At 38.1% G+C, this 102,851-nt stretch overlaps 13 protein-coding genes across 24 annotated transcripts; 7 read left to right on the plus strand and 6 right to left on the minus strand.

Annotated features, from left to right (window-relative positions):
* Positions 1–5,389: 5,389 nt before the first annotated feature.
* Positions 5,390–10,226, minus strand: LOC126583248 (integrin-linked protein kinase 1-like). Of its 2 annotated transcripts, none has more exons than XM_050247577.1 (12): positions 9,746–10,226; positions 9,535–9,609; positions 9,329–9,424; positions 9,030–9,115; positions 8,775–8,883; positions 8,273–8,352; positions 7,555–7,617; positions 7,192–7,316; positions 6,955–7,040; positions 6,430–6,551; positions 5,942–6,053; positions 5,390–5,752 (listed from the first exon to the last, which is right to left on the minus strand). In XM_050247577.1, the coding sequence occupies exons 1-12, from the start codon at positions 10,064–10,066 to the stop codon at positions 5,654–5,656; spliced, it is 1,374 nt and encodes a 457-aa protein (XP_050103534.1). In that variant the 5' UTR covers positions 10,067–10,226; the 3' UTR covers positions 5,390–5,653. The 2 variants fall into 2 exon arrangements, with proteins under 2 accessions (XP_050103534.1, XP_050103533.1); XM_050247576.1 differs by having other exon boundaries at positions 8,775–8,895; positions 9,746–10,225.
* A 1,562-nt stretch (positions 10,227–11,788) lies between these two features.
* Positions 11,789–16,136, plus strand: LOC126633803 (B-box zinc finger protein 22-like). Its single transcript, XM_050304357.1, has 3 exons — positions 11,789–11,971; positions 15,443–15,672; positions 16,025–16,136. The coding sequence occupies exons 1-3, from the start codon at positions 11,789–11,791 to the stop codon at positions 16,134–16,136; spliced, it is 525 nt and encodes a 174-aa protein (XP_050160314.1).
* A 2,700-nt stretch (positions 16,137–18,836) lies between these two features.
* On the plus strand, positions 18,837–27,168 carry LOC126582731 (serine/threonine-protein phosphatase 5-like). Of its 2 annotated transcripts, XM_050246905.1 has the most exons (14): positions 18,837–19,039; positions 20,157–20,247; positions 20,661–20,830; positions 20,909–20,980; positions 21,743–21,893; positions 23,382–23,576; positions 24,510–24,618; positions 24,713–24,830; positions 25,130–25,277; positions 25,559–25,807; positions 25,965–26,090; positions 26,186–26,286; positions 26,417–26,491; positions 26,607–27,168. In XM_050246905.1, the coding sequence occupies exons 2-14, from the start codon at positions 20,169–20,171 to the stop codon at positions 26,664–26,666; spliced, it is 1,653 nt and encodes a 550-aa protein (XP_050102862.1). In that variant the 5' UTR covers positions 18,837–19,039; positions 20,157–20,168; the 3' UTR covers positions 26,667–27,168. The 2 variants fall into 2 exon arrangements, with proteins under 2 accessions (XP_050102862.1, XP_050102863.1); XM_050246906.1 differs by lacking the exon at positions 23,382–23,576 and having other exon boundaries at positions 18,843–19,039.
* An 845-nt stretch (positions 27,169–28,013) lies between these two features.
* On the plus strand, positions 28,014–32,519 carry LOC126583150 (protein MAIN-LIKE 2-like). Of its 2 annotated transcripts, none has more exons than XM_050247448.1 (7): positions 28,014–28,117; positions 29,484–29,600; positions 29,715–30,359; positions 30,484–30,651; positions 30,752–31,141; positions 31,250–32,102; positions 32,230–32,519. In XM_050247448.1, exons 2-6 carry the CDS (start codon positions 29,493–29,495, stop codon positions 32,069–32,071), a joined length of 2,133 nt encoding a protein of 710 aa, XP_050103405.1. In that variant the 5' UTR covers positions 28,014–28,117; positions 29,484–29,492; the 3' UTR covers positions 32,072–32,102; positions 32,230–32,519. The 2 variants fall into 2 exon arrangements, with proteins under 2 accessions (XP_050103405.1, XP_050103404.1); XM_050247447.1 differs by lacking the exon at positions 28,014–28,117 and adding an exon at positions 28,156–29,075.
* Positions 32,520–33,970: 1,451 nt separating this feature from the next.
* Positions 33,971–35,483, plus strand: LOC126634106 (receptor like protein 29-like). The gene has a single exon (XM_050304595.1). It carries the CDS (start codon positions 34,054–34,056, stop codon positions 35,461–35,463), a length of 1,410 nt encoding a protein of 469 aa, XP_050160552.1. The 5' UTR covers positions 33,971–34,053; the 3' UTR covers positions 35,464–35,483.
* A 6,234-nt stretch (positions 35,484–41,717) lies between these two features.
* On the plus strand, positions 41,718–44,925 carry LOC126634126 (ubiquinone biosynthesis O-methyltransferase, mitochondrial-like). 3 transcript variants are annotated; one of them, XM_050304614.1, is made up of 9 exons: positions 41,718–42,038; positions 42,173–42,262; positions 42,465–42,543; positions 42,864–42,941; positions 43,063–43,111; positions 43,736–43,785; positions 43,864–44,013; positions 44,560–44,647; positions 44,740–44,925. In XM_050304614.1, the coding sequence occupies exons 1-9, from the start codon at positions 41,800–41,802 to the stop codon at positions 44,781–44,783; spliced, it is 867 nt and encodes a 288-aa protein (XP_050160571.1). In that variant the 5' UTR covers positions 41,718–41,799; the 3' UTR covers positions 44,784–44,925. The 3 variants fall into 3 exon arrangements, with proteins under 3 accessions (XP_050160571.1, XP_050160569.1, XP_050160570.1); XM_050304612.1 differs by having other exon boundaries at positions 41,719–42,038; positions 44,560–44,640; XM_050304613.1 differs by lacking the exon at positions 43,063–43,111 and adding an exon at positions 43,159–43,207 and having other exon boundaries at positions 41,719–42,038; positions 44,560–44,640.
* A 908-nt stretch (positions 44,926–45,833) lies between these two features.
* Positions 45,834–50,055, plus strand: LOC126583226 (citrate synthase, glyoxysomal). The gene is made up of 13 exons (XM_050247552.1): positions 45,834–46,231; positions 46,466–46,646; positions 46,931–47,016; positions 47,309–47,413; positions 47,534–47,596; positions 48,015–48,124; positions 48,352–48,471; positions 48,542–48,617; positions 48,799–48,872; positions 48,969–49,089; positions 49,217–49,314; positions 49,404–49,527; positions 49,650–50,055. The coding sequence occupies exons 1-13, from the start codon at positions 45,977–45,979 to the stop codon at positions 49,779–49,781; spliced, it is 1,545 nt and encodes a 514-aa protein (XP_050103509.1). The 5' UTR covers positions 45,834–45,976; the 3' UTR covers positions 49,782–50,055.
* A 1,161-nt stretch (positions 50,056–51,216) lies between these two features.
* On the plus strand, positions 51,217–53,578 carry LOC126583230 (V-type proton ATPase subunit D-like). Its single transcript, XM_050247559.1, has 2 exons — positions 51,217–51,384; positions 52,584–53,578. Exon 2 carries the CDS (start codon positions 52,596–52,598, stop codon positions 53,373–53,375), a length of 780 nt encoding a protein of 259 aa, XP_050103516.1. The 5' UTR covers positions 51,217–51,384; positions 52,584–52,595; the 3' UTR covers positions 53,376–53,578.
* A 797-nt stretch (positions 53,579–54,375) lies between these two features.
* LOC126583231 (uncharacterized) lies at positions 54,376–62,791 on the minus strand. Of its 3 annotated transcripts, none has more exons than XM_050247562.1 (8): positions 62,540–62,791; positions 55,960–56,181; positions 55,735–55,872; positions 55,485–55,563; positions 55,327–55,392; positions 55,159–55,231; positions 54,849–54,905; positions 54,376–54,750 (listed from the first exon to the last, which is right to left on the minus strand). In XM_050247562.1, the coding sequence occupies exons 2-8, from the start codon at positions 56,146–56,148 to the stop codon at positions 54,657–54,659; spliced, it is 696 nt and encodes a 231-aa protein (XP_050103519.1). In that variant the 5' UTR covers positions 56,149–56,181; positions 62,540–62,791; the 3' UTR covers positions 54,376–54,656. The 3 variants fall into 3 exon arrangements, with proteins under 3 accessions (XP_050103519.1, XP_050103520.1, XP_050103518.1); XM_050247563.1 differs by having other exon boundaries at positions 62,369–62,791; XM_050247561.1 differs by lacking the exon at positions 62,540–62,791 and having other exon boundaries at positions 55,960–56,413.
* Positions 62,792–63,696: 905 nt separating this feature from the next.
* LOC126583225 (glutamyl-tRNA(Gln) amidotransferase subunit A, chloroplastic/mitochondrial-like) lies at positions 63,697–68,309 on the minus strand. 2 transcript variants are annotated; one of them, XM_050247550.1, is made up of 10 exons: positions 67,649–68,307; positions 66,414–66,725; positions 66,059–66,238; positions 65,850–65,944; positions 65,562–65,637; positions 65,315–65,392; positions 65,037–65,130; positions 64,905–64,954; positions 64,208–64,321; positions 63,697–63,984 (listed from the first exon to the last, which is right to left on the minus strand). In XM_050247550.1, the coding sequence occupies exons 1-10, from the start codon at positions 68,210–68,212 to the stop codon at positions 63,892–63,894; spliced, it is 1,656 nt and encodes a 551-aa protein (XP_050103507.1). In that variant the 5' UTR covers positions 68,213–68,307; the 3' UTR covers positions 63,697–63,891. The 2 variants fall into 2 exon arrangements, with proteins under 2 accessions (XP_050103507.1, XP_050103508.1); XM_050247551.1 differs by lacking the exon at positions 63,697–63,984 and adding an exon at positions 64,021–64,077 and having other exon boundaries at positions 64,193–64,321; positions 67,649–68,309.
* A 674-nt stretch (positions 68,310–68,983) lies between these two features.
* On the minus strand, positions 68,984–75,347 carry LOC126583229 (actin-related protein 2/3 complex subunit 1B-like). 2 transcript variants are annotated; one of them, XM_050247557.1, is made up of 15 exons: positions 75,017–75,343; positions 74,270–74,355; positions 72,657–72,733; positions 72,394–72,488; positions 72,203–72,272; positions 71,975–72,044; positions 71,342–71,415; positions 71,209–71,251; positions 70,526–70,607; positions 70,254–70,342; positions 70,053–70,138; positions 69,917–69,980; positions 69,639–69,745; positions 69,428–69,486; positions 68,984–69,321 (listed from the first exon to the last, which is right to left on the minus strand). In XM_050247557.1, the coding sequence occupies exons 1-15, from the start codon at positions 75,084–75,086 to the stop codon at positions 69,257–69,259; spliced, it is 1,137 nt and encodes a 378-aa protein (XP_050103514.1). In that variant the 5' UTR covers positions 75,087–75,343; the 3' UTR covers positions 68,984–69,256. The 2 variants fall into 2 exon arrangements, with proteins under 2 accessions (XP_050103514.1, XP_050103515.1); XM_050247558.1 differs by lacking the exons at positions 68,984–69,321; positions 69,428–69,486; positions 69,639–69,745 and adding an exon at positions 69,750–69,827 and having other exon boundaries at positions 75,017–75,347.
* A 4,788-nt stretch (positions 75,348–80,135) lies between these two features.
* LOC126583224 (probable LRR receptor-like serine/threonine-protein kinase At1g07650) lies at positions 80,136–87,377 on the minus strand. Of its 3 annotated transcripts, XM_050247546.1 has the most exons (24): positions 87,098–87,377; positions 86,551–86,731; positions 85,833–85,904; positions 85,689–85,757; positions 85,532–85,603; positions 85,220–85,291; positions 85,047–85,118; positions 84,779–84,850; positions 84,623–84,694; positions 84,469–84,540; positions 84,312–84,383; positions 84,134–84,205; positions 83,966–84,031; positions 83,816–83,881; positions 83,684–83,722; positions 83,491–83,546; positions 82,982–83,367; positions 82,700–82,895; positions 82,207–82,356; positions 81,940–82,058; positions 81,644–81,854; positions 81,301–81,541; positions 80,994–81,144; positions 80,136–80,812 (listed from the first exon to the last, which is right to left on the minus strand). In XM_050247546.1, exons 1-24 carry the CDS (start codon positions 87,219–87,221, stop codon positions 80,423–80,425), a joined length of 3,093 nt encoding a protein of 1,030 aa, XP_050103503.1. In that variant the 5' UTR covers positions 87,222–87,377; the 3' UTR covers positions 80,136–80,422. The 3 variants fall into 3 exon arrangements, with proteins under 3 accessions (XP_050103503.1, XP_050103506.1, XP_050103505.1); XM_050247549.1 differs by lacking the exon at positions 86,551–86,731 and having other exon boundaries at positions 87,098–87,372; XM_050247548.1 differs by lacking the exons at positions 86,551–86,731; positions 87,098–87,377 and adding an exon at positions 86,242–86,533.
* A 5,521-nt stretch (positions 87,378–92,898) lies between these two features.
* On the minus strand, positions 92,899–97,609 carry LOC126583223 (DNA-directed RNA polymerase III subunit 1-like). The gene is made up of 2 exons (XM_050247545.1): positions 97,513–97,609; positions 92,899–97,283 (listed from the first exon to the last, which is right to left on the minus strand). The coding sequence occupies exon 2, from the start codon at positions 97,246–97,248 to the stop codon at positions 93,055–93,057; it is 4,194 nt and encodes a 1,397-aa protein (XP_050103502.1). The 5' UTR covers positions 97,249–97,283; positions 97,513–97,609; the 3' UTR covers positions 92,899–93,054.
* Positions 97,610–102,851: the final 5,242 nt, after the last annotated feature.

Consider the following 102,851-nt stretch of genomic DNA (forward strand, 5'->3'; position numbering starts at 1 on the left):
TGATGATAATTTTACCAGCTCAAACGACCTCTAACTTCCTTTGTCTCAAATCATTGTTTTTATGGTCCAGAACCGAGTGGCGCGTGAAGTTGAGTGGCATGGCTAGGCGCACAAAATGCAAAGCCATATATAGGAACTTAAAAATGAGGGGGGTCGACTTGAAGTTGATGAGTATTTAGAGTTGCTCTAGACTCTAGGACTTTAAATTTGGAGAACAATTGGTAATTTCAAGGAAATATTTAAACAAGTGAACAAGGTCCTCAAGTTGGAAGGCTCACCGCTTGGCTAAAAATTTGAGGCCATGCACAGACAACGAGCCCCTTTGTCTCCTGTCTAATTCCCATCTCGATTAATTTTCTAACATTATCTAATCCAAAGACTCCAAATTCCAAACTCCAACCGACATGAATTTGCCGGCCACAAAGTTCATTTCAATTTGTTCTGTCCGAGCATGCTTCATCAATCCTGCCTGTTCTAACTATATATGTACATGTATGTGTGTTTGTATAAACACAAGACCTAGCTAGCTAAACAATCAGATTATCAATAGTTTAGATTGACAACCGAAAGTCATTATTAGTATACATACGACATGTAGGTTACCCTAAAATACTTATTACAGTATGTAATCATAGTTAGGTTAATGCGAACTCTGAAAGACTAAATCCAACGTCCAAGATGCGCGGTATGTATCGACCCATCTGTTTGGGTTTCCAGACATGGGACATGAATTAAGTTAAAAGCAAGGAGTAGGATTTTCTCCCCTTCCCTCCCATCTATTTGAACGGTCATGGTTAAGTCACGTCAACATCTTATATTAATTTTTTTATAAAAAGAGAAAGATAAAATAGAAAATGTGAGAGAAAGAGATGGAAGGGAACGAAAAGATGATGAAAGAGAATCATAATCCGTAGACGATGACAGATATATATCTTGTGCAGTGCCAGGTGATCAGTCATCAGTGCATGCAATGCAACTAAGCGAGTGTACTAATTTTCACCTTTTTCGTTTCTGTAATTTTTGTTTGGTCATTTTCGGTCTCACCTTAATGGACGTTTCTTTACCTTTTTTTCTTCATACGTCACAGTCTCTATCTCTCTCCCTAGATCTCTCTTTCTCTAACACACAAATATATATGTATATATATATATATATAGACACACACACACATTTATATATTACCCATATATATATACACACACACACAAACACAGACGGAGAGTCTGCTGCTGCAACAGGATCAGCAGCTCATAATTTACTACATATAATAACTCGTTAGTAATTGCTAAACGGATTCTCCATCTCAGATATATTTTTATATGTTTTGATATATCATATATATTGTACTTACAGAAACAAACAACAAAAACCGGGTGTTACCTGTATGCATGCTTAATGCTTGCTTTGGCTATCTAGGGTTTATAATTTGGAGGAACCAGTTCCCTAATATCCAGTTATCCACCATATATAGATTTAAAACCTTTTGTGTTTCTATCTAATTAATCACAATTAGAATGCTATAAAAGCTGAGATTTAAATCTTCCTAACGCTCCCAATTGATTAATTTCTAAAGTTCATTAGAACCACACAATTAAATTATCAACATGTCTTCTTGGTAAGCTGTTTGGGTGCAAGAATAAATGTTCTAAAGCATTTGGGCTATAAACCCCTTGCCTCTCAGTTTAATTAGATTTCACTATATTTTTTTGTCAAATTAGATTTCAATATATAAGAGGTCCCTCGATGGCTTCATGCTTGACTGCGTAACCAATTGTAATTTCTCCATTTATATAACTTTTAGATCCAATATTTTCAATTCAAGAGCTTTATTTTTTTTTGTGCAATTTATATTTATTTAATCCTCATGTTTTTGTTTCTCAATTCGCATTCACTTTATTCAGTTCAAAAGCCAAAAAAACATGAAAGTGCTCTAAAAAGTGCACCATGAGAAAATGAGAGTTCGGAAATCACTCTTTTTTCTTTTCCATATACATATTTGGTATCTAATTTCTCATATCCATTAAATAATTAATCATAATAGCAAGAAAACTTAAAACCAATGACATGAGGAAATTTCAAATCTAACTCCGGGTAGCTCATGAAGCCCAAATCAACATAGCCTGCCCACGAAGCTCAAAAGGCCTAAAAAGAAGAGAACTAGCCCAAGCCCGGTCACCCTCAACCAGAAGCGTTCAACTTCATCAGTTTTCCAATTCAAATAAGACTCTCAGTCTCGGAGATAAATGTTGGAGAATCGAGACAGTGACTTTTGGGTTTGGCCGGAAAGTCCTTATATTTCTCCCAATCCGTTTTCAGAGCACTGTGTGAAAGTAAAGTTCCAATCTTTCATTGTTTTTCAGATCAACTGTTGCGTCTGTTAGTGTTGCTAAATGCGTGTATTTTAGGAAAAATAAGCGTTTTTAGACAAAATCCCGAGGAGAAACGATTTTGAGTGGAAAAAATGCTGTGTGTGAAGTTTATTGCCATGCATTTTCTACGCAGAGAAATTTTAGCACCAAAACTAGTGGAAAAAGCATTAATTGGGTTCAGGATACATACAACCTCAGATGCAAACCCGAAACTCCTAGAGTTAAGTGGACCGACCACCAGAAACAAGTCATATCTGCCATTTCTGAGGGGAAATCTGTGTCCATTACCGGTTCCGCGGGGACCGGAGAAACGATGTTGGTTAAGCACATTATCATTGAAAAGATGTCATACACCTTCAAAGGTTTTTGTCACAGCACCTACTGGTGCTGCGGCTTGTGCTATCCGTGGGCAGACCCTTCACTCTTTCGCTGGTATTGGATGTGGCAATGCTGATAGGATAGCTTTGCTGAGTAGGGTTCTCGTGAACAAGGAGGCTTGTAAGAGGTGGTTGAAGGCCGAGGCGTTGGTCATAGATGAGGTTAGCATGGTTGACGTGGAGGTTTTATAGTCTTGAATACATTGCAAAAAAAAAAAAAAAAACGACAAGTTGATGAAATGTGGGGTGGAATGCAGCCTGTTGTGGGTGGGGATTTCTTTCAGTTACCACCTGTATAAACTGAGTGGAATTCGGAGGGTAAAGAATTTGCATTTGAAGCAGACTATTGGGATTCCAGTTTTAATTTTACAAGTTAATCTTACAAAGGTTTTTCGGCAGTCAGACCCTTGACTGATCAAGATACTTCAGGGGAGATTTATCCTGAAGACTTCAAGTTTTTAGAAGATTCTTGCGCAGATTCCGAGCCAGATCCTTCTGCAGTACAATTCCAGCCAAGGGTTCAAGACGTAAATAGAGTGAATGCAAGTACATCGCTTGAAGTTAGCTCACATTCTGCCTATATAAAGAAGGCGTTGAGTAGTAGAAGCTTTGGAGCATTTTGGCTCAGCATGAGTTGTTCTCTTGCTACTTTCGGGAGTGGTTTTGTGTTGATTGTTGATTATATTAATTTGGTTCATCATGGCACTTTCGAGAATTTAACTAAGGTGAAGATTGTTGAATATATGACCAAATTCTAAAGACCTTTATATGTAAGCGCAACAGCCCATTTAAAGTGGACCTTTTATTTAACCCACGTGGAAGCCATGTGATGTGGCTGGTAGGGTTTTTAATTGGCAGCAGCTGCTGCCCATTTTGTCTGAATTGCAGCAGAAAACAGATAGCAGCACAGAGAATTAAAAGAGCCACTGCCGCAGCCCCATTTCAGAGAAGGAGGAGTTGTTGCTCCCTTCATTGGTTAGCTACCATTCCATCAAAGTTGTATTTGTTGTATTAGCTTTGAGTTTTGTATAGAGAAGAAATTATTCACAATATTTCCTTCTCTATTTGTTTCTTTGGTGAGTGAAAGTTATTGGGTGTATTGGGGTTTTGGGTTGTGAGATTGCCAACACTTTGTAAACTCCCATTTGGTTGATAGTGGATTATTGGTTGAAACGTACTCTAGTTACACTGATTGTTGAGGAACCTCGTTAAAATCTTGGTGTCTTTTATATTTTGTTCTTGCATTCCATTTGATATATTTCATGTGGGTTAGATTGAGTTGGTTCCAATTGGTTTGGTGCGATCCTAGCACAACACTAAAAATTTTGAACACAGCGTGGCCAGGTGAATTGTGCAACTGGTACTGCTATGGCATTTCTTAAGACCAAAGATGTGGGAGTGATGAGCATATGCGATGCTGGGCTGCTGCCAGTAGTTAAATTTGATTTGGGGATGATAAAGGTGATTAAAACAAAAACATAGGATGTGACAGAGGGAGATCCAGTAGTTGCTCAAGGAGAGCAGCAACTTTCACAGTGGCTTGGGCTTCAAGCATTCACAAGTGCCAGGGCATGACTCTGGACCATCTTCACACCGGTCTCTCAAAATCTTTCGGATATGGAATAGTTTATGTAGCTTTTTCCCCGTGTGAAAAGCTTGGAAGGCTTGTACATATCGGGTTTCCATCCCAGCAAGATTAAGGTGCACCCTAAGGTTTGCTAGTGAACACGACAAAGAGGTTGAGGATAATGTCAGCCAGAAAGAATATCGTAGCAATGATAATGGTGGCCGGGAAACAAAGATGAGGAGGTTGAGAACGAGGGCAGCGGTTCCACCATACACTTGGAACACTGTAGGAAGAAAATACCAGGAAAACAACTGAGATAGTTTGCAGTGCAAGAGCAAAAGTCACTATTTAATCTTGGAGAGGTACCCTAAACTGCATCCGATTAAGGAATCCTCAAAGTTTTCCAAATATTATCTTACCTTCTTCACTTGCTTTCGTTCAATGCGACTATGAGAGTTCTTGTGCTCGTGTGAGTGCCTTCAATGTGATGCTAGATGCTTACGCGTTTGTTCGTATTTTGCACAGCTGTGGCAAGGAGCTTCTGTCTCAAGTAGTTAAGAGTTTTTATCTCGAACGCCAAGCAACATTGTGTTCCGATTCCCCTTCCCCAGTTGCGTTTATTTAGTGCTATGTCAACCCTTCGGGTAGACGCTGTATTCTAAAGGGCTAAGTTTCCCTAGCTTTCGGCCTAGAGAAACTTTCACGGTGCGTCTCATGGCAATCAAACGATGCCAATGTGGAGAACAAATCACATGTGGATTTGTACGATTGCCATGTACAATTTAGGTCCTTTTCGAATCGACAGATGTATTTATCTGAACAATATTGTTCAGTTTGGTTAGCTTGCAAATGTTATAGCTGCAAGTCTCCTCCCAAATGTCTCTGGATTTCTAGACCAACTGCTTTGGGCATTGCAGTTGTTTAAATCACAAGAGAAAAACCATAAGCAAGCACATGCACATGCACATGCACATGCGAGAATATAACCCGTCTTCCAACAACGTGTCCGAAGACTTCAAGTTCCGTCTCATCAGAAGAGTAAACACCGAATAAACCATAAAAACTGGGGGGGGAAATTCCAAAGAGCAAACAAAACATGGGATTTCAATATGATTGTTAATAAGAAGAAAAAAGATAGAGGGTTCGGAGAAACTCTACAAATGCGTTATGCAAGAATCGGTAGGTGCAAGTGTAACAGCGTCTCTCGGCCCACCTAAAAGAGAGAAGCTGAAATCCTATAAGAGGTATAACTATCTCACAACCATACTCTGCTAGAAAAAAGCTCGATTGTTCGGGCCAAAATAGAGCTTAATTCCTGCATGAAATACAACAGTAGTTGCTCATCTCATTGTAGAGCAGGAAGATGAACGGCTGCTTGGACTTGTCCGATCCTTCTTCAACATGGCCTCGAGATTCTGGAGACATGTAAGTGGTGTGACCTGTGCGAAATACACGATATTATGGAAGTGTATTTACTATCACAGCAAATTGACTTGCACGTGACTCAATAGTCAATTTATACACAAGAATAAATTTTCTGCACTGTGTGCCAACAAGAAATAATTCCAGAAGATGTAGGAAAGGCAATCGGAAAAAACGAGCTTATTAAAGCAGAGAGAGAATTGCACCTTCCAGTGTCTTTTCCGAGCAAACTGGTTATTAATGTCATGCAACCTCTTAATTATTTGCTTGAATGATGGTCTCTCGGTTGGGTCCTTACTCCAGCATTCCTCAATTAACCTGTACACAAAGTATACAAACTTAAATTAAGCTTTCTTAACAGGGAATTACCCCATAGAAGAGCATAGAAGAGAATTTCGAGCATCGCAACAAGGCATTCTCGAGAAAATTTGGAGATTCACAATATAATCTTTTTGTTGGAAAAGAGAAGGAAAACTACAAAACTTTTCCTATCAGGATTGCTCTTTGGTTTCAAGATTAAGGAGCCAAAAATGCCCGGGAGACCTGTCAAAAAACTTCCCTCCAATACGACATTAACTCTTTGGGCCCATAATACATCATTATTAGGAACAAAAGATTGGCTATATAAGTACATGTAAAAGAAAATTACACTTCATATATACAGCAGCAGATCAAAGGTTTGCAAACAACTTACTCCTTCAATCCGTGTGCATAACGCTTTGGTGGCGCTCTAAATGGTGGGCGCTCATTTGCAACATATGATTTAGGAACTTCCTTTTCTGGCTTTGTAGAAAATGGTACGCAACCTTCAATCATCTGGAAAATACATGTAAACATTTTTTTCAACCATTAAAACTTTTTCTCAGTTCATCAAGAATAAACCACCTCTCACCTGGAAAACATTTATACAAATCTATTCAACTGAGTGCTGGATTCACACAGGACATTCGGAACCATGAAAAATTCCAGAAAGTGTATACGGCACATGAAAGAAGTCCGTTCCAATATACAACAATACAAAGTTCAAAAGCTGGACATTGGCATGAATGTACAAACATATATATACACGTACGAATAAAGGACAAAAGCATATTAAAAGAAGATAATGTATGGAGAAATGCCCTTAACATCGTGTCTATATGTAGTTACTGCAATACTGTTTTCCATATTTTTTTTTTGGGGGGGGGGGGGGGGGGGGAGAGAGAGAGAGAGAGAGTACCTCTTGCAAAATCAAAGCAAATGAAAAAACATCCACCTTGGTATCGTACTCTTCATTTCTGTATACCTCAGGAGCCACATATCTCCCTGTTCATTAGAATTATATCAGCAACAGGAAGTCATGTTTCAGTGAGTGTTTTACACACATATATATCAGATGGCTCTGTAGGTTTACAAACAAGATAGCATTCATCAAAGAAATGAAGGATGAGAACTTTCAAAAAAGCAGGCAACATACAAGTGTCTTGAGACTTTTGACTCGTCACAGGTCTGTCTTCTTTAACTGTATTTGCAACTTTCAGTAGCTTGCTCACCCCAAAGTCTGCAACTTTCAGATGCCCAGAATCATCCCGCAATATGTTTCTGTTATCTCACTCACGAACAATTAAGAAACGATCAAAAGTTTCAATCATATAGTTATTGATAGTGCATGATTCACGCACATTTAAGTAGAATGCTTACATGCTAAGCTAAGATGATAAATCTACAATCGCTTCTCTATGAGTCAGATTAGATAGAGATCGTGTCGGTATACATCTATTTCTCTACTAGTAAAAGTAACAGCAATAATACATATAAGAGAGAGAGTGCGAGAGCATACGAGGGCTCCAGGTCTCGATGAATTATTGCTTCAGGTTTATGCTCATGGAGGTAATTCATCCCCCTGAAATGTAATTCAGTACAGTGCTCATTAAGATAAGAGAACACATGCAATGAATAATCGGCTACAACAGGTAGCAATCATCCACCTCCCACCACTATGATTTCCAGAACACAAAACTTCATTTAAAAACTGTTTACGTTGATCAACACAAAGATAAGCATGACACCAGTAAATAAATGGTAACACCAAAACTAACCAACTAGGTTTTCATGCCCATTCAATGATTTAACCATTATTGAATTCCCTCCCCAGAAATTCTTTAGTCCTACAGGGATCTAGAATTCGCAATTTTAATGGGATGTGTCCATAGGGACTGTAATCCTCAGAGGTAATGCCAACCATGCAGCTGACCTTATGATTTTTCAACTGCTGGCAACTTCGAAAAGTTTGTCCCGCACTTGTGTCAAATAAAGGAAATCCAGGAACTTGGGATGATATGCTTCAAGTCAGATAACCTATTTCAGAATAATAAAGAAATTACATTTGCGAGATATCATTCAAAAAGTACACCTCAAGTTCCTTGCAAGAAAGGTAATCAAACTCCAAATCAATGATACAGTGTGGAAATTTCAGATCCCATGTCAAGATAAGGCATTTGTGATGTTCACCACAAAAAATTTGCAAACAAATTCAGAGTACAAGCAACTTGACTGACCTAGCAATGTCAAGCGAAAACTTTAATGCTGATGTTGGTCTTAATGCACCTTTCCTTTTAAGATATGCGCGAAAATCTCCCTGAAACAGTAAAAATAAAAGCTCAGATGAAAAAGAAATCCAACAAATATGTTGAATCTTTAAAAATAGTGTATAACACTAAACAAATACATAATACATTTGTCTCATCATGTGTGCCTACAGGCTGCATCGTGTCAATGGCCCATTTATTCGATTTCTCTTTATTGTAACCTCAATGCAATCCAACAATTTAGGCATTTAAAACTCCAAGTCAGCCACCAAAAATCACACTTTTTGGCTGAAGGGCTTGTATACTAGTCTATCGTTTGGCTTTCACTTGGTACTAAAGTATCTCTTATCCAAATTATAACAAGTCAACATCAAATACTCAGATGCAAAATAATGAACTGTGGAAGACGTAGGAATGGACGATGATATTAAAAGGAAGACATCAATCAAAATTTTCACATGTTTCAGTTAACCTTGTTTAGATATTCTGTGACAATCACCATTGGACAGCTTTGTGTTACAGCACCCAAAAATTGGACAACATTTGGATGTCGTATCTTCTGAAGTAAAGCAAGCTCATCCCTGAATGCATTTCTGATATTTCATTTAGCCAATTAAAACTCCAGCCAAAAAGAAAGACTCGAGACCTTTTAATTCATTATCTAAATTACAACAAAAGTAAAGTAGAGAAAATTTCACACAAAAGTTTATCATAAAGACAAACTTACACTTTATCTTCATCAGCGAATACCTTCTCCTCAAGCATTTTAACTGCAACTTGAATTCCACGCCACGATGCAATACGATAGGTTCCCTGACATACATTTCATATGCAATCAAAGATCAATATCACCACTACACTGCCACACTTAACTTCTTAAGCAAAACCAATCCGTAATCAACTGAATCTTTTCTCGTAAGCTAATTCATTGTGTGATAGTGAACTTGAATTTAATTAGACCTCGAAAAAAAAAAAAAAAAAAAAACCCAATGCCGACGTGATAGACCTTTCCCATATGAGACTTACCTTTGTTATCTCAACACTATTGGAGAAATCAAGTTCATTGGGATTAACCTCATACTCGGGGACTTCCCGTGCGCTTTGCACATGCATGGGAGCCATCTAATATTTGCAAGAACCACAAATTATTCAATTTTTAGAAACGAAAGAAACAAAAGAAGCAAACTTTGCACTCACAAACACAATTAGATGACATACAACCAACTAATTACCCGAGGCTTGGCGCCGTAATCCTCCAAAAGTTTGATCACGTCATCGTTTTTGTAATACATTGCATCCGCAAAGGGCTGTTCAACGAATAAATCACCCACAGAGTCACTACACTATTAGCAACCTATACATACAACATATATTTACATACATATATATACATACCACACGCGAATGTAGTAAAGTGACAAAATTTGGAGTGAACTTGCTTACCGTGCTGCCCCAGCGGTCACGCGGGTCGACATCGGCGCCTTTCTGGAGCAAGAGCTGAACGACGTCGGTTTGGCCCTGGCAAGCGGCAACGTGGAGGGCGGTGCGACCGTCAATGTCAGTGAAGTTGACATCGATGCCGGAGTCGAGGAGCTCCCGAATGGCGTCCAAGTCGCCCTCGTTGGCCATGTACAAGAGCCTCACGCGAGGGTCAACCGGCTCCGGCGTCACCGAGTCGTCCCGGTCCGGCGCCAGCGACGACTGCTTCATCAGAGTGAACCGGGCCCCTCCTGCTGATTGCTGGTGCTGTAGCATGGGTTCCATGTTTGGAGAAGGAGAACTGGGAATTGGGCTGTGAAGGAAGAGGAGAGAGAGAGAGAAGAGAGAGAGAGAGAGAGAGTTGGTGGGGATTATCAATAAAGTGGGGAGGACTAAGCAGGATTGGAAAGGGATAGCTGGCTGCCTAAAAGAAGAATGAGAAGAAACAAAGTAGATATTCTCACACTCGTTACTAACAAGTAGATGCTGGCGCTGCCGACACAGAGAAACTTATCTCGTGTGTACGGTCGGGCGCGCATGCGTGGCACGGGCTGCTCAACAAAAGAGCACGTGTCGATATTCCACATCGCCATAGTGGATGTTAGTGAAACCAAGGTTTAAAATATCGATGATATCGGAAATATCGATAATCCAAAAACATGGAAATATCAAGATATTATTGATATCGATAAAAATTGAATAAAAACCATGAAAATTGTAAGAAAAACTTGGAAATTTTTATTGAAACTTTGCATGATGTTTATTTAGTCAATTATCTATTAGTTTATCGCAAAAAAATAGAAGGAAATGCATTGCATGATGGATTTAACTAATTTAAGTTGATTATATAGCGAGCTGGCAAACATTGTGAGTGTAGAAAATATGTAGTAATTAATGAAAGAAGTTTAAACACACCATAATCATTTATATATAATGAATTAGTACAATATTTTACACTTTATACATTGCATGGTAAGATACATGAGTAACTTAGTACCACATAGAGTTCCTATCAAGGTCTAAAATATCGATGATATAAGAAATATTGGTAGTCCAAAAATACAAAAATTTCGACGGAAATATCAGGATAATATTGATATTTGAGACCTTGAGTGAAACTATGGTATAAAATATCGATGATATCGGAATATCGGTAGTCCAAAACATGGAAATTTCGATGGAAATATCGGGATATTATCGATATCAATAAAAATTGAATAAAAACCACGGAAATTGTAAGAAAAACTTGGAAATTTTTATTGAAACTTTGGAGAATGTTTATTTAGTCAATTATCTATTAGTTTATAAAAAAAAATTAGAAGGAAATGCATTACATGATGGATTTAACTGATTTAAGTTGATTATACAACGAGCTGGCAAACACTGTGAGTGTAGAAAATAAATAGTAATTAATGAAAAAAAGATTAAACACACCATAATCATTTATATATAATGATTTACTACAATATTTTACACTTTATGCATTGCATAGTAAGATACATGAGTGATTTAGTACCACATAAAGTTCCTATGAGGTTCAAAATTTTCACTATCTTCATCATCTCTATGTGTAGAGTAAGTTTATTGTGAAGAGTATTCATTAAATGATAAATCCCCTAAATAGCTTTGCATGTAATTGTTAACATGTCACTCATATAAATATTTTAGCATATTATCACTAAAACATAAGTGATATATGGTGGTTACAGTGTTGGAGGAGTAAAATGGAAGGGGTTCAAATTCGATATTGTCGATATTTGTATGATATGTACATGGATATGTTCCGAAATATCAAAACCAAAATATCTTTGATATTTCGTCGATATTATCAATATTTCAGACTGAGTGAAACAACCAATAGTCGGTTTGCCTTCTTAAACCCACATCGCCATCTTTTCTTCATGTATTTCTGCTCCCAAAACTCTCAGCCTTTTCCCTCAAAAGCTCCACCGTAGAGAAAGCCACTTTACGCTTTTCCCAAAAGGCTTCAGTTTTTTGTAGAGAGAGATGAAGATACAGTGCAATGCGTGCGAGGTGGCGGAGGCCAAGGTGCTGTGTTGCGCGGACGAGGCGGCGTTATGCTGGGCGTGCGACCAGAATATCTACGCCGCCAACAAACTGGCCAGCAAGCACCAAAGAGTCCCTCTCTCTTCCTCTTCCTCTCCCATGCCCAAGTGCGATATCTGCCAGGTCTGAACAAACTCCTAGTTTTAACTTTCAACTTTTTCTTGCTCTTTATATTCATTCAAAGATTGTGACTTTTTGATGATATTTTGAGGTTACGATGCTACGTCTTAGGCAGTAGCAATAAGTTGCTACTTCTAACTCAGTATTACATATTTTATATAATATTTAAACGTTGCAAAGATTCATTAGATCTACAAAAAATTTAGGGTAAAGTACAAAACTCTACCTCAACTATTGATGTCACGACACTTTCATACCTCATCTTTTAAAATTGACAATGTCATACCTCATCTTATAAATTTGTGCCAATGTTATACCTTCTGTTAGCTTGGCGTGAATTTCTCAGTTAAATGCTGACGTGGCTTGATCCGGGGCCCATTTTCTATTAAAAAATCATTTAATATTTTTTAAATATTAAAATAATAAAGAAAAGTAAAAGAAAAAAAAAACCAACAATCAATTCGTCCCCTTCCCCCCTTCTCTCTTTTCTCCCCATCTTCTTCTGCTTCCCCCTTCCTGCAACTTCAACCCAGAAAAAAGAAGAGAAAAAAAATATATATATATCCAAATTGTCTTCCCCGCACCCACTCTCCACACCCAACCTCCGCACCTTCCCACCTACCCTCTGCACCCAACCTCGCACCCATTACCTGCAACCTAAAAAAAAAAAAAAACCCAAATCTCATTAAGAACTTGGGCGCAGAGAAAATGGGGGGAATGGATATGGAGGGAAAATGGTGGGTACGCCAGGGGGGGATGGACGAACTAGGTATCCTTTTTTTGTTCCTTCTCTCTCTTTTTCTTGTTCTTTTGCAGGTTGGGTGGGGGGGTAGACCTTTTTTTTCCCTTCTCTCTCTTCTTCTTCTGCAGGTTGGGTGGGGGGGGGGAAGTTTTTTTTTTTTTTTTTTTTGGGTTGCAGCAGATAGGGGGAAGAAAAGGAAAGAAGATGAAGATGGGGGAGAAGAGAGAGGGTGTCGGGGGGGGAGGGGAAAGGACAAAGTTTAGTTTTTTTTTCTTTTTTATGGGTTGCAGCAGGTAGGAAGAAGAGGAAGGGAGATGAAGATGGGGGAGAAGAGAGGGGGCCGGGGGGGGGGAGTTTTGTTTGTTTGTTTGTTTTTTTTTTTTTTTTGTCTGGGTTGCAGCAGATAGGGGGAAGAAGAGGAAATAAGATGAAGATGAGGGAGAAGAGAGAGGGTGCCTGGGGGTAAGAGACAAATTTTGTTTTGTTTTGTTTTTTTCTTTTCTTTCTTTTTTTCTGGGTTGCAGTAGGTAGGAAGAAGATGAAGGGAGATGAAGATGGGCGAGAAGAGAGAGGGCACATGGGGGAAGTTTTGTTTGGTTTTTTTTTTTAGTTTTTAATAATTTTTTAATAGAAAGTGGGTCTCGAATCAAGCCACGTCAGCAATTAACTGAGAAATTAATAGAAAAAATGACGGAGGTATGACATTGGCACAAATTCATAAGATGAGGTATGACATTGTCAATTTTAAAAGATGAGGTATGAAAGTGTCGTGACACCAATAGTTGAGGTAGTTTTTTGTACTTTACCCAAAAATTTAACTATTGATTTTTCAGACCATTTCATGTACTATGGACGAAAAGTTAGATATTTTTGTGAAATTTCATTCCCAGGAGGATCATCGCACGATCTTCTTTGTGAGGATTGTGAGAATCATTGTAAATTTTATTATTTAAAATTAAATATAAACAATACCTAACAAAAACTGACCGGACAATATACAATAAACAGATATGACTTAAGGATATCCAGAATTCTCACAAAGAGGATCCTCTCTCATTTCATTCCTTTCATTATTTTGTGTTTAAAATTCCAAAGTAAATGTTGGATTTGTTAGTTGTGCTTACATTTTTTTTTTGGAAGTTAGTTGTGCTTATATTGGTTAACCTGAATTAGCCTGGTTGGTCCGGGTCAGACCGACCGTGTCGAATCGCTCACACTAAATTATAAGATTTAGAATAAAATAATCTTTAAGAAAAACATAATATTCGCAAACATGGCCCAATTGGGCTTAAGAGCAGTGTGTTTGCCATGGTCACATTCGAATTTATTTCTTATAATTCATGGTAGCTTAATTAGATGGTCAAAGTGGTGTGTCCGTCCCCTCAACCAAGTTTAAAGGTTGCCGATCTGCCTCTTCACCCAAGTTTAAATTACTCTCGTGATAAATTAAAGTAGTTTATAATAGATTATCGATGTGTTGAAGAAAATAAGTTCATACTAGCTTTGTTTATTCTTCTATGTGAAAGTTGTTTGTTCTAATTGATTGAGATAAAGATTGTTATGCCGTTTTGATCAATTAAAACAAATTTCTTCCATGATACGTATCACATAATAGTTCGAAAATTTAATCATTTAGATTCTACAATGATTAGATCTTACATAAAACTCGTACTACTAAGTGAGATGTAACATTAAAGTCGGATCGCATTAAAACTCTTTTTCTGGTTGTAGTTTCAAATTTAATGTTTGATGTGATGTAGGATGTGACTTGGGTTACACTTTATCCGCCCATTGGATCAGGATCCTCTCCTGAGCAGATGGAGAGGATCCTCCTGACCAGGCTCATCGAGCCGTTCAATTTTTATCCAACGGCTACAAACAGGGGCCCCTCTAAAAGTTATAATAATTATAGCCGTTGGATAAAAATTGAACGGCTCGATGGGCCTAATCAGGAGGATCCTCTCCATCTGCTCAAGAGAGGATCCTGATCCCCACCTATTTGCTTTACTATCATTCATTTTTCCTATAGTATTACAAAGTCTGTTAGGAATTGAGTGCACTGTAGAGTATTTATACTTGGAAGTACAGATGTTGGAGACTTGGGGTGGAACTGTAGGGATATCCATCCGTATATCATCACATTACATCATGTTAACTAATTTCGGTCATTGACACTTGCACTTATACAGTTTGGTAGTTGTATTTATACTTGGAAGTACATATGTTGGAGACTTGAGGTAGAACTGTCGGGACATCCATCCGTATATCATCAGGTTATATCATGTTAATTTATTTCAGTCATTGACACTTGCACTTCTACAGTTTGGTAGTTTACACAACTCGTAACACTAATAATATTTTTCCACTCGTTATATTGTTTTACGTGTTCATTAACCCGTGGGTTGGCAGGAACATGACACAAAGGTAAATAGGTAAACCCGAGCATGATCCATTGCCACCCCTGCACAATGCCCTTGTAGAGGCAGACCAGAATGATATGCATGCTGGGGTTTTATTACTTTCTAGTGATCTGCAAACATTTCTTGACATATATGATTTGTTTGTGAGTTCCATGATCTTTGTTTAAAGAGCTCACAAGTCACACAATCTCTAAAAAATGAAGTACCTTTTTGGTGATTTCTGCAGAGGGACCGCTGTTTTAGTGGTTCACGTCTGTGAAGTTGTAATTGTTGAGATGTATGAAGTAATCTACATTTCCTTTTCTGCTGCAGGAGACTGTCAGATACTTCTTCTGTTTGCAGGATCGAGCTTTACTCTGTCGGGAATGCGATGTTGCCATACACACAGTAAACTCATATGTTTCTAGTCATCAAAGGTTTGTGCTTACTGGTGTGAAAGTTGGGCTTGAAGCAACTAAACCATGTATCTCCGCTTCTACCAAGGAAATGCTGACTTCTGTGGAAACAGTTTCTGAATCAGCAAATAAACAAAAGTGCAGTAGGTCCGTTTGTTGGGGAGATTAAACATGCCTGGTAAAGTTGACAGTGTTGGAACTGGTGTATCAGGAAAAACATTGATGCGGTCTTGGTTTTACTGACCCTAATCAAAATTTTGGGGTCTTTGACCGCATGTCGCCCAAGGTGTGTGCATATATATGTATATCTTATTTTTGTACGAGTCTATCATGTTGATACCATGACCGCATCGATGTTTTTATTTTAACGAACAAAAAATAGTTTTAGTTAGCAATGACATCACAGGTTCACTTTTGCAGTTCAATGTCCAAACGCTCACGTAGACATAAAGTTTCTAGTGTTTGGAAACGACCTAATATAGTTTTTGGCTTCTTACAGGTTTACGACAGATACTGCCTCTGATTGTTTTTTTGGTTTGAAGCTGATGGAGGATGATTCAGGATTGAAGATGCTACCAAATGTCACAAGGCAGATTGTTGGAAATTGCTAGCTGCCTGGCTGTATTCAGTCTACTTTACTTTTGTGATCAAGTTATGTGAGGTAGGGAATTAGGTAGGTGTATTAGGCAAATCATGGTAATTGGTAAGTTAGTATGTAACATCAGTTGGTAATTAATTACTCTTAACCTTTTTTTTGGTCATTAATTACTCCTAACCTATATACATATTTGCATATCTTTGAATGTGGGGTATGTAATTTAGTTACCATTGATTGGAAGTCCATTTTCAATTGCAACATAATATCTGAATGTGGGACATAAGATCCAAGTGGAGGAGAGAATTTTCTGTATGTCTCAAATACTAAGTGGAACATCACCTATCACACAATTGGGAGGACTTAACAAAAAAATTCCTCTAATTGTATAATGACATGTTATGTTTCGTCACATGTTTCCGATACACTAAATTTTTTTTCCAAATAGAGTAGTTGTTAAACATTGTCGTCTGGAACCCTACTCCCCAATTGACGACGACCTCTTCGATCGCCTCCTAGACTCCTTCCTCCTCTTCGTCTTTAACAAGATCGGTGACTTGAAGACCCTTGGCCGCCGCTGCGTCGTTCTCTGTGGCGGTGAACAACTCCCAACTATGTGGCAGTTATCGGATCCCATTCGTTTGACGGCAGGACCCACTCAAACCATTTTCGTTTGTCGTGAAACAACTTGTGGTGGTCAGAACACTTCTAGACACCCATAGCCTCGCCGGAGATGCATGTGCCTAATCCCGAGCCGATTTCGTCCCAAAAACCTTGGAAAAACATGAGATAGAACTTAAAAATTCACATCTAAGCTTCAATCTAGAACAGAAAGAGGTAAACCCGAAGATTACCTAACCGGAGAAGATTAAGAAGCTTGTCGAAGAGTTCCTGCATTTGCCGAGTTGCAGAGACGAGAAAGAGAGGGAGAAAGACGAGGTTTGATGATGATGATGATGATGGTAATGATGTTTGCACGATGGTGCTGCCGTGTGTGTGTCTTGGCGATAGAGAGGGAAGAGATAGAGGGTTGAGAGAGAGAGAGAGAGAGAGAGAGAGAGAGAGAGAGAGAGAGAAAGAGACAAAGTGCAGAGAAAGAAGAAGAAGAAAGAATAAGGAAAGAGGGTCACGGGGTAGGGGACAGAAAGAGATAAGAGTGAAGAGTGATATGGTGTTGCCACGTGGCAGTTTGGGAATATTTAGGAATCTAGATAAAGGGTCTAGATTTAGTCAAAATGGGGGGGGCAAAATGAAATCTCAATAAAACTTTAGGGGACTTACGAAATTATACATATAATTGGGGGTTGGGGTGTTATACGCCGCACCCACTCCTTGCAACCTGGAAAAAAATAAATAAAACCCTAATAGTTGAGGTAGTTTTGTGTAATTTACCCTAATATTTATTATTTAGGATAAATTTCTATATTTAAAAAAACACTTAGGTAGTTTTGTGTAATTTACCCTAATATAATAAATAAATAAATAAAACCTTAATAGTTGAGGTAGTTTTGTGTAATTTACCCTAATATTTATTATTTAGGATAAATTTCTATATTTAAAAAAACACTTAGGTAGTTTTGTGTAATTTACCTTAATATTTATTATCTAGGATAAATTTCTATATTTAAAAAAAACCAAGGGATTTGAACCCCTCCCATTTTACTCCTTCAACACCTTGACCACCATATCACTTATGTTTTTGTGAAAATATGCTAAAATATTTATATATATGGTTTTGTTTTGAATTCTTTTTGCAAGAAACAAATCTACACATAGAGATGAAGAAGATAGCGAAAATTTTGAACCTCGTAGGAACTCTATGTGGTACCAAGTCACTCATGTATCTTACCATGCAATGTATAAAGTGTAAAATATTGTACTAATTCATTATATATAAATGATTATGGTGTGTTTAAACTTTTTTCATTAATTACTACATATTTTCTACACCTACAATGTTTGCCAGCTTGTTATATAATCAACTTAAATTAGTTAAATCCATCATGCAATGCATTTCCATCCAATTTTTTGTGATAAACTAATAGATAATTGACTAAATAAACATCTTGCAAAGTTTCAATAAAAATTTCCAAGTTTTTCTTACAATTTTCGTGGTTTTTATTCAATTTTTATCGATATCAATAATATTCCGATATTTCCATCGAAATTTTCATGTTTTTGGACTACCGATATTTCCGATATCATCGATATTTTATACATTGCTCATAAGTAACTCATAGAAGTAGAAGTGTTGAATTATTAAAATGGTGTGCTTTTTATTGTTTTTAAATTAAAGAAGCATGATTAGCTCTAACCATAAATAATTCATAGAAGTTGGTAAATTTAATCTTATATTTAGAATCACATAAACAAAAACCTAACGAGACAAATAAAAAAAATAACTAATGAAAAATGATTTGAAAACTTTGAGTTTTAACGATAAGGACAAAATAAATGGTAAAATGAATAGTATTATGATTGACTTTTTAGTGTAAAAATATGATTTTTCATTAAAATAAACAATAAAGGAAGTTTTTCATTAAAGTTCCTTAAAAAAACCACCAAATTGTGGATGAAATTGTAAAAATTTCAAGTTAGGAAGAAACTAAAGAATATCTCATAAAAAATAGGCTTTCCTAAAATGAACAAAAGAAAAAAAAAATAGAGATAAGTTAGTAGGAGCCTCTCTCTCTCTCTCTCTCTCCTCTTGCCCCAAATATATATAGTTTTGCCCTGAAGTCTAAAGCCTTTGTACAATGAACTAGACCAAGTCCCCTTCACTCCTAACAACAGCTTCTGATATATCTATCTATCTGATTCCAAAGTCCTATAAAATTAGGGTTTCTCTCTCCCTCCAGCTCTCTCTCTGGGTATCTCTCTCTCTCTGCCGAGATCCGATACTGTCTGCTGATGCAATAGGTATATACTTTCTTCTTTTGGGTTAGTTCCCTGTTTGGTTTCTGAGGAAATGGATTATTCTTTTGTAATTTATTTTATTCCTCAACTATTTCTTTCAACTGATTCACTGTATGTCTCTCTGTTCGGTTGCTGTTCATGAAGACTGGCAAAAAGATATTAAATTTTTAATTTTTGCGGATGATATGCTTGGTTTCTGTTTAATTAGAATTCACATTGGCTGAGCAAAGTTGTTTTTCAAGGGTCGTTTTGACTGCTTTCCGGGTCCCAATTTTTGTCGAATATTTCAGAGTATGAAAAGCTAAGAATTTTAAACTGAAAGTGTCAGTTTTGGACAACATAGGATTTGATTCAGTTTACGTTGTTGGTGATTCAGAATTGTTTTGCTTCACCTGGGTTATGGGAATCACTAATTTATGTTTAACAAAACATGATATAATAGGACATTTTTGAGTTCTAAGGTTAATGGGTCTGTGTCTCTTGTGACACCCTTTTAAGGCGTCGATAGCGTTAGCATATGCCGAAGTTTTTGAACTTCCTATGTTGTGTGCCACAGTTGTGAAGCTGATAATCGCTCTAAAGGAGCTAACTTTTGTCCGTAACTAGTAACTGCTGTAACAGAGGAATCTGTTGTTGCCGTGTCCGACGCTGAAAGACAATTGCTTGAATGTCGCTTTTGGTATTCCGATGGGGAATGAGATTTTGAGGCAATTGCATATGAGACATTTCACATTATTTGGCTGTGAACATTTTATTGGGGAAGAATATAGCTTCCAATTGGTAGAAAATATTCATATCATTCGATTGTATGGCAAACGTAGAGTTGAGTAGTCATCGGAGGTACATGTATAATTAATTCTGATCCAGTGCTAAGTTGTATTAGAAAATTGATAATGGGCCTTTAGGATGACTAGTATATTAGTTTTTATATTGATTGGTCATTGATTTTTTTCTTGAATTGCAATTTATAACTTTTTTGTCTGTCCGAAAAAGATATGAACTATTATTGCCTGATATGTCATCTCAACATTACTTGTAGAGCTGATATGGATTGTAACATGAGGATGAGAAATTAATCATGGAATATGTAATTTGCTAATATTCGATTTTCTTTTTGTAGACGACAAAGTTTATGCCAATCATGGAAACTGAGAATGGTAATGTTAAGCAAGCTGAAGATGCTAAACTACTTGCCAATGAAGCATATAAAGGTAATAATCTGTGCTTCTACAATCCGTCATACCTTTTTTTTTCTTTTAATTTAATTTCACAGGTATGGCAATGAAATAAATTATCCTTTTAATTTCTTTGATTTTATGTACATGTATTTATAAATCAAAATTTAAATAATCAAAATAGATTTGATACGAGTGAGATTTACTTTCGGTGTTGCCGAATAGTTAATCCTAACAAGTGATTGACATTATACATATATCTCACTCTAGTGCTCTGAATTGAATGAATTCATGTGAGACATTGACTTTATCTATTTGTTTCCTCACAATTGGCAAAAATGCCTCACATAGAGATTAACTTTGAACAGTATTCTATTGATTTGTTTGTACTTGTAGTGCATTTATTTTGGGGTATGATCTGTGTGCTCATATTTTCTCTATGATATCAGCTCATAAATTTGCTCAAGCTATTGATCTGTATACACAAGCGATTGAACTAAACAGTCAGAATGCTGTATACTGGGCCAATCGTTCAATTGCCCACCTTAAACTGGAGGAATATGGTAGCGCCATACAAGATGCTTCCAAGGCTATTGAAGTTGATCCCAAATATTCAAAGGCATGTTTTATCTTATCCCCTAGGTTTTGTGCATTTAGACATGTGTGATTGTGTTCTGATGGTTTTCTGTTGTTGCAGGGATACTACAGACGAGGTGCAGCTTATCTTGCTATGGGGAAATTTAAAGAAGCTTTAAAGGATTTTCAGCAGGTGTTTTCTTCAGCACTTTTCTAAAATTGCGACAAAATAATTTTCAATACCTACTATCATAAAAAATAATTTTCAATACCAACTATCATATTAAACTGCAAGAAGTTGAAGCCGTTATTTCCAGCAACCCTTATGATACCAGTACATTTAAAATATCTATATTTGTAGGAGGGTTTTAAACAATATACTCATCATGTGAAAATGGTTATCTGCCTAGTTGGTTGTTTTTTAGTATATACATCTAATAGTGTTTTCGTTAAAGATAAATCTTAAGTTTCTGGAGAGTCAAAGCTGCACATTCAGAAGGTCGTAATTCTTCTTCATTTAATTACTATAAAGTTGCATTTTAAATGTCTCCAAGAGTTTTAGAACAATCTTTGTCCTTATTCATTGTGGCTCACATATCTTATATGCACATTTACTGGAGCAATGCTAAGCTGCAGCTGGTTATGGTTTGTGCAATTGGAACCTTTACTGAAACATGGTACGTCCCCCACATCTGAGCATGGAGCGTTGGGGTAGACAATCAATTTTCATAAGCTCTATAATCAGAATTTTGAATGTGATAAGACAAGCTTAGGTCTAGTTTGAGAAAAGAAAAATCAAATTGTGCAAAGACTTTTGTATAATGTCATTGTCTTTCCTTTCATAAATTGATACACTAGAGATGAAGGATGCTTTTGAAAATGTGTACCAAATTTCTTTTGGTAGCAGTTGTCTTCGATGCTGCATTGTTTGAATTTTTCCCTTGATCTAAAATAGGTCAAAAGAATCTGTCCAAATGATCCTGATGCTACCAAGAAATTGAAGGAATGTGAGAAAGCAGTGATGAAGCTTAAATTTGCTGAAGCAATATCTGCACCGGAGGCTGAAAGGCGTCCTGTAGCTGATTCTATTAATTATCATTCTATAGGTATTAGTGTTGTTGGTTTTATGCTGTTTCATTTCTTGTTATGTTTGTCCGGGTTTTTCCACTTTCTTCTGCTTATCTTATATAGATTTTATTTTTCCTTTTTCGTTTCAATTTTTTGCAGAATTTCATCATCATATGTTTCAAGCAATGGATTTTGTTAATTGTTTAAAAAATTGTTAAGAGTTGCTTGTCCATGCTTCTGAATGTTGATAAGCGTTCAAGGCATTATATGAAACTTATTCTTTGAAATGCACTCAAGTGCATGCTATTGCAAAAAAGTGAATGCGATAGCAGCCCTATGTATCCCCTGTTTTGTTCTATTCTTTTTAGTGAAATTTGTTTCTTATTAAAGAAAAATATAGCAGCTTGATTTGACTACTTAAAGATCTTCTCTTTTAGGTTTGAAGTTTTGTTAACTGCAAGATTTGCTCTCGCCAATATTGGTGTCTGTTTTATTTTCTTGGAAATGTATGATGGCGCCTGATTTTTATTTCATGATTCTGTTACTATTTACCTGATTCATTTTCATTTCATTGTGATATCCTGAACTTTTTTACTGATCCCTCTTTGTATCAGTTCTACCTGAGCCATTATATAGTGCATTATTACCATAGTTCTGAATTTTTTTGTCTGAACTCCCAAGGGATATTTAAGAATTTCAAGTCTCTAATTTTCACCAACACTTGTAATTAATGAAAGGTGGTTTTAGATTTCTCATTTATTGATTCTGGATTAAGCAGGTTTAGAGCTTTTATAGCAGCTTCCATGTTTGATAAGTTTGAGTGTATTTCTAAGATTCGGTAGTGTTGGTTGCATTAGTGGGCGCTATTAGGGTAGATACAGGAGCTGCGGAAGTGAGCATGTTGGCCATGCTGTGGACCAAAACTACAGTCATGGCTGTAGGGACGGAACTGGTGGTATTTGGGTAGTATTTGTACTGGTGATTTTGTTAGTGCTACGGTTCAAAGGGTCCAATATTACCTAGAAATCCCTCTTTTTGTACTTTTCATTTTTTTATTGAACAATTGATCATTTCCACATTCAAATTTCATTAATTGGGGCGTTTAGTCGGGATATTTTGGATGAATGATTTTTTGTTGAGTTGAGTCTGATATGGAAGGATCCCTCATGTCGGTTTCTCTTGTCTCTGATGTTGGTTACACCGCATGGTTTATTTGGGACGACATAGTTATCCCAAATTGTTTTTTACAGATGGATGAACTGTACACACAAAGTTAATGCCCTATAATTTACGCATTAGTTGCATCTGTTTCTGTTGGCATCTGGGGTAGGATCTTTTTTCTTGTCTTGTTTGCTCGTTAGTGAGGAATCAGTTCCTGAAACATGTATTCCTCAGTTTAGTTAGTACCAATAAGCTTGATCAGCATTAAGTAACTGATTATCATTTCATTTCAAAATTCTATTAATGTGCACTATACTAAATGGTGTCTGTTAACAGCATTAATTATAGTATTCTTATCATTATAGGAATGGCCCCCAGTACGTCACCAGACTACTACATAGCAGCACTTGGACTAGGAGTTGTGGCAGCATTGGTTATGTTCAGAGCAGAAGTGACTACAGTTCTGACTGCAGTTGTGGCCACAATAGTGGTGGTGATCATGGTGGCCCTGGGGGCCCATTGGTGGCGTGGCTTCCATGGAAGTCGAGTAAATAACCTAGGTTTGAGTTCACAGTCAATGAAGCATAAGAAAACAGTCGAAGTCACTCTCATAACTTCTAATAGTTGGAAAGTTCTGTTAGGTTCTAGGAGATGTACTGCAAACTAATATATTCATTCACTGCTAATGCATTCTTGATCCTACCATTTAGATAGTATACTTTCTCGAGAATGGATTTTCAGCCAAACGCATGGTCTTAATGGAGTTAAAAAGAGTTGAACATGGATGATATGTACTCTACCTAACCCAAGTGGGTAGATCTGGGCCTTGTATTATTTTTGCCTAGGTCAACTTTCTTAGAGTCAGGGTTGAACTTTGTTTGCTTGTTCTAAAGTCTATGTTGCTCTGGATCTGAAGTTGGTCACAGAAAATTGGAACAGAAAAACCGGGTTTGCAATACTACGAAAATAATCAAACCAGGAAGCTTAAAGTATTCATCTTAGTGTGAATAAGAATTCTCATGAGCGGATATATGTTTCTTCTGTTTGTGTTTATTTGTTTGTCTGCATTATCTAGCTTCATTTGGTTAGCAACCTTGATTTTCTGAACTCAGTTCAAATGTGGCATATTTTTTGGTACAGCTGCACGTGTCGTAAAAGTTTATCACTTACTGCAATGCAATGGAGTTGCTAATTTCTTTTGTAGATATTGATGACTGATTGAGCATCCATCCTTTTGACATGTACACGTGTGTAGAAAATAGTATGTTCCGTATTTTTAATATTTGATGGCTTGGTGAAGGTCACGCATATACCCAAGTAAAAGTAGTGCCCTTGAATTTTATAGATTATATAAGTGGAGGCACTCTCTTATGGCCAAAACCTCACTCTTAACTAATGATATAATGAGGTCTTATTTACGTCTATATAGGGTAAAGCTTATTTACGTCCTTTAGCACTCGAGCTAATGAAAGTGATATCTGTTTCAACTTCAGATGTGGAACCACAATATGCCGGTGCAAGGATAGAAGGGGATGTTGTTACTTTGGATTTTGTGAAGAAAATGATGGAGGATTTCAAGAATCAGAAGAATTTACATCAACGGTATGTGTGGGAATTACAATACTCACTGTCATGGACTTTGGCAGCAAAATATTTTTAGACACTCTTTTCACTTCACCTGGTATCGATATTGCAGATATGCGTTCCAAATTGTCTTACAGACGAAAGAAATGTTGCAAGCCATGCCTTCTCTGGTTGATATAAATATTCCTAAGGGCAATCATTTTACTGTTTGTGGTGACGTACATGGGCAGGTAATACATTTCTTCCATATCCAAAAGATACTGGATCAAGTGCTTGATTTGACTTTGAACAACATCAACATCTTAGAAGGTTAATTCATAGAGAAATAAAGGGATTTGACCGGTAAATGTCAAATACTAGGTGAAACAATAGATATTTCAATTTCATATTGTCTTATGGTTTTTCTGAAGTCAACCTAGTCCGACTAATGTATTAGCTTCTAGTTTTGGTAGTTCTGGCGGTTGTCTACATGATATGTATCTATTTAAGTTCTAGGCACTCTCTCATTTGTTTGTTTGTGTGCCTGCAGTTCTATGATCTTCTAAATATTTTTGAGCTTAACGGGCTTCCTTCAGATGAGAATCCATATCTATTCAATGGAGATTTTGTGGACAGGGGATCTTTTTCTTTGGAGGTGATCCTAACATTGTTTGCTTTTAAGTGCATGTCTCCATCAGGTGAATCCTTTCGTTTTCTTGATCTGTTTATAATTTTTTGTTAGTCTAGGTAGATTTTTTTAGGCCTTCCATATCTTTTGCGAAGTCATGTTGAAGTCACTTTTCAATTACTTCGTTGTGGGATATTACCCTGTTGCTCCTTTCAATGTCAATATCAACTCCGATATTCATTTACCACTCATTTCTTTTGCTCGGTAATCTGGTCATGTTCTACTCTTTTCAATTAAAGAGAAATCATGTTCTGAATTGATAACACTCATTTCTGTTTGTATAATTTTCAGCAATATATCTCGCAAGAGGAAATCATGAGAGCAAGAGCATGAATAGGATTTATGGTTTTGAGGGCGAGGTCCAGTCCAAATTAAGCGACAAGTTTGTGGAGCTGTTTGCTGAAGTTTTTTGTTGTCTACCGCTGGCTCATGTAATAAATGGGAAGGTTTTTGTAGTCCATGGGGGTCTTTTCAGCGTTGATGGAGTGAAACTCAGCGACATTAGAGCAATTAATCGGTTTTGTGAACCTCCTGAGGAAGGTAATTTATTACATTCCCTCCCTTTATTCTGCTTTTCAATTACATCTGTTATTGCCCTTAACCAGGTGAATTTAAAGTTTGAAAATACGCCATCACAAACCTTCTGTAAATTAATTAGTAGGCAGATTTTATATTTGTTTTTTCTGGGTTTCATCAGGGTTAATGTGTGAATTGCTGTGGAGTGATCCACAGCCTGCACCTGGAAGAGGACCAAGCAAGCGAGGTGTAGGTCTTTCTTTTGGTGGCGATGTGACAAAAAGATTTTTGCAGGAAAACAATTTAGGTAAATTACTAGCGTTGGCAAGTTATTTTACTGAAGTTAATAGTGCTAATTACCAAAGGATGTACTGGAGGATTTACATAGCTGTTAATATACAGATTTAGTTGTGCGATCTCATGAAGTAAAGGACGAGGGTTATGAGATTGAGCATGATGGGAAACTTATCACTGTCTTTTCTGCTCCAAATTACTGTGATCAGGTAACTGAATGATGGCTACACGGCTACTCTTCGATCATTACTAAATCTTCTAAAATTGTTGTGTATGAACTTTATCGAAGCTTGTTTTTTGCACATATGATAATTTTGGTTTATGGTTCCGGTGTTGCAGATGGGTAACAAGGGTGCCTTTATCCGTTTTGAAGCACCAGATTTGAAGCCTAACATTGTTACTTTCTCAGCAGTGGTCAGTGGTTCCTGTCAATTTAACTGCTCCATATTTGTTTTAACATTCGCGCGCACACTGTACACTAATCACGTGTCTCGTTGCACTAAAAAAAATTCCTTGTATAATATCGCAGCCACATCCTGACGTCAAGCCAATGGCATATGCGAACAACTTCCTCCGAATGTTTCAGTAATTTATATGTCCGAGTGGAAGTGCCAACACAGTTGAATACGACTTTGCTTCAGAAGCCTACCGGAGAAGGGGTTGGTGCACGTTGACAAATGCAGTATCTTGTCGCGCGATTACTTCCCGTAAAGATGGTTCTTTTCATTTTACGTATCTTTCTTGTTCTTGTTCTTCTCACGACTAGGACGAGAATATTTCAGGCATTTTCTTTGAAGTCGTTTGTGTTCTTATGCTTGCTCCTGGAAGCCAGGTTTAGAGACGAAATTCATAACCTTATGGAGTATGACTGCCAGCTAAAGCTCATGGCGTTTTCTTCGTGTTTATTTTTATGAATTTTGATGATTTTCTATATTTTTTTCGCTGGTATTTTGGAGTAAATATGTCATCAAATTTGTTCTTTTTGTTATCTGAATTTGTTGCAACCATATAACTTGTAAATATTTGAATTTATACCTGATTTTGATCTGGAAAATATCTTAAGTGCCTGCAATAAAGTTGTCTTTCCATTAGCCTAGACTGGAGAAAGCAATAGAATCATCCTGCATGAGGGGAAGTACTTGCGTTTCCCGATTCATTGTCTTCTATCTCTTTCGTCACGTGACCATTTTGCATTCAGATATAAATGAAAATGTACTATACTAGTAATTACTTGTCATTCTTGTCATGAAAACGGAATTATCAGATTAATTTTATTGTTCCTTTGACCTTCCAATGTGTACGGTTACATCAACTCAAAATCAATCGGCAATGTTTTCTTTATTATTGAAACTATTATGCACGTATCAGGTAACGAGAGAGCATGTTTAGCGTTGAACTTAAAATGTGTGTAACTTATTCGGGTGCCATGCTAGAATGTTGATATCGAACGCAAAACCAATTGATAAGAGGTTGAGACAATATTTTGAGTGATTAGTTATATCATAACGTAATTGTAACACATTACGAGATATGCAAATTGAAAAGGTTATGGCGCCCGTTACGTGTAATTCTTGAACAACATAAATTAAGCAAGAGTACAAAAATCAAGGGTTTCTCAATGGTATGCTATTAATGTATTGCAGAATTATCGTCAACTTAAACTATAGTATCACTATATAAGACGATTTTAGCTTAATTTGTTAAGAGCACTCAGCCTTCCACTTAAACTACCGAGTTCGATTTCTCTACTCAATATTGTTGTATCAAAAAGTAACCGAAAAATAAAGAGCTTTAAAATATATTGGGCCCAATACCAGGCCCAAAAAAATTCATTTTTCGAGTTACCCAATATTAAGGTTGGGCTCGGGTTAGGGCAGTGAAACCCGCCCAAAATGAAGCCCTAGTAAGAAAAGAAAGAGAAAAATCAGTAGTTTGTGTTTTGTCATAGCTTCCATCGTCGTTTCGACTTTCGAGGACTTGAATTGCTTGCGTTCGTCGACCCAGCTCTCCGGCGTCGTTTTGGCTCGATTTGCATTTCAGGTTTGTTTATTTCCTCCTCACCATTTGCCGCCCCCCCCCCCCCATAAAATCTCTTCCTTCTTTCTTCTAATCCGTCTAACCTTTCCCTTCTCAGCTCCCTGTTTGGTTTCCGAGAAAATTTAATTTTCCAACTTTCTCATGGAATTTTCCATCTCAAATTTCACCACCACCGTTTTCGGCTCACTTCAATTTCTGAGAAAATGAAAGTAAAACCAGCTGATAACATAACTGACACAGAATCTCGTTTGTTTTTTTCCTTGTATTTTCTCGGAAGCCAAACAGGGGGTTTTGATTTTGGTTGTGATTATGATTGAGGATTAGCTCTGTGTTTGGATTAAATAATAAGCTATGGTTTGCAGAGATTATAGCGTTATGGATGTGAACTTTTGAATGTGGAGTGGATTTCTGTGGCAATTAAGCCCTGAATTGGATTAATTATTTTAATTGGGGGTTTTAATTAGGGTTTTGGGTGCTGTATCTTAGTTGCTATAACTTTCGGATGGGAATTGAATTGTGAAGATAAATGAAGAAGGTAAGTGGAGCTTCAAGTCTTAGTGTTAGTGTATTGGCTGAGAGAAATTGATCTTGCCCGGTTGCACCATTGCTCGGTTCTTCGAAAAGTACAAGAGGAATTGAAATGCATTGTGGTGCGTGATGATGTTCATCTGAGCAAATTTAGGGTACATGATGATGATTTGCCATTACGTCTCGCATTTTTGGTTTTTGGATGGGGAGAGTAAAAGGAAAGGAGGATTCTTGAAAGTGTTTATTCAAACGAAAAGCGTTTGAATGATGTCCTTGCTCTTTCATATAACATGTAGATGAGTGAATGTTTATGGGTAAAAGTTATTCATTTGTCATGAATTAAGAATGACAGTTCATGGGAAGAATTGTGATTGAAAAAGAGGACATATTCCAAAGAGCGTGCTTAGACCTTCTCGAATGAAAACAAACTGCGGTATGAGAGTTTCATTATGTTTTGATCTTTAAATTCTAGTACTCGACATATTGGAAATTGCAGGGATGACCGTAAATACAAGTCTCTTAATTTGACCCGAGTAGGTTTAGAATGCACAAAAAGGTTTCAATTCTAATGTAAATGAAGCTTTTTGTTTGCTGGTTCTTTCTGACTGCAACAGTTTTTGTATTTATTCTAACTTGTGGTCCAATTTACCTCATTCCAATATGCTTGCAAAGCTTCCTGGAGCTGAAACTCATCGTTTTGTGTAAATTTGATACAAGTTAGAGGCAAACATAGAGTATAGTCGATTCCTTCTGTAATTTTGTCGTTACTGAGTTTAACTATCTATGATTATGAATTAAGATGCTGCTATGGAGCTAATACACTGGGTGATATTTTCTGTAGTTGGGAGTAATGGAAATGATACTGGTGGACCCTTATGGGACGAATCCTGGACCAATTGATGGTTCAGTGCTTTATGATCAGGACAAGCATGTGTCTTCAGCAGTTTGGGATGGACAGGTGCAGTGCACAATTTAATGAACCATATAAGGCTTTTTACCATTTCCTTCCGTTTTTTTTAATGAGCTATTTTTTCTGATCTGGATGATAACACATATTTTTAACTACCTACAGGAACGTGGTGCACTCAGATGTCATGAACACACTTCAAAGCTTGATCAATGGACACTCACGGAGAAACAGGTTGAGTTGGTAGAGAAAGCTGGATTTGGTTATTTAAGATGGATTCCGGCAATCAGTCTAGATAACCCACTCATTTCTGCACTAGTTGAAAGGTGGAGGAGAGAAACAAACACCTTTCACCTTAATGTTGGAGAAATGACGGTAACTCTTAAGGATGTCGCACTATTGCTCGGACTAGCAATTGATGGAGACCCTGTAATTGGTATAACATATACCACCTGCAACTCAGTATGTGACAGGTATCTCGGAAAAGTACCAGAATCTAGTTATACTAGTGGTGGAATGGTGAAGCTAAGCTGGTTGAAAGAGTTCTTTTCCCATTGTCCCAAAGATGCACCACTCGAAGTGATTGAATGTCATACCCGTGCATACCTCTTATATCTTGTTGGAAGTACAATATTTTCTACAACTACTGGGAATAAAGTCCCTGTCATGTACCTTCCACTGTTCGAGAATTTTGACAATTGTGGGAGATATGCCTGGGGGGCAGCAGCATTGGCATTCTTGTACAGGGCACTGGGAAATGCCTCTCTGAGATCTCAAAGTACAATTAGTGGTTGTTTAACGCTACTACAGGTTATCTACATGTCTTTTTATTTCTTTTGTATTTTCTATTTTTTTTAGCAGTTCCTTTGGCTCTTATTTGCAGTTGCTTCTTGTTGATATCTTTTTTTTTATATTTCATTTCATATTTTTGCAGTGCTGGAGTTACTTTCACCTAAATATTGGACGACCAAAGCTCAATACTGGTTCAATGCATGATCGTTTTCCTTTTGTGCTTAGCTGGAAGGGAAAGCAAAGTGGGCCAACAACAAACCGTGATGTAGTGTTTTACCGTAAAGCTCTGGATTCCTTGAAACCATGTGATGTAAGTTTTTCCTTCTTCTTTCCATCGATAACTGAGTCAGCTGATATGCTAGTTTTAATGTATGATTTTAAAACAAATTTGACATGGCGTTGGCTTATAGGTGGAGTGGCTTCCATATAGAACTATGGACAGTACAGTGATTCCAGAAGATATCAAGAGCAATCTGAATATAGGGAGGTCAAAAACAATGCTGATATGCTTTGACAAGGCAGAAAGGCATCTCCCAAACCGTTGCCTAAGGCAATATGGCATGTCTCAGTCAATCCCAGAGGATGTACAGCGATGGGAGAGAAAAAGTCGCGGAGTTGATGGTGGGGTTGACTTGTCAGGGAAAATGGAGTCAGAGCTTAATGAATGGCTGGAGCGTCGATATCATATTGTTGAAGGTGATGATGGTGCAGATGAAAGTGATTATATGCTGTGGTACCTGAAAATTACACGTAAATTTATAGGGAGGCCCATATCTCTCTCATCTGAGTTTCAAATAACGGTAATATTGTATTGAATAAGTAAAATTATAATTTATTGGTTATTGTCAAGTGTGAGGATAAGGAGATGGTGCATTATCTTTAAATGATAACGTTATTAACTTTTGCAGAATGCTGGGTTGAGGGATATTGCACGCATAGCAGATACATTTGTAACAGACGGGTTGGACCAAAAACAAGCTGATTCAATTGAAGAAATCAGAAGTATTGCGCATCAATGTTTGAGGGACCAGATTTGTGGTCCAGACATACCGTCACCCACCCCACAAAATGAATTTGGGAAAAGGATGAGAGGAAAGGAGAGGGTAAGAAGAAAAGGTATGGGAAAACGTTTGCGGAAGGATGATCCAGCACAATATATTACTGCTAGTGAGGACGATCAATCCCAGTTTTGTGGTACCAATGTCAGGGTTGAGCAGATACGTTTTCAGGATGTACACAGTGAAGATCATTCACAGCTATATCATGTTGACAGTGAGGTCACTGCTTTGCATATGATCAACGGAGATGGTGAGGATGAGAATATGCAGCTATGCAGTGCCGACATGGGGTTTGATCATTCAGAGCTAAGCCATGCTGCTGTGGAAGGTAATTCTGAGCTAATCCGTGCGGTTGTGAAGTTCGATGACACACAGCTTTTTGAAGCAACCGAAAAGATCGACTCACAGCTTCATGATGCCATAAATGAAGTCAAGGACTCACAACTGTCTGATTCAACTAAGGTAGTTGATACACAGATGTGCAATGCAACTAAGGTCATTGACTCACAGCTCCGTGGTGCACATGACGAGGTTGATGACTCAGAGCTTCCTCATGTTACGAGTGAGAGTGATCCACAAGCATCGAAAGTTGAAGCAGAGGTTGTTCCAGAGCCTTCTCTTGAAACTCCTCAGGACATTGCCCAGCAGAGTAAATGTAGTGTCGTAGTATAACATAAAGCCGCCATCATGCAATTTTTCTGAGGTAATCCATTCACACGAGCAAAGACGTGTACTCTGATCTGATAATTCTTCGATCTTATTTGTACTATTTTCCGCTTGCATTTGTTCTATACCAGATGAACCTATAATTCCATTTTATTGTTTGACAGGCAGCGCGAGCGTAACTATACGAATTACAAATATGCAGCTAGATTGGCAGTCTTGGGGAAGTAAGCTGGCAACAAGATGCTTCGGTTCGTGTTAATTATTCTACTGTTTTGTGCTGTAACAATTTTATGTCTGATCTATTTTTATAACGTCATCTTCGTCTTTAGGTTATCGATTATTCACTTTCGTTTCCAAATGTAAAGATTACTGGAAGTTGTGTCTGTTCAGGTACTGGAAATAATGTATAATTTCATGTATATTATGATCCCTCTGAAAATGTTGAAGTTTCGTTTTTTTGGCGTTGGGTTTTATTGTTTTTTATACAAGCGAATAGCGATAGTCGGGGAGGAAAATCGAACCCGAGATCTTGAGTGATGAATGCTTTTAACTGACGGAGCTACAAGTCTTTTGCCTATCTTGGGATGCCTTTATTTCTTGAAGAAAATATAGGGGACAAATGGGCCCTTAAATCTGAATCACAGAGGACCATTATTTAGGGTAGTTCATATTTTGATTAAAACCCTTTTGTATTTTTTTGGTCGAAAGTCTTGTGTAGTGTCAGGCAACTAGCAAAACTCTTAACACTCCAATTTAGCCCTCGTGTGGAGTCTAGGATTCGGTTCAAATGGATAACTCGGTGTATTCAAGGTATGTTGAAGAAAGAAATGAAAAATTCTGCCCAACTTAAATTAATGAAACTTATCCGTTCTAGTTGTGTTAAAATGGTAGGATTATAAGGGATATGTTTTATTCATCAAACGGTTTTGTTCAAATCTCTTTTCTAATCCCTTCCGAAAAAGCAACCCCAAACGAAACTTTAAAGTTAAGTAAAATTTACTCTACCATATGGCGGTCTATATGAAAACTAAACACTTCCAAAGTTTGGGTTCAGGGTTTAGTTTCAGAAACTTTTTTTTTTTTTTTAAACACCGCTAATCGTTAAGATTTGAACTTCTTCTAACAAAGTCGAAACTCGAAGGTGTGAGATGAAATTGTTATGTGCTTAGCTTTAGGCATTCATTAGCACAAGTTCAATGTTTTGTGCTGCTATGCGACACTGCCCTGGTTTGCACTTTCACGTCATGGTTTTCTGTGAAAACCATTGTTTAAGTTGAAGGCTTTTGTTTATTAAACTCAACCGTTTACACCTGAATTTCATGTTGGGAGAGGACAAGAGTAGCAATTAATTTCCTTATGTGGGGATACAATTCCAATGCAAACTATTTTTGTCGTTGAAAACAAAAAACTGAAAACTACTTTCTTACATTTTAAAATTTTGACCTTAAATTTTTATTTCTTAAAAATTGAAATTTAAAAAAAATATTAAAAATTGAAAACGAAATAATTATCAAATTTGCTTTGTTTCTTAACAATAGGAAGACAAAATAGTGTGTGGGAAAAGTGAAACATGCCCCTTACAGGGTCCCTCGATATTTTGACCATACCTTTGCTTTCAAATTATCAAATTCAGATTTAGATCCTCTCATGAGCAAAGGAGACAGAGTTTCCTGACCCCAAATATACAGACCGTTAGATTTTGATTCAACGGCTATAATTATTAAAAAGATTCTCTGTTTGTAGCCGTTGAATCAAAATCCAACAGTCCGTGTGTTTGGATAAAGATGCTCGTCTCCAAATCCATCAATTCTTACTCATATTACTCAGATGTTATGATTCGCCCTTCCTCCATTGATTTTCACCACTCCTCCTATCACTTCAATCACTAGTCCTCCAACTCACCCTCTCTCCCTCCCCCCCCCCCTTCTCTCTCTCTCTCTCTCGCACTCACATGAAGTGAAAACCCCATCTAAAAACCAGACAACAAAATGCTGCAACTCACCAAACCTCCTCCATACCTTGACACAATGTGCCTTCCCTTCTCACTCTCTCTCCCTCCACTTCTTCTCTTCCTTCTCCTCTCTCTCCCTCCTTCAACCACCGCCGCCACCAATACCATGCTTCCATCTGAATCAGAAACCCTCTTCAAGATCATGGAATCCATGTCCTCTGATCAACCCTGGAGAATTTCTCACCCTACCCCTTGCCAAGCTTCCTCCTCCTGGCCCGGAATCGAGTGCAAAATGGGAAAAGACAATCGCCCCCATGTCTCCCGGCTAGATTTTGGCTCCCCACCAAACCCCTCCTGCAAAAAAACAGCCGCATTCCCTTCCCTAATCTTCTCCCTCCCATTTCTCCAATCTGCTTTCTTCTTCAACTGCTTCACTCACACAAAAACCACCCTCTCTGTTTCTCAAAACAGAGCATCCTCCCCTGCCTCCCTCCAGCAGCTCAGCCTCCGGTCCAACCCGGCACTCACCGGCCCAATCCCACCTCAAATTTCCTCCCTCAAGTCCCTTGAGATCCTCACATTGTCACAAAACCGCCTCTCTGGTCCGATCCCACCGGAGATTATCACCCTCCGGAGACTAATCCACCTTGATTTGAGCTACAACATGCTCACAGGCACCATCCCTCTTCAGCTGGGCAGTCTTAGAAACCTCCAAGGTCTTGATTTGAGCTACAATTCTCTCACAGGCTCCATCCCAGACACAATTGGTCAACTGGGTTTGCTGCAAAAAGTTGACTTCAGCTCCAATCAACTCACAGGCTCCATCCCCAGTGGCGTCGAAAAGCTCGGTTTATTGGTTTTCATGGCCCTAAGCAACAACAGGTTAAGTGGGCAATTTCCGAACGGATTGGAAAAGCTGCAGAACTTGCAGTATTTCATTTTAGACGGCAATCCAATGCACATTCCTCTGCCATTGGAGTTTGGTAAATTGGTGAAACTCCAAGAACTCAGGCTGGCTGATTCCGGCTACTCGGGCACTATCCCGGAATCCTTCTCCCAGCTCAAGAATCTAAGCACTCTGTCGCTGCAGAACAACCGATTAACCGGCAAAATCCCGGTCGGGTTTGGGAGCCTCTCGCACATTTACCACATGAATCTGAGCAGGAACATGTTGGGGGGTGTTGTGCCTTTCAATGCAAGTTTCCTCAAGAGGTTGGGGAGGAACTTGGATCTCAGTGGAAACCCAGGTCTCTGTCTGAGTTCCTCAGAAGCTCACGGTTCGAAAGTTGGAGTTAATGTCTGTGGAAGCAGTGATCAGATTGCTTCACCAGCTTCGCCATCGAAGAATTCTCAAGCTCCTCTTCCATCTGGGATCTCCAAAAACCCATTTTTTCTGTTTGCTGTTTTGTGTGTTTGGAGATTGCATCATCAGATGCTTTTAGTGTGATAAAGTATATTTGTGTTTAATTTAGTCTGATTTATTGGTGATTAGTATAAAATATTTTTAAAAGAAAACTAATAAAAATTGTTTAACAACTTTGAATTTTAAAGATAAGGACATAATAAAGAGTAAAATGAATAGTACCAAAATTGATTTTTTAGTGTAAAAATGCGGTTTTTCGTTAAAATGAACCGTATCCGGAGCTTTTCTTTAAAGTTTCCTATTTTTAATGGATATAAGATTTTATGGGGTTTGCAAGATTTGATGTGCGTATGGGGGATTTTTTTGACAATTTTAACAAAACATTCCCACTATTGTTCATTTTTAACAAAAAATTACATTTTTATTTTTTCCTAGTACTATTTACTACATCTTTATTTATCCTTTTTCATTAAAATTTAAGTTTTTTTGGACTTTTTGTTAGTTTTTTTTTTTTTTTTTTTTTTTGACAAATAGTAAGATAATATATCAAATATGTAAATTACGGACAAAATAATTCGAACTTGGATAGAGAAAGAGCACATTGCTTTAACACCAACTTGGCCAAACGCATGTAAGCAACCTTCTTTTAATTTGTTTGAGAATTTTTCTTCTTACAAATTCAAATCATGTGGTTGATCTAGAAGAATTTCTGGTGTAACGGGTATATTCTCATATTGGTATTTCTCTAATTATTACTTTATCCCGTGACACTAGCGAAATACAAAAATATACCTCACAAAAAGTTACAAAACCGATTATCCATTATGAGAGATTTTTAAGTGTGATCGGTACATATAGTGGTACACCACTTATCATTATATAAATTATAGGATATATGTGTTAAAAAGTTAATAACTTACAATATAAAATTTCTCACCAGTTATATAAACGTAGTATATCATCCGTATTCCGATCCTAATGAAAAATTTCCCATTAATTAGAATATCTGTGGTCTACAACCCTAGTCATAAAGCCAATCATGTCGTCAAATGTCCAGACGGTAGCTGAAAGCTTTATTCCCTTACTGGTTCCTTCTTTGATATTAGATGGATCAATCAATTATTTTCTGCAGCAGATGAACATAAGAAAAATCTCGACACATTTGAGATTAAAACCTTAATTATAATATTTAAGTGATTCAGAGGACACTGCCATTGGGAATTTGGAATAGCATTTTTCGTGTAATAAGCATGTTTATTTCTGTTCTTTGACAAAATTTTCAAACCCAACGCCTTCGGCTATGTTTACCACGAAGCAAACTTCTTGACAGATGCCGCTTTCGACGGAGGCATTAACTTGTTATGGTCATGTGGTGCATAATTGTAATATTTAGATTAACTCTATCTTTGATGAGGCTGCTCTTGCATGACAATATAAAGGATGTGTAAACATAAGCGCTAAACAATTGGTAACTTAATACAATGTTAATTAATCGTCTACACTTGCTCCAGGATATTTTGCATAATCTGAACCGGCCATTTTATATGTATATGTTATCACTTAAAGATTATCCTCACAAAATTTCATTGAAATCAAATGACATTTACTTATCTAACTGAGTCATATCAAGTAGGCAAACACAATATTGTTGATAAACAAGGGAAATGATCACAATAACAATTGTTGGGCTAGACAATTTCCGGTTGCAGTGAATTTTTGCAAAAATGATTTATGAGTAAGCGGTTCTATGATTCAGATCATGAAATACTTTGTAGAGCGGGCCCAAATAAGTGATTAATGTTGTTTAAATTATTACTAACTGATTAACACTTAAACACTTGATACATACACACACAACATATTGTTCTTCAATAATTCCATGGAAATATGCAGCTCCTGATTTTGACACTTTTGGGGATATTACCATTAGCAAGCAAGAGAGAGTATCATCTGACACTATATATGTTGGTTCGATTAAAGGTTTAATTTCTGGGGACCCGAACCAGAACCAGATAGATTTCTCTTTGAAGAGTAGACATCAATTTAAACCAGAACTCGTAAATTTCTACCACCCATACCAAATGTACAACAACAATTCATGCTCAGTAAGAAAATAACAGAACCTGGTTAAATTTGTAAACTTCATCAAATAACGAAAGTGAAAATGAAATTACAGTGGCGGGATGGGGTATTATTTGTAGGACAATTGCCCCTGTGGAGGGAAGGTTGATGAAACAAGACCACCTGCTTGCAGAGAAGGACTAAATTGCAAAGGACACATGGCCCCTCTTAATATATGGATCCCACTATTCATTTTTCAACATTTGAAAAAAAAAAACTTCACTATTTGTAAATAGTGTCTTGGTACAACATTTACTATTTACTACTGCATGCTTAATAGTAAAGTGACCTAGCTATTTATTTACCCACCTCCCCACTTCAATTTTGAATCCCATTTATTAGGGTATGTAGTTCTTGCTTCTCTGTATTTACAAGTTTGAATTCGTATAAGCAGAAATTTTACTATTCTCTGGTGTATAGCATAATAAAAAATGATGAAAATCTCTCGATATAGATTAGGACCTCACACTAATCTTTTTGTATATGTAGTTTACTTGATAATCCAAGGGGAAAAGCTCAGTACAGTCCTCTATGCATGCGAGTAATTCTGAGGCGTACATATTTGCTAGAATATGAACATGCAACACAAAAGCAATTAGTTTCAAGTGATGGTGTTCAATTATGTTTTAAGCTGTCCCAAGGCAAAACTTCCCTTTCAAAAGAGATTTTTCAGTATGACCGGTATACGAGATGATATACCACCTGTCATTATACAAATGATGAAATATGTGTGTTAAAAAGTCAATAACTTAAAAAAAAATAAAAAAATAAAAAATTTCTACCACTTCTATAAAAACACGTGGTCTATCGTCCATATTCCCGTCACAAAAAAAAATTTCTCGTGTAGGGGACAAATCCTAACAACTAAAACCGTAATCCTAAGTAGTTCAATTTCATCATTGGCTTTGTGCCGCACAAAACGTTGATCAACGTTGATATATCTCACTGATAGTTGGCCAAGATAAAATAACATACGTTCAAATCAAATGATTATAAAAAAAAAAAAAAAAAAAAAACAAAAGTAAACATGCAATCATTTAGTTTTAGGGTGTACTATTCACACACCTTATTTTACTTCTTACACACCCCTTAATAATTTTTGTCCGTTGATCTTTTTCAATTCATCCGATTCGACGGCCGAAAATTAAAAATGTGTGTGAGAAGTAAAATAGGATGTGTGGATATCACACCCCTTTAGTATTTCGTCTAATGCTATAACATGCACGGTATTTTTTTTTTGCGGAAAATGATTCTCTCCGGATCTTCTTTGTGGGAATTCGGATGATCAATTAATCGTATTAATTCATTGTACATTGTGCGGTCAATTTTCATTAGGTACTATTTATATTCAATTTTAAATTTAAAATTTAAAATAATTTCTGACCGTACAATGTATGATGAACGAATATGATTGATTGATTCCTCGGATCTCCACAAAAAAATCCGAAGATGATCATTTTCATTTTTTTGCACCACCTTGGATCATACAGTGAATATTGTTGTACCAAATCACTAATTAATGCGTGCATATATAATTGTATATACATGAAATTATAAGCCTTCATTCAAAGGTGAGCAACTATTATTGACAAGTAGAATCAAATCCAATTTCCAGTTCTAGGAAACAGTTCGAACAGGTAGAGTCCAAAACTATCACACGCCCCATCCCGTCCCCAATGCAGTAAAGGAAAAAGTAGATCGCACAGTCACTTGTCACACCCATTAAATTAATATATATATATATATATATATATTCTATATTTATCATTCAAGGGCTCATCACTCTCTCGACCAGATTTTGTCACCAAACATGTATTTGGAAAGAATGAAGATGAAACCCTACTCTGAAAAGGCATCTAGTCATCAAGGCCAAATGGGTTTTTTCGTACGTGCATAATGCATGCATGTGTGAGAGAGAAGCAGGACGTTGATGTTTCACCCGAAACTAAACTAACAATGTATATGTAGCGAGTAACACAACTTCATATAATAACATGCAAAGTTTGGTAAATTAACTTTCGACGTGAGACTTCTTTTCATATTCTCACACACTTTCTTCACCTGTAACGAGTTCCAAAGCCTTATATGTGGGTTGCACAAGAGTGACACCAAAATGTGTGTGACAATGAGATCTAATACCACAAAAGAAGTTGAAATTCTAGCATAAACCAATTGGTCATAAGAGAGTAACTATACTTCTAAAAAACACATGCGAAATTTGGTAAACTTCCAATACAAGACATTTCTTCTTATTGGCGAGAGTTACTACAAAAGGAGGGGTGGTGGTGAATGTAACCAGAAGGCATGGACGGAGGGAGGTAAGGCCTATTGGGGGCACATGCCCCCTCTCATCCTATTTTGTTTGCATTATAAATTATTCAATTAATCATTCCTATTTTTTATGCTTTACAAATTATTCAATTAATCATATTAAAATAATGAAAATCCTCTTTTGGTTTTTAAATGCCCCTCCTTCCTTTCTGTATATTTTTCTCATGCACTAATGTCTAAACCTTATTGAATTGCATATATTTGGTTAGTTAGTACAAATGAGCATTGGATTGTCAATACAACAATTAAAGACAAAATTAAACAATAGAGTAATAAAATTAGGCATTTTGTAACTAATTTTTTCAGCATTTGTAAAAGAACTAGCTTTATTTGTCCAAAAAAAAAAGGGATCAAATTTTTTAAGATGTCCCCTCTTAGTTAAATTTCTGACTTCGTCCCTGCTAGGAGAGTATGGGGGACTAAGACAGAAACTACGTATCTGTCACTTTCCTTGTTCATCAAAGAGTTTATACAAGAAGAAAAGTTGCAGAGAACCTCACGTGGGAAAGGGAGTCCTTTGTGCAGGTACACATTTTTACACCACAAATTATTTTTTTCCATTTCACCGGTATATTTTGAGAATGGATCGAGATGCTTTATTGCTTTTAGGTAAAATTCAAGATGTCATGTTCAATCATGTACGTTCATCTGATATACATGTGTGTGTGTATATGTACAATATATTGTTGGTTGAGCTTTGAAGCGCAAGCATGCAGCTTTCTGCACACATCATTCTCAAAGGGCCCATTTTTATCTCTGGTCTGTTTGAAAAATTCGTTGTCAATTTAAATGCTTAAATGGTCTTTTAATTTTGATTAAGTTCTAATTAATTGGAGCACAAGCTAAGAAGGATTATCCAATCTCTCCCTCTCTCCTTCTCTTGAAAATTCATTTTTGATTCTCGTCTTCTTTTTTTAATTACAAAGAATATGCTTTGATTTCAACATTGAGTTGCTTGCAAGATTGTACGACATAATTGATATGTCTTATTTCTTTTTTTTTTTTAAATGTTTATCTCTGCCAACTTTTTATGATACTTGTTAACTCTCGGATACATTATACATAGTTCAACTAATTACTCAATTATTTGTTGATTCCTTTTTTGTCAGACTGTTGTGTGACTACTGTATACGATTTTGTTTTATCTAGCAAACAGAATTGAAAAAAAAAAAAAACAATTGCCCCTTCTTGGTAGGATGGCATTTTTAAAGTAGGTTTAAAGTAGGCTTTTCTACTTTTTTTCTTTTCAAAGACAAAATCTCATTTAAACTTGTGGAATAAAAAAAACATAAGGATAAAAGGCTGGTTTGAAATTGCATTTGTAAGAAGCAATTATGCTCATAAGTGTTTATGTGCATAAGTGCTTTTATTAGAAACACGTTAAATTTTTTATTAAAATTCCAAGTGTTTGCTTTATGAACAATCAACCGAAAGTGCTTCATGAAAAAATATTTGACGAATGCTTCTTGAAAATAATTTGACATGTGCTTTTTATGCTTGTTTGGAACTTGGAAGTATTTATGAAATTAATTCTTAGTAAAAATACGAGTGAATCTTGGAAAAACAATTGAAGTGCTCCCTGTACAAAAAATACATAATTGTGCTTCTTCCAAAATGCATTTCAAGAATTTTTGAGAACTCGAAATATTTTCACAAAAAAACAATTTCAATTATTTTAAAATCAATTTCAAACAAATAGCTTACATTTTTTTCAGCTAAGCTGTCAAGGCAATCAAAAACGATTTCAAGCATTCCAGAAGCAAATCACAAGTATATTCAAGCTTTAAGTATGGGCCAAAATTTGGGCCAAACTTTGGGCCTTCACCGTCCCACCCAAAAGCATAAACCCAATCCCACCCATAAACCCAACCCAAAGGATTCTCCTTCGCCGGACGGACTCTATTTGCAGACTCCCTTCCCTTTCTTCTTCGTTCAATTTCACTCTCTCTTACTCTCAGCATAATCGCCATGGCTGTGGCTTTGAAGCTCCTGAAGCTACTCCGACCACTGCAGACCACCTCCACAATCCTCCACCGCAATCTCAGCCCACAGCTCTCGAGCATTCGCAGTGTAACCAGAGTCTTCTCAGACTCTCCTCTTCTAACCGAGCCCCTCCCGGCTTCACCGCCGCTAAACCCTCATTTTCCTTCCCCGTCGTCCCTGAACCAGTACGAGCTTGCCAAGTTCGCCTCCATTGCCGAAACCTGGTGAGAGCTTCTCCCTTTTAGCATACAAGGTTCAATTTTTGCACTGGAATTTGATTTAGCTGTGGTATGATTGTGAATTCATGACCAATGAGAAAGAAATTTACTCGTTAGATTAAAGCTATTGGATTTTTCAGGTGGGATTCTGAAGGGCCGTTCAAACCGTTGCATCTGCTGAATTCTACAAGGCTTGCTTTCATTCGCTCCACGCTTTGCCGACATTTGGGGTAAATAGGTTTTCTTGGTGCAGTTTTAGGGATTAGTAATGTTGCCAAATTCGTAGCTGCCGAGTAATTAAGAAAGTAGATTGCTTTGGTGCCTGGCATTGTCTGCGGAAGTGAAATTCGTAAAAGGAACGATACTTTACTAACATTTTTCAAAAGCTAAATGATGATTCCGAGTATTATGTTTTGTGTTTCTGATGTTCAGGAGGGATCCGTTATCTCCTAGGCCATTCGATGGCCTCAAATTTATCGATGTTGGCTGTGGTGGTGGAATTGTTTCTGAGGTATGTTATCGTGCACCTTCCCAGGTGCATTCACTCCTCTTCACTGCACATGAACACCATGTTTATATAATTGTACCTCCTACCTGTGGTGTGCTGATTCCCAGGTGCATTCACTACTCTTCACTGCACATGAACACCGTGTTTATATAATTTTACCTCCTACCTGTGGTGTGCTGATTCCCTATTAATATGTTCCGCATTGTACTCACACAACATTTTGAATCCTCTTTCAGTTATGTTTAATTTAACTGATAGCTTTACCTAGCAATTGTTTTTGGTCAAGGGGTCATGTTAATATAATAATCTATAGCCTTTTTCAGCCTTTAGCTCGAATGGGAGCTACTGTGACAGGAGTTGATGCGGTTGAGAAAAATATCAAGATAGCACGTGTTCACGCTGTATGACCACTCTCTTGAACAATGGCAATTAATTTTTTTTTTATTAAGTATTTGTGCATGTGCAAGTACTTTGTTTCATAAAGTGTCTTAACATGCTTCTAAACGTTACTCATTCACACAGGATTTGGATCCAGTGACCTCGAGAATTGAATACCAATACACTACAGCTGGTATGCGAGTGTCTTAACATGCTTCTAAACGTTACTCATTCACACAGGATTTGGATCCAGTGACCTCGAGAATTGAATACCAATACACTACAGCTGGTATGCGCTAAATTTGTTCTTATTCAGTGTAGTCAAGTTTGTGGTAATGGATTCAATTAGTATTTGATCTTTCATGCATCTCTTTAGAATGCATGGGTTTCCACCCTAAATGAACACATTGAATGGCTCACTATGATCGTTGATGGCATAAGTTAGGAAAACTTTACTTGGTTGCATCCACTGCATTCAAAACCTGTTAAATACAATGAGTGATACCCAGCTGATAGCCACTTAAAATGTGTTTTCTTTCTGAGACATTCCTGCATGATATAAATGGTATTTTGATTCTTTCAGTATCCTATTTGGAATCTTTGTCCCATGCAATTTACGTTTTTGTGGTGGTATCAGTAAATGTTGTTGATCCTCTAAGACATTTGACCTGTACTAGCAAATTGTGTTGTTGTGAGTTTTGTTATTTAGAAAGTGCTATTATTTCAGTGCTGAAGATCGTTTGGGTATTTTTTTTTTTTTTAATCTCAAGTAATCGTACTTTTCTTAATTGTGTTCTTCCAATTATAATATAAACAGAAAAGCTAGTTGAGGAACAGAAGAATTTTGATGCTGTTTTTGCTTTAGAGGTAAAAACTGCCTGTATGATTGTCTCTTTCTTCAGTGTTCTTAACTAATTTGGTTGTAAATTGATGATTTTACTCAAGGTAATTGAGCATGTAGCCGACCCTACCGAATTCTGCAAATCTCTATCAGCATTAACTGTCCCCGGTGGAGCAACTGTTATTTCAACTATTAACCGTTCTATGAGAGCGTATGCGACTGCCATTTTTGCAGCAGAGTATATCCTCCAATGGGTATAATTCATTATTACCTCCTGCTGTTGATTATGTGTTTTTGATCTACCATGCAACATCTGTTGCTTTGCTGCAATTTTGCCTTCTTTCTTTAACTTGGTTGTTTTTGTTGCATTCATGTTTGAAATTCTAAAAGACCTGATTGGTTTATATGTGAGTGATATGATTCCTGTTTTATTAGAACTATCCAACTGATATCGGTATATGATATTGCATATAAACTTTAGAAATTGTTGTCAATGAAGCGATGCTGGGTTTCAAAATCTAAAGTATGTTTAAGTGCACTAAGATTTCTGGAAACATATCCTGAAGCTATACTAAAATTCCATATTATATCGTTGTGATTACAATTGTTACAATTCTAAGGGAATTAACTCTTATTCAATTCAACGTGTACCTCTAAAATAATTCGCTATGGAGGTGGAAGGATTTCTGTATTCTTCAGCATTTTTCTTTGAAAAATAGTTTGATCAAGTCATATTTACTCAAGTCTATTCATCATCTGTTGATAATATTTTGACTTGAACCAAATCGATTGTTTTACAGCTTCCTAAAGGTACACATCAATGGTCCAGTTTTCTCGCTCCCGAAGAACTAGCCCTGATCCTGGAGCGTGCTTCTATTTCAGTAAGCCGTAACAACTATTTCCGCCCTAGGAACTTCTGCTATTTTTTACCCATGCACTTGTCGCTAACGCTTGTTTTCTGTTTGGTTGGTTTTGTGCAGGTCCAAGAGATGGCTGGGTGCGAGTACGACCCTTTGTCAGGTAGATGGTCTTTATCCGACGATGTTAGTGTAAATTTTATTGCTTATGGTGCTAAAACAATAACATCCAATTTATAATGTTAAGGAAAGAGTAATTTCCATGCTCCCCCCCTTCTTGCTTGAATGAAAATTTTGTTCTTCTTCCTAGTCTCCATTGTTTCTAATTTCTTTTTGATCTGCATCTATGGGAAAGGAAATTCCCCCATTCACACAAGCATTGTCATACGTTTGCAAGGTCGTGCACAAAAGTACATGAAACGGGATGTCAAAATAGCACATGACATTGTATAATTAGTTTGACACATTGCTACTTTTGATGTTCCCGTTTTAGATACTCTTGTGTGCAACCTTAGAAAATCTGTACCGTAATACAATACTTGTGTTGTGTGTATGATGGATTTCGGAAATTTGTTTCATGTACTATTGTGCACGACTTTAACTTCCTCAAATTACATTGTGTAGTTGGTCTTGAATGCTATAATAACACATCTCCCGGTGTAGAGAAGTCATTGTCGAAATGTGTCACCGTAATAGTAATAACTCAAGATTCAAGAATAATACGGTCAATTTATTTTAAACCATGGCATAAAATTCATTAATTTCATTCCATTTCCACATTTGTACTTACCCCAAACACGCCCTAAAGCCGATCAAATTTTATTGGAAACCAAAAGTATCTATCAACAGTCATTACGTCGTCGTATATTATCCAGGTCCAGTGTTCCCACCATCTAATTTTCAGAAAGCATTGAGCTTCCCGAGACGGATTAAAACAGACCGCGGGACCCACTTATCATCCTTCGCGCCATCGCATTCACTTCCCAAAATCAACCGTTCCGACCGTTAACATGAAACCTCGAGTTAATCACTGCCGTTGATTTCAGATTAACTATTTGCTTGCCGCACACGTCGCCCTGCTTTTACCAATCATTTGAGTTCCTAATTTGCTTGCTAATTAACTGTTTATTCACCCAATCAAAATTATTAACTGTTTTTTAAATAATAAGATTTATTAATATATATATATATAAATAAATAAATCAAAGCAGGAAGAAGAAGAGACGTCTCTCTTTATTAGGCTCTCTACAAATTCTATCAGCTCTCCTCTACCATTTTTTCTCAAATCTTTCTCTCTCTAGAAATTCATCGATCAAAATCTGAAATTTGTCACAGAAGTTTGAAAATTCAAGGTACTGAAATGTCGAGGGTGATGGAATTGCCGGTGACAGCTCGCGGCCGCTTAGCTGTGCTATCAGCGCACCTGGCAGCTGCGACCATCGAGCCCTATGAGTTCGGACCCGCTCTCGAGCCGCACTGCATGTCCGCTCAGAACATGGTACCACCGCCCGGGAACCTCCGGGGACCTTTGACCATCGTCGACGAGAGGACCGGTAAGAGGTATCAGGTCCAGGTCTCTGATGAAGGAACCGTCAAGGCCACTGATCTCAAGAAGGTATAATTTTTCTAAATTATCACTCAATTTGCTAATCTGGATTATGTTTGGTTTTCAATTTTCTTATCTGGGTATTCGTTTTTTTTTTTCAAAATTTTCTTTGCTGGTGTTTCTGTTCGGTTGCTCCGAAAATTGCTATAAGTGGAAGGAAAGTGAAAATTTTTGTGATGGGTTTTCTGTGTTTTGAATTCGATTAAGTTAATGGGAGAAAAATTGGTTCTTGTTAATATGCAGATCACAACAGGGAAAAATGACAAGGGGCTGAAGCTGTATGATCCAGGATATCTTAATACCGCCCCTGTTCGATCCTCCATTTGTTATATCGATGGCGACGAGGGGATTCTTAGATATAGAGGCTACCCAATTGAGGAATTGGCTGAGAATAGTACCTTTTTGGAAGTGGCCTATCTCTTGAGTAAGTACCCTCACTTGGAATTGGCCTAGTTGAAGTGAAAGTTTTCTTCTTCAACAGGAATATATACCATTACTTTGAAAACCATGTGAAGAATTTATACAACTAAAAAAAGTTTGAGGGTATAATTAAGTAATACAGAAATAATCTGGTTCCCGAACCGTAATATTGAACTATCAAGAATTATTTATTATTAGGGGTAGTCTCTCCATGTCTTTGTCATATATTCCATTTCCGTATCTCATTTTGAACTACTTTGCTTTGTCATTGCCCCTTCTCTTCTCCAGTGTATGGGAATTTGCCTTCTGAGAGTCAATATGCGGATTGGGAATTTGCCGTTTCTCAGCATTCAGCTGTACCGCAGGGAATTTTGGTACATTTTCTTTCTGATCTTCTTATAGGAATCCTGTGATTATCCTTGGATCACAATATTGGAATTTTCCATGTGATTAACTACATATCACCTTTTTCTTCATATAATGGAGATTTTAAATGTATCTTCTAATAATCATGCTACAAATACATATACACTGTTCCTCTGGACTCATGATTCATGGAGGTTTTTTGCCTTGCAGAAATGCATGAGTAAAATTTAATAACTTTGATTAACTTTTTTTTATTGTTAATTTGAGCCTTTTACACAATTGTCTCTTTTGTATTTGTAGGACATTATCCAGGCAATACCTCATGATGCACATCCAATGGGCATACTTGTGAGTGCGATGAGTGCTCTTTCCGTTTTCCATCCCGATGCTAATCCTGCTCTCCGAGTAAGTTTATTCTTATTGGCTCTTTGCTGAACATGAATTTTGTCAGTCTTAGTTACTAAAGGGGTCCATTGTTCGAGGCATTATATCATATCTGATCATATATTTTTATTGATAACATAGGGGCAAGAAATTTACAAATCGAAACAAGTGAGAGACAAGCAAATAGCACGCATCCTTGGGAAGGTATGTTTATTTTTGTTCTTTACTTGGACTTTCAGCCTGAGAAAATGTCGTGTGAATGTTATATATGCTTCCATTCTTTAGGTTGTCCAACTTATGCAGCCATGTACTAGCCATTTGAGTTGTATCCCCTCCTTTTTCAATTCTCAACCGATACACTCCAAACAAACATCCCCCTTGACCCCGGCCTCTGCCTCTTTCAGGCGGTGATAGCCATAACCTTCACCTACCACGCCTCTCCGAGAACCCATTGTTCAGGAATTGATAGGCCTATATAATTAATTGGGATACTTCCCCATAAGAACCAAGGGAGGCGACCTCCACCTTCACCTCCACAGCCTATAGCTACTGTCTTTCTTTTAGGTCTCTATCACTTATTTGGAATGATTAAGCTGGTATTAAATCGTTATTCTATTTCCAGGCACCAACAATTGCAGCAGCAGCTTATTTGAGATTGGCTGGAAGACCTGCGGTTCTCCCTGCTAACAACCTTTCTTATTCAGAGAACTTTTTATACATGCTAGATTCCTTGTATGTTATACTTTTACTCCATGTATGCATTTTACTGCATAACTTTCCAAATCATCTTTAGCAATCTTTTTTCCCTCTTCCCTGACGTTGCCTTTGCTGTTCTATAAAGTATATGCACATTAGTTCTTCTTCTGTTTTAATTATGTAGAGTGATAATCATTGTGGAAAAATGAAATTTGTTCTCCCTCTAAACTGATTAAGGCGGGTTTCTATGTGCAAATCTACAGAGGCACTAGATCTTACAAACCAAATCCCCGACTGGCTCGAGTTTTAGATGTTCTCTTCATATTGCATGCAGAACATGAGATGAATTGCTCCACAGCTGCTGCCCGGCATCTGGCATCAAGGTAGGCATCTTAGAACCTGATTGAAATGATTCAATTCCGTTTTATAACATGTCTGGCCCTTTATGTGCAGTGGTGTAGATGTTTACACTGCTCTTGCTGGAGCTACAGGAGCTCTCTATGGCCCTCTTCATGGCGGAGCAAATGAGGTATTTTCAATGGTCCATGTTCTCATTTATTTAAGCATTTTCCTCACTCATTTCTCATGCAAACAACTGGAAGAACACTTTTAATTTGAAATAATATACTTGAGATTTTCTATTCATTAATCTTCTCGTGTTTAATTTTGCAACTAAAGTTTCCTTTTTGTTGCTGCCTGGATTATTGCAGGCTGTGCTGAAGATGTTAAATGAGATTGGAACTGTTGAGAACATTCCAGATTTCATAGAGGGTGTGAAGAACAGGTATTTAATTTCCTATATCTTGGTAGTTCAGTCTGGGGAACAGGATTCATAGTGAAAGATTTATTTATCAAACTGAGCTTTTGGTTCTCCCTTCAGGAAGCGAAAGATGTCAGGTTTTGGGCATCGCGTGTACAAAAACTATGATCCTAGAGCAAAGGTCATAAGGAAATTGGCAGAGGAAGTATTTTCCATTGTTGGAAGGGATCCTCTGATTGAGGTGCATTTCTAATACACCTAAAAATTAGGAAACGCAGGAGAGAAAGCTTAATGAATAAGCACAACTTAAATTTGATGGAATTCTTAAGGTTTGAGTGCATCTATCCTGACTCCTATGTCATTTGCAGGTAGCTGTTGCTTTGGAGAAGGCTGCACTTTCAGATGAGTATTTTGCTAAGAGAAAGCTGTATCCAAATGTTGATTTCTACTCTGGATTAATCTACAGGTACTTCTCATTACTGTTCATACAATGTAAGATTAAGTTTACTTTGCCGAGCTTGTAACTGTGAAGATGTATTGACTTCCATTAATCAGGGCAATGGGATTTCCAACGGAATTCTTCCCGGTTTTGTTCGCGATCCCTCGAATGGCTGGGTGGTTGGCACACTGGCGAGAATCCCTTGATGATCCTGATACTAAGATCATGAGACCCCAACAGGTTAGTTCCTTGCTCATACTCGAGTTTGCTTGTTCATGTGCAATTTTGGTGTTTCTATTAAAATTGCTGATACGTCTGTGTTCATCCCATTTCTTATTTTGCCAATCTTTGTGATTATTCAGGTGTATACTGGAAACTGGCTGCGCCACTACATACCGCCAAGAGAACGCATAGTACCAGGTGATGTAGACAAGCTCTCTCAGGTTTCTGTATCAAATGCCTCTAGGCGTCGTCTGGCCGGAACTGGTGTTTAGGCACTCAGTCCGAATTGTGTGAGACTTCACAGAAATAAAAATAAATTTCACAATATACCTAGGGGAGAAAGAAGTATCTTTTCATCTTTCTGTAAATTATGCCTTAAGTGAAAGCACAAGAGTTGCGGAGGCTTGTAGGTTAGGCATTATGTAGCGAAAATAACGACACTTTGGTGGTGTTGAATTCTGAAATTTCCAGTCAGTCATCTGGTTTAATGTTATGTACGATTTTTAACTCAGTAGTCCTCAAATGGATATAGAGTTCTTTCTTATATATTTTTGGATTTTTCATTAATACTTCGCATCATTGGATGATACGGAATGAATGCCTAAGATTAAGAATAGAAGATCTAAACAAATTTGCAAATCAAATCTAATGGCTAAAATAGCTGTAATATTGAATGATGCGCACCATTGTTGTTTGTGTTTTTCTTTCTTATGACAGTCAAGCAATTAGGCATCTTTCTATCTAAAAGGGCATGTATGAGTCCTAGAACGCTGCTGTACTTGGTTTTGCGTTAAGTCTTTCATTAGCCTCAAGTACTCTATATTTTTTTTCAAAGTCTCTTTCTAAGTTTTTCTCTACCCCTTTTATCCTAAGTCGCTATCTCATGTAGCATTTTTTAACCGGAGCATCTGTAGATTTCAGGTCACACTCAAGTTTGAATTCATTCTATAAAAAACAAATAGACAAATAATATCCCCTTCAATCTTTTTTCAAATATGGCACATATAATTTTGATTAGCCCATTTGACATCGATAGTTTCAATAGTTTAAGCCTTGAGATACTAGAACATCAACCTCAATAAATGGCTCAGTGGTAAGGGTTCAGATTTTGATTTCTAAAATACAAAAGAACAAGGAGGTCCCACGTTCGAGGCTTCAAACTGGTGAGTTTACTTGACTGTGGCCAGAGAGAGGTTGAAATCTCTTTGAGTCTTCCCAACCCTCGGAAGTGGTGGATAACCGTGGCTTGCCATCAGTTGTCATCTTTTTTATAGAAAAAAAAATAAAAAGATACCCTAGAACACCTCAAGAATATAACTAACCAAATATGATATATGTTTTTTGTTTGGACAATGAGATATTTTGAGAACAATTAAATAAGCATACGACTGTGACTAATTGAGCTAACCTACAACTCGAGATAATATGATATATATATATATATATATTAATTGCATCAATATGTTTACATTGCAGAGAGAAATTTGAGCTAAATCACACCATAAGTCAGCTATAAAAAAAAAAAAAAAAAATTAGTACTAAACCATTGTACTTAGCATATAGTTCATGCTTTTTTTTCTTTTTTTTTGTCTCTTATTCTCCAGTGCCTAATTAAAGCGGGAAACCACTTTGGACCGGACTCCATTATTAACCCGAATACGGAAGATCCGAAATCCATTAATACACGAGAAGACAAGTTTGGGCCGCTGACACATACACAAACAATACCCGAACAAATCCATCAATCTTTTTTTTTTTTTTTACATTTGAACTGCTCGCTCCATAGACCTGACCTCTCTTTCTTCCACTCACCGGCGGCCAATTTTCGGTCCGGCGATACCTCTTCCCGCCATTAGCTGAGGCCGGTAACACCAGGTCGGATTTCTCATCTATATATTGCACTTCTGTTCTCCTTTGGTTGTTGTTTCACTCTGATTTGGATCTACGATGCTTATTTGCTTTGGATTTTGTTTGTTTCCTTGGAAAATCATGGAAAATATGTTAAAACCCAAATTGAAAGACTTGGAGTTTAGTTATTGTTGTTTTGCAAAATCATAAATTTGAATGTGATCTCGATTTTTAGCATCTGGGTACACACAGAATCAGGGGATTGTGATCAAATCATGAAGAAATTTTGACATGTACTGACCCCATACAGTTGTATTGGGATTGATTGATCATAGGTTAGCTTCATAAGGTGCAATTTCACCTGGAATTTCAGTTCCAGCCCCTCAGAATCTTTCATTCTCTTCCAGCCCTTCTCTTGTCTCTCATTTTTTTTCTGTCATTCACTCCCTAGTCAAGAACCGTGCGAAATGGCATTCTAGGATTCATATAGCCGACCCCACTTAGTAGGAAAAGGCTTTGTTGTTGTTGTATTCATTCCCTAGTCACTCCTCGGCGATATCCTAGCACACACAGTTTCGGTTAAGAGTTGAATGTACGGGTTTCAAACTTTTTCGCCCGATTTGTTTGATCTGTAATGCCTCCTGTTAGCGTTTGTTATTGTGGGTTCGCTGAAGATTGTTCTAGTTTGGTTCTGCTGTCGGGTTAGATTCTGTCGATATATTGAAGATTTACTTCTCAGGATTGTAATTGTGACACTGTTTCTGTTTCGATCTCTGATGCTGTAGGCATTTGACAACAGGAAGATACTAGTTTTCTATACTCGGCTTTGTTTTGTCTACTTCTGTTTACAGAGGTTATGCCATGTCGTGATTTTGTACATATTTCTTACCGGAAAAAGAAATTCACTCCTAGTGTTTTTATGTTTAGTGGATTGGGGACGGTTGGACATTTTAGGGTCCAGAAGTAGTGTGAAGTTTTTATAGGCATACCTATCAAAACAAGTCTTCGTGTTATGGGTGTAAGGTTACTAGGGAGGCTGTATGTTTTCCTTCAAATTAAGTTTGAAGAGATTTGCGTGTGTTTCTGTTATTAATTGCATCCTCTTGAGCGAGGAGGTTTTTATTATATACATGATGTTTTTACTTGCATTTTGCTATGAACTAATTGTTTACTTGCTTTTAAATGATATCCACGAACCCTGCTTATGTATATTCTTCTTGGCTTAGATCTTTGTAATCATGTCTGGCCAAAGCCAACGGTTGAATGTAGTTCCTACCGTTACTATGCTTGGAGTTATGAAAGCTCGCCTTGTTGGTGCAACAAGAGGTCATGCTCTCCTGAAGAAGAAGAGTGATGCTTTAACAGTGCAGTTTCGTCAGATTCTTAAAAATATTGTGTCGACCAAAGAATCCATGGGAGATGTCATGAAAGACTCCTCCTTTGCCCTTACTGAAGCCAAGTATGTTGCTGGCGAGAACATCAAGCACATTGTTCTCGAGAATGTCCACAATGCCACTATTAAAGTTCGATCAAGGCAAGAGAATGTTGCTGGTGTAAAGCTCCCAAAGTTCGACTATTTTACTGAAGGCGAGACCAAGAACGACCTCACTGGATTGGCAAGAGGTGGACAACAGGTCCAGCTCTGCCGTGCTGCTTATGTGAAAGCAATCGAGGTTCTCGTGGAGCTTGCTTCACTTCAAACATCATTTTTAACCCTTGACGAAGCAATCAAGACCACAAACCGTCGTGTCAATGCTCTGGAGAACGTTGTGAAGCCTAGGTTGGAGAATACAATAAGCTATATCAAGGGGGAGTTGGATGAGCTCGAAAGAGAGGACTTCTTCAGGCTGAAAAAGATACAGGGTTATAAGAAGCGAGAAATTGAGAGACAAATGGCAGCAGCCAGGAACTTTGCCAACGAGCAGGTTGCGGAAAAGTTATCGCTGAAGAAGGGCATTTCCCTAAATTCAGCTCAGAACTTGTTGTCTGCGGAGAAGGACGACGACATCATTTTCTGATTCGGATGCTAGTTGTATATGCTTGTGCTTAGGATGTGTGATTCCGATCATGCTCCTTCGTTCTGCAGAGGAATTCTATTAATATTTAGCCGGACGGTCTTATATTCTGAATAAAAGCTCCATTCTGTTCATGTGTGTTTCTATTTATTGTCAACCAATACTTACATCAGTTCAAGGTTTTGAAATATTTGTTGATTAGAAGATATCTGGTTTGTTGTAATTAATCCCTGCACCATTTATTCGGGAGGGGAGATTGGACTAACGATATTCGAGATGAGCGATTAGACTAAGTCACACAATAAGATCATAACTAGTTATCAAACTCAACACAAGTAATATACGTACCTACATACACGTGAGTTGAATCAAAACTCCTCACTTGCAAGTAAATAGGAATATCACTTTATTGTAGTTAGAAATGAATTGCTAATGCTGAGAAAGTTTCAGAAAGGGGTGGCCATCAAGGAACGGGATCTCTCCGGATCCCTTCCACCAAATCCAACAATTCAGGCTTTTGAAATTTGATCCAACAGCTAAAAACATGGAGCCCCTTTAAAAGTTATAATAACTTTAGCCGTTGGATCAAATTTCAAGGGCCCGGATTGGTGAGGAAGGGATCCGGAGAGAAATCCCTTTCCGGCCGCCAATCAGACTCAACCCCAATTTTAGACTAGGGGTAAATTTCGCAGTGTCTCCTCAACTTTTGACCTTTTAAAACGTGCTTATTTGCACCAACCGCCAAATTCATCACACTTCCCGTTTGTTTCCCGTCACTAAACGGGCGAAAAATTGTCATATTTCAAAAGACTCGGGCTCAGAACCAAATTGAAAGTCTAGAGGAAAAATCGAAACAAGGTACTAAAGTAGTGCGATCCCCCATTCTAGGGGCATTGCTAAAACAAATGACCAGCTGAATATCTGACTTAAACCGGCTGGTGGTGTTTGAGCTGCTACTGATATGAGGGTTAGAAATGAAAAGAATTGCAGGAAAATACACATCTTCAAGGGAAAATGAAGGCACAATAACATTATGGGGTATCGTTCGTCACTGATGTGAAATATTACTACGATGGAAGATGATTGAAAGACAATCTAAGAAATAAAAAACAAAAACGATTCTTACTGATTGACACAATTGAAACGAGGACCACTGAAACGCCCAAGCTAAGAAGATTGAAGCCACCATGATTTCTTAGAAATCGAGCCACACTTCAATAGACATGAGTTGCAGAACTCAACGAGTATTCCATCTGACACCCTTGTCTTCACAGATGGCAATATTCAGAAAGGGAGACGCTTTGGGGGCCTGATTGGTTTAGAACTTGAAGCTGAAGCTTTCCCAGAAAACGCATCTGGCCTCTTCACGGGAGGAGCACTGTATATACAGGGTAGATATGATCAGGGCAGGAGGTGAGTTTATACGTAGTTTTGTTAACTACAGGAATAGAACATCCAGTTTATCCGAAATTTTACCTGTAACTCTTCTGGAGTGCATTTCTCTTCATTGCTGCCAGATTTTTCACCTCATTACTGCTCAAAGGAAAAGGACAGGGGAGAAAGAGGTTAATATCTTGAAGGTCTATCTCAACAAGACTAATCAAGTACCCAACATCTTTGAACATAGCTTCGAGATAAGTATCAAACCATTTAATGATTTGCTAAATACGATATAAGAAAATTAAAACAACAAAGTAAAAGGAAAACTCGAGGGTATAATTTCAGTTCACAAGCCCAAGGTGCATGTGACATGCCATACCAGGCATCATTCTCAAATACATATTACCTTTTCAGAAAATCTAGTTTCGCCTTCTTCATCAAGTTGCTCTTTCCAGTAACATTGTAGCCAGGCCCATTGCCTACAAAGAATTATCAGAAATGAAACACTTAATTGTTCATCCTATTTAATAATGTATTAGTCTTAGATAATCTAAAAGAGAACAGAAAAATTTACCCCAGCTTCTTTTATTGCTTGATGGTGGAACCTTTGTGCAAATTTGAACTTGCCGACTTTGTTTTCCTACAAAATTTGAATGGTTAGTAAGGTTAATCACGTATAAATCAGTATGCTGTTGCTCAGTTTGCTATAACACGCTGAGGAGGTGAACTTACGAGCATTTGCCTCTTGATATCGACTCTTCAACTTGTCAGCCATTAAATTTTCAGCCATATCAACTTCCTTTAACTTTGCCTGCAAGTGATACCATTAATTCTTTATCTTTTTTCCCTTATAAGTTATAAGAACAAGCATAAATCGGATCCAGAAATACTACATCAAGTACCCAAAATTAATGGGATTTGACTACGGAAACTAAAAGAAAACAATTTTGGTCAGACAGCTTGAGGAGAGTAGCAAACGCACCTCATACAATTGTATCCACCTGAACGCAACTTTCTTTTGCTTCATCCTTTCAATCACCTCATTCACCCTCTTAGTACCAAATTCCTTTTCATAGAATTTCTTCCACAACTTATCAGTAATTGGAGTCAAATCTCTACCCTACAAGAATTAATTTAAAAACATTTCAGAACTTGTACTTACGGATCACAAAAAACATTCAAATAAGAACAATCTGGATCAACTTACTTTGGTACTCTTCTCTACATGCATCAACTGGTCCACCGTACAATGTGGTAGAATTCTCTTGAGAAGATGAGAATCGGTTTCACCAACATCCCCAAGGCGCCTTAAATTATCTATTGCTGTGTTAATGCACAGATCAACCAAAGATGGCGCTATTGCTTGCCCTTCATCACTTGAATAATCCTCATCCATATTGCCCGGTCACTTTCTAACCCGGTAGTGTCCCTAAGATCAATACATTAAGCAGCAAATTAAAATTTTACATCATCGTAAATACTTATTTGAAGTAGTAAGTATTCTGCATTGAACAAATAGAACTCATCTACACAGAATTTCCAGGATTTCGAGCAACCCGAAAAGGGTGTTGCTCGAAATCCTGGAAATTTATGAAGTTAAACCCATTTTTACTTATGGCAGATTATAGGATTTATCATGTATCATCACCAAATATACAAACAACAACAACAACAACAACAAAGCCTTTTCCCACTAAGTGGGGTCGGCTATATGAATCCTAGAACGCCATTGCGCTCGGTTTTGTGTCATGTCCTCCGTTAGATCCCAGTACTCTAAGTCTTTTCTTAGAGTCTCTTCCAAAGTTTTCCTAGGTCTTCCTCTACCCCTTCGGCCCTGAACCTCTGTCCCGTAGTCACATCTTCGAACCGGAGCGTCATTCGGCCTTCTTTGCACATGTCCAAATCACCGGAGCCGATTTTCTCTCATCTTTCCTACAATTTCGGCTACTCCTACTTTACCTCGGATATCCTCATTCCCAATCTTATCCTTTCTCGTGTGCCCACACATCCCACGAAGCATCCTCATCTCCGCTACACCCATTTTGTGTACGTGTTGATGCTTCACCGCCCAACATTCTGTGCCATACAACATCGCTGGCCTTATTGCCGTCCTATAAAATTTTCCCTTGAGCTTCAGTGGCCTACGACGGTCACACAACACGCCGGATGCATTCTTACACTTCATCCATCCAGCTCGTATTCTATGGTTGAGATCTCCATCTAATTCTCCGTTCTCTTGCAAGATAGATCCTAGGTAGCGAAAACGGTCGCTTTTTGTGATCTTCGCTAGATTGCTCCGGTCATTAGCGTGGATAAGTATATAAATGGATAGAGATAGGAAAGCAAACACAAGATGTACGTGGTTCACCCAGATTGGCTACGTCCACGGAATAGAAGAGTTCTCATTAATTGTGAAGGGTTTACACAAGTACATAGGTTCAAGCTCTCCTTTAGTGAGTACAAGTGAATGATTTAGTACAAATGACATTAGGAAATATTGTGGGAGAATGATCTCGTAATCACGAAACTTCTAAGTATCGGAGTGTGGTGTCGTCTTGACTTGCCTTATCTGTCTCATAGGTAGATGTGGCATCTTCTCTGGAAGTACTCTTCCTCCATCCAGGGGTGGTATCTTTAACTGGTGGAGATGCACAAGGTAATGTATCAATTTCACTTGAAGCTTACTTGTAGTTTCAGGCTTGGTCAAGCGCGATACAAACCATGTAGTAGGAGTCCCCCAAGTCGCCGAGCTAGGGGGTCTGCTGAAAGAGGTGACAGACAAGGTAAGCAATCAGAGCTCCGACTGATTGTTCACCTTCTCCCCATCTTGCAGCAGCATGAAGGATAAAGAGAAGAAAAATGAGAAGAGATGATATGAGATACTTTTGCTTTTGAAGAAGTAACTTTCCACAGGCTTATTCTTGAACTGAGCTGGAGGGTTTTCTGGTTTCCTCCAAAGTATAAGGCCGACTGAAGAATTTGAGGGTCAAAACAAGTCCATCAAATCTAGAGTACGTTCCACCCTGCTGATATGGGATACTTTTGCTTTTGACAGAGTAATGGATGTATCGGCACGTGTGCTGTTACGCTTGTCTCCACATGCTTCCTTGTATCCTTCGCACTTGCCCTATCTGTTCCTCAAGCAGATGCGGAATCTTCCCTGGAAATATAAGATGTTGAAGATGAGTACTCGAGAGCAATGCCAGGTAAGTAATCAGGTAAGGGGTTCCAGGCAGTCAGTTCCTGGCTGGAAGCTTGATTCCAAGTGCTGACTGATTGCTCTCTTTCTCCTTGTCTTGCAGGTAAAAACAAGGCCAAAGGAAAAGACAGGGAAAAAGCATGATATGGGATACTCTTGCTTTTAACCCTGATGATATGAGATATTCTTGCTCTAGTATAGCTTGTTTGCAGAGGTATTATCGGGGGGAAGGAAAGCTGAATATTTCGAAAGGCTTCGTTGGGAGTGCCCTCTCAGATATGATGAAGGGTTGAGCATTTTTGCAGGTCTGCCTGTCTGTTGGGGATGGAGGTCGACATATATAGGAGTCTCCCTAAGAAGTAGTAATGCTATTCCTTTACCCTGCTTGGTCATAGCACGGTAGTGGGAGCTGCCAGTTTCACATGTTTTAACTCTGTCAGAGCACTTTGAAAAAGTGGTCTGTGCTATCTGGCTCTCGAGATTCGGAGAACGATGCCTTTTCGATTTTTGAGAAAGCAATCATGCTGGGGGTCTGGCTCTCGAGATTCGGAGAGCAGTGTCTCTTCGATTTTTGAGAAAGTAATCATGTTGGGAGTTTGGCTCTCGAGATTCGGAGGGCGGTGCCTCTTCGATTTTGGAGCAAGCAATCTGTTGGGAGTGTTGTCTCGAATGTGAGTAAAGGTTGGGCATGTTTGCTAGTCTACCTTGCCACGAAGCACAAAGGTTGACACACAGGGACTTTCCAATTATCCAGCAATGGTACTGTTCCTTTACCCTCTCTTCGATTTTGAGAAAGTAGTCATGTTGGGAGTCTGGCTCTCGAGATTCGGAGGACGGTGTCTCTTTGATTTTGGAGCAAGCAATCTTGTTGGGAGTGTTTTCTCGAATGTGAGTAAAGGTTGGGCATGTTTGCTAGTCTACCTTGCCACGAAGCACATAGGTTGACAAACAGGGACTTTCCAATTATCCAGCAGTGGTACTGTTCCTTTACCCTTGTGGGTAATAATATGGTAGCTAGACCTTCAAAATTTATGTGTCTAAACTTTGTTAGTGCTGTTTCTTTGCTATTCTTTTACCTTTCTTGGTCAGAGCGATGTAGTGGGAGTTGCAAGCTTCACGTGCTCAACTTTGGCAGAGAACTTTGGCAAAGTTATCTGTGGTACCCATGAGCTATTGTTGCGTGTGGGAAGTGGGTGATTGAACAGTAAGATTCATGTGCTTTCTACTTCACCAGAAGTCTTCGACAGAATGCCCATAATTTCTGCAAAGCTGAGTGTGCGTGTGACAGGTGCTGACAAGGCTAGAAAAGTAGGTGCCTCTTCGATTTCTGAGATCGGCCCTCGTGGTCTCTAAGCAGCCCAGCTTTTGAGAAAAGCGAGCGCCTCTTCGATTGATTCGGAGAACGATGCCTCATCGATTTTTGAGAAAGCAATCATGCTGGGGGTCTGGCTCTCGAAGATTCGGGGAGCAGTGTCTCTTCGATTTTTGAGAAAGTAATCATGTTGGGAGTCTGGCTCTCGAGATTCGGAGGGCGGTGCCTCTTCGATTTTGGAGCAAGCAATCTTGTTGGGAGTATTTTCTCGAATGTGAGTAAAGGTTGGGCATGTTTGCTAGTCTACCTTGCCACGAAGCACAGAGGTTGACACACAGGGACTTTCCAATTATCCAGCAATGGTACTGTTCCTTTACCCTCTCTTCGATTTTTAAGAAAGAAGTCATGTTGGGAGTCTGGCTCTCGAGATTCGGAGGACGGTGCCTCTTCGATTTTGGAGCAAGCAATCTTATTGGGAGTGTTTTCTCGAATGTGAGTAAAGGTTGGGCATGTTTGCTAGTCTACCTTGCCACGAAGCACATAGGTTGACACACAGGGACTTTCCAATTATCCAGCAGTGGTACTATTCCTTTACCCTTGTGGGTAATAATATGGTAGCTAGACCTTCAAAATTTATGGGTCTAAACTTTGTTAGTGCTGTTTCTTTGCTATTCTTTTACCCTTCTTGGTCAGAGCGATGTAGTGGAAGCTGCAAGCTTCACGTGCTCAACTTTGGCAGAGAACTTTGGCAAAGTTATCTGTGGTACCCATGAGCTATTGTTGCGTGTGGGAAGTGGGTGATTGAACAGTAAGATTCATGTGTTTTCTACTTCCCCAGAAGTCTTCGACAGAATGCCCATAATTTCCGCAAAGCTGAGTGTGCGTGTGACAGGTGCTGACAAGGCTGGAAAAGTACGTGCCTCTTCGATTTCTGAGATTGGCCCTCGTGGTCTCTGGGGAGCCCAGCTTTTGAGAAAGCGAGCGCCTCTTCGATTTCTGAGATCAGCCTTCGAGGTCTTTGAGCAGCCCAACTTTTGAGAAAGCAAACGCCTCTTCGATTTCTGAGATCAACCCTCGTGATCTCTAAGCAGCCCAGCTTTTGAGAAAGCAAACGCCTCTTCGATTTCTGAGCAGGCGCCTCTTCGATTTCTGAAGCTCCGTCGAGTGCAGATTTTTATAGGGGCTGGCATTAAGTTCCAAAGCACACTTGAATCTCCACCAGTAGAAGCTTCATTCTTGCACTTCTAAGATCTTGATTTGTCCGACCTCTTCTCTCTTCAACACCTTTGAAAATGTCTGGCCCCTCCGACCGTCGTTTTGACTTGAACCTTGTTGAAGAGGCAGCCCCGCCTTCTCCAGACAACATATGGCGCCCATCCTTCGTCTCCCCTACTGGTCCTCTTACCGTTGGGGATTCCGTGATGAAGAATGATATGACCGCTGCGGTGGTGGCCAGGAACCTTCTCACTCCCAAAGATAACAGACTACTTTCCAAACGGTCTGATGAGTTAGCTGTTAAGGATTCGCTGGCTCTCAGTGTTCAATGTGCAGGTTCTGTGTCTAATATGGCCCAACGCCTATTTGCTCGAACCCGCCAAGTTGAATCATTGGCGGCTGAAGTGATGAGTCTCAAACAGGAGATTAGAGGGCTCAAGCATGAGAATAAACAGTTGCACCGGCTCGCACATGACTATGCTACAAACATGAAGAGGAAGCTTGACCAGATGAAGGAAACTGATGGTCAGGTTTTACTTGATCATCAGAGATTTGTGGGTTTGTTCCAAAGGCATTTATTGCCTTCGTCTTCTGGGGCTGTACCGCGTAATGAAGCTCCAAATGATCAACCTCTGATGCCTCCTCCTTCTAGGGTTCTGTCCAGTACTGAGGCTCCAAATGATCCCCCTCCGGTGCCTTCTCTTTCTGGGGCTCTACCGACTGCTGAGACTTCTCCTAAGCAACCTTTGTGAAGGCTCCCTCTTGTGTGTTTATTTTGACTCATGTATATGTACATATTTGTAGCTTATCGGGGATATCAATAAATAAGCTTTCCTTCATTTCAACGTATTGTGTTAAATACACCAAAGCCTTCTTCGCTAAGTTCTTTGAATTTTCTTTTGTTGAAGCTTGTATGTTGAAGCTTTCTGAGTGGAGCATGTAGGTTGGGGTAGTGTTCCCTTAATTTTCCGAGTGAGGAAAACTTCTCGGTTGGAGACTTGGAAAATCCAAGTCACTGAGTGGGATCAGCTATATGAATCTTAGAACGCCATTGTGCTCGATCCTGTGTCATGTCCTTCGTTAGATCCAAGTACTCTAAGTCTTTTCTTAGAGTCTCTTCCAAAGTTTTCCTAGGTCTTCCTCTACCCCTTCGGCCCTGAACCTCTGTCCCATAGTCGCATCTTCTAATCGGAGCGTCAGTAGGCCTTCTTTGCACATGTCCAAACCACCGTAACCGATTTTCTCTCATCTTTCCTTCAATTTCGGCTACTCCTACTTTACCCCGGATATCCTCATTCCTAATCTTATCCTTTCTCGTGTGCCCACACATCCAACGAAGCATCCTCATCTCCGCTACACCCATTTTGTGTACGTGTTGATGTTTCACCGCCCAACATTCTGTGCCATACAGCATCGCCGGCCTTATTGCCGTCCTATAAAATTTTCCCTTGAGCTTCAGTGGCATACGGCGGTCACATAACACGCCGGATGCACTCTTCCACTTCATCCATCCAGCTTGTATTCTATGGTTGAGATCTCCATCTAATTCTCCGTTCTTTTGCAAGATAGATCCTAGGTAACGAAAACGGTCGCTCTTTGGTATTTCTTGATCTCCGATCCTCACCCCTAACTCGTTTTGGCCTCCATTTGCACTGAACTTGCACTCCATATATTCTGTCTTTGATCGGCTTAGGCGAAGACCTTTAGATTCCAACAAAGCCTTTTTCATCATCATCCCAGATGCTCAACTTTTAACTCATGCAACTTTGACCACTAGTTGGATTCAGCTGAATCCATAAATCCCACTCAGTTTTCTCAACAATCCATCATAAAAAATAAAAATTATCCAATGAATTACAGAAACAAAACAGAATCAGTACAAGATCAAACCTTTAGCTATTAATCTGATTAAATTGGAAAATAAAATTTAAAAAAAAAAACCATCTAACTCAAACTTATCAACGGAAATCCACAGCTCAATCCGATAATACCCAATCGCAATTTCGAAATAAGAAGAAAATACATGAATTGACAAATAAATTGGTTTCAGAGGGACTCAACGAGTGATCGGATACGGGAGGAGGCCGATTGACGAGGGTGAATTACAGGTTTAAATTTAATTGAATAAAGATATTAATTAATTAATATGGAGTAAGAGATTCGCTTCCCCTTTTGGTGATCCTTTGTAATAAAAGGCAACTTGCGCTAACTTGCGCGGCGCGTGCCAAGTTTAGCTGGCGGGACTCGACATTTTTGTCCGGGAGAAGATGATTGAGGATCATCTCCGGATCCTCTTGGGATCCTAGGGATCTGTTTTTTCTGTAGGGATTCTAGGATCCTTTTTACGATGATTATACAGATCCTCACATTCTAGCCGTTTAACTTATATTATGTGATCAGTTTTATCAAGTACTATTTTTATTTAATTTTAAATAAAAAATTAAATAAATTATAATCGTATGATATACGATGAATAATTAAGTTACAAGGATATCTAAAATCCTCACAATTTGGACGCCGATAGAATCCAAATCTGGAAAAGAGAGGGATTCCAGGGCTTGGGTCTTCTTTAACTGCACACATAACAGCCAAACAGACTTGAGGCTTAGACCTAGTTTGGGAGTGAGGTGCTTAAAAAAAAGCACCTATGAAAAAAAGCTGTGAGGGTTTTAGGTGTTTGGTAAACTGAAAAAAAATGGCTTATTTTGGAAGCTACTGTGAGAATAAGCTGAAATCAAAGGAAAAAGCTGAAGCTGCTATTTGTAGCTTTGGAAAACTGGCTTTTTTTCAAAGCACACGGAGTTACAGTGCTTCTTTAATGAAAAGACCCACTATTAGACTTTTTTTTTTTCCAAAAGCACTTTTACAAAAAAGTTTACCAAACACTCTGCTGATTTATTTCGCAGCCGCTTATTCTCACAGCAGCTTTTTTTCAAAGCACAGCAATACCAAACCAGCCCTTAAAGTGATGCAATTTATAAACTTTAGGGCGTAAATTGACAAAATCAAAAGGTCGTGGCCTATTTCAATAAACATCCCGAGTCTCGGGGGTGTAAAATGCACTTTGCCCCTTCGTTTTCGATGCATAACAAACGTTTATTAGACAAGTAACACAATTTTTGCACACAGTATATGTGAGTGTGTGACAGATATTTATTCACGGTAACGTCACTGGGAATAAATCATGACTGCACGAAAAAAAGCAAGTAATCTGTGTGTTGTTGCAAACTCATAACTTTCCTCATTTTTATTGTAAATAGATCACCAAAAATCATTACTAATACGACCGGTTTAATTAACAATTACGGTCTAAATTAAACCAAACCAGTCAGGTTCTGATCAATTCTAACTAATCGATTACATTTCCAAAAACCACTTTCAGTTGAGCACATCGACATCGATCCCGGGAGTAGCTAGGATGTGAGCTCATCTGCTATCAATGGAGGAACAAAATTGCAATTCTGCAGAGTCTGCTCAAATATATGACCCACCTTAAGCAACTTTCCCTGCAAAATCGACCAGAAAAATCTTAAAATCAACAATCAGATACTCAACTCTACAATCCCGTACTTTTCATTAATTCGGGGACTCTCCATTCCGTGTCTAGTCTAATCTGTAAATGTAGCAACTTTTACTCATTTTCAGTATGTAAACGCTAGAAAAGCTGAATACTAATTCCTGATAGAAATCAACATGTCGCAATGTAGTAGGTAGGTAGAAAGGTAATACCTCGTCAAATGCTGCACCGATCATTTGAAGACCAACAGGAAGGCCTGCAGAACCCCCCTCAACAAATCCACATGGCAAAACCAGTGCAGGTAGACCTGCCAAGTTAACATTGACCTGCATACAGAATCAAGCGGAACAGGTTAGAGTCATTTAGTCATCTTATGAGTAGAAACTACATGACAGGCAATAAAAGTTTTAAAGGAGGACAAGCACTTATGCAACGTAGAGCTTAAGAAACAAGAACCAACAGCGTGTGCCACCGAATGCCCCCAAAATGAGATCTCAGACCACTATAAACTTCTCACTACAAACTCCAGAAACAAGGGTGTGACATTTAACCATCTACTCTTTCGAAAGACAACAAAATTGCGAGCACAAAATGGAACTGTAGGACAGGTTGAAGTGCATGTGTCAAAAGTGCGAGTATTAACTACAGAAATAAAGGCCTTATACTCCGCCACACACTAATATGACCACAGCATTTTCTTTTCTTTTTTTCTGAAACAAAATCTGAACAATTTTCCAGCAGATTACAACATGGTACATGGGCAAGTATCTAACATTACATTGATGAATGCATATTCAACATCATGACTCAATTATCAACTCCTAGGACACACATAGACTGTCCATGCATGCAGCTAATGAACAGAAATTAAGAAATTTGGGCACTCAGAGAAAGTGAGAAGGTTCTTACAGTCATTATGTCACCTGCATACATTGCTAGAGGATCATTTTTCTTTTCACCTGAATAAATACAAGTAAACGGGTGAGTTACTGAAAAATCATAACATATGAAAAGCATACATATCCGTGGAAACTGGCATACCAATCTTATAAGCAGCAGATGGAGCCGCAGGTGAAATTAAGATGTCATGTTCATCTAGTGCTGCCTTGAAGCTTTTCCGAATTATAGTCCTCACCTAAAACACTATAAGAATCATTAATGCCATCTTGAACACCCTAATTGATAGGATTAAGCATCTCAGAACATAACATAGTGTAGTAACCAAGAATGAATTACTAGAATGCAAACAAAAATATAGATAATAGGATAAACTTTTCCCACCAAAAGTCCCTTTTAAATTAACACCAACATCATGGTACCTGCTGGGCGCGCTTATAATATGCATCATAATAACCAGCTGAAAGGGCATATGTTCCCGTTAGAATTCTCCTTTTAACCTGAAAACAATAAAGGCATTAAATCAACTCACCAACTGGTATAAGTCAGTAAAACAAAATTAAGAAGAAATAATAAAAAAACTAGATCAAGTGCACTGCAGCAATGTTCCAACTAATAGAAACTTCATAACAGTTGTAAGTTTCAACCAGCCACCTAGACATAGTGTACCTCAGAACCAAAGCCCTTGGCTCGGGAATCCTTATATTGTGAGTTCAACTCATCAGCAGCAACATGGCTTCCATACCTGGATATGGAGGAAAAACAAATAATAACAAATGTAAGCATATTCGTCATTCTGATATACCATCTCGAGTTTTATGAATACATTTAATAACTTGTCATCTTTATTCATGGTGGATCTAAACAAGCTTCTCCTACCCATTTTCTCTTCTCCCATTTAAATATACAAATGAATATACTTATTTATACATCAGAACAAACTTCTGGGTGAATTACCTGACACCATCATAACGTGATAAGTTTGAAGACGACTCAGATGAAGCAAGAATGTAATAGGCTGGCAACCCAAGTGAGAAAGATGGTAATGAGACCTGCAAGTTAATGTTTCAAGAATATATGAATCAAGACATAAGAAGGGTACACATGACATTTTGGAGGAAGGAACAGATATGAGCAATTAAAGGAAAAATTATTGATAGAAGGACCTCGGTTATGGAACATCCTAATTCTTCAAGATGCAAAGCAGCACTACGAACTGCAGAAGTTACTCCAGTATCAACACCACCATCCAGAGTTTCCCGGATCAGACCAATTCTCAATCCTTTAAGAGGTTTAGAAATTGTCGAACTTATGGAAACAAATTCAGCTGCAAGGTCGGGAACCTCCTGAAAGGAGAAATTAAAATGTATGCGTCAAGCAAATAATTGTGATATTAGTCCTTACTAGTCTTCACATAAAAGGACCAAAAGTTTGTTAAAAAAAATTCAGAGTTCACTTTCAGGATACGTAATGAGAAGATAAGGTGGTTTTATAAAATCAAGACTTAGAAAATTTTCTTACACGCTTGCTGCTGGTTGCATCAAGTCTATCATGACCAGAAATTGCCTGAAGAAGAATCCCAGCATCAGCAACAGACGTACCAAAGCAGCCAATGACATCAAGCGACGACGCATATGCCATAAGTCCGAATCTCGAGACGCGCCCATACGTGGGCTTCAACCCAACAACACCACAAAAAGATGCTGGCTGCCTCACACTTCCACCAGTATCACTTCCCAACGACACCATGCACTGCCTAGCAGACACAGCTGCAGCGGAGCCTCCCGATGACCCTCCTGGCACCCGAGACACGTCCCACGGGTTTGCAGTCACCTAATGAATGAACAGATGCACCACCTGAGTAAACCAACCCCAGTTACGAGTGCGAAACATAAGGAACCGAACTTACACAACCTCACTCCCTTTGACTCAGTGTCTTACTAGCAGTAATACTAAGAACCAAACTGTTTCACTACCCACAAGAAAAATTCAACTCTCAATCTAAGGATCTGTTTGGTACTCTACTTGAATCCAACTTTTCAAACTCAAAAACAATTTTCAAGTTTTAGGCCTTAAAAACTTGTTTGGTAGGACTATTTTAAAAAAATGAACTCAAAACTAACTAAAAAATATAGTCTATTCTCTAAAAACATAAAAAGTGAGTTTTTTGAGTTTTTAAACTTAAACCCACTCCTTTATTTTGTCTCCCTCCTCCCCTCTCACTTCAAATCTATCCCTCTCTTTTCTTCTTCTCTCATCTTTTTATTTTAACTTTTTTCGTCTATCCTCCAATCTGCTCTCTTCATTCTCTCGGATCTTTCTCTCACTCCTCTTTCCCTCTATCTTGTCTAATCCTCTCTCTTCTTTCCCTTTCCTTCAATCATCTCTTACTTTCTTGCCTCCTCTCTCCTCTTTCTCCCTCTCCTTTTAGATCTCTTTGTCTAGTTTAAATCGCAAACCAATCAAGTGTTTGAGTCTTAAAAAAAATTATTTTCAAGAAATGTTCTTAAGAAATGTTTTGAGAAATAATAAAAAAATTTCAAATAGGATACAAAAGGCCCTAAAAAGTTCCATGAAACACTAAAATTAACTTCCTTAATATCCAACTAAAATTTCACTACCATCAAGTTCTCAATTTTTCATTAAAAGTTATTAACTTTTTATGTATTTACACAAAAATAAAATAACAAGAACGAAAAATGCACAGAACCCAGAAAGCAAATTGATAAAAGAACCAAAACCCAGAAGAGAAAAACCTGAAATGCAGAGCCTTCAGTGGTGCTACCCATGCCAAACTCATCCAAATTGGTCTTTCCCACCACAATCCCACCCAGCTCTTTAATCTTCCTGACGGCAGTGGCGTCGTACGGCGGCGTATAGCCCTCCAGAACACGAGACCCAGCGGTTGACGGCATCTCAGCCGTGCAGATATTGTCCTTGACGGCGACAAGGACCCCAGCCAGTGGACCCAACTCCTCATTCCTCTGAATCTTCTCGTCGAGCTCGCGGGCTTGAGCGAGGACCGAGTCGGAGACGTGGAGGAAGGACCGGAGGTGGGGCTCGGTGAGGCGGAGGCGGGCGAGGAAGGAGTCGGCGAGTTGGGTGGCGGTGAGGTGGCGGGAGAGGAGGGAGTGGCGGGTGGAGAGGATTTGGGAGTGGGGAAGTGGGTTTGGGGAGCAGGGTTGGTCAGTGAGGGTGGAGTGGGTGACGGGCTGTGAGGATAAGGAGGAGAGGGTTTTAAGGGAAGTGTAGCGGAGTAGGAGGGTGGGGTTTGTGCGGAAGTGGGAGAGCGAGCGCGGCGGTTGGAGTGTCGATAGCATCGTTTTTTGGGAATGGATTTTTCTCCTGGCAACTGTGATATGTGGAATGAAGGGTTGAAAGAGAAATTGATGGACAGGCGATGATGATGAAGTGAAATGAACTGTTTTATCCGTTTTTAACCCAAATTGATGGACAGGCAATTTTTTTTTTGACCCAAATAAAAAGTACAGTAAAAAAATTTGTTACCATTTTTGGAAATCTGGATTCTATGAAGAATTTTGTATGGCCAATCTGGTATATTTCAAAGAATTTTGTCGGGCAGGTGGCGGCGAGTTCAAATCTCTACTCTTGTTTGAATGTTGGATCTGCTTTTAAAATGACTGAAAACACTTTTGGTGAAAATACTTTTAGAACCAATATTTAGTAAAAATGCAAGTAAATTCTAGAAAAACTATTTAACTGCTTTTGGAATCAAAAAATATTTTCTCTAAAAGTTTTTTAGTCATTTTAAAAGCACAACCAAACGAGTATCTCACTCAAATAGATAGGGCATAAGAGAGACCATAGAGGATTTTGGGTGCAGAAGATTTCAACTCGGTGGCGGCATAATGGGGGGACGATGACAAAGGAGAGTGCGGTGGGGAAGTGGCAGAGGCGATGTTGATGGTGGTGGTAGTTGGAGGGGTGTGGAGGATATGGAAAGTGGTGGCGGCAATGGTGGCGGTGTGGGGGACAATGTTGGTTGCAATGATGGTGAGGACGGATCAATTATACACAACAACAAAAGTATCATAAAATAGTACACAATAATCTATAAATCCAAACGAGAATATCAGGAAACAAACTTTTTGCTTGATCACATCAAATGGGAAAGAAGTTTCCTTTTCGGACCAGCGAGTACACGAGAAAATTACGGAGGCCAAATACATTACATGAAGCGGTACACGAGCCAAGAGCCATACAAAGCTAAAATCGCCACGATTTGCAGTTTATTTTCTTCTAGGCTTCTACAGAAATATTACCAATTGCTGTCACATGAAATATACAATGAACATTCCGATTACACAACGATATTCTTTATGCCTATGGAGATTGGTGACAGACTACAAATACTCCGATAAATCTGCTTGGTTCTCCATATCCCACACAACTACTTTTCCATCCAATCCTGTAATGTTAAGGTGTTAAGAGATTAAGATAGTGGATTATGGTGGGAAATAGGAGGTTTTACGACAAAGTGATTGAAAACGAAATTTAACATTGACTTGCTAAACCTGATGTGCTGAAGCGCGTTACTTTAGAACTCCCTGGTTCTCCAAGCGGCACGATACAACTACAGTAATCAGGAAATATTGTCATGAACTTAACTCCAAACATATTAGAGCAGCCCCATATCCGCTCTCAGTTAGGGTGGATATGTAATGTTTGAAATGGAACTGGGGCTACTAGACAAGGAATGACAAATGAGAAGCAACAGTGACGTACTTGATGCAGTTCTCATGGACACGTCCTCGTGATCTTGAATGTTCATTTGCATCATTGTTCAATCCATGTTTTTGTTGGCCATACAGCTTTCCGAATGCTTCAGAAAACTGTAGGGGCGAAAAAGGAAGTAATGAAAAATCCATTTCAGCTGACATGGAGCAACTCTTAAACGCAAGATCCATTGCCATCCTATTCAGCACGTTTACCACCATGGGATGACAGCACTGGAATGTTCATAAACAATTACATACATAGCACATAGAAAACCAGGTATTTACCTGTGAACCATATTTCGGACCTGAAGATGTTGTTTTTCTTTCCCCAAGAAATTTGATAAAATGCCTACAGAGAAAAACAAAACTATTACTTCGCCAGTCCTTAAAAGAATAAAGCCATCAAAGAAAAGGAATTTACCATATTCCATGTAAATCTGCCGCAAACACCATTGGATTGCAATCAAACCCCACGCCTATAAGTAATCTTTCAGACAGAAATAACACCTGAAAACGTGCCGCATATTGATTTACAATATCCAGATAAAAATATTTTAGTTGATTAGATGTAGAGTAGATATTTAGAGTCTTAAAAAGTTAACAAGAGTGGATGCTGACCCACATCACGGAGAGGCAAATCACGGAATGCAACATTTTGAGCCAGAGGAGAAGGTCCAACATCATCAACGAAGTAAATCATAGAACTATGGCCTGTATAATTCCACAATCCGGGAGCCAATTAGTGGAGAATGATAACAGAGAAAAGAAAGGAAAACCTACCCAAGCCAGCTGCCAATCTGGCAATTTGAAATACTGCCTATCAGCTAGCAGCATATGCTATGCCAAAAACTTCTTATCTTTGTAAAGAATGCACAAAAGGGAAATTTGTCTGACCTACATATGCTAAGGTATTGCCACTCGGTGACCACCTCACGCCAAATGACCAAGAAAATGATAGATCAAGCTGAAGAATTTGCTGTTTCACCAGAAAGAAAACCAAGTAAGGTTTGCTCCCACCGAAAGGGGAAATGTGTGAGTGGATAAAAACAAAATGATACTGCTCTGTAACCCCTCCAAACCAGGGTCTCTAATTATGGGTTTTGAGACAAAAATGATACTCAAATTTTCAATATGTGGTTTTACTTTAACGTTAGAAGGCCACAAGTTTAAATCAGTACAAACAAAAATCAGATAAGCATATTACTATTAAACTTTCCTACACTTACTATTATCTTAACAATGGCCAACATTGCTTATTCTTCTTCACTAGAAATGACGAGCTACAGTTTTACATATATCATAACTTTTTAGAACACTGTTACAATGTTTAAAGGGAAATGAAACTGAAGGTAAGCCAAGAAAGATATAATACCATATATAGGTCAGTGGTTAATTTTTAATTCTAGATTTAGAACAGTGCTTCGTTTCTACGTGTAACTATTATGAACAACTATATACAAGGTAAACAAATCAAGCAGCGTCCATTAACTGGAAAGAGATTTTTGTTATATATTATATATTCAAATGTAAATAGACGCATTAAAATTTTTTTGTTCCTACAAGAGAATATTTTTCACCTCTCCAAATTTTGAATCAGCAAATGGGCCTGTTCTTGATTCCCTGGATAATTTTCATGAGCAATTAAGATTATAATAGGACAAGTAACATAAGAATTAGACTAAATATGAAGAATGACGGTTTTAAACATACTTTGCATCGACGACCTTAATAAAAGTGGAAAATATACGGCATTTTCCATCTGTAGATGCTGTTGCTAGAAGAATCTGTAGCAAACGAGCACAATGTTAACACTTACCGAAGGTAAATGGCTAATTACCTAGCATCAAAACTAACCCTTGAACATGATAATGAATTACAACAGTTCAGCTAAAGCAGATGTAAAGGTAAAGTAATCACAGAACATAAAAATAAGTTAGATAAATTGATTAAGCATACAAATCACATTAAATACATCGATATGAAACAAATATAATTAAAGTGGTGGAAATTCTCAAAATACAGTTATGTATTGCAAGCCTGACTCCCTAGTTTAGGAGAAGACATTCAACTTCAGAAAATATCCAAGAATAAATAAAGGGCTAACATCCTTAAAATAATTTATTGGAAGTTATGAAACTGTGATCTCCCACCTTTGGGAGGTGTAGGGCGACCCCAGGTGCACACAGATGCCCCAAACTCACAAGCACTGGGCCACAGTACTTATTAATAACTATCATGGAGAACAGGGTGGCCTGTGTCAAACCTAAATACATGTCATGCATGCAATTGCTTTGAATGCGTGCCAAAATCAGAAACAAAATGTGATACTGGGAAAATACGTACATTATTGGGATGCCAAGCAACACTTGTCACAGAAGAGTCGTGCCTTTTTCTGATAAGTTTACTGACCCACCTGGAAAAAAAAGATTCAAATTTTTACCATTAACCAGCAAGACAGCAACTTGAATTCAAATGTAACTCCAATTATTATACTGTTATCGAACAGATTTAGTCAAGCACAACAGTTTGGACAACCCACAAACAGAGAACTGCAAGTAACAGGCTAATTACCAGTTATTCTCTTGCTCGTAGTAGCATATACAAACAGTTTTTGCCCCACTTCCAACAGCAAACTTGTTTTCTAGTACAAAGAAAGGCACACATTAGATTGGCATAGCATTTTCACACTGAAGGATATTCTATTTTTACATTTGCATTCAGAAAAAGAAAAAAAAAAAAAACACACACACACACATCAATACCTCTTGGATTCCACTTAACACAGAGTGCAGCACGATTTAGCCGAAGGATAACAAGGGTTGGTACCCACTCTGATCCTTCTAGATTCCAGACATAACTAGGTAGATTTGATAGTTCAGGAAACAGAACTAATCAGTCAATAAGTGAAAGAAAGAAAAATAGTGTGGACGTGTGAGAGAGAGAGAAAGACAGAACAAAACTCATGGATAAAGTTCCCATATAAATTACAAAACAAAATAATATCTCAAACCACATAGGTACTCACGAATTCCGATCATGAGATGCAGTAACTATTTTGTTTGCCCTTGCGCTCCAGTCTATCCCAGATACAATTTGGTCATGCTGCCACATGATGAAAAATAATAAAGCTTAATTGCATTGCATTTTCTTGACAGAAGCTAAGTAACACCAGATCATCTTAGAAAATATACAACTATCCAGACGTGAATAAATAATAATAAAATGAATCAAGAACCATTGAATTAGTGCCACTTATGTTGTACTTTTATGCGCAAACGGAAGCAAATTATAACAAAGTACCAAATATCAACGTCGTAGGTGAAAGCTAAAACAAACAATCTTAAAATCTGAACACAAAAGATACGTGGTTCGGCGTAAAGCCTACTCCACGGGTGAAGCACAGCAAGGAATTTCACTAAACAAACGGAGATTACAAAAGAGTGTTTAAACTCTCACAACCTAAATCCCACAACCCAAATCCCACAAATTACAAACCCTAAACCAAACGAGTAGAGAACTCAAAACAAACGGAGAAGATTCTCCCAAATTGCTCTCTAACTAACAAACTCACAAATTGACTCTCACCAAATTGCCACACGAATGAGCCACATCGAAATACACTAACCCTAAGGTCCTATTTATAGTGCATAGGACTTAGGTTACAATAAGAATCCTAATAGGAAGTAAATCCAAATCCTAATCAAATAGGTAATAACAAAATCTCTCCACCAAGGAAACCAACTAAGAAGTCAAAATCCAAACCCAAATAGGATGCCAAAAACAAATAGGTAACACAAACCTAATTCTTTGCATCATCCTAATTTTGAGCCGTAAAAACCCAACAACTTAGTACTACGGTTGGTATTCCTCTTCACTTGTAAGTAAGAGGTCTTAGGTTCAATTCTCGCCAAAGGCAAATTTGAACCACATTATTGCTAGCCCATTGTGAGGCTAAGCCCACCCCCTCCCCCTTAGTGTAGATAATATCATTTGTTCAACAAAAAAAAAAAAACCTGTTGAATTAGCTGCATGATTCAAAATCAATGACAGAAAAATATATCAATACTAAGAAAGCAAACTCAATGGCAGTTAGCATACTGTAATCCCTTCCAACAAAGCTAAGAAAGCAAACATCAATGAAATTAACAATACGAAAAAATTCAGCAATTATGCACAATGCTTCCATTGAGGACCCAAATAACATCCTCTGCCTGGAACCATGTCCTTACAACATAATCTTGGACAAACAGAACAGGCCACAAATCCAAATTTAAAGAACAAAAAAAGATTATAACAAATCCGTCAAACCAAATACTTCATATATGTTGGAGTGCAGGACCTTCCAAGGAGCCCTCAAGTTTCAGTTCACATTTATCACATTACAGGGAGGTTTTCAAACAGCTCGATATATCCAAGTAATACCTCTAGTACTTTTCTACCTTTACTTCCATTACTACTTAAACTACTTATAGTTGTCTTGAGTAAAACTCAGAAAACTTCGCGCCTCAAAAGTTGCAAATTTCTACTTTCTGAAAAAATTCCATTTCCTCAAATTCACATCATAGTTGCAGTGAAATATTATAGTACAATTTGATTTAGGCAATTAAAATTTCTATACGATGAATCTGAACCAAGTACCTTCTGAAGAACGTGCAGCTTCTCCCACTTTCCTTGCAACAGAGCATAGATGTGAACTTCATTGTTGTTTGGACAAAATGCGAGCACTGCCAGAAAATCGGAATTATCAAATTACAACAGTGCAACTACAAAAATGTACACACACACACACATTATCCTACGATTTCATGACCGCACATTAATCACAGCTAAAACCTGGGCTCACAACCATCATAGTCTGGAGCAACATCAAGATTTCCCATTTTTCAGAGCTCAGAAACTAGACAAAATTACCCATTGGGCCATTGACTACCAAAGTTCTTTAAAACATTACATTTTTCAGCAGCAAGCTATATGTAGGTATGTGTGTATATATTCTTTAAAACATTACATTTTTCAGCAGCAAGCTGTGTGTGTGTGTGTGTGTGTGTATGTGTGTAAAGATATAGCACAAGCAGAAAAGATATAAGCTTCACAGCACAATAATTAACCCCAATCCTCTGTTTGGCTTCCCAGAAAGTGCAAATAGAAAAAATGGAATCAAAATATTCAACCCAAAATCTTCACATTAGTTCATGAACTGTAATCGCTCCAAGCTCTGAGCTTTCCAATTTTCCAACACAGACCCACAAACATAAAAGCATTAAAATATGTAACTTTAAAAAAAATAACGAGAAACTAAATGCTTGTTTTCCTATCGGTTATCCCATATTTTCCGAGCAACCAAACAGAATAAGAAAAATGATTAGAATGGGTGGGAAACATTACTGGAGCGATCACGGCTCCAAGCGTGGCAAGTGATGCACTGAGCGAACTTGTGAACTTCCACCGCCGCCATTTCTTCGTTTCAATCTTCAGCGGCGGAGAGGAAAACCGAAGCTTTTTTTTCCCAAATCGGCAGCGGAAATTTCAATCTGGGTTCCTATCAATTTTGTTCGAAGAGCTGGGATTTGCACGGAATCAAAGAGGAAAGTGATTGTTTGAGTGTGAATTTGGGAGGAGATCTGAAGGCTTTGAAGACAGATCCAGTGCTTTATTCCTCTCTTCTTTCTCACTCTTGTTTTGTTGGCATTGGAGATGGAGATGACAGGCACGTGTTTGAGAAATTAACTGAGCTCGAATTCTCACGCAGATAGGGAAAATATTTTGTTTCTGTTTTTTGCTTTTTTTAGTAAGGAACATTAATGAAAGTATTTTGAAAATTTTAAATTTTAACGATACTGATAAAATAAAAGGTAAATATCATAATTGATTTTTTAGTGTAAAAATGTGATTTTTTGTTAAATAAACAGTACCGAAAGTTTTTCATTAAGGTTTCCTTTTTAATATCATATTTTGGTGTGTTTGTAAGTGCTTTTAAAATTAATGATTGTATTTTTAATACTGTTTATATCATATTTAGATCATCGTATTTAGATCTCGTACAAATACTCGGGAGACTTAAATGTAATTATGTGATAAAGGAAGGGGTAAATATGTAATAAGTGAGGAGTCCTTATTCTATAAAATGACCCATCACCCTCACAATTAGAGAAGGTCATTTCTTAAGGCTCCTTCGTCCTCTCAAAGCTCTGACATTACAGAGCTCCCTCACTCCCCTCACCTCTTAGATAAATACATAATCAGTGTGGACGTAGCCCAAATCTTGGGGTGAACCACGATACATCTTGTGTTATTTACATTCCTTACAGATTCACGGTTGGATTTACGTTGTTCCAAGACCTCCGATTTTGTGCATCAACATTTGGCGCCGTCTGTGGGAAACGACACGAAAAGCTATGTCGATTCTCTTTCATTTTTTCAACTCCACCGTGAATCTGCAAAAACCCAACAACCCAAAGCTTTCCCAGAAAACCCACAAAGCCACCTCGTCTCTCACTTTCTCTCTACTCTCTTAACTATAAATCCACCACATCTCTCACTCCCACTCCAATCATTTCTCTTCAATTTTAAGCAAAACCCATTTCAGATATCAGAAAACCCATTTGAAAGTTCAAAACTTTTACTCGAATCCCTTGAAAAATAAGGAAGAGAAAAAGAAAGCTTCAGGAAGAAGGGTGTGGACTTTCTGCAAATCTCGTATGTTAAGGGGTTGTCATTCAGCTTCTCAAAGAAAAGCGTAGCATTCGCACAAAAAGACTGCAGCTTTTTGCCCACTGAACCAGACCTAATGACCGAAGCTCCAAGCTTAGTATTGTCTCATCCTCTTCGTTGGCTTCGGTTTTACGTTTTCTGTCAGCTCCACTCTGCAACAAGCTAGAGAGAGAGGGGGAGAGAGAGATCATGTGCAATCATAGGAAATGAATGGAGTGGTGGGGTACTAGTACCAGTAATACTAGTAGTAGGAAGAAGAAGACGACCAAGAGGACGACGTTGAGAAAGTTCGAGGAGCTTTCGCCCTACATATAGGACAACGAGTATATATTGGATTACTACAGATGCGAGTGGCCCTTGAAGGATCTCTTGTTCAGCGTCTTTACCTACCACAACAAATCCCTCAACATCTGGACCCACTTGGTGGGGTTTTTGATAGACTAACGGTCATGACCTTGACCAACAACTCACCATTGGAGCTGCGCATTTTCTCCAGGGCTGTTGTAGTTCTTGGACCGTTGATCAATGTCTCCTCCTCCTCTTCCTCCTCTCACAATGTGGGTGCATTTCTTCCTCGTTCGCTGGTTTACAAGGCGTTCTTAACCCGATCACCTCGCTCAATCCAGAGAAGTTACCATCTCAAACCTCTTCTCCTACTCCATTACCTCGCTTTTTCTTCTCTCAAGAAAAGGCTAAAGAAACTACATCTACATGTGACTACACCAGGGGTAAATGGGTCCATAAAAAGCTGGGTCCTTTGTACAATGGCACAACCTGTGGGACAATCAAGGAAGGTCAGAACTGCATCACTTGTGAAAAAAACGGATCTGGGTTATCTCTACTGGAGGTGGAAACCCAGCAAGTGCCAGCTTCCCAATTGATGAGAGGTGAACATGCATGTGGAAGCCAACGAAGAGAATCATTTGAAAGGGAAGGAACACATGGGGGACAACGCAAAAGAAAAAGAAAAAGGGAGGCTCTCCTCGGGAGCACATGAAAAACAAAAGCAAGAAAAGTAAGTGGATGGGTTTATGCACTTTTGAAGATTCTCACGGAGGAAGCAGCATTCAAATTTGCAATAACAGGTGATGAGACAGAGAGAGGCGCAGTGGGAAACAGAAACAAAAGCAAAGGGTAATAATACCAAAAAAAAAAAAAGCCCAAAATAAATGGGCTGACATGTTGTAGAGGGCAAAGGCCCATAAGCCCAAAATAGCACCAACCAGGTCATCAAAAGTACGCCTAGTACTTCACAATTATTCGGCAACCTGCCACTATTACCACCAACCAGGTGATCAAAAGTACGCCCAGAACTCCAAAATTATTCAGCAACCTGCCACTATTACCACCAACCAGGTGATTAAAAGTATGCCCAAAACTCCAAAATTATTCGGCAACCTGCCGCTATTACCACCAACCAGGTGACCAAAAGTACGCCTAGTACTCCACAATTATTCTGCAATCTGCCGCTATTACCACCAACCAGGTGATGAAATGTACAACCCGTACTCTAATATCATTTGGCAACTAGCCTTCATGCCACCAACCAGGTGATGAAATGTACAACCCGTACTCTCCTTCATGCCACCAACCAGATGATTAAAAGTATGCCCAATACTCCAAATTATACATGAGCATTACTCATGTCATTTATACATAAACATTCATGAGCATCACTCATGACAAATATACATAAACATTCATGACCATCATTCATGTCAACATTTATGAGCATCACTTATGTTAACATTCATGAGCATCACTTATGACAACATCCATGAGCATCACTCATGTCAATCAACATAAACATTCATGAGCATTACTCATGTCAATCAACTTCAAAAGCTTCATTTACAAAGCTCTAGCTTCAAAGCTTCACTTGCAAAGCTTCACCTACAAAGCTTCAGTGTAGGGTATACAAATACCACCTCCGAACAACCGCCACTTCGGCCCATACATGGATTCAATTTGAAGTTTCCAGCCAACATACTCTATTGACCGAAGACTTGGGGAACTACACTATACACCATATATTGGGCCTCAACTGGGCCTTATGAAAAATACTTGGGGGACTCTAACACATCATTCATGTATTGAGGAGTGAGCGGGACTCCCTCACCACCATTAGAGAGCATCAACTTTAGCCCATATTTATGTATTGAGGAGCGAGCCCTTGTTCTATAAAAGGGACTCCCTCACCATCATTAAAGAGCATCAACTCTAGCACATTATTCATGTATTGAGGAGCGAGCCCTTATTCTATAAAATGGACTTCCTTACCATCATTAGAGAGCATCGCCGCATACTGAGCAACCGCCTCGCCGCGAGCATAAACTCTAGCCTATCATTCATGTATTGAGGAGCGAGCCCTTATTCTATAAAAGGGACTCCCTCACCTTCAAACGCCACAAGCTGAGTCAACCAAGGCAACATAAGCCACGAGCTGAGCAGCCTCGCAGCGTGTGCTACTTCTAGTGGAGCATCATTTTAGATTGAGCACTGCCTCATATTGAACATCAGTTCAAGACAACATCTAGTTACTTCGGCCTACACATGGACTGAATTTCAAGTCTCCAGCTAAAAGACTCTATTGACTGAAGACTTGGGGGACTACTGTTTATACCATATTTAGGGCATCATATTTAGATCTCGTACAAATACTCGAGGGACTTAAATGTAATTATGTGATAAAGGAATGGGTAAATATGTAATAAGTGAGGAGTCCTTATTCTATAAAAGGACCCATCACCCTCACAATTAGAGGAGGCCATTTCTTAAGGCTCCTTCGTCCTCTCAAAGCTCTGACATTACAGAGCTCCCTCACTCCCCTCACTCCCCTCACCTTTCAGATAAATACATAATCAGTGTGGACGTAGCCCAAACCTTGGGGTGAACCATGATACATCTTGTGTTATTTACATTCCTTGCAGATTCACGGTCGGATTTACGTTGTTCCAAGACCTCCGGTTTTGTGCATCAACAAATACTAATCCTTAGTAAAAATTCAAATAGGTCTTGAAAAATAACTTAAATGCTTCTTGAAAGAAGTGCACATCTAGAGCTTCTTCCAAAAAGTATTTTTAAGTGCTTTTAGAACTTATAATCAATTATCACCAACAGCATTTTCAGTGATTTTAAAAGCATTTCCAAACGACTTCTTTATTAGCAAAGGAAATTTTGCTAACAACCTTCTCACTTAGCTTTTTATTCTAATATTCTCAATTCTATTCCACTAGCACATAAAATCAAAATTTTAATTACTTTTTAGTTGACAAACTAAAATTTTAATTACACTAATAAAGGAAAAAATAATAATGGGATTCTAATATAATTAAAATTATGGTTTCGAGTGCTAGTTGAGTACAATCGCAAAAGGAAAAGTGAGAAGGTAAACCAGAATGTGGATAAGGTGTGCTATGTAGGTCTCGAGAAAAAATTGAGCGTAAAAATTATTTAAGGGGGCCTCTAGAAAGTAGAGACATACTTATGTTTGGAACGTTACTGTATTAGTACCTTAACTTAATAACTTATTGCTAGGTATTTTTATTTTATCACGTGACATTGAATTATTTACTAAAGGAACTACCATAGTTGCTCTCCAAGTCCAAGTGTAAATAAGTTTCTCCTTATTGTCACCAGAAAATGAACAAAATAATTCCTTATGAGTTATGACCATGATTGCTTTGCTTATAATGAAAGATGTTAACCAAGTGATGATGGAAATGATAAATCATGATATTTTCTTGGTGTAACACATTATCATGTCTAGACAGCTAACAATTTAAATAGGTACTTCCACAGAAATTGACGAATGTTTATTTGTATCTGCAATTTACGTTAACAAGTTGACAACATAACATATCACACGTCATATTAAAAAAAAACACCGGTTTCCGGCACGCTTGTAGTGAATGCTTCCATGTGTAACGGAGCAGTAAGAACTTCAAAGTTGGAAGTAAAATCACCAGAAAATATGGAATATGCAGCCTTATATTTGGACTGTAAATACATATTTTGCATCTTATATTTAATTATAATTAGCCACTTTTAACTACTAATCCTTTACATTCTGATACTGTTTTACTCATCAGATTTAACCGAAGTCAATGATCCAACTCTCAGGAGATCAGCATTCTCTTCTGTTTCAATGTACGAACCGGAAGTATCAGTTTTCGGACCGTTGGTTGACATGCTCTGAGTACAACTTGGATGTTGCCAGAAGTGATTTCTGATGGCCCTGAACTTGGAATTGATGGCTGAAAACCCGGGATCCGAAAGCAGGTCTTGAACCGCCGTTCGTCCTTCAAGCATGCTCACTACTTGGGTCATTGTAGGCCTAAGGGTGGGAGATGCATTGGTGCACAAGAGAGCAACATTTAGCACCAACATGGTCTCTTCTGATGAGTACTCTGAACCCAAGGCTGGATCAACCAACTCCAATAGACTCCCTCTCTCTTGCAGCACATAGGCCTGAAGAAAAAGCAAAAATTTAAGATGGAGGAAGCGTAATCGCATGGTGAAACCAGCGAAAATTGAAGAGCTAAACACAGATTACAATCCCTAAGTTTGAAAGGTATGGGGTGCGTGATGCTTGCAGATATCGAAGAGAAGTAAAGGAAGCGAGTGTTTTTGAAGTTTTTAATTTAGTTACCCAGTCAAGAAGGTAGACGAATTCCTCCTTTGGCCTGTAGTTTGTGTTGCTCTTTCCACTAACGATTTCAAGTGCAACAACTCCAAAGCTATAAACATCTGCCTTGTCAGTCAAGTAACCACGCATTGCATACTCAGGAGCCATATAGCCACTGCAAAGTGGAAGGCCAAAACAAATTACCAAAAAAAGTATAGTTTCAATCTTGCAACGAGAAATTGCACAATAACATATAAGTTCATATTCCAACTTAATTTATTAAGAGAAAAAAAGGTGGCTGTGTAGGATGTTTATGCTGCAGGAAACTTACATGGTTCCAGCAACCCGCGTGCTGATGTGGGTTTTGTCGTCTTCATTAAGCTTTGCCAAGCCAAAATCTGAAATTTTAGCATTGAAGTCCTTATCAAGCAACACATTGCTTGTCTTGATATCACGATGCACGATTCTTAGTCTTGATTCTTCGTGGAGATAGGCCAAGCCTCTAGCAATACCTATGCAAATCTTCTTCCTTGTAGGCCAGTCGAGTTTCAGTCTGCAAGTCGGGTCGCTTCCTGTATTGATCAGAATTATAGTCAATCTCTTTCATACTTTCAGTCCAAACTGCCTTCTGTTTAAATATGTGAATCCTGAATATTTTAAGTTCCTATTCTCACCGAAAAGAGCACGCGACACACAGTTATTTTCCATGTACTCGTAAATTAACAGCATCTGGTTCCCTTCAACACAGCACCCATAAAGCTTCACAAGGTTTGGATGTTGCAGGGCAGAAATCATGCCGATTTCATTCACAAATTCACGGTTTCCTTGCTTTGATTTTGAGGACAGCTGCTTCACCGCAATTACTGTGCCGTCTGATAATTCACCCTATTCAGAAAGCAGATTCCCAGTCCTAGAACAGTTAGAATAAACCAGGAAAAAGAGAGACGAATACAAAGAAACCAAAAGTTACCTTGTAGACCACACCAAAGCCGCCCTCCCCAAGTTTGTTTGCTGCGTCAAAGTTTTTTGTTGCAGCCTTTATCTGTCTTAAAGTATATAGTCCTGTTTGAAGATCTAAATCTTTGAATTCTGCTTGGTCAAGAGAAGATATTGTTACTTCTAATTTTCTAAAATAGATACAACGGTAAAACTGTACACCGGCATTCTTTCATAAGTTGAAAAAAGAAAACTATGTAGTTCTGGAGAATATAGAGAGACAATAAATTAGAAACCACACCTTTATCTGCAGCGATCTTTCCTCCCAAACAGCCCTTTTTCCTCATGATGCCTAAGACCAGAAGCAGAAGAAGTACTAGTGCTCCAGCCACTCCCCCAACTACTTTAACGAGACGATTCTTGTGGCCATCAACTGAAGGAGGTTTAAAATCTGCAACAAATTTACATTGATTTATGTCACATATCCCGTTAGAAATTTAATCAGGATTTTGTTATAGAAAAACTTAAACCACAACAGATACAACTTCACATTTTAACAATGTGATCGAAATGCAATCAATAAAAGCTTTATCAGTTAGTTAATTAAAAACTGCTTGAGTTCCCTTGAGCATACTTAAATATAGTTAGTCTCCAGTTTAACAGATCGTGTGGATTTCTCAATAGTAGTTGGTCAGAACCAGACGTAACCCCGCAGTCGAAGTGAGTAAGTTTCTAATGCTTAGGCCATTTAATTAGGACAAATGCAAGGTTAGTGTGCATTTTAAACAACTTACTAGGATCTACTGATATAGCCGATATGAGAGGACCATAAAATCCTCTGTCTGGGATGCCCGTCGTCCCTTTTCCAGCCCAGTAAAAATGGATCTTTAATGTATGACTCGAAACAACTGAAGTGAACGCTTTAACAATCGGCTTGCCAACATCCCCAGCTTCACTTGCTATATCGAAATCTTTCAGGACCAGCTTATCCTGCATGCAAAATATACTGCAGAATAAGTACTTATTAGTAATAGTTAACATTGCTTTTCATTGTTTATATGGTGCGGATTATTTACCTGGATGTAGACATCAAATACACGCTTGCCAAGGCTGTAAAATGTTCTGTCATTAGTAAAAACAATCTCAGCAAAGTGGAGTCGCACGGTGTAGTTTCCATTTATGAGACAGAGACCATAGTATGTGAGCGAGATGGGAGATGCGCGCGCTGTCATGTACAGTTCTGAATCAAGCGCAGAGACATTTTTTGAAAGTGCAGATGTATTGGTCTCAATGTAGGTATCTGAATCAGCATCGTTGTCCATGAAGTTTCCTGTGCTGCTGAAAGCCCAGTTCTCACTCATGTAATACATCGATGCACCCCTTTGTTCTCTATCAGCTTCATACTTCTTGTCACCGATCATTACTTCCTTTCCGCCACAGTTAATATACAGTGAATGTTTACCTGTTTTCCATCAGGAAAAGGCAAAAAAAATTAAGACATGAATTCAAATTGACTTACAATTAGATTAACTAATCAATAAATCATCAAGCCCCAGTTCAAGTTTGAGGCCAATTGAGATCTTACGCTGATCTTTCGAAGGATGACAAGGAAAATTTCTTTTCATGCACGGTTGTATTTTTCTGCGACAGAGAAGAAATGTGAGCTTATATCATGAAGCTAAACGTGATAAGAAGGCTGCAGCCTTAATCATAACCCCGAGGAAGTGACAAATTTCACTTGTAGTTCAAATTCATATCAAACAGACGAGGAATCTTACAATTTATCAGCTGACGAGGAGTAGCTCTCCACTAAGTTGCTGGAATAAAGAACGAAAACATTGTTTCATCAGTCTACAAAAGTAACCGGTTAAGAAATTAAATAGAAGTTGTATGGCGTGTATCAGACTCACACACTTCCCCTAGAGCATTCATTAGGACTTGAACCTTCCCAAGTGAAGTTGTTGTAAGAAACATCCCTGTATACCGAAATTTCAACTGATCAAAACCAAAAATTAATCATCGGAGCCATACTCTTACTGCTGCAGTTTTGTATTACATACACAATATTGTTACTTGACGGGACCCATCCCGGTATGGTTCCAGTGAGCTGGTTTCCTGTCAAATACCTAAAGCAGAACAAATTAAACAATAGTCTCTTATTAACATTAATGAGAATTAGACTCTGTGAATTATCTGAAGATGAAAATGTTATCTAGAAATCCGCTTACATAATGTCAATTTTTTCCAGTCGGACAAAAGATGCAGGTATTTCACCCGTCAACTCATTGAAGCTGAGGTCTCTGCATTGAGGAAATTTTCAGAAAAATGCAGATTAGTTTCTCACCGAAACTTATACAAGTCATGGAAAGTGGGAAACTGAACAAAGCCATTTGTTGAAATACTTACAAGTTTTTCAAGTTTTCCATATCCCCAATGTAATCTGGGATTTCTCCGTGTATCAAGCAATTCCTCAGTATCCTACATTCAAAACATTTGACTACCTATGAGCTTAATTAGCAAGTAATAAAAGGAGATTAAAAAACTGGTTAGGATTCCAACTCACAATGTTTTCAAGGATTCCAAATTACTCAATGGCGGGAAAGGAGAACTGTTTCCTTTTAAGTCGGTTATCCTCCTAAAAAATAATCAAGGTACAACTATAGCTTCACATTCTCGTTTGACAGGAGAAAAAGATAGGATGATGTAGAATTACATACAGATCAGTTAAACTTGTTAAGGCAGATATGGTAGAAGGTATAGGCCCCTCAAGAGAGCTACCCTCGATAAGCCTGTAACATAAGAGTAGAAAATTTTAAAATCAGCAAAAGATTATACTGTGATTGCAGCAATAAAACTACAAGCGCAAAGCTTACAGTTTTGAAACCCGCGTCCAATTTCCAATGAAGTCAGGTATCTTTCCAGAGAAATTATTGTCATTTATCCTCCTACAAGTACCAAGGACACCAAATTTCAAAAGATATTACAACACAGACTATCGATACATACAATATAAAAGTAAAATTTGTTACACTAGGTCGTCAGTTGGTTCACTATATTATGCAATTACGAAGTTGGTGGTTATTTAGTTAGGTTGGAAAATCTACAGATTAGGAAGAACCGAAGAAAGGTAAGCTTGCTTACATATCAGACAAGTTCGTCAGCTTTCCTAGTGTCGATGGCAATTTTCCGGTGAAGGCGTTTGAAGACAGAATGCTGAAGGAAAATAGTGAGAATGTCAGTGCTAGTTGAGAATTAAAATGCAAAATCTTGGACAAAATAATTGGCTTCGCAAGAAGAAGGTGATGAGAAATTACAGCTTTTCTAGTTTGATCAACTTTCCAATTTCCCACGGAATGGGTCCTGAGAAATGGTTTCCTTCAATGCTCCTGCAAATGGTATAAATTCATACAGAACCATTGGTATTTAAGACATTGTATAGAGCATCAAAGTCTAACTGAGTTCGACTACTATCAGGAACGGATTTTCTCTAGATTCACCAGCCACGTATTTTCAACTTTCTGTTGATATAAACACAACGAATTTTCCATTTTACATTCGTATAAATACGTTCGAGGACAAAAATCCATACTCATCAATATGTGAATTAAGGAAATAATTCAACATACAAGTTTCTGAGGGTGGTGATATTGGTAAGAACTTTTGGAAATGGTCCTGACAATCTGTTTCCCATAAAAGACCTGCATATCCAATAGAAAACTTAGGCACTTGACCAATTGCAATTTGATTAGATAACTAGTAACTGATGAGAGATCTGGTGCTTACAGCGTGTGCAACCGCATGGTAGCCCATTGGGAAGGTATAGTACCATTGAGGACATTTCGACTCAAGTCTCTGTAAAAGAAACAGGATGAAGACAGACGAACAATGTTTAGTGCAGAACAGATGCAAAGCCAATACTATGCTTACAATTCTTCTAGGTAAGGAAGCTTCGAAAACTCTGGTGGCACGGTCCCTGAAAAATTCTGGGACTTTAGAAATCTGCAATATATCACTGGAGGAATCAGAAGAGCTCTCTACTAAAATCATGCCTTAAGAAATATACATAAAATAAAATGCAGAATTGCACAATCTATACGCTGAGTTCCTCATGCAATACTTTTTTTGTGTCATTCACATGATCATTGACTTCTGAAAAAAAAAATCTCACAGCATAAATGATAAAACATACATGAAAACCGGAACCCTAAACCCTAATAAGCAAGAAGTTAGCCAATTCACACGAAAACCCGAAACCCTATTTAGCAAGAATGTAGCCAAGTGACACTGATAAGTAAAAACATGGTAGCAGCATGTCAGAAGATTAGCTGCAACTTACCTCATTGGAATTAACACTAGTGTAATTTTCTTTTTTCTTACGAGATTAAAGAACTAACAAACTAGTGACTCCCACCAACAACATTATTCTAGTTGCAGTTCATGACCATGCATTAAGGCTTCACGTATAATTAGTTACTGATCGGCTTATGACATGTTTACTAATCCGTAATTTCGATAATTTGAGGAACTGTATTTAGGATGCTTGTGTAGTAATGCTTCGGCTCCGGTCAAGGTAAACAGAACAGCAATCGGAGTACAGTGTGAAGTCAACGTTTACAGGTCAAGGGGGAGAGAGAGAGAGATGTACATTCTGATGACGTGGCAAGAGGAATTGTGGTTGAAGGTGCAATCACATATGACAGCACTGTCAAAGCCCTTCTTCCCCGTACTAATCGGGACCGTCCAATTCCCTTCTTCCGTACATGGATCTTTTCCAAAATCCCAGTCTTTCTTCCCCAACTTTTTCCCTATCTCTTTCAATACATTCACTGCAGCAAAAGCAAATCAACAGATATCTAGCACATCATTTTACATTAATGTTACAATCTTTCGTAATTAAAAATCATTTGAGAAAAAATATAATTAGTTAATCTTCCAAATCTCTCTCTATAACGAATTTAATTCTTCCCCAAAAGACCAACCAATTAAATTAATGAATGCAATGAAGCAAACTTGAATACTATAAGAACTCAATTTAGCTAAGCTGAGTTGATAGCCAATTTCCTTATTTGGCAGAACAACTCAGATTAGTTGAAACGAACTCAATCCAAATGGTCGTCCGTTATTATTCCTGAGTTTGAATACAGCCTTTATCAAATAAAACAGGATTGCAAAATTGAAGTTTTTAAGGTTACCTTCATGAGTGTGAAGCTTGGCGGTGGTGGCTGACTGACCAAAAGTTGCAAAGAACAAAAATGTAGAGGAACAGATGAGACATGCAAGAAGCAACTTTGGGAATGAAAGCTGATGGCTTTCCATGTTTGGCTCAAACTCTGAGTTGCAGCTCCTGAAGAAGCTCGGAGAAAGGAAGAACTGAGGGAAGGAGGGAGGGAGAGACAGGAACGTGGAGAGTGGAAGAGGAGATTGGACAGAGGTAAGAGAGAGAGTGTGTGGGACTATGGATTAAAGTGCATTATGTTAATCAACAATAATATTAAAGTGGTTTGATATGTGACCATTTGTCCTTTTCATACAAGTATATCTTTCCGTGTGGAAATTGTGGACTTTTGTATTACCAGAAAGGTATTTTTCTTTTTTTTTCATCTTTTTATTTTTTAAGCATGTGAAAATAAAAAAGTATGAGTGAGATGGGAAACCATGTTTGGAATTTGGATAGAAGGAAACACATAATTAACCTAATAATTAAGTTATTCAGTGCTCTTCTGTTTCTTTTTCAATTGGTAAATGGTGACTTTACAAGCCATGCTTTGCCGTTTATCTCATGTTTGGTGCATGCCTAGAATTATATCAGATTGGAAAACTCATTAAATTTTAATTACATTCTTAAGGAAAGAAATGAAGGTTGAATTTCAAATTTTCCCCGTTGAACGAATTACATGGGTTAGTCATGAATGAAGTTTATTTCGTCAAATTCTCATGTAATGGTTGCAATAGTGAGGATAGTTTTCCTTTTAGACTAATTCATTTTTTATCTTTAACTTGACAAAATTTAAAAATTAGCATCTATATTTTATTTCAGTGTATCTTAAACTTAATGAGTTATCTAATCTAATTTTATCTTTGCCACTAAACGTGGCCTAAAACCATTTTGGCAAACAAAATGGAATTATTCCAGTCAGACCTAGAGTGTTAGACTTAGTTTGTTTGCTTTCGAGAAGAAAACATGGTTGCTCTTTTCGAAAGATATTCATTCATATAATTTGGGAATGTGAATTTTATATACGGCTGATTTGACGAAATTTAATCCATAAAATGACAAAAATCGCTAGCGTAATTGATGAACATCTTGAAAAAGGGAGAGGGTGTCCGCCAAAGGGCCTCTGATGTCTAAGTTAGAAAAGTAGTAGAGTGAAAAGAGAACTTGAGAGAGTTTTGAATAGTAAGTGACGATTACCGTTTCCTCTGATTGACTTGGTTATTTGTAGGAAGAAACCCTAGCAGGCAGTTGGGAGGAGAGGCTGCAAAGCATATTAGGCAATCCTTGATGATGCATGTCAGTCATAACAATTCTGCCAACTAGACGGGACGGAACGGAACAGGACGGGACGGGACAGGACGGAACAGGACGAAACAGATGATGTAAATATTGAAAAAGATAAGGATAAATTTTGTCATAAAATGTTATAAATTTGTGTTCCACGGATGTGGAATGGGTCGTTTCAGGGGGAAGAGGTGGAACGAAAAATCAGCCAAATTTCGTCCCATGGGACAACCCGTTCCACAGTTTTTAGGCGCACCAAACGTGGGACGGAACGGCTCATCCCGTTCTGTCCCGTCCCGTCCCATGTACCAAACGGTACCTTACAGTCCCTGTTGGTTGGAGCCTAGGTGCACCGGACACCCAAGGGAATACTCTGGAAAGTCGGCGTCTTGCCATCATTGGATTGGATATGGCCCGATTGCAGGACAAATTATGGGTAGCTGAATCCATAATGTATCAATTGTGATCGAGAGATCCCATGACTCGTACAATGTGGGTGAGGTCTAGAGAGCCTATGGTCCGTTAATGGCATAAAAGACCAATTATCTTATAGCAGTTTACATTTTATTTCCTTAAGGTAATCATGCGATCTAGTTTATGACGCCAATCGTAAAACTTTCAAATTGAACATATAATTCAACTGTCTTTTTACTATTTGATGTGGTTAATTTATGTCTTTACATTATCACTCTTATATATTGTTTGGTAATTGTTCTTCATTTATATTCATAAATGTTAAAGTTTGAAATGTTTAGACTAAAAATCCATTGTAACAATTGAAAATCATGTTAAGTTTACATCTACCTTTTGTAATAGAATGAGAATGCATATGGTTATTGGTTGAGAGGTTATTGTAGCATTTATTGTGACCGCTTATCCATAACACCACCACCACAAGCGAACTGAGGACCATTACCAAAAGATGGATTTTTTCTCCATATCATTTTCTAATCAGGTGCAGGATCAAGAGTGATGTTTTAGTATATTGAGAAAAAGATTTTTTACATGGTGACGATATAAGTAAAATAACACTTAAAAAGAAAATTTTATTTATGTTATAACATATGATATACTGACTCGTATATTTCAAAAAGAGAAAATCGTGATCCAAGGCATATGAATTTACAAGCTTAAATTTTTTAATTTGCAACATATAATCCGCGGGGCAAAAAAAATTGTATAAATTCTTGTTTCATTTTTTCATTCCTTTTCTAGGTGAAAAGTGTGGCTGATTCAGGTAACATTCTTGTTGATTTGTCCAAAAAGGTAAAAAATAATATATAAAGAATAGTATGTGAATAAATTATAAAAACAAGTCAATGCGTATTAAAATTTATATAGCAATTATATTTATTTTAAGTGCAAAAGATTTTGTGTCGCGTGTGACTTAACTCGGAGGAAGGGAGCAGATTAGCTTGATCTGTCTTTTCGTGTATTATTACAAACATGTGGCTTATATTTAAATTTTTATTATAAAAATCCAATCTTTTCGTATAAATTATGACCTTTCCTGAGTCAAAGTCTCCGATGAACACAGCACATATTCATATATAATATACAATATACAATATTATATATAAATTCTAACGTCAAATCCAAATCGAGCAGAGCAGGACATGAGTGGCCACTTGAGACGACAAAATGTCAAAATCTACATCGTATTAATATTTAAATTCTACGCGTTCGAATCAATCAGGCAGTGCATGGAATGGGATGGGAGCAATTTGCAGAAACACTAGTCGAGTACGTACTAGAGCTGGCGTTGAGAGTGTAAAAAGGGGCAATGGTACAGGGTTTTAAATTTTTGAGGAGCTCAAAATTATGATCTTTCTATATATATATATATATATATATATATATATCACATATGTATGTATTTTATAACAAAAAAAAATTTATTAAAAAGAAAATTATCATCATATTATGATATTATATATATTGATTAAGCAAAGCTTTTACTTAAACATTTCTCTAGCAATAAAAAACTTGTGTATTACTTTATTTAATAATAAAAAATAAACATGTGTATTACAATCTTCCACAAATACAAACTTATTTTCATATCTATGTTGTAGTCGCATTCCATTTTTTTCATAGATGAACCATAAATCATAATTTCATGGCAATTGAAGATTATTTAAATGAGATGTTGATTTCAATTAAGTTTGAATATTTAGTGTTGAATTCTACATGAATATATTGTCCAGAAAAATATTTTTTTTCAAATAAGGAGGGCCTCTTTATTAAGTTCGTACATAGTCCAAAATGTCAGAGACGACCCCTGGTATGTACTATTGTAAAATGTTTATGTATCACCATCCCACGGTGACCGCCCTTGTTCTTCTGTCCTTTAATTTTTTAAATGAGTAATTGAGTCATGCACCAAGACATGCCTATTTAAGTCAATAGGGTACTGCATGTTATTGCCCTCTAAGCTAGGTTAGCTATCACCATTAACCCTAGAAAACAAGCACTCGGATTACGACCCGCAAAGTCTAAAATATAAGGACCCGACTTTCGTATATAAACCATTGTATTTCGTGAAGAATTATGTTAACATCAATCATTTATGTGTAAAAAGTTATACACTGATCATTATATCGCTCACACATGCATGAAATAATTATAACTCTTACTTCTAATAACTTGAGTCACCGGCACGCGCATGTGTTCGACTGACCAATATTGGTACCATCGACATGGGCCACAAGTCCCATTCGAGCATTGTCTGTATGGTATAGACAACGTATTGAAAGCATGCATGCATGATGATAATAAGCATCTCCAATATTGTGACTGACTTGTGAGGGTGCATCGTGACAAAGTAGCCACCGTGTGGGGACCTCAGTGGAGGCGGCTCCTCCTGTGACGGTGCATCGTGACAAAGTAGCCGCCGTGTGGGGACGTCAATGGAGGCGGCTCCTCCTGCTTTGGTTCACAAAGGTTTGTGCAGTATAACTATATACATACAAGTTCAGAACAAAGCCAAGAGTTCATATTAATTGTGATATGACAACACTAGTTGCCAGCTGGATTTGTGATTTGACTACAGAATGTTAAGCTTGACTTCTAGTTATATAATTATATTATATACACATGCGACGACAAACGATATCGAAGAAGAGAATCAAAGATATAGAAACTAAAATACGAGACGAATGCGCTTAACTAATTATGCAACAGTTCTTTACAAGGAGACAAGTCCATGGGTCTATGAAGCTACTTGTCTCTGCGCATCCATATGGTCGGCAAGTTTGTGTGGCAATGAATATGACAAGCTTACTTACACCAAAGAAGTTGAAATCGAGCTGGTATAAATGGATAATACTTGCATTTTTTTTTTTCACAAATAATGTATTTTTGTTATGAAATTTTAATAATCCGAATAGTTCCTCTTAATCTTCCTTCAAAGATCATCCACATAAATATTTATCAAATTGGTTATCGTTTAGTTATTTAAATGTATCAAATAAATCAACATTGTAAGTACTAAGTGACATATTATGATGAACTAGGGATGTAAGGTTGAATAGTATTTTCGATTCCGACAATAGAATTTTTGAATCCGCATATTTTACAAAAACTGTAACGTGAATTGGAATGCATTTAGAGATTTCAAGAACTTCGAATTTCCAATCCTAATATTTTTCTGAAGTGTTGCGAACTTATTATGATAAAAAAACTTCCAAAATATTTTGATTGTTTATAGTTATTTATCAAATTATATATTTTGTAATCAACTTGTAGGTTAATATTAGTTTTGACATTTTGTTCATTATTTTAATATTAAACATTAGTTATATATTAAAAAGAATAAATATACTAGTATACACCAAAATAATTGAATTTATACATAAGCATATACCACTTATTAAGAAAGAACAATGAATTGCATGTATGGAAAAAATTAAAGGATATTCAAAAACTCACTAAATGTACATTATTTCAACATAAAAAAAAAAAGGCTCACTAAATGTATGAATCTCAAATTTTTGTTTCAAAATTTTCGAGATTACTCTAATTCCAATTTTTTTGAATATTCCAAAAATTTGAATTTAAAAATTACAATCTAATTCTGAAAGTTCAGAACGAAAAATATAAACGCTATTTCCAATCTAATACTTCCAAAACACACCCTTATGATGAACCGTTGAAATATATTGCCTTGATTGAATCATATGTGCTTTTGCACTTATATAGTACAATATTACATTAATAACTACATTAATAATTACATTCATAGGACTTGATAATTGATATGTTCAATTCAAGTTCATGTAATAATTACATTCGATGAACTTGACGCTTGCTATGATAATGATACTTTAACAGATACATTTAGATGACTAAATTGAATAATTTTTTGTACTGATGATATTTACGATAACAATATGTTGTAAACAAATTGGTGAATAACTGATAAGCTCATCTCCAAAAGAGAATGCAACAATTAACCGTAATGTGTGTTTCAAAAAACTAAAAGAACGTGAAAACTATAAACAGGAAAACGAATTGGTTACCAAACGAACGTGTAAGCTACCAAAAAAAAAAAAACAGAAAGAAAATTCAAATTACCCAAAAACAGAAATGAGATGTTCTACAAAATCATAAATTCATCATTCTTTCTTCAACTCAAGTGATTGGAACCACCTAGCCTGGCCCATAGTGCAGTTCGACATTTGAATCATGAGCTCCCGAACCAGAAAATCCTCCCTCTCTAATGTTGAACATTCCAGTCCCAACCCGAATTGGCACACCCATAATTATGCACTCACTCACTCCTCTAACCGCGTCAACTCTCCCATTCACACAGCCATTGAACAGATGATCCGCCACCTGCTCGAACGACGCCAATGCAATCACACTCTTCTCCATTTTCTTCGCTCCGAATCGCGTCAGCCCAAGCACTTCCCCCATGTATGTCATCACATCCCCCACGCAGATCATGTGCCGGCAGTCTACGTTCATCCCATGTTGTTTCATCGTGCTCTTTATCTCCTCAATGATGCAGACTCGCGCCGCTTCGATCCCAAGCGTCCTCTGCACTTCCAGAACGTCATTGCTTGTGGTTCTGCATCCGTCTACTCCTTCAGTCCCCAGCACTTCTAGAAGCCCTCTGCCTTCGGCGAACAGCTTGTACTTCTTGTGATTGGTTTTCGCTTCTTTTTCGTTGTTAATCACGACACGCTTGACTGTGTTTATGCCCCTTACTGTGATTGATGGGAGCATGTTCTTCAAGCTGTGAAGGCGAAAATAAAGTTTGTTCCTGTCAGTCTCTGCAGGAAAAACTTCCAATTTTCTGACATCCAAAACCTTAATATTTTCTGACTTCAGTTTGATTCCCCGAATTTGTAAAATCGATTCTTTCACCACATTGGCATCCACGGACAAGTGCGCATCTTGAATCATGGACATATCGAGCGTGATCACTATAGACGCTGATCTTGCAGTCATTACAATCTGTATACTCTCAGCAATCTGCCCGAGACTTGTTCTCTCAATCCGCCCGGCTACCACCCTTGCAGATTTTTCGTTAGTATCACATTCGAGTGCCGTAGTGATGATTGGCGTGTGGATGTTCTTCACCGCATCTAATATTTCCTTGATTCGGGGGACTCCGAGTGTAATGTTCATGCTTGCAACTCCAGCAAAGTGGAAAGTTTTCAGTGTCATCTGCGTCGCAGGCTCGCAAATACTTTGAGCTCCGATTATTCCAATTGCTGTTCCACCTTCAATCTTCTTCGAATGGTAACGTGAAATGCAAGTATCAAGAAAAACCTCCAACTGTCTAGAAGTAACACCCGCGATATTTTGCACAATCTTCTCCTTCCAAGCAGGGATTTGATCATCATCAAACATAAATATCTCATGTTTTTTTCTGAATGATTCTACATACTCATCCAAAAATTCTTCCAAAGAAGTTTTGAAACCGGCAGAGCACCCGGCCTCAGGAGTCATATCTGGTTCAGAAAGCCTTCTTCTCACTATTTCAGACACTTGATCAGGAGACACGTACTCATTTTTGCCGGCAGGACATGTGGCTTTCGCTTTCAGAAACAACCGGGGCAAGTCCAACGGAGCTCCATCTTTTCCTTCCATCACTGCAGGATCCATACCATCATCTCCATAACAGAACTGAAGTATACATCCACTCGCATTTCTCACGGTTTTATCATACTGAACACACAGATCCTCCATAACTTTGGTCAATCTACGACTCAGGTACCCAGTGTCAGCTGTTTTCACAGCTGTATCCACAAGCCCCTCTCGCCCTCCCATTGTATGGAAGAAAAACTCTGTAGGACTCAAGCCGCTGTAAAATGAGCTAGCAACAAACCCTTTAGCGGCAGGGGTTTTTACACCTCTAGGGAAGTGTGGAAGGCTTCGGTCTATGAACCCGTTGGGGGTGCGACAACCACCAACCGATTGCTGGCCAACACAAGCAACCATCTGGCTGATATTGATGGCAGATCCTTTAGAACCACACTGGGACATGATCAAGGGACTATTTCTCCAATGCAGCTTTTGCATACACAACTTTCCGGTTTGATCTCTGATGTTGTTCAATACACTAGTTATCCCGGACTCAAGCGACTGTGCTGCATCAGAACCCGGTATAAGTTGGAGCTGCCCTTCATTGAACAACTTTATCTGGCCATAACATTTTTCATAGCCTTCTTTAATTATCTTCTCTTTCTCTTCGCGCAAATTGCCACTTGGCTGAACATCGCTTATCCCAATTGAGAATCCGTGGTTACCAATCCATTGTGCGCTTAACTTAGCTAAGCGATTCATGCAAGCAGCAGCTGCGTGAGGTTTATAGTCTCTGAGAAGAACAGAGTAAAGTCCATTCTTGTTGCCATTTCCCAATGTAGCCTTCCCAAGTTGCCCGGCTATGAGCACACTGTTACGAAAATAGACAAACCCATCATTTGGGCACATTGCTTCAATTTCTCTCCCATCTTCGGTCTTGGTGCTGGTGTAGGACTTCTCCGTGACAGTTAGATTCAGATAGACTCTCACGTTTGCATTCGGGCGTACGAGAACACTAAACAATTGCTTTCCTGTCCACAGCTCTACTGGCTTAATCACGGCAGGTGTTGGAAGATCAACTGGATCCATGCCACTTCCCATATATGAACACATGAGTGAAAATGATGAACGGTCATAAAATGTGTCCTTCCTCGTTATAAGGAAAGAGGATGTCAGAAAATCTTGAGTTGAAGCAACCAAGATCTCCCCATTTTTGGGTGTGCACAAATTGTTTTCCACCCCTAACAACAAAGCAGCCTCTGCCCGCGCCTCCTCTGTTTGCGGGACATGAATGTTCATCTCATCGCCGTCAAAATCAGCATTATACGGATTGCAAACAGATTCATTAAACCTCAACGTCCTCCAAGGCATAACCTTAGCCCGATGAGACATGAAAGACATCCTATGCAAGCTTGGTTGTCTGTTGAAAAGAAGAATGTCACCGTCTTGTAGATGGCGTCCAACTATGTCACCGTATTGGAGTCCATCAGCCAGATTTTTACTGATCCTCGTAATCGCCAAGGAGAATTCTTCACCATCACGATGTAAGGATCTGGCACCGGGGTACTTATGAGGTCCATTACTCACACACTTCCTCAACTTCTCAATATTATGACATGTAACCCGTTCGGGGTACGTTAAGATTTGAGCCATTTCAATGGGGACTCCAACCTCATTGATTTTCAGATTAGGGTCAGGAGATATAACACTTCTTCCAGTATATTCCACACGTTTCGCAGACAAATTCCCGCGAAAACGCCCTTGCTTCCCCTTGAGCCGCTGCACAAAACCGTTCAACGGATTCCCACCTTGCATTGTGAAAGGCACACGAACCTCACTATTTATGTACTGCGCAACCTCAACCTGAAGTTCATCCCAACTCCGCTTAACCCCGGGGGCATACCCCAGCCTCAAATCAAACAAATCGCGCGTAAGGCGCGCATTCGACTGAATGATCTGCTTCAACCTCACCGTAATGTCATTCTCGTTGCTCACTTCTCCCCCAACCAAAACCGAAGGGCGAATCACAGTAGGCGGCACCAGAATGTTGGTTATCAAGAGATTCTCCGGCCTAGTAGACAAATAAAGCACCTCACAATCCTCATCACTCATCTCTTTCAACAAAGTGAAAACTTTTGCGGGGTCTAACATAGCTTCCACGCTCAACCCCGCTGCGGAGACTTGAGTCTTCGCCATTGTTTTTCTCAACTCATCCATCACATCTTCAAATTTCGAACGGTCGTGAAGAATACCGATCATCCCAACCGCCTTCTTCACCGTCCCGTTCACATACCCGCATTTCCAGCACTCCGCCCGCCGATTACCGGCACACAATGCAGTACATTTCTTCACCACAATTTTCATCAGTTCGATTTTTTTCATAGGATCCTTCAGATTCCTCATCTTCCTCAAATACTCCACCCGCATTTCGTCCTTCAGTAGAAACCCAGAACAATTCTTGCAGATGCACTTCAGGACGTTCACAACCGTGCCCAGATACCCGACGTTGTAGACGGGGAGTGCGAGGGCCAAATACCCAAAATGCCCCGGGCACTCGACGTGGTTCCCGCCACAAGTGGCGCAGATTAACCGCTTGCTCGCCGGGCCGAGCCGCGGGTCCAGTAAGCCGCCTTCGATGGGTTTCCAACCGGAGTTGTAATACGCGCCAATGTAGATTTGAACTTCCGCCAGTTTCATAATCTCCGCCGGGGACATAACGGTAAATTTCAGTTCCTTTACCGTACGGTGCGTATCGGGTTCGATAAAGGGCTGCCTGGTGAAATCTAGGGTTTTGACGTTGGCGGATTTCATCGTGTTGATTGATCGTAACGGCGGAGGGGCGCACTCTGAGAGAAATTACAAAATTGCAGAACGCCATAATTTAAAAATTGTTCAAAAATCGTTAAGAGATTGTTTGATCAGAAAAATTTCACTGGAACAATTAAACCCTAATTTTAACAGAATCATCCCCAATTGATTATTCAATTTTACAGGTAGAATTTAGAAAATTAGAAATTTAGAAATAAAAATCAGAATTTACTGACTGAAATTAAAAAAGTAAACAGACGTACGTACCTGGTTGAAAATTTTGAAAAATAAAGGAGAAGCCGAAGAAAGAGGCGCTGCCAGAGTTCGAACCCGAGACCTCTGAAAACGTTGCTGAGAAACGATATGCCCAACACGCCACTTGCTGTAGTTTTATCTGTTGCGCGTGTCAATTATATTTATTCAATATGAGTATAATGGGCCTAATTGGCTTTTCTGTAATAGTTTGGTTAGTCGCAGCCCATTTCCTCTTTTTTGTTGTTTTTATGGGATTATTTCTTAATATCTTTTTTGAGAGGAGATAATACCTTGGTTAGGTTACTTTTCTGGATTTAGGTTTAATTGTCTAATTAAGACTTATTTTATTTCTTGTTTTTAAGTTAATCTTGTATCTAGTTCATTTATAAATACTTCGTTATAGAGAAAAATTCAAGATTTTGTATTTTTTTCATTCTCCAATAATTTGTTTAACTTTACATGATTAGAAAAGAAAACTACATTCTTGAACGTATATGAAAGTTGATTGGTATGATATTTGTTTGTCAGATATTATAATCTACTTGTATTGTCATCTAGATAATTCAATACGTACTGCCTAACTTACATGAAACATATTTCTTATCATATGGTATCTCTTATCCAATACTGCATTGTCATGTATAAGTTTTCCTCTACATAATAATATATTATGAGACCGAAATGTCACATAACGATGAAACCGTTTCATGTAATATGTTTGCAAGAGTCTATAGGAATTTCGAATAGTGTACAGCAGCTTTTTCCAAGTGTCAAGAACTCGAGGGAGGCACGAGTGGCTGTAGTTCATGCCACGGCGGGCTCCATTGCCATAAGTAGATAGGCGGTTGTGGGACAACTCTCAACACGCTCCTGCACGTGTGACGGATTTTCAAGTCTACACGTGGACAACAACTAGGTGACGTGGAGCGCGTGTGGCCGTTTGGGTTCACACGAGGACAACCCGCTTTGATACCATGATGAAATTGAGATTCCACCATAAAACCAATTGACAATATGAGAAGTAGCCCAAGATCATATAAGCACATAGCAAACCTTGTCCCTTACCGATGTAGGACAACTCTCAACATTAACATCTTATTTGTTATAAATAAATAGAGTAAATTGTCAATTTGCCCCCTAAACTTTCACCTAGCTTTCGATTTCTCCCCTGAACTTTTCGATTGGAAAATTAAAGACTCAAACTAATTTTTTTAGCCAATTTGCCCCCTACCGTTAGTTTTTCAAACATTTCATCCATATTTCTGTTAAGTGAGACCATGTGTACAATATGTGAGGGTAGTTAGTCATTTTACTCTTAAAAATGATTAAAAAACTGAAAATAGATTTTAAAAACAAACTTTCCCTCTATTTTTTGCCTCTAATTCCTATCCTTAATTTTATTTTTCACTCATTCCTATGCATGAGAAATGACATACGATGTTATTGTCTTCAAAAGTATCTAAGTTGGTCTTTTTCTTGAAGCATGTACTACCATTTTTATTTTCTCTAACAAATTAATAATTTGATAAATGCTCATGGTGTTAAATGTGCAAGAATGCAGTTGAAATATCCATCATTTGATTCTAGGTTGAGTTGTGCACTTTCTTCTCTTTTATAGTAATTAATTTATTATTTGAAAACATTGTACTTTGAGGAGGCAAGCAAAGCTTTGTGGAACTGCGTGGGTATGATATACTTTTTTTTTTTTGTGTTGGATACTATTGCTAGAAAATTGGAGGAATAGTTAGGATTAGTGCAGTTAGCCGATCTTTGGAGTTTTGATGCTAGTGATTGGAGTAGTTTTTTTTCTTTGACTTATTGTAGTTTTTACTAGATGATGGACATGTTAACTGCTAGAAACTATTTTTATAACTATTCTAACTCTTCTACTAGTAAAGTCTTAATGTCTCTAAAATGAAGCACAACACGTAACATGCTTATATTAATGCACTGCTTTGGAGACAATAACACCATGATCATTTGTCAAATTATTAATTTGTTAAAGAAAATAAAAATGGCAATACATGCTTAAAGAAAATAAAAATGACAATACATGTTTCAAGAAAAAGACTAACTTAGATACTTTTGAATACCATATGTCATTTATCATGCATAGGATTGAGTGAAAAATAAAATTGAGGATAGGAATTAGAGGGAAAAAATAGAGGGAATGTTTTTTTTTTCTTAAATTTTTTTTTCAGTTTTTTAATTATTTTTAAGAGTGAAATGACTTAACTACCTTCATATGTTGTGAACATGATATAAAGTTTTTCTATCTTGGACAAAATCCCACCTGCATGACATGCAAACAAAAGCTTACCCTACCATATGCTTTTATACATATTTAAGTCCTAATATTTCTCATTCACATAAATAAGCGCTCTATCGCTGAAGTTATACGATTTAAACCACTAAAAGCAAGATCATATCTCACGGTTGTTTCCTTCCAGTATGGAGCCACCAGTGCCACGTGTTGAAGAGAGTTGTCCGACCAGTAATTCGTAAGGAACTTTTTCACAAAAATATGACCTTACATATTTTAGTAGGATTCGATTTCACAATAATTCTATTTAAAGAGTTGCTCGAGTCAATCAATTCTAAAAAAAATTCTCATAGTTTGAGTTTGAGTTGCACCACCTACAGATAAAGCTGTGAAATCTTTTTTTTATTATTATTATTGGAAAAGCTGTGAAATCTTTCATAGCACAACTCTTCATGATACATTCATTTATTAAAAATAATCGTTTTTTTAGGGAAAAAATAAGTTGTCCCAGTAAAAACATGAAGGAAAAAAAAAAAGGAATTCGCATAGAATTGTTGAATTTTTGCATTATTCGAAGTGAACAAGCAGAAGAGGAGTCGATTGCTGGTATTTTTTATGAAACTCCTTTGTTCAAAGAGATTTACAATATAATCTAAACTACTAAACAGGAAATTCAAACTTAAGTGAGAGAAAATAAATTGCTTTAATTAACTTGATTAGGTCCGTACGTAGTTTTCAAACTCTAACTCTGTTAATTATAGTCTATGAGTTTAGAATTTTCTTTTTAAGAGTTGATTCGACACTTGCTAATGAGCAGCATGCTAGCATTCTTGCATCAAAATTCGATTTTTTTTCCGTAGATAAAGTGGTTTAAAATCTCTCTTTGTCAATAACGAAAATATCTCGAAAAAGACGGATTAGATTGAAACTTATTTAGAGAGGACTGTGAACACGGAAAATTCCTGAAACGAAAGAGACAAGAAACAACGTGCACAAACAAATATTTGTATTTGATAGTTTTGGGTTACAATCTCTCTCTATTTTGATCCTCTGATTCGATCTCCGTAAGGTGTTGATTGGTGGATATTTCGTTGATCCAAGGGCCGTCAAGGCTTGATCTTGGATGAACTGTTGGAAGTTTCTTCAAAGGGCCGTGGGCTTGATCTTTGGAGGTGGATTTGAGCGGATCTTCAAGGAGCCGTTGGGGCTTGATCTTGAGGATGAATGTTTCTTCAAGGGCCGTTTGAGGCTTGATCTTGAATAACGGTAATGAGCAGATCTTCAAGGGCGTTTGGGCTTGATCTTGAAGAACAGTGATGAACGGATCTTTAAGGGCTTTTGGGCTTGATCTTGAAGAACGGTTGGATGTGTGGATTTGTCGACGTTGTTAATCCAAAGGGGCCGTTGGGGCTTGATCTTGGATGAACGGATGATGAACGATGGGGCTTTCTTCAAGGGCCGTCGGGGCTTGATCTTGAAAGAACGATGAACGAAGAACGAATAACACTTTCTTCAAGGGCCGTCGGGGCTTGATCTTGAATTGGTGGATGATTGTTGATCCAAAGGGGCGTTTGGGCTTGATCTTGGAAGAACGATGAACGAAGAACGAAGAACACCTTCTTCAAGGGCCGTCGGGGCTTGATCTTGAATTGGTGGATGATTGTTGATCCAAAGGGCCGTTTGGGCTTGATCTTGGAAGAACGATGAACGAAGAACGAAGAGAGCTTTCTCGATTCTTCGGGATTTGCTTGAGAGCTTCGGAGTTTCAGAGCTTCAGAGCTTCAAGGTGTAATATCAATTCCCCTTCCCCCTCAATGAATGAAATTGGGCTTGTATTTATAGAATTTTCCAAGGCCTAATTTTGAATATAATATTCCAGATGAAATAAGTCGTTTCTGCCAGGTGTTGACACGTGTCCTATTTGATGACTTTTCCAACTCATTTCAATTTTCGTTGAGTCACACGCTACGTGTAAAATTTATGTAATACATGAGCGTTGACACTTTGATTTATCGGTCAACATTTATTTACCGAAATTTCGATGTCTACAAATGCCCCCACTTCAAGGCGAGTCGTATACATGTGCTTGTCACGTGTAGGAGATGCGTTTTGAAGTCCCTTAATGTAGATGTCGATCCAAGGGCCGTCGAGGCTTGATCTTGAATTGGGCTGGAGATTTCTTCAAGGGCCGTTGAGGCTTGATCTTGAATTGGGCTTGAGATTTCTTCAAGGGCCGTTGAGGCTTGATCTTGAACTTTGTTTGAAATTTCTTCAAGGGCCGTCGAGGCTTGATCTTGAAGGTTGAAATTGGACCACAAGGAGCTTCATGTGGTAGATGATCTTTGGCTTTGGTAGTGGGTGAATCGACACGTATTTTGTTGCGCTTTGTTGACTTTCCACAGCTTTGATCTTGAACTGGGTTGAAGGATTTTCTAGATTCCTCCAATTGTTGATTTTCCACAGCTTATTCTTGAACTAGGTTTTGATTCAAGGGTGGTAGACACTTAATCTTGAATCGGACTTGTGATTTCTTCCAGGGCCGTCGAGGCTTGATTTTGAATTTGGCTGGAAGCTTCTTAAGGGCCGTTGAGGCTTGATTCTTGAAGGCTGACTCGAACACACGGCAAGCAGGCACGAGGTGAAGGTGACGACTTGTTGCTTTGTTCAATCTTTCTAATTCACACCTGAGTAGTTTGGTCAACGGTATGATCTTCGAGATTGATGGGCTCCTCTTCCAATTGGTGACTTGGTCTTTAAGGATTTGATTCAAGGGTGGTGAATCGGCACGTGCAGCCCACAATGCCTAGTAAGTCGACCCAAGAATTTGAGGGTCAAAACAAGTTCACTGTCCTCAGGCAGATGCGACATTTTCTCGAGTTCTTCATCTCGGACTCTTTCTGCTGAGTTGACTGTGCATGCTGCATTCTTCTCTGCTTGTTTCTTCAGGCAGATGTGGCAGCTTCTCGAGTTCCTCAGTTCGGACTCCTTCTGCTGAGTTGACTGTGCAGACTGCATTCTTCTCTGCTTGTTCCTTCTGCACCTTGTCTCCACATGCTGCAAGGTATCATTTTCACTTGCCTTATCTGTT

The sequence above is a fragment of the Malus sylvestris genome, chromosome 9, assembly GCF_916048215.2.
Source record: "Malus sylvestris chromosome 9, drMalSylv7.2, whole genome shotgun sequence".
NCBI lineage: Eukaryota > Viridiplantae > Streptophyta > Magnoliopsida > Rosales > Rosaceae > Malus > Malus sylvestris.

Bases quoted from the DNA above. Each gene is read 5' to 3' on its own strand.
- LOC126583248 (XM_050247576.1), bottom strand. From the start codon at position 10,066: ATGGAACCCATGCTACAGCACCAGCAATCAGCAGGAGGGGCCCGGTTC. The intron at 6,552-6,954 runs GTACTCTCTCTC...TGTATTTTCCAG, and splicing joins TTGCTTTGATTTTGCAAGAG to ATGATTGAAGGTTGCGTACC. The intron at 6,054-6,429 runs GTAAGTTGTTTG...CTTTGTGTACAG, and splicing joins TATGCACACGGATTGAAGGA to GTTAATTGAGGAATGCTGGA.
- LOC126583231 (XM_050247562.1), bottom strand. From the start codon at position 56,148: ATGGATGAGGATTATTCAAGTGATGAAGGGCAAGCAATAGCGCCATCT. The intron at 55,232-55,326 runs GTAAATTTTTCT...AATTCTTTGTAG, and splicing joins AAGCAATAAAAGAAGCTGGG to GCAATGGGCCTGGCTACAAT. The intron at 54,751-54,848 runs GTAAAATTTCGG...CTGTATATACAG, and splicing joins GCACTCCAGAAGAGTTACAG to TGCTCCTCCCGTGAAGAGGC.
- LOC126583225 (XM_050247550.1), bottom strand. From the start codon at position 68,212: ATGCTATCGACACTCCAACCGCCGCGCTCGCTCTCCCACTTCCGCACA. The intron at 65,945-66,058 runs GTCCTTCTATCA...ATTAACTTGCAG, and splicing joins TAGGATGTTCCATAACCGAG to GTCTCATTACCATCTTTCTC. The intron at 65,638-65,849 runs GTAATTCACCCA...CTCCATATCCAG, and splicing joins TCACGTTATGATGGTGTCAG to GTATGGAAGCCATGTTGCTG.
- LOC126582731 (XM_050246905.1), top strand. From the start codon at position 20,169: ATGCCAATCATGGAAACTGAGAATGGTAATGTTAAGCAAGCTGAAGAT. The intron at 23,577-24,509 runs GTTTGAGTTCAC...TTTCAACTTCAG, and splicing joins AAGTCGAGTAAATAACCTAG to ATGTGGAACCACAATATGCC. The intron at 24,831-25,129 runs GTAATACATTTC...GTGTGCCTGCAG, and splicing joins GTGGTGACGTACATGGGCAG to TTCTATGATCTTCTAAATAT.
- LOC126634126 (XM_050304612.1), top strand. From the start codon at position 41,800: ATGGCTGTGGCTTTGAAGCTCCTGAAGCTACTCCGACCACTGCAGACC. The intron at 43,112-43,735 runs GTATGCGAGTGT...TAATATAAACAG, and splicing joins ATACCAATACACTACAGCTG to AAAAGCTAGTTGAGGAACAG. The intron at 44,641-44,739 runs GTAAGCCGTAAC...GGTTTTGTGCAG, and splicing joins TGGAGCGTGCTTCTATTTCA to GTCCAAGAGATGGCTGGGTG.
- LOC126583224 (XM_050247546.1), bottom strand. From the start codon at position 87,221: ATGGAAAGCCATCAGCTTTCATTCCCAAAGTTGCTTCTTGCATGTCTC. The intron at 84,541-84,622 runs GTATGTAATTCT...ATTATTTTTTAG, and splicing joins TTAACAAGTTTAACTGATCT to GAGGATAACCGACTTAAAAG. The intron at 81,145-81,300 runs GTAAGTTTCCTG...TCCACTTTGCAG, and splicing joins ACGCGGGTTGCTGGAACCAT to TGGCTATATGGCTCCTGAGT.
- LOC126583150 (XM_050247448.1), top strand. From the start codon at position 29,493: ATGGAAATGATACTGGTGGACCCTTATGGGACGAATCCTGGACCAATT. The intron at 29,601-29,714 runs GTGCAGTGCACA...AACTACCTACAG, and splicing joins CAGCAGTTTGGGATGGACAG to GAACGTGGTGCACTCAGATG. The intron at 30,652-30,751 runs GTAAGTTTTTCC...GTTGGCTTATAG, and splicing joins ATTCCTTGAAACCATGTGAT to GTGGAGTGGCTTCCATATAG.
- LOC126634106 (XM_050304595.1), top strand. From the start codon at position 34,054: ATGCTGCAACTCACCAAACCTCCTCCATACCTTGACACAATGTGCCTT.
- LOC126583223 (XM_050247545.1), bottom strand. From the start codon at position 97,248: ATGAAATCCGCCAACGTCAAAACCCTAGATTTCACCAGGCAGCCCTTT.
- LOC126633803 (XM_050304357.1), top strand. From the start codon at position 11,789: ATGAAGATACAGTGCAATGCGTGCGAGGTGGCGGAGGCCAAGGTGCTG. The intron at 11,972-15,442 runs GTCTGAACAAAC...TTTCTGCTGCAG, and splicing joins CCAAGTGCGATATCTGCCAG to GAGACTGTCAGATACTTCTT. The intron at 15,673-16,024 runs GTCCGTTTGTTG...GGCTTCTTACAG, and splicing joins AATAAACAAAAGTGCAGTAG to GTTTACGACAGATACTGCCT.
- LOC126583229 (XM_050247557.1), bottom strand. From the start codon at position 75,086: ATGGCGGCGGTGGAAGTTCACAAGTTCGCTCAGTGCATCACTTGCCAC. The intron at 71,416-71,974 runs GTACGTATTTTC...CGTTTGCTACAG, and splicing joins TTGCTTGGCATCCCAATAAT to ATTCTTCTAGCAACAGCATC. The intron at 70,139-70,253 runs GTGGGTCAGCAT...GCACGTTTTCAG, and splicing joins GTGATTTGCCTCTCCGTGAT to GTGTTATTTCTGTCTGAAAG.
- LOC126583226 (XM_050247552.1), top strand. From the start codon at position 45,977: ATGTCGAGGGTGATGGAATTGCCGGTGACAGCTCGCGGCCGCTTAGCT. The intron at 47,597-48,014 runs GTATGTTTATTT...TTCTATTTCCAG, and splicing joins TAGCACGCATCCTTGGGAAG to GCACCAACAATTGCAGCAGC. The intron at 48,618-48,798 runs GTATTTTCAATG...GGATTATTGCAG, and splicing joins TTCATGGCGGAGCAAATGAG to GCTGTGCTGAAGATGTTAAA.
- LOC126583230 (XM_050247559.1), top strand. From the start codon at position 52,596: ATGTCTGGCCAAAGCCAACGGTTGAATGTAGTTCCTACCGTTACTATG.